Source organism: Cheilinus undulatus, linkage group 22 (assembly GCF_018320785.1).
Source record: "Cheilinus undulatus linkage group 22, ASM1832078v1, whole genome shotgun sequence".
Taxonomy (NCBI): domain Eukaryota; kingdom Metazoa; phylum Chordata; class Actinopteri; order Labriformes; family Labridae; genus Cheilinus; species Cheilinus undulatus.
In genome coordinates, this window is record NC_054886.1 from 8427161 (window position 1) to 8552318 (window position 125158).

Genomic DNA, 125158 nt, shown 5'->3' on the forward strand with positions numbered 1-125158 from the left:
TGCTACAGTAGGTAGGAGGGGGAGTTAATTATCCTAGTCCTGCAGGAGTGAGTGCTGTCCCCAGTCAGGGCAACTTACCCTAGCTGTGCCTTCCCCACCCTCTAGCTAAGCCAGGGCAGAGCTAGCATGGAGGGGTCTGGGACTCTGGAGATCATTGTTCAGTCCTCTGGAGGTGCCGTGTCACTAAGTGAATGAAACACCAGCTAAGGGTTGGCATATTGCTGCCCATTGGCCTGCACGGCTGGCTTGTGGAGGTGATTAGAGAGGATTTTACTGCAGGGATTGCTAAGTGCTTATCCTTTCTGTAGAGCACAAGTTTCTTGTGTTTGCTTTAAAAAAGTTACAGAGGTGAGCTTGGGCACTGGACCTGCTGGAAGGACATAATCATGATCCATCACAAGGAAGAGGCAAGAACATGAATGAGATACATCAACAGAAGGGCAGTTCCACATTCTATGACAAACATTAAAAACAAACTGGCTATGAAAACTAAAATTCTACATATTGCAGCTTAAAATAGGTGATCCTGGAATCAAATAGCTATCTTTAACTCTTGCCTACAATTAAAATCACAATGTAATGTACAAGGTATAGCTATCATATAAGACTGTGCTTATGAGGATAAAACCCTATGGTTTATAGTCACACTGAGTTCTATATTAAGGTTTGGGTATTCATGCACTACTGTTATACATTTACAATGAGTGACATCTTCCCTTCACTGCTAGCCACTGATTGAAGTGCGTGTGTTTTTGCTGTATCGGAAAATGATTCACTTAGAAGTTGAGCAATGCATAAACTTGAAATTTTTGGTGAAATTGAACAAAACAGCAGCCAAATATTTTGGTACATTAGCTGAGGTGTATGAGGAACACTGCATGTCAAGTGCACCTGTGTTTGAATGGCTACAGAGATTTAGTGAAGGCAGAGAGGATGTCCATGACCATGAATGTTCTAGGCACCCATGCCTATCAAAAACTTCTGAAAACATTTAACAAATTGGACATTATCATTCAAAATGATCAGCAACTCAGTTTAAAATTATAGCAGGAATAATCTCCATTGGTAAAGAGATTCTTCGGCAAATTTAGTATGAAAACTGTAACATGACTGAAGTGTGTTACAAAGTCGTCCCAAAACATTTGACTCCTGATCAATGAAATGAAAATGTTTGTGGAGACATTTTGGAACAAATTGAAGGAAACCCAAATGTTTGAATGAAACTTGGATATTCCTATACAATTCTGAGACAAATCAGCTGTCAATGAATTGGAAAACACCATCATCACCAAGAATGGAGAAAGCACCAAAAAGCAAGTCCAGATTTAACCAGGACTGTTCTCTTTCACATTAAGGGTATCATTTTGGAGGAGTGGGTTCCAGAAGGGCCAAAGGTGGAACAATATTTTTACAATCAAGTTCTAGAAAAACTGAGAGAAAAGGTCCGAAGAACGAGACCACAGTTGTGGAAAACTGGTTTCATCCTTCATCAAGACAATGTTCCAGCTCACTCTGTGTTCTCGGTAAAGCAGTTTCTGGACAAAAACCAAATCACAGTGCTTGATCAGCCTCCCTATTCACCTGATCTAGCACCGTGTCTTTTTCCTAAGATCAAATCTGTGCTCAAAGGAACCCATTTAGAGTCCGTGTCAGAAGTTAAGATGGAACTACAGAGTTTCTGGGACAACTGTCTGAAGAAGACTGCACTGCTTTGACCAGTGAAAGACCTGAATGCAGTGATGTGTTGAGTTGAAGAAAGTAAATTTGAAAAATGTTTATTTTTTGGAAATATATTGAAATGATTCAAGATTGTATCAAATAAAGATTGCAGTTCTGGTGCCTGTCTGATTCTCTGAAGGTCACTACACCTGGAAAACTTTCTGTTAGCTGCACATAAAACTTTTGTTATTCTTATTTATGAAGGGCTTTTTTGTTTTACAGTGTTGCCAGTGTTGCTTTAGAAAATTGGGCTGGTATTTTGAGAGTGCCAGGGCCTCTTTTCCCTCCTTACATTACAGATCACAGTGATATTGGGACATCTCATCTTCAGAGGCTGGTGTTTCACTGTTTTCCATCTTAGAGCATTTTCTCTCTTTGTGGAAGACTTTCCCATCAGGCTGCGTTCTCCACTTCAAGGTGACTTCACTTAATCCATCCTCCTTTAGCTTGTCCTGGAGCTGTGAAACATGAATGGAAACCATTGACTAGCCTGAGAAACTAATCTGTTGGGATTTTTTTGTTTTGTTTTGTTTTTTTAATGAACACTTTTGGATGCTCACCTTTTTCAAGATGTCTGCATTCACAGCTGGGTCATTGAGATCCACAGAGGAGTCCTTTTGTTTTATCTTCAGCTTCAACACATGCTTAGTCACTGATGTTTGGGGCGCAGGCACATCTGTTTAGAACAGTAAAACATTAGTTATTCTCATTAAATTCTATCTCTCATCTCCACTGAAGGGACGGTGACTACTTACGTTTGCCTTGGCACACAAATGGGAGTCTTTTTTCACAGGGAAGTACTTTCCATTCTCCCCATTTTTGGAAATTAGCAGCACCACATACCACAGTCATGTTGCCTAAAGGATTATCAACATTGGACATGTATGCGTATATCATACCACTCCCATCAGACCAGCGAAAGCTGCTTTCTCTGTACAGCCCAATCCATCCGACGGTAGAAATACTAGCTATCATGACTGAGACCTTCTGGTTGTCAGCCTCGTGCTTCACAGTGGCCAGGTCTATAAAATTGTCCCTGCAGAACTTCTGAGCACTCTCCCAATCCTTCTCCTCGGGAATAAGAATGTAATCAGGGTCTGATTCCAGGGGTTTTCCTTTAATGTTTACTGTTGAGAAGATTGGGAAATGTTTAGTCAATAAATCACATTTTATGACTGAAATATTTATTGCCTGAGGATGTCCAAATGTGAGTCCAGGGTGGTACCTTGTAAAATCTGATATGCCACACTTCATTCAAGAACACTCTTGTCATACATTTAACTATTTTACTGCAAAATCGATACACAGATTTACTTGGCCGCGAAGGCTCTTTTGACAAGATGCGCCATAGGTTAGTCAAGCAGCATGCTTTTAATTTCCATGGAGTGCATGGCTAGAAACCCCCATATGGATGGATACATTTATGACAATGTGTAATATATACAACAAAACTATTTCAAAAGCAATAAATCTATTGTGGATTGCTCCCTCTATGTGGGAAGTGATTATTTTCCCTGACTGAAGGAGTTCAAGTATCTCAGGATCTTGTTTTCATGAGTGGGGGTAGAATGGGCCATGAGATCGACAGGCAGATTAATGCTGCATCAGCAGTGTACAGTACATCGTTGCAAGGATGGAGCTGAACCGAATGGAAATCTTTCAGTTTACCACTCAATCTATATCCCAACCCTCACCTAAGGTCATGAATTCTGGGTAACCAGAAGAATGAGATTGAAGGTTCAAGCACTCGAGATGAGATTTCTTAGGAGGGTGTCTGGGCTCAGCCTTAGGCTACATTCACACTGCAGGTCTTAACCCTTAATTCTGATCTTTTCTCAGATCTGTTTTATTTGTTTGCCTGTTCACACTGCAGTCAACTTCCAAAAGACCAGTTACGTACCTGATTCAGAACCACATATGAAAGGGGCCTAAATCTGATTCGAAAAGGTCAGATACAATGTGAGTTGTGCTGTTCACACTGTCAGAAAAAAAATCAGATACGAGTTAAATGTGGGCAAAAAAATCTGATTCAGGTCACTGTTAACGGCAGTGTCAACATACCCTTAGGGATAGGGTACGGAGCTCAGATATCTGAAAGTATCTGGAAGTAGAGCTGCTGCTCTTTTACATTCAAAGGAGCCAGTTGAGGTCATTCAGATATCTGATCAGGATGCCTACTGGGCACCTTCCTGTGGAGGTCTTCTGGGCATGTCCAACTGGGAGGAGACTCCGTGGTAGACCCAAAACTTTCTGAAGGGATTATACAGCCCCCTCCAAAAGTACTGGAATGGTGGGCCCAATTCCTTTATTTTTGCTGTAGACTGAAAACATTTGGGTTTTATATAAAAAGAAGAATGTGAGACAGATGAATGTCATTTTCAACTGCAATGGCAGCATTACGCTGATGTGGCAGTTCTATATCAGTAACATAGCACTGGGAGTCGCTGCCAAAACTGCTAAAGAGGAAAAAGAGAACTGCAATTTTTTTGTCTATTGTCTTATCTCCCATGCCATTACTTTATTTGCTCCATTTTAAGTTACATTATCATTGGGTCAACGCTTTACACTCGAAAGGTTTCAGGCTGTGCACAGTGAGACAGGTGTGCAGGGTGGAGCAGTGTGCATGATCAGAATGGTACCACCTCTGCCTCAGTTTAAGCCAGGAAAAACCCTGCTCTGTTTCCTGATCGTCTCTTACCTGTGTTACAAATGAAATTATATTTCATGGAGCATTTTTCATCAGACCAGTGCCCAGTGTCTTCAGCTTTAACACAGTACTGAGCACTTGAATAAAAGTTGGGTTCTTCAGGTGCCCAGTGTCTATAATCAGCCCCACTGTAGCCATCTGACCATTTCCATTCAATATTGCTGTACAGGCCGATCCAGACATCAGACTTGTAATGAGATGGAACTGTGGCTAGAAGTTGGTCTTTTTCTTCAGTACTTTGAACAGTGGCCAGGTCTGTGTGTTTCTGTCTGCAGTAGGTCTGAGCTTCAGTCCAGGCCATGAGATCAGGAACATAGTGGTACTGACGGGACTGACATGAGAGGATGGTTAGGCCTGTTGAAAAAAACAACAACGTTTCTGACAAACAGCTTTGAAATCTTTCATTTCACCATGCTGCAAAAGTGTTTTCAGTTCTCCAGGTTATTTCCCTTCAATGATGATTGTTTATTCAAATGGATTGATGATCTCTTTGCATCTTTCTAACGGGTCTCTCTCTTCTAAATCTGAACTTGGACCAAGTACTCTTACCTGACGCCACACCGAGACCCTGAAACAGCCTCCCATCACAAATACAAAACAGTCTCTTGACTGTTAAAGAACATGCTAAAGGACCGACTTTCATTCCATTGCCTTCCATGGCTTGATTCCTCGCCTAATTTACATTTGAAAGGATTAATCAAAGCCTTCATTTGTATGCAGGGTTCTTATCTGTTTGCATAGTTATTTGTGTATTTAAAACATGTTAGACCTTGACTCCGTCATTGTTCATGGCAGATACAATGTTTACATTCTGATCCAAACCTGCTTTGGCTTGAGTTTGTGGTTGTCACTGGCAGGGTTTACTTTTACTGTAAACTGGTGTATAGAGTTATTGGAGATGATTTGGAAAGGTACACACCTCTCCATATAAGGTCTTACAGCTGTCAGTGCATATCAGAGCAAAAACCAAGCCATGAGGTCAAAGGTGCCTGCAGAGCTCAGAGACAAGATTGTTGACAGGCACAGCTACAGAAAAATTCTGCTGCACTGAAGGCTCCCAAGAGAAAAACGGCCTCCATTATTTTCAAGTGAAAGAAGTCTAGCACAACCAGGACTCTTCCAAGGGCTGGTTATCTGAGCAACTGGGAGAGAAGGACCTTAGTAAAGCGGGGCGTACACTGTGCAAATTTAATTCAATTCAGCTACAAATTTTGAGTCATATGACTCGCTTGAAAGTCACACTGACTTTCTGTCAACAACAGCACCTACGATAAAGAAAATAAATGAGAAGGAAATTTTCCTAACCGGAGACCTCCAGCTGACACGGATGGCGATGCTGTTTGAGTGTGGGACAAAGAGAAAGATAGCTGACTGGATGACTGGATTTGACTTCGACCTCAGTGTGTGAGACTGTTGCAAAGGAAACTCCACTGATTTTGTCACAGTCCTTCCAGACCTCACTCCTGCAGTGTTAGCGTTCAGGTTGTGCACAACCATCGAACCAAATATTGTCAGCACATAATTCAATGGTCCAAGGTCATGAGCAATTCAGTCACACAGTGTGAGCTTACTTTCAGCCACAACTGTCTTAGAGTCGGTTTGCCTGAAACTCCAAGCAGGTTTTCGTGTGATTTGTACTAAGGGGAGGCTTCCGTCTAGCCAGTTGTCCCAGACACCACCGGGGCTTATGGAAGGGCATATGAACTCCTCCACATAAACACACCCAGCCGAACTCTCAGATCTTCATCCTCTATCAGCCTCATAATCCCTCTGGCATGCATGACCAACATGAGGTCCAGAGCCTACAGCCATTCTGCCCCCCCGCCTCTGGAACTTCCTCCCACCGGACATCAGAATTATCAACACACTGACTATTTTTAAATCTCACCTCAAAACCCACCTGTTCAAACAAGTGTACTCACCCTGACTGTCACTCAGCAGATCTCCCTTTTTTTTTTAACTGTTACATCGTTTTAACTTGTTTTTTTACTGTTTGTTTTTATCTGTTTTGTATGGTGTCCTTGGGTGTTTTGAAAGGCGGCTATAAATAAAATGTATAATTATTATTATTGTATGTAAAAAAAAAAAAAAAAAAAAAAAAAAGGAGTGGAAAACACAAGACCAGTGTGGTCTTTGCACCCTACAAAACCCTGGATCCCAGCTTTCTGCACTGTTGTGTCTGTCTATCAATTTCTAAATAACTAGATAACCTCTTTGCCATAATAGAAGAGAAAATCTTCCTTTCTATAATGAGGAGTGAGATGTCACAAATATGGCTTAGGAATCAGGATTCTCACGGAGCTACAAAAATATTGCTGTCCAAAATATAGGCAAGCAAGGAAAAAAAAAATAATTAAGAGGCAGCTGTCACATTCACTGCATTGAAACAGCAGATTATTTCTATTTGCACTTGAGTTTTAAACCATAAAGAAGGTAAATGATCATAGAAGCAGATTATCCAACAATTTAAGCCTTCAGTATTGAATATAAAACTAATGTGGCCTTCTTGGTAACCAGAGTTGCCCATCCCTGGTATAAATGATTTGTGTCCAGGCTTTAAAGATAGTTTGAAATAGTAAAACTGCCCTGTAATTCAAAGGTCTATCAACTTTAATGACATACAAATGTGTATCGGTTGTGGCCATCTTCAGGGTATAGTAATGCTGTGAGACAAAGAGGTATGGTTTCAGGGTTGCGATATGTCAGATAGAATAAAGAGAGTGACCACCTTTGGTGTGAAGCTCCGTAAACCAGTATACTAATGAAAAACAGAGGGCTATAGCATAGCAAGAGCTCATAAAAAGAGAATTCACTTACCTGAGAGACAAAAAAGACCCAGCAGGATTGGATCCATCATTGTAGAGCTCTGTGGACTGTAAATGCCAATGTGTCACATTAAATAGACAGTCTGCCAGCACCAGTGTCACCAGTAGGCAAATCTAGGGAAATCTAACACATCTTGGTGTTGTCTTTGTCATTGATTTCTAATTTGTTTATTTCAGGGTCACAAGTGAACTGTGACTGACTCTTTGATATTGCTGGTCAGTTATTTTAGTTTCTGTATGTAAAGTGAAATGATAAAACATTTGATTTGTCAAAAATGTCATTGTATAGCATGTGGTGCAGTTATTTGATTAAAAACATTAATCATGATTAATCACAGCATTTTTTTGATAGTTTAAGTCTGTTTTTATGTTTTCAGATTTTTAAAGGTTATTGTCAAGTGTTTTATTTTTATTCTTTTAATTCTATGAACAGCATATTGAAAATGCTGATCTGAGTCCTCATCAATACCACTATCAGTACTTTCTATACGAAGGTGAAAAGACAAAATAAGGGCAAATATTTAAACTACAAGTGGTCTTAGCTGAGCAGTGAGTTAAAAAGCTATGGATCAGTCTGTCACATAGACTGTATATCCCTCAAATATAAACACATATTCACATTGTATTTATTGAAGTTTCCCATCAAAAAATACATTTTTCCATTTTTATATGACATTTGAACACATCATAACTTAAAGAAAACAGTCAGCTAACTTACTGAAGTTACCTGAACACATCATATTTTCTGTCTTCAGCTTGTTAAGTTTCAATTTTGCTAATTCAACCTGGGATTTCTACACTGGATTAATTTTGTTAACAAACAGGACTTGCTACAAAGTTTTGGAGCACTCTCAGCATTTATCTGAGCAGCTGAGGAAGAGCACTAGTTCTCTAGTATGTTGTGGAACTGACAGTCTAATAAAACCAGCTACGTCTTTTTGGTTGATGTGAATGCTATTCTTGTGTCATCCTCCCTCTACACTCTCACACTGTATGAACAGTCTTAAACAAATATATACACAATTTCTTAAAAAGAAACAAAGAAATAAAAGTGAGACTGGTGCGAAACGTTGAGGCCGATTATGTGCCGCTCTTCTGCTCCCACTCCTGCAAAACAAACAGAGAGAGCCTCTTAGTTTACATGTCGCCACAAAGTTTGCATGAACTTGGCTATGGTATAACAACAGTCACGCTTTGATCACCTTCAGAACCAATAAGCAAAGTTAATTTGAAAGCCACTTTTCAACCTCCTGGTTCTTTATGAAATATATAAGACTGACATTTTATGGCCCTGACTTTTGACATTTTGGGAAAAGAGAAGCTTGTGCAAAATTACTTGCAGAACTTGTTACACAGATGTGGTCATGTTTAATTATTTAGATGCCAAAATCAAAATTATTGTGACTCTGATCTTTGCCATAATCGAGCAACCCTACCTTATATTCCTAAATCTACACAACCTTCAAGCTGTACATATAACCTCATAAACATATACGTAAGACCTTCAGACATCCTGACATGTAAATCATGGCTTACTGCTGCAGCCAGGAGTCTCCCAACATTCAAAACATGTCTGATGTAAGGTTAAGATTGCATCAACAAAAGTAAAACTTGAACCAGCGGAAAACCTTCTCTTCTTTTGCAAACAAAAGTCGAATCTGTCCACTGGCAGCTCATCTGATAAAAACACTTAAAATAATAGGAGTAAACCCACACCTGCATCTCATAAAATTACAATACCATGAAAAATGTTTTTTTTTTCCCATGATTTAATACAGGACAAACTTCAATATTTCCTGTATTGATCTCATACAACAGGAAATGTTTCAGACATTTTTTGTTTCAATCTTGATGATTACGGTGTACAGCTAACACAAATCCAAAATCCACCACCTCTAAATATCAGAATATCACAAACAAACAGAAATACTGATCTTCTGGAAAACTGGATCAGGCCGTGGCACTGCTGGGGTGTTATGAAGCCCAGGTTGCTCTGATAGCAGCCTTCACTTCATCTGGATTGTTGAGTCTGGTGTCTCTCATCTTCCCCCTGACATTTCCCCAGAGATTCTCTATGGGGTTCAGGTCAGACCAGTTAGCTGGTCAATCAAACACAGTACTACCATGATCAGAAAACCAGTTTCTGGTAGTTTCAGCTTCATTTGGGCAGTTCCCAAATGATGGAAAAGAAAATCATTATCTCTATAAATCTGCTCAGCAGATAGAAGCATGAAGGTCTCTAGAATCTCCTGGTAGACGGCTGACAGGGTTGACTCTGGACTTGATAAAGACCAGTGGACCACAGCAGCAGATGACATCGCGCCCCAAACCATCACTAACTTAAAACACTGAAGGCTCTGAAGGCCCCTCTGACCTTCCTCCAGACTCCGGGAACCTGGTTTCCAAATAAAATGCTAAATTAACTTTAATCTGAAACAGGACTTTGGTGATGTTTAAGAACTCTCTGGTTCAGGATTGGCTTGACACCATGAACACAACACTTGTAGTCCATGTTCTGACTCCAGCCTCAGTCTACTCTTTGTGAACCACACTTCTCCTTGCCAGTCAACTTCACATGAATCTGCTTTGATACAGCCTCTGAGAACAGCCATTCAGCAGGGACCTTCTGTGGCTTACCCTCCTTGTTAAAGGGTGTCAATGATTGTCGTCTGGACGGCTGTCAAGTCAGCAGTCTTCCCCGAGTTTATGGTTGTGTGTACTGAACCAGAGTGACAGAATAAAGGATCAGGAAGCCTTTGCAAATTGGACTTTTCCACATTATTTTAACATTTTGAGATAGTACAGTTTAGATTTTCATGAGCTGTAATCCGTAATCATCAAGATTAAAACAAAAATGTCTTCGAATTATTCACTTTGTATGAGAGGAATCTTAAATATAAGGAATATATTCCATCTTTTTGAGATGCTCCAGTAGATGTGTTTCAGTCAACTCTTAACCTTGGCCTTCCTGAGCACATGTCCCCTGATCGTTGAGGGTAACATAAAATGTAAATGATGTCAATGGATCCAGCCGATTGGAACCAGTTCTCAACGGGAACCAGTTCTCGGTTCCCATCTCTATCCAGATCAGACCTGTGACTTGTCTACCCTCTTTTTTAAAATTTTTATTCCTCTATTCTATTTAATGGTGTTTTGATTTTCGTATTATCTCAGGTTTAGTCTGTATTTGCTGGCTGTATTTCCATTTGTAATTTTATTGTCAATCTTTGGTTCTAGATATTTACTTTACAATAAAAGAAAGAAAAACATGGTGCCAAATTAATCTTGGGAAATGTTCCACTGAGGATGCATCGCATGTATTCTTCATTGGAAGAGGCAAGAAAGATGCATTTACCATGCCTGGTAAGAACGGCTGGTAAGGACACATCACAGCAGTCAAGTGACGCTTCTGAGGAAATCTGCAGACGACAGTCAGCACATGTCAAGGTAAACAAAACATCTCCTATAACATCTCTCCATTTCTTTCTCTTTTGGTGGTAACATGACGAACTGCTCCGTAAGCTGGCAGAGGTTGTAGAGAGACGGCAAAATGTCTTTAGTGAAAAGAAACTAGGAAGCTAGCTCTAGATCCACTTCTTCGGCATTGGTCATTGCCAACAGGATAAAAACTGCAGCTCTATAGATAATATCTTTCAGACTTTACATGAAAGTAGTTGTGGATGACAGTTCTGTCACTGAAGATATAATATACATTAGACCAGACAAAAGAATTTCAATAACACAAAAACAAACATGTTTGATATTTTCATAACACCAAGACTGGTAAAAGACTGGCGTAAAACTGCTCAGATTAAGTTTTGAAGTGACTTTGAAATTTAAGTCCAGCATTACAAAAATGTCCCCAGTTATTATTTCATTGAAAGGCCTTTATTAATGAACACCATACCAGCTTCAGCAGTAACAACGTAACACAATGGATGAGAGGAATGAAACTTAGTGTCATCTTTACATACAGTGACTATAACTACACCTTTATCTGGCCTCATGCTGTTGTGGCATAAAAGGCAACACACAGACATTATACAAAAACAAGAGTTGGAGACAGTCAGATAAGTGCAACCTGAGGTGATATTTTTAATAGGTACGAATATGCAGAGTTACACAGGTACAAATGTCAAGAGACCAAAAAACACACAACTTGAGTAATTATAGCATTAAAGGTTTGGTTAAAGGGAGTCACAGGGCTGTGTTGTGTGTGAACATGCTTATGTTTGATCACAGAATGAAACTCACACTTTCCAGCAACATTTATGGCTTTGACTCTACATAAAGGTTCATAATTTTAAAACAATACAGAAAAATGATACGATTGATATGATGGATTGATTTAGTATTTGTATCTGATGGACTCAACATTTGACATTTTCAGTCTGGACGTTTTCCTTCCTTATGGGGGACGTTCCCATCCGACTGCTCTCTCCATTTCAGAGTGACTCCACTCAATCCACTCTCCTTCAGCCTGTCCTGGAGCTATGAAACACACAGTAATGTTAGTTTGAACTACCTAGAAACAGTCATAAACCAACCAAAATGTAAGAAAGACGATGCTGGTCAATTTACAGTATTTAGTTTCTACTCTTTAAATACTTCCTATTTAGAAAAAGACAACAGAGTGTCATGAAAGTGTGTTAAAAATATCTTTTCCCAAACTTCCTTCTGGAAACTTCTGCCTGTTTATGCCCTCAGAACTGCTTCTTTGTACAGTAACATGGCATGGAGCCAATCAGTCCATGGCACTGCTAGGGTGTTACGAGGCCCAGGTTGCTGTGATAGCAGCCTTCAGCTCAGCCGTATTGTTGTTAGTCAAAGACTGCCAGGTATTTTTTTTTAATCTATATGTGGCACAGTTGTGCATGACAAGGATGTGAGTGTTGTGGGTGTGTCATAGTTTTCTTTTATTCAGATAGAAAACTTTGCCAAGGTGGTGCTTAAGTGAACACATTAATATTACCTTTCCTCTAATCATTCTGAATATTTAACATAGATTATCATAATCTGTGTGGGATGTGGGAAGGATTTAGCACACCTGTTGCAGGTGCAGATGGGAGTGGACGCAGGGCTGTAGTAGTGACAATTAGCATACCAGGAGGGTTTTATTTCTGAATGGGCAAGCTGGTAAGAGCTAGGCACTCAGTCTCCCAATAATACTTGTTCAGGAAGTCATAATAAATGAGATGAAAATAAAATGAGAAACAAATGAGAAGTGTTTTTGTGACAACATCATCTAACCTCCTGTCAGTTGACATTTAGACTGTCTCCACTAGTGTTGCCAGCAGTTCTTCCCACTTGGAGCACTTTTATTTCTGACTTATCTGTTTGTTGCAGAGAAATTTTAAAAAGTAAATCACAGCTTTTCAGAAAGCGTGGTGAACTACACCCCCATCCTGCCACAGCAGAAAGTTTTTAAAGAAAAAAAGGTGAACTTGAAGCCACACTGTAAATGTTTTATTTTTGAAAAGTTTTAAAAGTAATCAACACACAGATACAAAGATAGGAAGAGAATAATCTGGTCATCTTTCTTTGCACACTTGAGTATTTTTCCATCCACAGGCCAAATTTGGCTCTTAGTGTTTTTTTCTATATCCTCCAGGAGGTTGCCTAAACATCAGACTGGCGTGTCCGCAAAACGTACTAATCTATCTTAAAAGATGGGGTAATCTTCTGCCTATAAATCTTTCCTTCATTTTGTACAGAGGAAGATTAGGGACACAGATGATGGAAAAGGTAATGCTGGGCACTTCAAGATTAAAGGTGAAATGACGAGATTAAAGTTAAAATTTTGAGAATGAAGTTCAAATACAAATTCAAGATTAAATTTCAAAAAAGAAAAGTAAATGTTTAATATAAGGTTGAAATAGAATTTTGAGATTAAAGTTGAAATGACATGAAAAAGTCCACATTTTGGAATAAAGTCAAAATTTTGGAAAAATATTTGAAATTTCAAGAATAAAGTTAGAATACAATTTTGAGATTAAACTAAAAATGTCAACAATAAAGTCTGTATTTCGAGAATAAAGTCAAAATTCTTAAGAATAAATTCCAAATTTTGAGAATTAAGATGAAATACAATTTTGAGATTAAAGTTGAAGTAACAGGAAAAAAGTCCCAATTTCAAGATTATAGTCCAAATTTTGAGAACAAAGTCGAAATTTCAAGACTTAAGTTAAATTTTTCGAGCATGAAGTTGGAATACAATTTTGAGAATAAGGCCACAATGGCAAGAAAAGAAGTTGAAATGTACTATGAAAAACAGGTTCCCAGATACTGTTTATGAGCTCAAAGAGAAAGAATCTCTGTTGTTAAATCAAGCATGAAAACTGATGATTTTTCATCTCTATACTCCATACAAAAATGTAATTTAGTGCCAATCAGGTTTTGCTTTTCCTTTTTGTCTTTTTTTTGTTTTTTAAACATTTTATCATTTGCAGCAAGCTGTCTGGGATCAACAAACGAGTGATGAATCTTGCTTTGCCCTCCCATTACATATCAACTGTCACCTGTGTGTCTCTGCAGCTGGTCAGACTGAGAGGGAGAGGAATAGAGAGTGCTGTTGTGTCCCCCTCATTACTTCCACTTTAAGTGCCAAGCTTTATTTTTTTTTTTACCGGTGTCCCTCATCCTCTTCTGTACACTTTGCCCCTCTTACGTCTGACCACAGATATAGATGCACATGCTGTACTTACACAGTGCAACATTTTACACATTCATAATCACTACTGTGTGAAGCTCTTTATTTTGCATGCACTTGATAAGAAAAGTGATGAGAACTGGACTCTCTATACTGGATGAATGCTCATCCAACGCACAAAGCAGTGTCACAACACATTAGAGGTTACTCCTCTAGGAGAACTTTGGTAGCCCTTAGACCAGGTAAGGAAGATCGCCCTTTGAGACGATTGTCGCTTCAGAAAAGAGGGCTGCTATTTTGAGAGTGCCAGGGCCTCTTTTCCCTCCTCACATTACAGATCACAGAAGTACGGTGGCTGTTCATCTTCAGAGGCTGGTCTTTCACTGTTTTCCATCTTAGAACATTTTCCCTCCTTGTGGAAGACTTTCCCATCAGGCTGCGTTCTCCACTTCAAGGTGACTCCACTTAATCCATCCTCCTTCAGCCTGTCCTGGAGCTGTGAAACATGAATGGAAACCATTGACTAGCCTGAGAAACTAATCTGTTGTTGTTTGTTATGAACACTTTTGGGCGCTCACCTTTTTCAAGATGTCTGCTTTCACAGCTGGGTCATTCAGATCCACAGAGGAGTCCTGTTTTATCTTCAGCTTCAACACATGCTTAGTCCCTGATGTTTGAGGCGTAGGCATATCTGTTGAGAGCAGTTAAGCAAACATACAGTTATTCTCATCTGATGCTGTACTCTCTTTGCTCCACTGAAGGGGAGGTGACCACTGACCTGGACTGTAGCACACAAAAGGGAATCTTTCTTCACAGGAATGTACCTTCCATCTTCCTAATTCCTTCAAATCTGCAACACCACATACCACAGTCATGCCGGCTAAAGGGTTCAAAGCGCTGGCCCAGTATGTGAACATAGAACCACTGCCATCAGACCAGTAAATGTTGGGCTTTCTGTGCAACCCAATCCATCCCCATTTGCTAGAAGACATCAAGCCTCGCAACTCCTGGTTCTCAGCGTCATTCCTCACAGTGGCCAGGTCTATGTAGTTCTCCCTGCAGAATTTCTGTGCATCAGACCATTTCCTTTTCTCAGTTACATGAATAAACATGGGTTTTGGTTCCAGCTCATTGTCTTTGAAAGTTTCTGTTAAAGAACAAAGGGAAATGTTCAGTCAACTACCAACTTTTAAGGCTGAAGCATTTATTGCTTGAGGATGTCCAGGGTGGTACCTTGTTAACTCCAGAATTAAATTTTGGGCAGTGATCCTTTGCTGAATATCTGAGTTTAGATGGTTTTATGTTGCTCGACAAGTGCTGCCTTTTAGTCATACAAATTTTAAAACAGGACTGTAACGTCTCTTAAATACATGAATGGCAGGCACATATGGAAGTGTTAAAGTCCCTGTAAAGTAAAATCCAAAATTAGTGTCTTAACTTAAAGGCCCGCCCACTAAGCACGACTTCCTGTCAGCTAGCTAGCAAGTATTCTGTTTGACAGAAACGTAGCCTCTGCCTGTCGAGCTATCTGTCAATCAACTGAGACGCGCCAATCAGCGCGAAGTGAGGTCTATCCTAAATATAATCCAAACAATGGTGGTACAAAAACATTCACCCCCCCATACAGCACAATAAGACACTCGCTAATGAGACACGTTTGGTGTTTTGAACCAGGCTGTAAAACAGTTTATTTCTAGTATAAAAACCAGCTGTGTAACGTGTGTCCAGACGGGACTTCTGGTGTTCCTGCAGCCAGCCTCAAGTTGAAACTCACGTTATTGCAATTTTTTGCACTTCCACATTGGCTTCATTTTTCAGGACCGGAGGTTGCCGCTTGGTCTTAACATACTAAATATGTTGGGATAAGGTTGCTGTTAATGTGAAAACTCTGAGATCTATGTGTGACTGAATTTTGGATTTAGCCTGTTAGAAAGTTGTTTACCTCTCCCCTGGGCAGGATTAAGTTGGGCACGTCAGCGATCCCTCCCCAATTCCTGGGGGATTACCCTGCCCCCCTAATGCTACAACAATATAAGAGCTCCAAACTCAGAACAGTCTGTTGTTAGTGGATGTTACTGCCTTCATTATAAGTTGTGCTTTTGTTCATTGTGAGGTAAATTTGCCAAATCTACCTGCCATTGCAGCTTACTGGTCATTAAAGGTGTCATAATGGAGAGATTTGTGCCAGAAAACAGTAACTTTAATCCCCCTTGCTCTGGCACAGAGCAAGCAGCTGCGCTCTGACCAGAGTTCACTATAAGGTCAGGGGGCAGGCTAATTGCTGGAGTGCTTGTCCATTTTTCGCTTAAACAGATGCAGCAGGAACAAGCATCTCCCCCACTGAAGGCGTGTTTTAGTTCATATTTCACTTGTTTTTAGTCCTGGATGATTAAAAGAAGCAGACTGTGTCTGTCTCTCTCCACGTGGGAACAGATCAATCCCTCCTGGCTGTTAGCATTAGCGTTAGCCATGCTAAAGTTTAGTAAATTGACTGATGATAGACTAGGTCTACTCCTGTCAAGTCTGTAACAATAAAAGCCTCCAATGATGAAGACTTTAATTTTGAAGAGCAACATCAGGAATGGAGTGTTTTCAGCAGCAACTTAACAAAGGCGTCTCATAAACGTTAGAGGAGTAACTTCTCATAACTCAGAAAATGAGATTAGAGGAACATCTGAAGAGTTCAGTACAGAATTAGAAAATAAAACAGACTTTTTCAGCTCCACACTGTCTGCCAGTGATGACATAAATCTGATTGTTTCTCTGGTAGCTAAATTCAGATTGTAGCATTTTGTTTAATTTGAGAGGATCGTGTTTCTCGTGAGTGGGCTTGGCTTCAGCTCATTTAACTGACATGCCTACACCAACTTAAACCATACACCTCTGCCTCATTTATCATCATTTTGAAGCTTCATTTAAAAGTTTAGAGATGTTTTTGACTGACTGACATTTGGCCTGGTGGTTCATCATATATACACATATATATATATATATATATATATATATATATATATATATATTTAACTCCCTTTCCAGGCACTTTAAATGTGTGCACATACTCAAGCTTCCTGCCAACCCTGCATAAATCACTGCCTAAGTCTGACCACCCCAGTCAAAAAAGTCAGCATGTCTCTGTTTCTCTCTGTTTCCTGTCTTCTCTTACCTGTGTAACAAATGAACTCATAATTAAGTTCGCAGCGATCATCCCACCACTGGCCATTGCCTCCAGCTTCAACACAGTACTGACAACCTGCAGAAAAGTTGGGTTCTGGAGGTGAGGGTGCCCAGCTGCTATAATCAGCTCCACTCCCGGTGTAGCCATCTGACCATTTCCATTCGATTTTACTGTACAGGCCGATCCAGACATCAGAATTGTAATGAGATGGAACTGCAGCAAGAAGTTGGTCATTTTCTTCTTTGTTTCCAACAGTGGCCAGGTCTGTGTGTTTCTGTCTGCAGTAGGTCTGAGCTTCAGTCCAGGTCATGGGACTGTCAACATAGTGGTACTGACGGGACTGACATGAGAGGATGGTTAAGCCTGTTGGAAAAAGAAAAATGTTTCTGACAAACAGCTTTGATGGTCTCTTATTTAACCATGCTGCAAAACTGTGTTCAGTTTTGCAAGTTCTCTCCCTTCAGTGTCATCTATGGGAGAAAAAAAACTTTTTCTAGTACATTATTTGAGTGTAAATTGCCTCCTCCTGCTCGGGTTAGACTTGGACTAAGTAACCTTTCCTGAAGCCACACCATGACCCTGGAAAAGCTGGCCATCATAAATACAAAACAAACTCTCTTGACTGGTTTAAAGAACATGCCCTAAATGGAAATTAGGCCAGGATTAATCAAAGCCTTCATTTGTATTTGGGTCTTCTTATGTATGCATTGTTTGCATAGTTATTTGTGTATTTCAACATGTTTGACCTTGACTCTATACTTGTTTTTGTTCAAAATCTTGCCAGATCATGCTGACCCCACTGTTTTCTCTGTGGTATAACTGAGATCATGAGGCAAAGGTGCTTCACTGCACTGAGTTATAAGAGTAGTCATTTTAAGAATTCTGGACATCATCAGACAATGGGTGAGGCTCTGTACTTGGTCATCTCAAAAATTTAAACCCAAATGTTATTTTCTGTGATTTAATTCAAGACACTTCGATATATTCTAGATCCATCTCATACAGAGTGAACTACTTCAATATTTTTTTTTGTTTTAATTTTGATGATTACAGCTTACAGCTTGTGATTTTGTTAAATATTCAAATGTTGTCTAAAAGTCCAATTTGCAAAGGTTTCCTGAGCCTTCATTCTATGGTTCAGTAAGCACAACCACAATCAGACGGCTGACTTCAGTCATCCAGAGGATAATCATTGACACCCTTCACAAGGAGGGCAGGCTGTCCTCAGAGGCTGTATCAAAAGATATTCATGGAAAGTTGACTGGAAGAGAAAGGTGTGGTAAGAAAAGGAACACAAGCAACAAGGATGAGCTCAGCCAACTTGAGCCAACTCAAGCTCAACTTGATAGTGCATGTATGGCATTAGTTAATAGCAGTCTTCATCATCGGTGTGCACATATTTTGACAGTGGCATCCCGTGAGTTAAAAAGGTGGTCGGGGCTGACTTAGAGATCTGACTGGCAACACAGGTGGCCATAAACTGTGGGACTTTGGCTTCCAGTTGCTTTTTGTGTATTCAGTTTCACTGGTAAATGAAACTGTGATTTGGAAAATATATAATCTTTTTTAATCCTTATTAAGTTAAACTAACCCTAACCCTATTCTGCCACTCTGGGGTGTCACTGAAACCCAGAATGGTAACAATGAAGATGAAGAGAGACAACCACATGGTCTCATGGGAGAAAATCTGTCCAAAAAAGTGTGGAAAGCTTTAGACCATAAAACAGATGATCGTTCCACTTGAGGTGTCTTCCCCATGAAGGGAAATATTTCCTTGCCACTAAAACTTTGCTAAATGTTGGTTTGTGCCGAGCTCATGGTGGATTAGGTAGGTCTTGTTATGTAACACAGCAGATAAATATATGTAAATATATACAAATAATAATAGCTGAATCAATGGATTGATGGAATGATTAGAAAACTGCACCAAAATAACTCTGAAATAAATCGCAGGTCAATTGTTGAATAGTTAATAATCCGTGTATTATTCATTCATTTAATATTTGATTGATAATTAAATAAGAAATAATGAAAAATCATTTTCTTGTTTTCATTTCTGAAATGAAATCAAAACAAGAAATGATGTGTCTTTTTGATCTTTGCTTTTAATGTTGGGATCAGAGAATGCAATATGAAAAAACGGGCGTAAGCAGTTAGTATGATTTCAATATGAATCTGCAGAACCTGGTGCAGGTGTTGTGCTCAGAAAAGCATCCTGAGAATCACATGCCCATCACTGAAGAGTTCATGCTTTCTGGAATATACGATATATGGAACACAAATACCACACAAATACATTCCCGTGTGTTCACACAAATACTTGTGTTCCTTCATTTGCATTCATGCCATGCGTTAGTCCACCTCTTTCTGTGCCGGAGCCAGGGAAGCATGCCGCATCCAAGCACGGAAGAGTGTACTCATGCTGGTCAAATGTACTGGACTTTTAGGCTCAAACGTACCCAGGCAAAGTACAGATTGCCGAGTGTGAGTGCACCCTAACTCGGTGCTGGCGTTTGTGTTCCCGTACATCATTACAGGAAGTGTGAACTCCTCAGCGATGGGCATGTGATTCTCAGGATGCTTTTCTGAGCACAACACCTGCACCAGGTTATGCAAATCAATATTGTAATCAAATTGAGTGCTTACAGCTGTTTTTTCATATCAAACATAAACAGCAAAAGTCAAAAAGACGCCTCATTTCCTGTTTATTTGATTTTGTTTCAGAAATGAAAACTAGAAAATGAATAGTATTTTCATAATTTGATTTGGTTTTTAAAACAGAAAAGTGAACAATGAGACATTTTTCATTTATTTGTTATTCAATTATCAATCAAATATTAAATGAATGAATGACATATGGATTGTTAATGTTTATTACAAGGGCAGTTGTTGCAAATTTTACATTTTTGCCATTTGAAAACGTTTTGTACCAACCTCCTTAAACCAGTATATTGATGCAAAATAGAGGGTTATTGAATAGCTAGAGATCAAAAGTAGAGAATACACCAACCTGAGAGACAGAAAAGACCCAGCAGGATTCTTTCCATCGTAGTAGTGATCTGTGGGAAGCAAATTCCAAAGTGTCACATTGAATAGACATTCTACCAGCACAAGTGTCACCAGCAGGCAAATTTAGGGAAATCAAACACATCCCGTGTCGTCAATGTCATTGATTTCTAATTTGATTCATTCAGGGTCACGAGTAAACTGTTACTGACTCTTTGATATTGCTGGTCAATTACTTTAGCTTCTGTATGTAAAGTGAAATATGATAAAACATTTGATATGTCAAAAATTTCATTGTATAGCATGTGGTGCAGTTATTGGATTAAAAACATTAGTCATCATTAATCACAGCATTTTTTTTAATAGTTTAAGTCTGTTTTTATGTTTTTTAGATTTTTAAATGTTGTTATTGTCAAGTGTTTTATTTTTATTCTTTTAATTCCATGTACAACACATTGAAAGTGCTGATCCGAGGTCTCATCGATACCACTATCAGTACTACTTAGGTGGAAAGACAAAATAAGGGCAAATATTTAAACTACAAGTGGTCTTAGCTGAGTAGTGCTTGAGTTAAAAAGCTGTGATTCAGTCTGTCAAATCAACTATATCCCTCAAATATAAGCACATATTCACACTGTATTTATTGAAGTTTCCCATCAAAAACTACATTTTCCCATTTTTATGTGACATTTGAACAAATCATAACATATTGAAAACAGTCGCCTAATTTACTGAGGTTACCTGAACGCATCATATTTTCCATCTTCAGCCCGTAAAGTTCAATTTTGCCAATTCAACCGTGGATTTCTACACTGGATTAATATTATCAAACAGGACTTGCTCAAAGTTTTGGAGCACTTGTCAGCATTCATCTGAGCAGCTGAAGAAGAAAACTGTCCTGAAGCAGCTGCAGAGAGTGGTATGACCATGGCTTGATCCTGTGTGGTTGTTAGCGTCTTTGCTAACATTAGCAAAAATGTGCTTTGCTCGAAGGTGGTACTTAAGACTCGTTGTGCTTTGGTGTAAAGACACTTCATCACTGCAGCATGTACTCACAGTTTTGGTTTTGTTTTAACTAACATTTTAACTAACAGCTTTTAAAAATAAATTGCCGTTAAAGCAGACCGGGATCTGTCTCCTCACTCATCACTGATGGCTGACTTTGACCTGCCACTCACCTCTTCACCCCTAGGCACGTAAACATCTGCAGTGGAGGACTATGGGAGGCAGTTGTGGTCAAACTTAGACATATGATTAAATAGCATTTTTCTTTTGTTGTTTTTTTTTTTTTTAAACGCATTAAGGTTTCAAGATTAATCACAAGCGTTAATGTGTTAATGATAACAGCCATAATAGCATGTCATACTACAGATGGCAGTGTTGGGGGTAACACGTTACGAAGTAATCCGTGAGAGTACTCAGATTACTTTTAAGTATCCGTTACTGAAAGAAAAATCCCAAATTTCCTCTCTCTTCCGTGGCTTCAAAAAGAGAGAAAGAAAAAGCCCCTTGAAGCGTCTGCTGTTTGTCCTCTCTTCCTGTGCCAGCGGGAGGTAAACATTCTGTGTCATGGTTAGCTTGTTGAGCCAGTGAGATTACAGAGAGGACAGCAGGCCACTGTGGAATTATCCCCATTATGATGGATTTTTGGATAAAAGGGACAAGAACAGCATCCTGGTGAAACGTAAGTTTAAAAGCTCCGTTTGCTTTCACTGAATCAGCTGTGCAGCCGTTCCAATTACGCACCGTTATTACGGACAGCATTTGAGTGACTCTGTGTGCCTCTGCTCAGCTTGTTGTCAGATTGTGAGCATGTTAAAGAGACGTAAAGGTTTTCCTGTCTGTCAGCGGTGTTCTCAGGCTGCAGAGATACAGATTACCGCAAATGTCAAGTTATCATGACAAAAAAATGTCAACTTTGCAGTAAAGGTGTCATAATTTAGCAAATTACACTTAATGGCACTTAATGGCAACATTCATGAAGCCATATTCATGTTAATGACATATGCCAATTTATGATTATGACAGCATAATGTCAGTCTTATGAATAAAACTTCAAGTAAAGTGTCACCCAAATGACTTTTCTCAGTATCTAACGCAGTAATCTAGAGAGTTAGTTTCAAAAGTACCGCTACCCAACACTGACAGTTGGTTATATAAAAATGTCATATTATAGCATGTTACTATTTTGATTTATTTCCTTAATTTTATTGTATACTACATAATTCTTTATGAAATTGTGTGGAAAAGGTCATATGGAGGTTAAAACATTGTGAGTTATGAGGTGTGTGACACATAAAAGTGCTGTATGAAGAATTTTTTGTGATTTTGTTGAACACATCTTACTGCTGGAAAATCTGCATTTATATACTTGAAAATAATATAAGCTCCCTTAACTTCACAAACATATTCATAATTTTCATACATCACCATTCTGCACATTTCAAGACAAAAAATCAGTTGTTCTCAACTCCTTGTAAGGCACAGCCAGTCACACACAGCTTTTATCAGGAGGTTTATTTATTTTATGTACAAGCATGTTTGTCACCAAGTTGGTAACTGTCTGGGAATACAATAGAGTAGAAAATGTATAAGGTGCAAAAAAAAACACTGATGTACAAGGCTGTACCCCACCCACTCCCAGAAACCAAAGCTATGAACAGCAGGTTCATATTTACAGGCAAAAGACATCTTGCTCAGTTTAAAGCCAACAGGGAATCCACATGAACTAAATACTTGTAGATAGAACCCCCCCATGTGCCACTGTCTTCATGCTAACATGCTGACTACACTCTAGCTCACAGATCTGTTGGTTATCAGTTTGAAAGCGGGTTGGAAATAGAAAAATATTTACAAGATTGATGGTCAGTTGGTGCACTACTTCTCTCAACAATCCCTAAAAAGCACCTTAAACAAACAAACCATATCTAAGAAGTGAAAGTAAACCACTGACTCAGTACTGAAGCTAAAGCAGAAATAGCCTCACTGCAATTACATTCTTTGTAATTGCCACAAGGCCATTATCTAGTAGTAAGAAACTGACTGCATTAAACCTTCAGGCTGTTCGATTGGGTGCATAGCATCTGTGTTACTTTTGTGTCGCAGCTTGATTTTCATTTCAGTGTGCATGGTAAATTGGGGCTTTCAGAGTGCCAGCATGAGCACCATGTCTCATGCTGCCGAGAATCTAGAAAAATCTAGAAAAATCTTGCCTGTTTTTACTGCAGATGTCACTGAGCCAAAATAGACAGGAAAATGATAAATACAAGACACATTTACCATGTTTTAACAGATATGTATGCCAGATATGTTAGAGGGATTACACTTGTAGTTTTTGCTTTTCAAAGTAAAAGCCTGGCTTTTCTGCAGTGCGTCACCTCGTTTGTCCCCCTGCTCATTAAACAACATAAGTCCTTTGTAGGAAAATTTATTTAAGTAAAACCTGTAAAAGGCCCAAATTCAACTAGCACACATGCATGGTCTGAAAGCTCTTACAATGCAAGCTGAAGCAGATGCGCCACAGCCATCACACAGCCAACATGCACCCAGTCTAAACCGCTTTAGGTCTTCTGCTCAGTTGATTCATCCTGACGCGCTTCTCATTCTCTACTGTCAGTAACCTTCCAAACAGGATAAAGGTGAAGCGCTGACTATCTGTTTAGGCATTCAAATATACCCATGAAAAAAACCCTGTTAATATGCTGTCCTCAATGTGACAAACCAATGGTTGCTACTTCCACTTCTTTTATAAGGTCCAGTATCAACACTCCAGCAAAGCAAAAACAGTGTAACATAGAGCCATAAAAAGAACCATAGAAATGTGACATTGATGGAATGTTTGTATGACGCAGTCTTTAAAATGTGTCTTTAGCAGAACATTTAGCACTTTAAGCTTACAACAAGTGATTTAGTTTGAGTCAGTGTATTGATGCTGGGTTTTGAATGTGCCTCAGGGATGTTTAGCACAACCAAAAACACAAAAGCAGACCACAGGGCTACAGTAATGCAGTGGTGTGATTGGAGGAGGTGGCCTGATGCTCCTGACCGCCTACTATCAGCCATGTTGGCTGAGATTTGAGAGTTTTCTGTATGATGGGCTCTAGTGCTGAAGTCAGACTTCACTTAGGGAGCATGACTAAAGCCTAAACCAGTAGACTTAGCTTCATGGGTCCTGTTGAGCCTGAAAAATCAGCGCTTTATCCCGTTTAATGTGTCATGGTGGATGATACCTCTTTAGGTACTCTAGATTTGTTCCATACAACACAGACAGGCTCACACTCTAAATTGACAGTAAGTATGACCGCATGCTTGTCTTAGTCATTCCTTTGAATGACTAAGAGCCTTCCTCTTGCCAAATAAAGGCTGGGATTTGCTTCAGCCCTCCACCACCCCAATTGGGGTAATTGGTATAGATAATGTAAAGATTGAGGGATGAATGACTTAACCCCAAAGATCTTTAAAAGCCAAATTCAATTTGCAAGGCAATGGTGAACAATTTTGCAATGCTAGTCTTTTAAAGGGCCTGTTGCATGAAAATTTCTGATGCAATTAAGGCATAATTATTGTAAACAGGCTTTCGTGGCACAGTCTTGCTAACGTCTCACTTTGCATTGACTTCTTGATTACTGTGCTGCTCTGAAAGTGTTGCATGGAAAAAAACACAATCTCAATTTGTGATTTATGCTACTTAACTTCTGTGTACCCACATATTTTTGTGTGTTTTATGCATTTTTAATGTCTCGATGAGCACCACTGGTCCTAGCTGGTATGTCTTATGACTATTATGACCTATAATTATGCACTTTATTTGCTGTATGAGAACCATTTAATGTAGGGAATGGGAGTCTATGAGTGTGACAAATTGTGAGACAAAAATGTTAAATATATCCACATAAATAAACAAAGGGAAGCTAGTATTTCCTTTAAACATTTACAAATAAATACTTGGTTGCAACCTTTTTGAACCCAAACCTGCCAAACGGATTTGAATAGAAAAAAGGTGGTTGCTTGAAAAGAGTACAGCAGACAACACAAGTGTACAATGAGCATGCTCAATAGAAAGAAATTTAAGACATTGTCATTTCTGGTATGTTGTGGAACTGACAGTCTACTAAAACCAGCTACTTCTTTTTGGTTGATGTGAATGCTATTCTTGTGTCATCCTCCCTCTACACTCTCACACTGTATGAACAGTCTTAAATAAATATATACACAATTTCTTAAAAAGAAACAAAGAAATAAAAGTGAGACTGGTGCGAAACGTTGAGGCCGATTATGTGCCGCTCTTCTGCTCCCACTCCTGCAAAACAAACAGAGAGAGCCTCTTAGTTTACATGTCGCCACAAAGTTTGCATGAACTTGGCTATGGTATAACAACAGTCACACTTTGATCACCTTCAGAACCAATAAGCAAAGTTAATTTGAAAGCCATTTTTCAACCTCCTGGTTCTTTATGAAATATATAAGACTGACATTTTATGGCCCTGACTTTTGACATTTTGGGAAAAGAGAAGCTTGTGCAAAATTACTTGCAGAACTTGTTACACAGCTGTGGTCATGTTTAATTATTTAGATGCCAAAATCAAAATTATTGTGACTCTAATCTTTGCCATGATCAAGAAGCCTTACCTTATATTCCTAAATCTATACCACCTTCAAGCTGTACATATAACCTCATATACATATATGTAAGACCTTCAGACATCCTGACATGTAAATCATGGCTTACTGCTGCAGCCAGGAGTCTCCCAACATTCAAAACATGTCTGATGTAAGGTTAAGATTGCATCAACAAAAGTAAAACTTGAACCAGCGGAAAACCTTCTCTTCTTTTGCAAACGAAAGTCGAATCTGTCCACTGGCAGCTCATCTGATAAAAACACTTAAAATAATAGGAGTAAACCCACACCTGCATCTCATAAAATTACAATACCACGAAGAATGTGTTTTTCCCTGTGATTTAATACAGGACCAACTTTAAGATTTTCTATATTAATCTCATACAAAGGGAAATGTTTCAGACATGTTTTGTTTCAATCTTGATGATTACGGCGTACAGCTAACACAAATACAAAATCCACCATCTCAAAATATCAGAATATCACAAACAGAAATGGGGTGTTATGAAGCCCAGGTTGCTCAATCAAACACAGTACTACCATGGTCAGAAAAACAGTTTCTGGTAGTTTTGGCTTAATTTGGGCAGTTTCCATGTTCTGATGGACAAGGAAATCATTATTTCCATAAATCTGCTCAGCAGATAGAAGCATAAAGGTCTCTAGAATCTCCTGGTAGACGGCTGACAGGGTTGACTCTGGACTTGATAAAGACCAGTGGACCACAGCAGCAGATGACATCGCACCCCAAACCATCACTAACTGTAGAAACTTTTAACACTGGACTTCAAGTAGGGCTGAAAGATTAGGGAAAATAATCTAATTGCGATTTCTTTTCCCAATATTGCGATTTTTATTTAATAAGCGATTCTTTAAGTTCCTCAGCTCATGCATTTTACATCAAAAACAAGTAATAATTCATTCTATGCTACAACCGACACAATATTAGATTACACTAGGGCAGAACCATTTTTTTTTTAAATATCAAATTGTGATGATTTTTTACTCATTTTGCACATTTGATATGAACAGTTCTATCAAAGGGAGTGATCATTTTTATATAATTCTCATATTTAATAAGAAAAAACATACAAAAACGAAGAAAATAGAATTTTTTTATCACTATTCTAAAAATATGGCATTAGACTGAGTGCATGATATGTAATGCATAACATCTCTGTTGCAAAAAAGTTCTAAACTGGTATTTTGACACAAATATCAGGTTAAAGAAATATTGCACCTTTTGCGTTTTGAAAATTCCAGCAGGCCATATTGCGATTTAATCTAATTTGCGATTAATTTCCCAACCCTAACTTTGGACCACTGAGACTACATTGGTCCAGTTTCTTTTTCCTCTTAGCCCGGGTGAGATGTTAAAGATGTCTCTGGTTCAGGATTGTCTTGACACCAGGAACACAATACTTGTAGTCCATGTCCTGACTCCAGCCTCAGTCTACTCCTTGTGAACTACATTTCTTTCCAGTTGACTTTCCATGAATATGCTTTGATACAGCCTCTTAGAACAGCCTTTCAAGCAGGGACCTTCTGTGGCTTACCCTCCTTGTGAAGGGTGTCAGTTATTTTCATCTTCCCTGTGATTACAGTCGTGTGTACTGAACCAGAGTGATAGAATAAAGGCTCGGGAAACCTTTGAAAATGGGACTTTTCCACAATATTCATTTTGAGATAGTAGAGGTTTGATTTCCATGAGCTGTAAGCCGTAATCACCAAAAAACTCTTGAAATGTTACACTTTGTATGAGAGGAATCTTGAATATAAGGAATGTGTTTCATCTTTTTTAAATGCCCCAGTAGATGTGTTTCAGTAACCATAGTGAGCTCTGACCTTGGCCTTCCTGAGGACATGTCCCCGGACTGTTGAAGGCTTCTGGGTGCCCTGCTGCCGGCGGAGTAGGGATGCGCTATTGACCGGCAGGGAGCAGGACTCTGTGTCACTGGTGTCACAGCTGGAGAAAGGAGAGGACCCCTGGGTTCGTCGCATCATGGCTGGTGACTAAACACATAAAAAAAAATAAACTGGTCTGAGAATGGTGATATTTACTTTACTAGATGATTGTTGGTCAAGGATCCAACTTGAAATTTTAAATCTGATGAACTCCTGAAGTCAGTGCTACACAAACGTGGACTAAAACAGACTCAAAATAGTTTAGCTGAGTGGTTCCCCAATGGTGTGATGTACTTGATGTATTGTGGGAATTTGTACAACTATACATTACGGCAACTAAAGGTAAGTAACATGTTTTAGTTGCCATTTGGCATGGTTATGTATATGGTATGCCTTAAAATTAGATCCGATCGTAATTGTGCCTTGGAAAAAGTGTGTAGCAAGTCTTAGTTAACATACTTTCTATTTATTCATACCTTTTAATTTTATTAAAAAAAATTTAAAAACATTAGTCCTTAAATGTCCCTGTAGAACTGTAAATAAACCACCACTGTGTTCTAACCTGGAGTCCAGAGGAGCCTGTTTTTGGTTCAATGGTGAGGCCCAGGGTGACACCACCGCTCAGGGCTTTCTTCAGACTCTCCTTCACCTCCGTCAGCTCCAGTTCCAGGTTAACCCTCTCCTCCTCCTTCTTCCTGCAGTCCTCCTCCACCTTCTTCAGTCGCTCTGACAGCGAGGCATGAGAACGCTTGCCTGAAAAGAGGAAAAACTCTTTGATAAACTACAAGATTTTTTAAAGACCCTGTTTTTTTAAGCTAACTCCTTATTCTATCTCTGACTCTTCATGTTGTCTCACCGACAGCAGCTTCCACAGCAGTGCGAAGGTCTCTCCTCTCCTTCTTCAGCTGGGTCAGATGGTTCCTGATCTCCTGCTTCTTCTTCATTAGCTCTTCTTCCTTGGTCTGCAGCCTCTTTGCATCGGCCTCCACACGGTTCTTCCCATACTTAACCTGCTCTGCATCTGCAAGATAAAGAATGCATTTAGAGAGGCTGGAAACAGAGTCCAAGTAGAATCAAACAGCTAGTTTTTGATGTCCAGCACAGATGAGAAGGACTCAGTCCAGCATTTCTAAAGATGCAGTTGTTTCAAGACAAAAATCCTGAAGTTGTTAATGGAGATGCATGTCAAACTCTGCACTTGTGAAAGAAGAAGTTGGGCACATGCATTCCTTTTTAGGTTTTAAGATCTGTCTATAAATAGATGAAAACTTGAATAGCTTCTTCATAAATTCAATATTGGGATCGAAATTAGTAAAATACTTTCAGTGTAAGAAAAAAAATGACCTTTATTCAAAACTTGGTATGTGCTGGACTATCACTGCTTTATTCTGAAAACACATTCCTTTCACGGGCCAAAGTTCCGAAACCAAGATGTTTGGAAAGCAGTTTATAGCTGATACTATGAGGGCACTGGTGCACATGAATTACCCAGAAACCCCCTGACCTCAGAGCCTTCAGCACTTATTAATCACGCAAAGCCTTTCCCTTACTGGAAAATACACTAAGGGTGGTATGTGTGTGTTCTTTTTTTGTATTGTGAGAAATCTCCTAAAACCGCTGCTGACACTTTCATATTCAGCACACTTTTTTCTAACTGGAAATATGAGAATTGTGTCACATTCTCTGAATCCAGCATGGCACATTTTTCCATTCCGACATCTGGAGGAGAGACAACCCTCCTCGTTCACACATTAGGCAAAAAATTCTACTCTGGACCACAAGGATTAGGGCGACCACAGTACGCCCTCTCCCCAAAAATCTGGCCTCCTTTCCTGCGATCTGCTGCATCTGTTTGAGTGAAACCCCAACGTTGGCAGAAGGTTTAAGTCTAACCCACTTGCGTCACAAGTTTGGTCCCAAGGGTGGGGAAGGTTTAAGGATTTCAAATATTTACCAGCCCTTCTTAACCTCAAACCTTAAGGCTAACATTTTCAGAAAGCTTAAAAGCAGAGTTTTCCAGTTTATAAATAGATGTTTTGGTTGATACTTACTGGAGGTGTTGCGTTTAAGTGAAGCCATCCCGTTCGCCCCGTTGACACCGTTCTTTTTGGGCTGGTTCTTTTGATCGGTCTTCTGCTTTGAAGCAATCCCATTGGTCGCTGCTCCCTTCTTTCCTTTCAGCTGATCGGAGAAGAAAGAGGAGGATGGACACTTTTTAAACATCACAAATAAAAGTCTTGTGTTAATTTGGATTAATTCATCAGCTTTGACTTCATCATATAACTGCTCTCAGTAGCATTATACATTTGATGAAAATGCATGACAAAATTTCCCCTTTTTGATTACTTTTGAATATTCTATCCACCCTGGAGATCAGCAATATATTAAGCATAGCATAAGTCTTGGCAGGCCACCGAATCATGCTTTGCTTTCATTGGTAGCAGCTGCAAGCTCTCATCAGCTAATGGCCAAGCATCCAATAAGGCAAACCTATACAGCCTTTTCCAAGATGCGCCCTCTGCAGGCCACTTTTTGCAACCCTCCAATGCCCAAGCGATGCCTAGCGTAATTAATGTTCTGCTGGGCTTTTGCTGCATCTCTCCCTGCCTCAGGCTTGTCATGGATGCACATGAAAGGTCAGGGAGTTCCCAGAACAGAGACATACAGCCAAATAGAAATAATTGCAATTGAGAATCCCTAATGGGATAAGTAGTGTAAATAATGGAAAAGGTTCAGTTCCTGTATATACAATGTTGGAACTCCCTTACTTGGATGGCCATAACATCTGAAATATTCTTCTAAATAACTGATTCAAACATCAGATCAAACATGAAGCCTGATATAATATTCTCCATTGACTTTTCATGCTTCAGCAGTACTTTGTGGTCTTGGAGGCAATGTTAACGCCACACCCTGCTCACACATCAAAAGGTTGTTAGGGAGGAGGCGGAGCTCCAAACAATACTGTGGTGACTTATGTGACCATGAAGGCAGGGTGGCAGTTACAGCAGGGTGGTTATGTTATAAATCACACACGAGGAGAGGAAGGAAGTACACGACAAAGGACGACCACACATCAGAAACACATATACACTAGACCTCCCACATCACCTAAAGTCATAATGTGCATACTTCTGTGGAAGCATTTAAAGGGGGATTCTGCTATTTTTATGTCTTGATGTTTTTTTCATATTTTTAGGTTTCAATGACTTGAAGGATGAAAACATTTCTGACATGTTAAGGTACAAGCTGTTTGCATAAAAATGGGTTTCATGATAAGTCTGCCCTCAAAGCTGATCATTTTATCCTGAGTCATAGTGAATGACAGTCAAGGCCTGTTTCGAACTCTAACCCCTACCCCTGGGTTTTGAGTGTCCCCTTACCTTTTGAAATAGAGTTACATGGGGTGGTGGTGAAATCCCTAAAAATGAGACAACTCAACTGAAAGTAGTATTTTTAGTTTTTGTTATGTTTTCTCTCACCTTTCATGACATTAGTTCTAGTCTTTATAATCATATACCTTATATAAAAAAGGACAATCTACAGGGGATTTTTTTTCTTATTAGTCAAACAAAGGATCACAAAAAGTCATGTACTGGAATAAAGCTTTAAAACATTTTGGTGTTTTTCTGATGTTTTAAGTACAACCCTGTTTACAAAAAAAAAAAGTTGCTGGAGTTTTAGGAGAGGAATGTTGTCCCATTCTTGTCTGATGTAGGATTCTAGCTGGGTCTCCTTTTCTGGGTTTTTGTTTCATGATGCTCCAAATATTTTCTATTGGGGAAAGGTCCGGACTGCAGGCAGGCCAGTTCAGGACCCGCACTCTGACACTATGAAGCCATGCTGTTGGATGTGGTTTAGCATTGTCTTACTGAAATAGTCAAAGTCTTCCCTGACAGAGAAGTTCTCTGGATGAAGGCACAGATTCCACAATGAATTTCAAATTTAGATTGATCTGACCATAGAACAGTTTTCCATTTTGCCTCAGTGCATTTTAAATGAGCATTGTCCCAGTAAAGATGACAGTGTTTCTGGCTTCTTCTTTGCATGATCCAGCTTTAACTTTCATTAGTCAAACAATGATTTCTGGAAATGTTCCTGAGCCCATAAAGTGATTTCCAGAACAGAATCATGCCTGATTTAAAGGTCACCAGCATTCAATATTGACCTTCAGCCTTGTCCCCTTTGCACAGAAATTTCTCCAGATTCTCTTAATCTTTCAATATTATGAACTGTAGATGGTGGCATATTCACAGTCTTCACAACTTTACACAGAGGAACATTTATCTGAAATTGTTCCAGAATATTTTGACAGTTTTTCACAGGCTGGTGAATCTGCCCATTTTTACTTCTCAGAGACTCTGCCTCTCTAAAATGCTCCTTTTATACCCAGTCATGTTACTGACTTGTTGTTAACTAATCTACCAATTTGCAAAATGCTCCCCCAGCTGTTTTTCAATGGTACCTCTTGCTTTTCCAGCCTTTTGTTGCCCCATTTGTACTTTTTTTGGATGTGCTGCCATCAAATTCAAAATGACCTGATATTTTCATGAAATGGTAAAATGTCTCAGTTTCAACATCTGATATGTTTTTATGTTCTTTGGTCATATAAATTTGGGTTTATGAGAGTTAAACAATCATTGTTCTGTTACTTTTTTCACAGCATCCTGACTTTTTGCCACTGGGGTTGAACTAAGGGCTACGACTCTTGTAGTTTGGAGGTGAATCTCATGTCGAGTCTTTCCAAAGACCTAACACGTAAAGGATTCAGGCCCAGTCATGGTGATAATCAAATTACCTAGATCTACAACAGAGGGATTCACAGGCTGATGGGAAAGAGAGCGAGGTAAGCATGTGGGTGGCCAACACCAACACCTTATTTGGTGAGTGAAAATATGCTCCTCCTGGAAAAATAAATTCAAAAATCCCCTTTCCTTTGGCGCAGTATCTCTCACTTTTCTAGTTCACACCTCTGGGGAAATAGGTTTAACTACTTCAATGGGATTTATTCACTGGGATAGTGTATGTAAAAGCTGCAGTATTCATTGTTTAGGCCTGCTTATTTGCCAAGCCCAAGTGGCAAGTGCTTGGTTGGAGCTGTTTCCAGTAAAATGTCTATTTCTTCCACGTGGCAGTAATAGAATATACTGTGGGAAAATCTGGGAAAGGTTTCTAGTATTAAAAATTGGTTACTGCCCAATCCTAACAACCTCCTTAAGGTTTTATCACAAGTACCTTATTAAACTTCATACTCACCCTTAAATTTATTTTCAGGTACTAAAGTGCATCCTGTAGAAAAGATTTTACTTTACAGTGTTTATCTAGGCATGTATAAAATGTAATGAGATATTTTTGACAACAAAAAGGACAAACACCTGCCAGTATTTGAATTTTTGCAGAACTTTTGCACAAAGTACAGACTCAAGCGTTAAGATTTCATGACTTAAAACATGCAGCTTTAAAAAACCTGTTCAGAAAGACAAAAGTTGAACTAATGGACATTCAGGAGTGAGGAAAAAAAGGGTTAAAGATAGAGTATGAAAAGCGTGTTAGTCACCTGAGTGTTTTCTTTAGCTTTAGCATCAGCAGTGAGGAACTTGGAAGAGACTTTATTAACGGGGGTTTTATAGTGAGCGGCAGAAGAAGAAGAAGAAGAAGAAAGCTTTGGAGGGAGACGGGCTGCCAGCTTGGGAGAGGGCATGTTCTCATAAAGGTCTGTGTTCTCATAGTGCAGCTCCTCTTTCAGCTGGCGCCCCTGTGTGGCAGGACTGGAGTACTGCACCTCAGGGTCCTTTGTGTTTGAGCAAGTAGGCATGCAAGCAAGTAGGAGAGGAAAGGAGATATTTAATGTTAAAGGGAGGAAAGATTTAGGAGAAGAGGAAGGGAATGTTAGAGCATTTCAGAGACAGTAACATCACAATTTAATGTCAGGTGTTATTAAATAAACCAGTAAATTATTCAAAGGTGCTGTGTATGAAGTTTAACATGTAAGAAGTCACATTAGAGGAGTACGGAAGCCCATTTATGCCACTTAAGAAAGAAAAATGTGAAAGTTAGGCAATTCTAAAAAAAAAACAAGACAAAACAAAATCCAACCCCCCCCCCACCGCCCCCCCAAAAAAAAGGAAAGAAAAAAAAAAAGAAAAAAGGAAAGTCATAATTATGAGATAAAAAGTCAACATTATGAGATGACTTTTTATCTCATAATAAAGACTTTGGATTATGAATTTAAGTGGTATAAATGGACTTCCATAGAAATCAGTTAGTTTCAGCCTTCCCAAAGTCATTTCCTCGATTTTTTTTTAACCTTGGCCTCTTTTTTTTTTTTTTTAACCAATCTGTTGGGCTGTGAATGCTTTATGGCAAGGATGTCCAAACTATGGCCTGTGGTCCATTTTTCTTTTACAAAGTCCAAATGTTTCACTTAAACTTTAAGCTTATGCCTGTATTTCTTAGTTTTAACACTGGGTGGTGCTGCTGTGCAAGTTCTGTAAGCATACATTTTTACAAGGTTCATTCACTTTTGTTTTCTTTGGTACTCCTTCAAATGTCTAAATTGAAACAGAAACATAAATCGAAAAAGTTTTGACAACGATTTTTTGATCCATAAATCCTGATGACAATAGCAGCAAGTCACAAAATCACAGTCATTTGCTCCAATTTAATTGGCATACTGCTCTAATAATTTTCAAGCACCAACAAGCATTAATAATTTTCGCTTTTATGTGCAGTTTGTTCTGGTTTTGTGTCTGAATGTGGAGATAAGTTATCAGTGTCTCCCCTCTCTTCTGCAAGAATCGGCATTCTCTTCCTGACCTGAGGTGGATTCAGTGGTAGTCAGGGCAAATTAGGGCCCCCCTGAAATCCGCTTTCTGTGGCAGATGGCCTTCAGTTGAAGGCTGTAATAACTGCAACAAATTCCCTGCAAGCAAACGCTTCTTCTAAAAGTATGGTGCTTTACTGAGGATTGCTAATCCTGATGTCTGGAAAAATCCCAAATGGATTGGTCTTTTTTCTAAGATGAATTCTTTAAATTTAGACCAGAAACTGCTGCATTTCTCTCCAGGATGAAAAAGACCAATGACTGGATTTCACATTGTAAAACAGGAGATGCTGGTCTGCTGCTGCAAAGATCAACTACTTTGATTTTTTTTTATATATTACACAATTATTGTTTTGGCCGTTATTAACCTTTCAAAATACCACACAAACAAACCAACCAAATTAGGCAAGCAAATCTCTTGTTTACAAGGCAATTTTTTTCCAGTCAACTGTGTCTGGTGGCTTTGAAGAAAGCAATATAACGACTGGTTTGGGATATTGTCAAACACGACACAAAAATACTCCATTGAGCAAAGCTATTAAAGGCTGTCTCACCGCAGCTGGTCCAAGACATTTAGAAATCAGTGACTGGTTACATCCACATCACACAGGGCAGGGCATTTAAAGACAGTCATATAAGCCCAGACGGTAGCACAGTGCACAAAAACTGTTAATTCATAATGGTTTGGCCAAAGGTCTTCTAGAGTTGATCATTTTTGGGAAAAAACATTGTTTGAGCTTCCAAAATACACATAAACAAAGCCATGGTTAGAGAGTGGAAATTCCTCAGCTTGCTTTCCAAGTGTGTGTTTTGTATCACCTGTGAACAGGTGTGTCCTTACCGTTCCATTGATGGGCACATCATCGTAGTGTAGAGCCATACCAGTGGGACAGGCGTAGCCATTGACTGGGTTGTCCAGGTATGGGTTAGGGGAGACGGCTCGCTTACTGGTGAAGCTGATGAGAAAACATCAACTTCAATATAATGGATACAATTTTATACAGTCATGGAGCTGAAACGGATCACTTTAAAGCATCAGGTAAAGGTGATCTGCTTTCGAAATTTGCATTTTAATCAGTGGAGGAAATGCATCTGTCCCTCACCAAAAAGACTGCTTGGCGAGCTGGATGACATTAGCCGTGGTCTCAACATCGATGTAGTCGTAGTGCAGGGTGGCTGGGTCGGTGGTGGAGCCAGTTTCTGCCAATAAGACCCCCAACCAGCGACCCATCATCTCAGAGGAGGATGCCTGGAGGAAGAGGGATAATATTAAAGACATGCACAATAAACTTTCATGCATCTGGGTCCTCTTTTTTTTTTTTTTATCATATTTTAGTGTTTAAATGGCTTTCAGGTTCAAAAGTTATAACCACATGGTGTCTCCTGCTAAGCAGCTTGACACAAGGCAGTGGTGAGGTGGTCCTATGAGACAAACTTGTCTTGGCTTCTTTAGTCTCAGTCCCATTTCTAACTTTTACTGCTATCCTTTGATTTTGAGTGCCCCATTTCCTCTTGAAACATAGTGACAAGAGAAAGTAGTGGCATCTTCTGTAAAATATAATGACCCTACAAGTTCCTAAGCATTGAGGGTTGTTGACAGCATTTTTGTAAAGAGACGCCTCCATTTACATCAAAATTCTTCTTTGAAAATGAAAAGGACCATGAAAGGAGGAAAGCATGAAAAGGTTTCATATATTCTGAGACAATTCTCCAACACAAAACATGCTTACCTCCAGAACAGCGACCTCCTGGCCATTACGAAGCAGGCGGAAGGCGAAGGGGTGTTTGTGGTCAAGGCCGGGGCTGACCTCACATCCTCGGAGGGGCAACGAGGCGATGTGGCTCTTCAGGTCGTCCCGGTCTTTGTGAAGGAGCAGCTGGTTGTCTTTCAGGCGGCACCAACGCTCTCGCCAGCGGTTATTGGACAGGACATTCAGGTAGCCTGTCATTTAAATTGACATGAATGTTTTTAATAGCAGTAAATGCTTGGTTTAGGCACAGCGTAGTTAAGCTTCTATAGGAGGGTAGCAGATTGATACTGCTCACTGTAGTGCCTTCCTGCTTTAACAGTGATGTAGAATAAGGACTGATGCTCCTTTATGTCTCATTTCACAAAAAAAAAAATCTCAGTGGACAAGTCAAATTAACCTTTTTTACCGTTCAGGTTACATATTTTCATTGTCGGTAATAAGTTCTTTATTTTCCTAAGTTCCTTATTTTCTTCCAAAACAAAAGCAGGCTTTATCAATCCTTGGATTAAGTTAGAAAAAAATTACAAAAGTCAATCTTTGGCTCAAATACCCACTCCTGACCAAAGTCAGCAAAGACCTGATTATCGCATGACACTAAGATTATGAAGCCTGTTTTTCCTGGGGTGTGTCAACAATTTTCTTTCCCTTTGGGATCTGCTCAGAAGACACTCTGATTCAAAATTGTTAATATTAAACTTGTTCAGTATCAACAATCAGGAATCCTGTTGTGTAAGGGAACACTGAGCACAGCTGAGCCACCATGAGCAGGATTGTTAGGTGGAGCAGAATAATAGCTAGCTGACTAAAGGAAGAAGCACAACAAACACAGCCATGGCAACAGTAGTCGAAGTATAAAGTCAGATGGATGTCAGAAATGGAGGACCAAGTTGTTGACTTGTCTAGCATATGCTGAAAACATACCACAATACAACTAAGGAGAGCAATTGGACCAAAATTGCTACCACAGTAAATGCAGCAGTTAGCTAAAATTTCAAAATTTGTTAGATTTTAAAAATATGTTTTAGTGAAAATATTAACTATATCTCTGGGTTAACACAGGATGTCTGAGTCATTTTGTACATGCACTCCTGCACATTTCTTTACGTATAGCAGTGTTAGAATGTAGTTGAGAGAATAAGGAGTCTCCTGGCTCTAAGTCATGGTTTCAGACTGCACTAGTGTAGCAGTGCAGGACTCATTTAGGTCATAAACCCAAGTCCATATCATCCAGATCAAGGTAATGGTAAGAGCTGCTTTACACTGTCAATGTTCAGGTCAAGAATTAAACTTCAGCAATAATCTTGTCAAATTTGATATTCTTTAATATCTTTACTAAGGAGAGATAAAGTCAGAAACTCAGGCAAGAGAGAGTAGGAACAACTTGTGAGAAAGGAGCCACCAGAACCTGGGCCGTCGACCTTGAGGACCTGATCATCTGCACACCGGGCAGGTAGACACACTCACCAAACTACTGGTGCCTGAATGATCAGGATCTTATTATGCAATCATGACACAACCATTACTGTAATGTTGCATTTTTGCAGTGAAAGTTATTCAAACATTTGTCGACAGTTGTATTGTTTTCAAAACTTAAAAACATGTAGGCATAAATGAGTGTCAACCAAGGTCAAGCTTGACAGCATCCCTTTTGTCTGTGTCTCTTCGCTCCTGGTAATATATCCAAAGACCATCACGAAAGACCATTATGTCATCCACAGCATGACCAGGGGCTTATGGCAACCCTACTGACAGTACCCTACTTGCCACATCCAACCCTTGCTGTGCTGTAAACATGTGGACTTTTTTATGTTTTTTTAACAGATTGTTGTCCCATGCCCCTGGTAATATGCAAAAACTTTCCTTAAAGTTCTGCACATTCATCTTGTGTTAAGGTGTGTTGTCTTTCATAACTTTTATCTTATGCTGCACAGGCTCTCCAGATCTGAGCATTTCAAGACAATCATAAAATGCATTTTTAAAACCAAAAATACTGATGTGGACCATTTAAACTTGGTTAGTGTTTTTTTTTCTTACCACATGTGGGCACATCTTCCTCTGCTGACGAGGTCTGCTCATCCGTAGACGGCTTCTTCTTCCCCAGCCCGATGATTTTTGTGATCTTCTTCCCTGCTCCCTTCCCCACCGTCCCGCTCTTCTGCTCGGACTTTGAGTTCTTTTTTCCTTTTCCTAAGAAAGACAGACACACATGGGTTTAAAATCTAATTTACAGGCTTTAATTAAAGGCCTCCTGCAGACTTAATGCTCTTGTGTCATTATCCAAACAGAAAATCACGCAGAGATGGTACATGTTCTTTAACGCTGATTCAATTACATTTTGCAATAAAGAAAGATGGGGAATGGAAGACAAAAAGCAACTTTAGACACTGCTATAAACAACCATGAGTTCAGAATCAGTTGCATTGGGTTTAAAGAGACCCTTGTGGGTTCAAAAACGCTCGGTTTGTGAATTAGGGTTGGTTTGCAATCCCAGCATGCCACACTGGTCTGAGTGGGATGATTTCAGCTGGCCTAGTTTTCAGAGAGAGAGGAATGACTTTGCACATTCTGCTGGAAGGAGGATAAAGTGGAGTAAGCCGGGTCTTAAGAGTCTGAGTCTGTCTGTCTGTCTAAATGAGGAAAGTAACTTCTGCTTGGCTCCCTTTTTAAGTCACTGCGGTCTGTGGTGTGTTTAAATGTGTCTGTTTAAAAGGGAATAAGAAAAAGAAGAAGAGAAAGGGTCTTTAGATGTGACTTTGAGGCTAAAAAAGCAGCAGAAATGAGAAGGGGAAGAGGAAAATGAAGAATTCTCCTTCTCTGATGTCATCATGTCGAGACGTTAACGGCTAACGTCTGCAGTAAAATACAGCGCGTAGTCACCAGAGCTTCCTCAGCCTCTGCATCAAGCTGCTGAAAACGTACAAATAGTCTAAACCGATACGCTAATGACAGAGAGTCTTTGTGCTCAGTCCTTTTCGGCTTCTGTTCCAACATTTTTTCCACATTGCATTTTCCTCTTTATGCTGTGATGTGACAGCTCCAATGGTGACTCCCTGAGTTAAATAGGAAGCCATCAGCGTATACAAACACAAGTACGTCACGCACAACGCAGAAAGCAGACACACAAATGTGAAAGCCATCTGATTTCTTTAACAAGGACCATTATTATTATTTTTCCCCTCAGGAGATGAAGGAAAAGTCCTGATCAGGTAAATTTGATTCCAGTAAATCAGCTCTTTGTCTTACCAGCCATGGAAAGAATGTGGCTGATTGAGCTGAAAAGAGAGCTACAGGACTGACTGAGGGAAGGACTGAAGCATGAAGAGGTAAAGGAAGACCAGACAATGAATGGAAATCTGATGCAAAATCTGCATCAAATATGTAAAAAAAAAAAAAAAAAAAAAAAAAAAAAAAAAAAAAAAATCTATAAATTCACTGTTTGGATAAAAGTATTTGGTCACCAACAATAACTTGGCCTGTATTTGCAGTGCTAACAGCCTCTACTCTACCTTCTTCTTGGAAGGCTTTCCACAAGAATTTGGAGTATTTCTCTGGGAATGTGTGTCCATTCATTCATAAAGCAATCATGAGGGCAGGCTCTGATGTTGAACCAAAAAGCCTGGCTCGTATTCTCCATTCCAGTTCATCCCAAAGGCGCTCGATGGGGTTGAGGTTGGAGCTCTGTGTGGGCCAGTCAAGTTCCACACTGAGCTCATCAAACCGTGTCGCTATAGTCCTTGTGCACTGGGGGCAGTCATGTAATAAGGGCCTTCCCCAAACTGTTGCCACAAAGTTGGAAGCACAGCATTGTCCAAAATGTCTTGGTATGCTGAAGCATTAAGATTGCCTTTCACTGGCGATAAGAGGTCTACCTTAAACCTGAAAAACAGCCCCATACCATTATCCCTCCTCCACCAAACTTCACAGTTGGAACAGTGCAGTCAGGCAGGTAACGTTCACCCGGCATCCACCAAACTCAGACCAACAGCCAACTGACCATTGGAATATTAGATGTGAGGTTTGCAAGCACCTGCACAGCTATAGAAACCCATCCATGCAATTTTTGTGCTTATATTAATGTCAGTGGAAGTTCAGAACTCTTCAGCAGAGCACTGCCAACCATGCATGCACCTTAGCAGTTGTTCACCCCCCTCTGTAATTTTAAGTGGTGTTCTGCTTAAAATCTTTTTTGCTGTTGTTCCTAAACACTTCCTCGTTCTTATATTATCACTTCCAGGTGACTGTGGAACATCCAGCAGGAATGAAATTTCACAAACCCTCTTATTGTAAAGGTGGCATTCATCACAGTGCCGTGCATGAAGTCACTGAGCTGCTCAGAACGACCCATTTAGCATGGCTAGGTGCTTGATTTTGTACACCTGTGGCAACAGGTCTGATTGAAGCACCTGAATTCAATAACTAACAGGTGTGGCCAAATACTTTTATTCATGCAGTGTATCAACTCTTCCAAAGGCAGCCTTGCACATTAGTTTCCACTGACCATCTGCAATGTGTTTATGTCTCAGATAGCACACTAGGCTGCCAAAAGGTTGTCAGTTGGTCAGTTGGTTGCTAATGCTACCTGAAAATATACCATTAGGAAGGCAAGGATCACCAGTGTAGCTTTAGAGTTATGCATCCTTATTGCATTGCTGAAACTGACAACATATTCATAGAATTATTTAGGACTCATGGGGAGATTGTTGCAGATCTCATTCCTAATTTCTCAGCTGTTTTTACGACACAGAAACATGAATTACACAACCGAACCCATGAATCACTGCTCACCCCTGACTCCATCACGAAATGACTTGAAATTAACTGCTGGTCGGTAATCTGTTTCAGCCATAACACTGGAAAAATGAACTAAACTTGAAGAGGTTTAAACAAAAATATGAGTGTTAAATTTTAGATGACAAGCCAAATAACGGAGCTGACAGGTTTAATAAAATGTCTGTCCTCTGAGAGTTGTGCCTGCTGAGCAAATAAACGGTAAATATTCACAGGCGGTTTCACCAATAACTCTTTGTTTTGGCCGCTGGTTCTGCCTGAGGAAGTTAATCTCTGTGTAAAATTTATGTTACATAAATCCAAATGCTCATTCTTCACGCTTCATGCATTGTTATTAGAGGATGACCCTTTCAGAGCTTGCAGAGATCCCTCTCTGATTCATGAGACAGATTAATGGAGAGCTTTAGTAACAAGATTTAGAGACCGGCAAAAGTTAGGAATAAATCATTGTTGGTCACAAGAAACAAAATCATAAATAAAGTCTTATTGGTTATTTGGCTTGTATACAGTTGTAACACTGAGCTTAAGGTCTAAAATCAAAGTTCACTGACATGCTTCTGTCAGTGTTTTCCACTTTGTCAATCCATCCATTTTCTTCTACTAGATCTAGCTCTGGGTTCTTGTGGCAGCAGGCTAAGAAAGTTGATTCAGTCATCCCTTCCCCCTGCGATGCTTCATGACTCCTCATGAAGCATTTCCAGGGAAATAGAAACCATCTAGAAAATTCCGGGTCTACACTGGGGTCTTGGTTAAATGTACCCAAAAGACATCTAAAGGTAGGTGTGTCAGCAAAGCAAAGGAGCAGCAGCTTTACTCTGAGCTCCCTCTGAATACCTGGGCTGCTCACCGAGTCTCTAAGGCTAAGGCTGGCTGCTACAAAAAAACCAAACAAACCACTGTTTGAGGTCTTAGCACAAAATTAGAAGATTTTCCAGAAGCCTTTTTATCACAAATTGTGAATTGAACTAAACTAGTTTGCCAATATCCAACTCAATTATAGCATTAGCAGTGCCTTCTGGGGATTTTCTTGGTGTTTTAGAGTATATTGATGCCGTTTCCAAATATTTTTTGATCTATGGTTGCTATTGCTGCCCTTTTCCACAATAAAGTTTTTCTCCTCTTGGCTCCAGATAACCAAGAATCAAGATTTCCTTTGCATCACAGAGCAAGTGCCTCAGACTTTAACAACCCTAATTCCCAAAAAGTTGGGGCACTGTGTAAAATGTAAATAATAGCAGAAGTCAGTAATTGTCAAATCTAATAAACCCATATTTTATTCATAACAGAATGCAAACAACATAGGACATGTTGAAACTGAGACATTTTACTATTTCATGAACAATATTAGCTCATTCTGGATTTGATGGCAGCAACGCATCTCAAAAAAGTAGGGACATGGCAGCAAAAGGCTGGAAAAGTAAGTGGTACTAATAAAAAACAGATTGAGGAGCATTGTGCAACTAGTAAAGTTAATTAGAAACAGATCAGTAAAATGACAGGATATAAAAGGAAAAAAATTAGAGAGGCAGAGTCTCTCAGAAGTAAAAGACAGAGAATGGTTCACAAATCTCTGAAAAACTGTGTCCAAAAATTGTGAAACAATTTAAGAAAAATGTTCCTCAATGTAAAGTTGCAAAGTCTCTGAATATCCCACCATATACGGAAAATAATATCATGCATGGGCTCAGGAACACTTCCAGAAATCATCGTCTGCCAACACAGTTTACCGTTCCATCCACAACATCAAGTTAAAGCTGCATCATGTAAAGAAGAAGCCATAAGTGAACAAGATTCAGAAACACTGTCGTCTTCTCTGTGCCAAAGCTCATTTACAATGAGCTGAGGCAAAATGGAAAACTGTTCTGTGGTCAGATTGATCAAAATTTGAAATTCTTTATTGAAATGACAGACTTTATGTCTTGCAGACTAAAGAGGAGAGGGACCATCCAGCTTCTTATCCTGGCACAGTTCTAAAGCCTGCATCTCTGATGGTATGGGGTTGCATTAGTGCCTATGGCATGGGCAGCTTACACATCTGGAAAGACACCATCAATGCTGAATAGCAGAGAGAGGTTTTAGAGCAGCATATGCTCCCATCCAGACAATGTCTCTGTCAGGGAAGGCCTTGACTATTTCAGTAGGACAGTGCTTAACCACATACGGGATCCATCACAACAGCATGGAGTCCACGTCCTGAACTTGCCCTCCTGCAGCCTCGACCTCTCACCAGTAGAAAACATTTGGAGCATCTTAACTCAAAACGTCCAGCAAAAAAGACCAAGGACTTTTGAGCAGCTAGAATCCTACATCAGACAAGAATGGGAAAACATTTCTCTCCCAAAACTCTAGCAGCTGGTCGCCTCACTTCCCAGACGTTTAAAAGCTGTTCTTAAAAGAAGAGGAGATACGACACAATGGTAAACATGGCCGTGTCCCTACTTTTTTGAGATGTGTTGCTGCCATCAAATTCAACATGAGCTTCATGAAATAGTAAAATGTTTCAAAATCATATATGCTGTTTATGTTCTATTGTGAATAAATTATGGGTTTATGAGATTTGTAAAACTTACATTTTGTTTTTATTAACATTACACCCAGTGCCTTAACTTTTTAAAACTGAGGTCGTATTTTTTACCAAAACAAAATGAAACACTTTAATTTATTGGACATTAAAGGGGACATATTATGCAAAAAGATTTTCCCCTCATGATGTCATGTGGGAAGCCACCACCGCCCCTAGGTTCGATTGGCCCTCCCTACTTGAAAGAAAGTTCTGCCCTCCTCTCCTGATAGGGGTGGAGTCAGACAGCTCAGTAATATTTAAAGCCACAGACACAGAAAAAAACTCATTCTGAGCAGGGCTGAAACAGAGAGGCTTTAGACATACAAAAATCCAATACTGGAGGGCTTTTCAGCAACAAACTTCACAGGCATGTTTTGGGGACCTCTGAGACAAGATAAACCTGTTTTAAAAGGGTAAAATATGTCCCCTTTAATGATTTAGTCAGATATCTCTTCCCTGGTAAATTTAGCAGATTATTGGAATAAAGCTGCTGTTTGACTCTCACCTTGATCTTTGCAGTCGCTGTGTCCGTTCTCATGAGCCACCTCACCGTCTGAGCTCGGTCTGTCACATGAAGCCTTCTGACACGAGGAGAAAAAGAAGCACAAGGAGGTATAAAATGAATAAAACTGTACTTTACCAAAGGAACCTGGCATTAATAAACATCTGTCTATTATTCATTATAAAAACACAAGCATCTGCTACATGTTACAGATGAATAACTGGGTTGGGCTTGTGTTTGCTGTGCCACGTTGGGAGCTGTTTGTTGTTAAAGCCTCTGATGTGGTTAATTTTCCACCACGTATGTTCATGCACACATATGCATCGGGTACAGTATGTTTCCAGCTTTACTGCAATTTTATCAGCTTTTCCCAATGAAGCTAAATAATGTGGTGTTTCCCTCCTGAGCCAAATGGAACAGAGTGTTTTTTGGCAAACAGGTTTTACTACACAGTGTGAGTGTGTTTAAATACACCAAGAAAGGAGGCCTTCATGGAGTAGATGTAAATTTCATCTATTTTAGCTTTTCTTGTAACATTTTCAAGTTAGAAATCATCCTCAAATTTGCTTTATTGTATATTTAATACAAATAGGACTATCACCCAGTAGGGCTGGGCAAATAATCGAAAATTAGATTAAATCACAATATGGCCTGCTGCAATTTTCAAAATCACAATAGGTGCAATATTTCTTGGACCTGACATTTGTTTCAAAATACCAGTTTTGAACTTTTTTGCAGCAGCAGATGTTATGCATGACATATGCAATCATTCAGGTACCATCTGTTTAGAATAGTCCTACCTTCTTCATATTTGTGTTTTTTTCTTATCAAATGTAAGTATGACAAAAACCCTTAAATGCAACAATTTATATCCAAGTTGAAATACAAGTCAAAATCATCAGAATTAGACACTTTTAAAGAATTGTTCAGTCTTGTTTAGGAATCCAATAAAGTTAGGGAATAATAGCATATCAAATCGCAATTGCAATATTGGGGGAAAAAAATCGCCATTAGATTATTTTCCAAAATCATTCAGCCCTAGTACCCAAAACCAACAACTTAATGAGGCAGCACTTGACCTTGCAGTTCAAATGTTCTGCAAGGAAAAGTTGCTGTAAAATTTGGTGTTTAACCTGCAATTTTTCACCTGAAACAATCTTGTATACTGCTGGGCCCAATATACCGGTAGAAAGTGCTGAAACCCGCAGCGTAATAACCATAAGTTAGACATTGTGCAACTGAATATTCATCCCATTCACTGTGTATTGGAAACTGCCACTTCACTGCTTAGGATATATAGGATATGGTGCCACATTTAACCACTTTTCCCACTTTTTAGATTATAACCCTGCATATAAAGAAAACAGGAATTATACCTTTAGGTAAATAAACCTTTTGGAGTCCTGGTTTGACTGGAAACTCCTCAGTTAAAGACACCAAGTGACAGACAGAAGAGGGAAGTGAGCTATGACTTTGTTGCATAACAAACACTGCAGGCTGAGAGCTCAACTACCGTATTCTTGGTGGTATATGGTATAACCTTCCTATGGAGAAAACAGAGGTTAAAAGAGTGACACAGCTGCACAGTAAAGGAGTCCAGTGTGTAAAGTAGGTTTAGATGTCGCTATTAAGCTTCCCCATGATGAATCCTTAGCGCACTATATGCCTAAAACTTGCACATGACTGTATGTTGAAGATAATCTGGGGCACCTCCAGCTGACCAGGAGTTTGGCTGTGCATCATAAATGATTCAGTCGTACAGATGTGAGATGTCATTTCACCTCCAAAGCATACCACCGTGCAGTGCAGTGCATGGTTGGCCTCAGATCTATCAATACCAATCAAAAAGTGTCCAAAGTATATAAACATTATCCAAATGAATGCTTATCAAAATCCCATATGGAGGCACTTTTTGATCCAGTCCTCTGGTGGTTAATTCAAGCTGGAAGCATCTATCTGCATCCAACCCTCCTGTAAGTGCATGGCTGTTTACCTTTTCCAGCTCGGGTTTATGCACCGGTGATCCTGATCCAGCTCCATCCAGGTCAACACTCCCATTAACACACACCTCTCTCATCACCTGGAACACATAAAGGAAACACAGCATTAACCTAATGAGGCTTCTGCTTACATTCACAGATCAACGTTGAGGGAGTTCAGTCTCCGCCATATCTGAGCATGATCCTAACACACGGGTGGATCCCTTCTATAAAAATATTTCCTCACATTATTCCCACATAATTAGGCATCTCATTCTCTCAGCCTAGAGGCATGCAGGGGATAATGTGGGCCACATGTAAAGTTAACGCTCATGCTACTGGATGCAGCCAGGAGAGCATAAGGCCGTGCAGTGGAGAGCGTGCATGCATGTGTGGAGGTATCTGCTACACACATTAGACACCACAGAGTTTTACTACTGCCTTATGCAATAAGGTCAGTGAGTAGGGGCGAATGAGATCTGCAGGGCTCTGCACAGGGCGCCAGTGTGCATTACTTTGACCTCGTTGGACTTCAGACCTGGCAACCCTACCGTCAGATCTGGCAGCCGTAGGCGTGCAGTGGTAAGAAGGGTGTGTGTGGATGAGTGGTGGGCAGTGGGAAATGAGATTTCACTCAAAGTGCTTTGTGTGCAAAACAGCTAATACACACACAGACGCGTCCACAAGCATTCTGAACCGTCTCTGGATGTAGAGAGCTCCTCAGCGCTCTGGTTTTGGCTTAAAGGGAGCATAATTGGGGAAATGACAGACTGTGGCTCCACGGGTTTGGCTCAGAAAGAGGCTAAGGGGCCGGAGAGTGAGACAGACAGAAACATCATGTCTATGGTCTCACTGCGGAGCTATGGAGCCGGAGCTGGGATGCTACGTCAGTCTGATTATGTGTGAGAAATCTAACCTGAGAGGGTGGTGGACCTTTGTGCACTATTTTAGATGATTAAACTTTACTTTCAATAACACAGTGTGGTTCCAAAGGTAAACATCCCATTCATTTTCTCCGTAGCACATTCAATTATAAGCAATAATGTCAAGGTAGAGTTATCATGAGTTATCTAAGTGTGAAACAATGCAATATGATATCTAACTTGTTTTAAGAAAGATGCAGTTTGTTCACAATCCTGTGGAAAAGAACTAATGTTTGCAAAGCTAATGGGAGGCCGGATTTCATGTCTGTTTTCAGGCTGATCCATCTTGCAAAGCTTCAAGCTGCTACACTTACTGGATGGATCAGCATCATTTAAGGAGAAAAGAGGTGGTAGCTAAGTGTGGCTTAGCTGTAGTGATTGCAAATCTGTAAACAATGGCGACCAGTGAAAGATTAATGTGGATGCAGTTATAGCAGCAGTTTGATCAGAACTAGACAACATCTCTTGTTGAAAGAAGAGCAAAGAACTTAATTTCAATTAAAAGCATGTTTGTGATAAAATGAGAAACTTTTTTTTATGTAAAAGGGGCTCAGCTAGCCTCTTAGCTCAGTACAGGACTTCTCTTGACCAGTGGTTCTCAACCTTTTTAGCCTGTGCCCCCAAAATAAAGGTGCCAGAGACAGGGGACCCCCACTATACCTGAAGATGGTTAAACACAGCCATGCACAATCGAGAATAGTTATGTGCAGACAAGGCTGTCCATATGAGAGGGAGAACATTCTGGGACCAAGCCAGACTTGGGGCCATGGAGTCTGGACAATCATGGTTATTGTAAAGTTAAGCTTTGCCAACTAAATTTTACATTTAATCTGAATAATAACTACTCTTATCATAGTAACAAATGTATTTTTGCAGTTACTTGTGGTGTAGTATATCGCAATCTTAAAAATGTAAATCCCTTTTCCGAAAAACAGAATTAAAGTGGGGGAAAAATGTCCCAAAAAGACGATGGAAAAGTGGGAAAAGGGCTTTTAGAAGTAGCAGAAATGAGTGAGAAGTGGGAAAAAAATGATGAAGTGGGAAAAAATAGGGAGAGAGATAGCAAAAATGGGTTAAAGTGGCAAAAACAGGCACAAAAAATAGGGATTAAAATTGGGCAGAAATAGGTTTAAAGTGGCAGAAATGAGGGGAAAATTTGGTGAAATGGGATTTAAAAGTGAGAAAAAGTGGTTTAAAATGGGAAAAAATGGGTTAACTGTAAGGCTGCATGGTTTGCAAAAATAATCTTATTGTGATGTATTGCAATTGCGATTTAATATGGAATTATTTTTACATTCCTCATATTATATATTTTGGAATAAATACAAGCAAGAAATTATTCTAAATTAAAATGTACACAATATTAGATATAATATTCTAGAGAAAGTAAATTAAAACAATTATCCAACTGTGATTATTTTGGCACGATTGCAAATTTGATATCAATTGCTATATTAAAGGGATAATCATTTTTGTGTCAGTTGCATTTAAAATAAAACATATACATTTAGTAAAGCAGGTTTTTTTATTTAAAAAGTGTGAATGTCTGCATTGTGTGCATAAATTCTCTGCACCTAAAAAGTATTAAAGAAATATTCCAACTTTTACAATTTGTAAATTTCAGCAGGCCGTACTGCGATTTAGTTTAATTTGCAATTAATTGCCCAGCCCTAGCTAACTGAGGCAGAAATAGATTGTGCTGGCAAAAATTGGCACAAAAAAGTGAAATGTGGTTAAAATGGGCAGAAATGGGCATAAAAAGGGGTTAATAGTGGAAATAAAGGGTCAACAAAGGCAACAATAGGTGGAAAGAGGCAAGAATTGGTTTAGAAGTGGCAAAAACAGGCAGAAAAATTGGTGGAAAGGATTTAAAGGTTACAAAAATGAGTTTACAGTGGGAAAAATGTGTTCAAATTGGCAAACAGTGATGGAAATTGGTTAAAATTTGGCAAAGCTGCTGTAAAGAGGAAAAAGTGGGTAAAAAGAGGCAAAATGGGTCCAAATTTTGCAAACCTGGGTGGGAAAAAAATTATTTCAAAAATATCCCTTGTTTTTTTAAAGGCACCTGGCATCCCCTCTGAGTGTGTCTTGTGACCCCCAAGGGAGTCCTGACCTCCATGCTGAGAACCATTGCTCTAGACTTTTGAGGCCTGCTGGACTGAGTAAATTGGTACATTGTTCATTTCTATGCAAGGTAATTCGGTTAAACTGCAGAACTTGGTTAAACTTTTAGAGATCATACTCAATGTACGTATTAATTTTCTAAAGACAACAGCAGCATACACATCTATTTAGAGCTATAAAAGACCCGCTTTTCTTCATTCCCATTCCTAACGTCTGTCCCCCACTTTCTAACCCCCATGAAGCATTCGGGATCATGTGATTGCAAACACAGCAGCTGGAAATGCCAATATTACATCATTTGTTTGTTTTTAAATGTCACAAGAGACAACACAGCAAAGGGGAGGTCTAAAACTTTTATTGGCTGTACCATTTTTAAAAATCAACATCATGTCTGTCACAACTCATGAAGTAAAAGATTTACAAGAAAATCAGCTTAAAATGTTGTGAAACCCATCTGACAGGGTCATTCGTTTCGCTTCATCTCAGTGATCATGACCTCATTTCCAAAGAGCGAGTAGCTGCAAAGGCTATAAAAGCTGTTATGTAGCGTTATAAAGATCAGCTAAAATATGACAAAGGCCATGCATTGTTAAATATTCTTGGGTGGCCAGCGAAGATGCATGTTTGCTAAGACTATTACAGTGATGTTAAAGGCACACTTAAGCCGATAAGCCATAATCAACAAATATGAAACTTACTTTCCCAAAACTTAAAGCCAAAAAGAGCGAGAATAAGAGAAGATATAATTACATTAATAATAAAAACGAAGAAAAGCAGGTCATCCTTCAGCAGGAAGCCAAAGAGAGATGATGTAAAATGAGGGAAAAGGAGGGAGAAATTCTTATAAATTCAAAAAAAGAACTAGGAAGGAATATGAGAATGCAGTAATGACACAATATGGACATGTGTTTTCCATAAACAGGTCGTTAGCATACAACATCTGGGGGAATCATTACTGTAACTCACAGGCTTTGGAAATCCTCAGGTACTCTCCCAGCTTCTCTTTATGTCTACTTCTTTCTCTTCTTCCTTCCTCGACAAATATTACCTTCATTTCCCTCCCTGTTGTCTTTATTTTCCCCTTCTTTCCTCCTTTTCTCTGCATTTTACTCCACATGACTTCACTTTGTCAAAAAGAAAGATACACTGTTGGTCCCGGCTGATTCAGCTAGGGTGGGAAATGCTGCTCCAAATCTTTATTTCCATTATCACTGCAAGGGAGACTGTAATTGAAGTCTTATGCTTTCTGTTAGAGCTGCAGAGAGGCAGACAAAGAGGTCATGATTTGAAAGAAGAATTAATATCTCTTAAATACCCAGTGGTCCTAGCAACACAATGTGCAACACAGACACAAAGCTGATCTATCCAGCCAAACTCCGCATTTTAACATCCTAAGGGAGCAGGGAGTGAGCCAGGGAACCAAACCTTCCATAACTCTGCTGCTAATCACTCACAGTACCATGACTTTTAGTACCAATCACCTTTCACCTCTGTTTTATGAGTTTGTTTAGAAATAGAAAAAGGGTAGAGGTCCTCTGGCCTAAAATCCCCCTATAAAACAAGCCGTTTTGGACACAGGCTCCCTGTGCAACAATGGTTTCAACTATATTTGTAAATGGAAATAATTGAAACACAGTTAGTGGTGCAGGTAGAACCTCATATCTTTGCAAATGCTCATGCAAAAGTTCTCAAGTAAGACTATGTAAACTGGAACTGAGCTGTTATAAGTGTCCATATTCATTCGAGGGAAACTAGAGGAGCACCAAGAGGGAATTTGAATTATATCCTTCACTAGATCCAGGCCTGATTTGCAAAATAGGGTGTGAGCACAAAGTTTCATCCAACTGGATGGGGCAGATTGTTTGCAACATTATTAGTTCAATGTGTTCTTGATATCCTGGCTCCTAACTAAGTATGCAGAAAGAATCTCCAACAGCAATTAGAGCTTTGGTTTCCAGAGTTTGGGTGGTGCAGAGATTTGTATATTTTCATGGATCTGGTTGCAAGAGCCTGAAGGTGCTGTAACCCCTCAGAGCAGGGATGCCCAGACGTTTTTCACTGAAGGCCACATGCTGAAAAATATCAGGCTGACAGGACCACTTTGATGGCCATTACCTTTGGAGTATTAAAGTTAGCAAAACTGATCCAAAAGAGGTTAACAGTGCAATCAGAAAGTATTCAGACCCTCTTCACTATTTCTTAATCTACACTCAGTACCCCATCATGACAAAGTGAAAACAGAATTTCAGAAATGTTTGAAAATGTAATAAAAACTAAAAACTGAAATGTTATATTGACTTTGCTAAATACTTTGACGCACTTCTTGTAAGTAATATGAATATGACTCAACAAGCTCTGAACACCTGGATTTGGGGATTTTCTGCCATTCTTCTTTGCAAATCCTTTCAAGCTCAGTCCAGTTGGATTAAGATCACTGGTGGACAGCCATATTCAGGTCTCTCCAGAGATGTTCGATAGGGTTCAAGTCAGGACTTTGGCTGGGCCACTCTAGGACATTTCCAAAGTCAACCCTAATCCACTACTGTGCTGTCCTGGCTGTGTGCTTAGGATCATTGTCATGTTGGAAGGCGAACCTTCGGCCCAGTCTGAGGTCCAGGAGCAGGTTTTCTTTGAGGATATCTCTGTCCTCTGCTACTATCAGCTTTCCTTCAACTCTGACCAGTCTCTTAGTCCTCGCTGCTGAAAAGCACCCCCACAGCATGATGCTGCCACCAACAAGCTTCACTGTTGGGATGGTATTGGACAGGTGATGGGTGGTGCTTGGTTTCCTCCAGATTTAGAATTCAGGTCAAACAGTTTAATCTTGGTTTCATCAAAACTTTTTGCTAAACTTCAGACAAGCTTTCATGTGTTTTGCACTGTAGAGAGTCTTCCAAGTCGCCACTTTGCCATAAGTCCAGATGGAGGGCTGCAGTAATGGCTGCCCTTCTTGATTTTTGTCCCACCTCCACACAGGATCTCTGGAGCTCAGTGACCATCAGGTTCTTGGTCACCTCTCTTACAAATACTCTTCTCCCCTGATTGCTAAATTTGGTCAATCAACCATCTCTTGTAAGAGTCCTAGTTGTGCCAAACTTCTTCCATGTGAGAATTCTGAAGGCCACTGTGCTCTTGGGAACCCTCAGTACAGCAGAAATGTTTCTGCAGCCTTCCCCAGATCTGTTCCTGTCAACAATCCTGTCTCTGAGCTCTGCAGGCAGTTCCTTTGACCTGATGGCTTGGTTTTTGCTCTGATATGCATTGTCAGCTATAGGCCTTCTATATAGAGATTTGTCTAATCAGTTTATCACCGGTGGACTCCAATGGACTCTGTATTCATGTGTCATAATGGGGTACTGAGTGTACGTTAATGAGGATGAAAATTACTGCGACATGGCAAAACTGAAATCATTCCATAGCCTGTGACATAACACTGCTTGTCACATTTTTGTAGCGTGGTGGTAAAACAGCAGCAGAGGGGAACTGAGTTGGCGGAAATAAGCTGACAAACTGATCTAAAAATAGCCCACAATACTGTATGAAGCCATGAACAAACAAGAAATTCAGCTGAATCCTCAGGAGAGCAGAGGTGAGGAGGAAGAAAAGGCATTGGGGTTTTCTTGTAAATCCAAACACCAGACGGGACCCGTCTTTTCTCCTGTGACTGAAACAGAAAACACCCAGAGTTTGCTGGCAGCACTTTAACGCCGGGGGCTGACGCTGGGGTCGAGAAACAGAAAGTACCAGAGTCTTTTTGATGTCCGGGGGTGCTGGTTTGTTTCTCAGACAGAGAGATCAGAGAGTGAAAGAGAAGACGGGGAAAAGAGGAGGGCGCAGGGGAAGAATGTGTGACACAGTGCGAGTAGGATCAGAGGAATAAAATCCAAACATCTTCACATCAGAGTGAAACCAACAGAACCACCTGTTCACAACAAATTAGGAACACAATCCCAGGATAAAGCCCATCCTGGAGAACAAGTCGAGTTGTTGTACCACCCAGAGCTACACCCTTTATTCTTTTGTGCTAAATTTATATCACAATGCAGCTCGGTTTAACCGTCCTGATGACTCCATCGAAAATAAAACTGAAAACAAGACCGTCACCCCAATTTGAACTTTCACTTCAGATTTATGATCCAACAAAACCTCCTGTTTGAAGGGGAATTTTAGTGTTTTCAGAACTTAGCCCAAATTTTGCAGATCTAGGATACTATATTGGAGAAAAGGTTTTTGAGTTGATTAGATAAAGTCAAGAAAACACTCAGTAAGCAGTCAAAACTGCCCACTAGACCACAGAGGTATGTAAACAATGTGAACTGTTTTGCGGAATGTGGCTAATGTTATCAGTGTGACTACCACCAGCTTCCAATTCAATTTGCATGATAACCATATTCATGTGTTGAATATTGTCAGTTAAATGCAAGATTAACCTAACACAGCATGCAAAACTTTTTGTTTAATTGACCAAAATAGTGCTAAACCAAGCTATTCCTATGAGATACTATCAGTTTACCATTGTTTATATCAGGCTAAGAGCATAATAATAGCAAGGCAGTCAGCATTAACTAGAGCTACAGTGGCTACTAGTGATGGCCAGCTGTGTTACAGTTTAGACAGAGCGTTTGAGTAAGATTGTGGGCCTGAATCGACAAAAATTGTTAATAATTAGTTAAACCAAGAAGTACACTTCTACCAACTACCCTGGTTCTGACTTTGACTAAGCACTAAGCCACCTAACCACATGCATACCTTACTTAAGGTGCTCAGTTTGGCCAGGCAACCAGCTCTTGGAAGAGTCCTGGTTGTGCCAAACTTCTTCCATGTGAGAATTCTGGAGCCAACTGCACTCTTGGCAACCTTCAGTTCAGCGGAAATGTTTGTATAGCCTTCCCCAGATCTGTACCTGTCAACAATCCTGTCTCTGAGCTCTGCAGGCAGTTCCTTAGAACCCATGGCTTGGTTTTTGCTCTGATATGCATTGTCAGCTGTGAGGCCTTCTATAGAGAGAGACAAAGTATGATGTGATGACGGAACAGCCTGCCACTGATTGTCACAAAGCACTGTGGAAGGTCACCCAAGGGGTACAAAGGCTTGGGCAGCATCACTGGAACAGAAAAACAGCTGGCTTCAAGAGGGGGGGGGAGTAAGAGGCTACAATTTATGGTTCAAAAGTTATTTAAGACGATGCTGGTCTCAGAGGGTTAGACAACAGGTCAGGTCTGGAAGCATATGCCAGAGTGGTACTTCACCATGTCAGCCTTGGCCCTATAATGCTCAGGCCTCCTGCTGGCCATTGTCCAGGCCTGCTCCAGGCCAATACCCCATTTCTCCAAGTATCTTCCCACCATGACACAAGTCCAGCCCACCGGGTCCTGGGCACCCGGTTCAGTGAGCTGGATCAGGCGTGGGGACAGCATGTCAGGTGTCCACAGAAGTGCAGCATGTCAATATGAGACAAATGGTCTTGTCAACAAAACTGCTCTGATTTTAAACTGCAAATATTATACATGTTCAGTGTTTAAGATCAGAAATCCTATTGTGTGGGGGAGGCTATGCACGCTGTGATCAGGTCCATTTAAACCATTTTAAGCCGGTTCTGCAGCTGTTGGTGAATGTGATGGGTTGCAAAAACGTTAAGTCACAAATACTCATTTAGATTCCAAAGCAGTTTACACAGGGACGGGTTTTTCAATATACCTGGACCTAGAACAGGGTTGTGGGCTTCCTCACAGCTCAGTAGGCACTCTTTTTGGACAATAAGCTCAAGAAAAGATGCTTACAACAAAAACCATCCATGCTTGTGAATTGATTTGGAAAAAGATTATATATTTTCGACTAAAGACCGTGAACCACAGTGATTAGAGCATCGCTCTATAAAGACTGATCTCTACTACAGCTGTTTTTCTGTACTTTGCAGATATAGGGTTATCCTACCTTCAGCCACTCCTCTGCCTGTTCTTTACTCTGTACAGCCAGAACCAGAGCGTCTGCACCCTGGTGGACGATCTTCAGTTCATGCTTCTTCTTTTTGCCGTCTTTGGGGATGTGCGTGATGCTGCATCCAGACAGGGTCAGCTCCATCTGTGGGGTGTGGTCTTTGGAGGACTTGTAACACTGAAGGGAAAGAAAGGAGTAGAGGTTTATCTGGTAAAGAGTACACCGGATGCCAGTGTGCTGACATGTACTTAAGCTTCCCTCACCAGCAGTTTGTTATCTTTGATGACACAGAGCAGTTTGGTCCACTGGCCGAAGCGCTTCTTCCTTAAAAGGAAGGCACAAATCCGAGCGTCCTTCACCAGATCCATGGATGCTTCTTCAGATGGCCACTGATGACGCATCTTCTGTCCCTTCCCGTCCTCCTCTTCCTCATCGTACGACTCATAGGAGCTGCTCATGGCGTCAGAGTCGTAGTCTGAGAGAGAAAGGGAAGAGTGCAGGAGCGAAAACACTTCAATGTATCATAGGTAACCTATGTAAGCAAGAAATCATTTTTAAACATATTTTATGCCTGTTCCTTGTCCCACTGCTACACTTCCAGCTTGTTTGTGTACAGGAAAGAAAAGCAACTGAAGCTGTGCATACTACATTGGTGTTGGAGCTGATAAAAATAGATTATGGGTTGAATTTACTGCAGTTATTGCTAAGAAGACAAAAGACGGGATATGAAAGGTGAATGAGAGTATGACTACTGAGTCAGCGGAGTCAGAGAATGGGGGATTTTTGGCACTTTTTGACCAACAGACAGACATGGAACAGAAAATGCTCGTCTGATACTTTCACATACCAGCGAGTAGATTTGACTACATGTATTAACGTCTGCAGTCACTCTAGAGTACAAACAATATACATGTGGGTAATACTTAGAGACTGGCAGTCACGTGGTGCTACTAAGCAGAGGGCATGTGATCCACATCCTTTCATTTAGTTTCATTTTTGAAGAGATGCATGTCAGGTACATGTAAAGGGTTCAGTGCTATACAGATCTAAAGCATTTGCTAAGCCATGATTTCAGTGGAGAAATATAAATCTGACTTTTTCACAGGATGCCACTTACTGGAGGTGATGTACTCAGGGGCCTTTCCAGGACTCAGAGGAACAGCTTCTTCATAGTATCCTTCTGGTAGAGACGAGCTGGGCAACGGAGGAGGGCCGCTGTTTGGAGGCTGCAGAGAGAACACAAGTTTCCATCGATTAGTGATGAAATCATGTGCAAAACAAATCAGCAAACTTTAATTTCTTTATTGTTAAACTGATGGCCAGAAACAAACTTCTTTCCATTTGTCGAAAAGGATCATAAAGTTGTATGCAAACATATCAAAGCAACACAAACCTCAAACCAGACCCTCTAGGATTTCAGAATCTCTTTATTGTCCCACAAGGGGAAATTAGTTCTGCAGCAGGAGCACATAGAAGACGGCATACACAAGGACAGCAATAGTAATATAGGGCTATTTAAAAAGCTAGAAGTGAGATGCAAAAAAATCGCACAATTCTAAAAATAATATACAAAAAAATCAACAATAAAATCAGCCCTGAGATCATATGGAAATAAAAAGTACTACCAAGTAATGCAAATTGCAATGATCAGTGAGCAAATGAGTAACAATGGTGCACGAAGAACAGTCTAAGGAGTAATCAAAGTGAATAAACGGCTAAGTGAAACCTGAAGTCTTTTTGTCTTCCACCAGGACTTAGAAGGTTTTTCTTGTGATTTTTGTGCTCTTAAATATTTGATTTTGCACAAGCTTTGTGAAAGTTGGGGCTTTATCTTTTAAGATATTACAAGAGCAAGTGAAGCGGCAAACAAGCAATGCTATTAAATATTCCTAATACAACATGCATGAAGGTTTTAAGATTCAAGGTGCACAGAACAGTGACAAATGGTGATTGGTGATTGGTCCATTTAGCAGCAATGAACTGACTTAACTGATTTAAAAAGCTACAGAACATCAGTTTCATCATAGTGCCAAAGTAAACCATGACAGTATGACAATTAATCAGTCAGAGCAGCATGGAAACCGATGCATCAACTTTAATGGGCAAGCTTAATAGCCCTCCATTGTGTCCTTTAGACTGTTATTTCTGATTAAACCCCTTAAATAGACAATATAAAGTGAACGAAATACCCCTAAACTCTCTCACAGGGACCATGACAAAGCTGAAATGTCTGCAGACTCTCTCCTTCTTCTGGAAAACCCCCACGATTCCGTTTTATTTCACTTATTGGTGACTGTGTTGATTTTCTGCTGCTTATTAGCGAGGAAAAACTCCATAACTGTTAGGAAAGTCCATGTGCTATGGTCCATCGGTTTCAGCTGACCCAATCAGGCGTCATGGCGGCAGTGATGTCAGCGGCCGTGGCTGTGGAGATGTGGAACATTAATAATAATTTTAAAAAAAGTTTGGCTGTTGGGCTTCAACGGACGACTTCTTCAAAGTACGGAAAGTGAATCTCAGTGTGCTGCTGGACTTCTATGACTTTACAGTAATGAAAGAGACCTACTTTTTTTTTTTTTTTTACCAAATCACAACATTTAAGAACAAGCCAAGGATCAAGGACCAATCAGAGTACAAAGCATGATGTAGCAGGCACGCCCAGCTCTGGAGAGAACTCGCCATGAAAGGTGCTACAGTTGCTAACTATTACTAAAGCCAGTTGGAAAACACACACAACAAAGCTGGTCTGAATCAGCTAAGAAAATGTTACAGTGCAGTTCTTTGCACTACTTTAAATACTGAAATGTGGTCCAGTTATGATTAAAACCGTCACTATAATATACTTTAGCTACATCCATGCTAATTGCTACCCTGGTAGCTATTATACACTGGCTTCCAGTACAACTAAACCCACCTGTAGTTACCACTTCTTGCTAATTGGTCTGTCAGTTTTCAGACCTGGCACGTTCACTTTACACTGGAGCTTTGCGAGAGGGATTTTCCTGATGACAGACACGGAATCTGGACAGTCCAGCTTTGCAAGGTTAGCATTCAGCTAATAGCCAATGTGCTCTTCAACCCCAAATTACAACTATACATGTTACAACTAGCATATCGTTAGGAGAGTGCTGCTCAAATGATACTTTCCTGAAGTAGTAAAAGGGGCTAAAGTTGTACGAATACTGTGTAAGGTTTTAGTCACATATATCCGAGGCACTGAGCGACAACATTCAGTGCAGGAATGTGGATGTTAGCCGACAAAGATGATCAAAGGTGGGAGTTACTAACACTGCCTACTAGGGTTGGGCAAACCACAGTTTAATGCAATTTTGTTTTGCAGCATCAGCAGAGGTTTTATGCTCTACACATTATGCAAACATTTAAGTGTCTTTATAGAAGTCTTACTTTTCTTGTTTATATATTTTTTTTCTTAATCAAGATGAGAACAACAACAAAAAAAATGATCATCCCCTTCAATGTGGCAATTGATAGCAAATGTGCAATAAGAGCAAAGGTCCAATTAGGTTTTTTTCCTCAAAAATTGTCTATCCCCAGTTTTTTTTAATCTATTATAGTGCATTTTATAATACACAGCATGTTTTATCACTTGTGTTTGTTGAACAACCCATTGATGAGGAACCTAACTAATTATAACTGCATATTAAATTGGAATCACAATATTGTGGGGGGAATAGATTGTATTTGCAAATGTTCAGCCCTACTGCTGACCCAGTCATGCTGTGATCCAATCTTAAAGCTCTACTATGACTGTTGTCTGGAGGTTTTCTTGACTAAGACTAGTCAACTCAATGCAATTATAATTTGCATTTAATCAGATGCAGAATTATTTATCTGGGAACATCACCAGTGGTCAGTGTTTGGCCTTACATTAGGAGGTTTCCTGCTTTCTCACAGATCTCTCCTGTGGTCTGTATTATTGGGATTTATACCTGTTTTGGATACCAAGTGGTAATTCTTTATACTTTGTGTGCATGCACCGTATTGTGGACCTAAAACTGCTCTGACTTCATTGGGAGACGCCTTCATCAGGATTGGACTGGTTGTGAAGACCAAGGCATAACTGGCAGGCATTAAAGACCACCCCAGACAGGACCTGCCTCATTCAGAATGATGAGATTTGTGGATCTTTTTAGAGATCTGGATGATTTTAGCTCAGTTAAAAAAAAAAGAGCCACTCTTTCAGCTCTTTATTTGGAACAATTTTGCTAATTTATTTCCTAAAAAAAAGAAAAAAAAAAAAAAAAAAGGTGGAAAAAGGAAACTATCTCTCGTTCAGAAGCCAGCACCCATCACTCACCGAAGGAGCCAGCTCATATAAGTGGCTTGTTCATGAATGACATATCTCATGTCAGTTTTTATTTTTAACCTCACAAGATGCATTTACTAAATAGTACATCAGTACACTATTTAAAAGCATATGCATGACAAAATGAGGGAGAAAAGCTGTTAAAGAGGCACCACTAGCCTCTTAGCTTGTCGGATTTGTCCCTCTTTGCCAGCAGCTTCCCTGCACACAGCAGGCAGGGATACCATGGTGGACGGACAGAACGTTCTGATATCAGGTCGTCACTGAAGACATATAGTAAACGCATGATAAAAAAGGATTATTAATCCAGGATCATACATTGTCCAATCAATCCCTCTGTTAGACCTTAACAAAGCAAAGCTAGGACTTTTGTACTCTCTCTTGTCTGTATTCCATCTCTCCCTAATCCCCTCTCTTCATCCTGCCTGCTCATTTTTTCATCTTTAAGTCCAGTAAGGGGGGAGAGGTCTCTAAGAGAAACCTTATCACATCTCCTTTGAGGGAAACAGCAGTTCAGTGAACTCATTTTTTGGCAGAGAAACACTGCCCTGCTAAACTCCAGCTCCACCAGACTTCTCCTCCCTACCCCAGCCCTGAAACCAGAAAGAAATAAAATCCCCCCGAGAGGAAGGCTGTAGGAAAGAAAGGCAAGGAAGCAAAAAGAAGGAGAGCACTCAGCCTAGAAACAATAAGTCACAATATCAGATCTGAGGAGTGGATGTGAAAGTTTGTGTTGTTGAAGCTGAATTGTTGACTTGAGGTCTGCTGCTTCATATCTCACATCCCGATGACTTCCTCTCCAAGAGTTTTAAGCAACAAAGCCATTAATAATCATGCAGAGGACGACTGTTTGGGTAAGCATTTTTCCCTGAGTGCAGCAGAATACATTACGGTGAATGTGATCACACCGCTCTGCTATTTAGTGACTCAGATTTAGGAGGCACTGGGGTGGCTGCTTTCAGCCCCTGAAACAACAGCTTGTCTTTATCACACAAGATATCTGCAGATCAATTAGACTGCAGCCTGCTGAACCTAACCAGAGTTCACTGCAGTCACAGCACTGATAAACACTTCATATTCCTCTTTAGTCTCGCTCTGATCAGCTTCAAATGTTAACAGATATCCCAAACATGTGTTCACAATCTCCTGTGACAGCATCCTGTCCAGGACAGATCCTCTTTAAATGAGATGAGATTTCTATTTATCCTTGCAGAGGGCTTAAGCCAAAATGTTTGACGGTACAGTTGAAAGCAGAGCTAGAGAAGTTCTTAATGAAGGATTAAGAACAGTGGTACAAAATGACGGGACAAAATGAATGTTTCAAAGAGTTCATCACTACAGAAGCCCTGGAAGGACATTTATGTATGCTTTTTATTTTACTACATTTAAGTCTGGACCACTCTCGCCACATGTTTCACCATTTTATTGCAATAAATGAATGAATCTGAATATGAGGGTGCAACAAGCTTTATGCTATAAAGGAGGCTGGGGTGGAGGAGGTTAGCAGCAGCATGGTGCATCAGCATTAATGCCAGCAGGGATTAGTGAGATGTACATCATATGTAAATTTACTGCTGTATTGACAGAAAGAGATGTGATTGGCTGTTGGTGCTAGGAGGGAATAACAAAGATCAGCTGGCAGTCAGCTGATCATGGTGGGGTATATGTTCCACATATCCCTGCTTGTGCCTGCTCAACAGTCCTTGGGGTTTCAAAGATAGATAGGCTATTTCAGATCCAGAAGATGAAGAAGGCTGCTCCTTATCTGAGAGCAAAATGCTACAGAGACACTTTTGAATCTGCAGTTATAACAATGTTTAACAGAGCTAGGACCGGAGAGGGTGTCTATCAAAGCACGATATGATGACTCACTTCAATCAGTGATATGTGTTTTAACATTATAATGTTGCTTTTTTTTACAGTATTATGCCCAGGTGTATCTTGAACTGTGAATGAGTATTGCTGATATTTGTATTTGGCCCAGATGGACCAGTGCTTAGGTTGCACCCCATGAAAATGGACAACCCAGGTTCAAGTCCAGCCTGTGGCTCTTTCCCGGATGTCCCATCCCTGTTTCTGACTATCCACTAAAGTGCGCATTTCTGGAATAAAGGAATAAAAGCCACATAAAATAAACCTTTAGAAAAAGACATAATTAATCTAAAACCCTTAAATTCACACACCTTATAGTTTATGTAGCCCTCAAAATTGCTCATGTTTCTTTGCAAAATGTGAGGAGAAAGTAAGTAAAGAGAGAAGTTCTAGGAAAGTTACAAATACCAGCTGATGAGTTTCAAAGTCTAGAAATCTCCTACCCACATGAAGAGTTTTATTCAGAGTTTCAAGGCTGTTCTCATGTCCTATCATGGTGTAAGTGCTGTTTCTCCATGATAAAAATACGTTTCTCTGCAGAAAAGCTCTGCTGCAACCATGTGGAGAGTGGTACATACAGGTCATGTGCATGGATGCATAGAAGAAATGTCAGAATTCCACAGTCATAATGTGTAATTTGGTTGCGGTAAAGGAGTCCTGACCTTGGTTTGGATACTCTGAGTGGGAGGATTGTCTGCTGCCTGAGCCCTGGCCTGAAACTTACATCCAAACATTTATGCCAAGTATCAATTTTGCCCTGCGTAGGAGGACTGGACCTGAATAATGTTTCTGCAGCCGTTCCAGCGGGAGGCTGGAAAGGATAAACCCAGTGGACACAGGAAAGCCACTCCCTTAAAAGAGGCTTTGGAAGAGGGAAGACGGCATTTTCAATGACTGTTGGCAAACAACCAAATGAAGGAGCACGTTTACAGCTGGAGCCGGTCGTCTAAACTTCATTTCTAACAAGTTTAAATCAAATCAAATTTACTCTTTACTGATGGCTGCAGTTTGTCATGCTCGTGGGCAGTGAATGGCATAGTATGATGTCCTTGGAAAACTTCATTAGCTGACCCTTTTAGTGATGTTATTTTTGGCACTGATTTGTCACAGCCAAATTTAAGGATGATTGGGAACAGCTCAGATTGAATCATCAGAAAGGAGGGCAAATAATCGAGGTTTACAAAGTGCTTTGAAATAAGCACAATTACAATTACAAAATATCAAACACAAACAGCAAAACATCACAAGAAAGACAAAATCCCCAACAATAGAAGAAACCATGAAAAACTCAGCCAGCAATGTAACTCCAACATCATAAAAAAACTAGCAGAATATTCTAAACACAAAAATGATGTCAATTTAGAAAGACATCCTAAAAACCCAGGTATGTAAGATCTGTCATAAAAGTGAAGACCAAGAATAAAAACCCAGAATAATCTAGACCAATCCAGGCAACACAGGAACACAACTACATAAAAGAGACCTAAGGACTGGAAATGTAAAAGCATTTAAAATATTAGGAAGAGATGGAAAGGAATATAAATCAAAATGGTAGGGAGGAGAATAAAACTTTTACAATGTGTAGCGATTAATAAGTCAGCATACAAAAACTTAAATTGTAGACAGTAAAGGATGTTAATAATGGTAATGACAATAATCTGGTAAAACCAATGAAGCTGTAAAAAGAGGGGGACACAATAAAAGCAATAAAAGCAGGGGGGCTCTTAAAAAGAAGTAAGAGAAGTGGGGATATCACATAACATTCAATAAGCATAAAATACAACACTGAGAAGAGAAGAGAAGATATAGGGGCTTTAAGGTCAGATTTAACAGAGAAAAGGTAGTAGATTTGACTACAAAGTAGTGATTCTGACAGGTGTTTCTATTTTATTGCTTCCAAATTGAAAAGCAATTTCAAAGGCAGTGGACACTGAAGATCTAGAGACCACAAGGCATGCTAACAGAATACTTAATAACTCTTTAGGTACCAACAGATGAAGGTAACTACCTTTGAACTTTGAACTGAATTGTAAAAGTCACTGGAACCATGTCACTGCTACCTCGTGCTCCTGGACCATTTTCTTTCATTTAATATGGACCTGAGCTGCACAGTTGTGAGTACAATGTGAGTGTGAGATGGCCTTGTTGTCAGCCCTGACTCACCCAGCTGGGATAGACTCCAGTCCTATGCAACCCTGAATGGGATGAGTGGTGAAAATGGATGGATGGACATGTGTCTCTTCTCTTGTGTGCCAAGTAGAAAGTGGCTTAATGCTAACGTTAGCTTGGATCTGTTAGTAGTTAATGTGTTATTCCATATTAACAAAAAGAAGTGGCCTGATCTCTCTTTGGAGTTTCAGTACTTATTGTGTTTGAGCTCATTTGTTAATAGGGAAGCAGTACAATTAAATCATCTTTTAGCATGATTACCTTTAGCTTTCTGCCCTGATCATGATCTCAAAGAAACATGGCGACCATGAGAATATGGGTTATGCTCTTTACTTTTCAAAGCAGCAAATAGAAATATACCTTCTACAAAAAAGTACCCCTTTATAGGTGCCAAAAAGGTTGTTTATCATCAGAACCAATCTACTTAAAGAAATGAGATTTCCATCGATTAAAGGTAAATTGCTTTTCTCAGGTTGCAATTTCTGTAAACTTTCCACAAGCTGACCCTGAGTGCTTGCACTTAAAGGTCATTCTTTCAATAAAACCATGTATGAAATGCACTCCAAAAGGTAAGGAAAACTGTCCAAAGCTTTATTTATTCTAATGAGGGTTCTGCTGCTGCCCACGCTCTTTTCCAGCACTGCCCTGCTTCACGGTTAAACACGCTCACATCTGGAAGCTGCACAGTGCAACCACAGTCCTCCACTGTTGGCATCTGCTTCGCCTGGCTACTTCTTCAACTGGAGGTTAAGTGTCACGCTCAAGGTCAACCTGGATGGTGATTTATTTAAAGAGAGGGGGGACTATGCACCTTTCTGAAATTTTTGCGGCTGCTCCTCTTCAGTCCGAGCTGCTGACTCCCATGTGTTTTTAGTCGTTTTTCACAATACTCAGATGAACGTATCAATGACCACAGGTTTTAGATCGGCATCAGCATACCTCAGAACTCTTTGAAATGTTTTCAAGCACCATCAAGGACCATGATCCTTGCCAGGACTTTAAAAACCTGCAGTAACAGAGGAAGAAGGACAGATGGGACAAAATGTGGTCTGATAGCCATCTGCACACCCCCTTCTCTCCCCCATGTGTTCTTCACAGATCAAGCACGAGGTCAAGCTGACGCAATGAGTAAAAAATTGATTCCAGACAGCAGGAGAAGATGAAAGCTGAAGGAGCAAAGGGTTATGATGTTTGCTACCCATCAGTGTCAGAACTGACCCCGTTTGTCCTGCTGCTGTCCCAGGATAACCTTCAAATAACTAGCTTGTAGACAACAGAGTTAGGGGGATATTCTGCAGCTTCAGCTGGAACTCGAGTGGAGGAATGGAGACTTAGTGCGTGTTATATGTGGATATTAGTCTGTTAGGTATTCAGCTAGGGATGCCCAGACTGATCATCAACCAGACTGGCTGATTTTCACCTTAAACAAATCTGATCTGTAGACTAGATCTAATGCTTCAAGTCACAGATCTGATCACCTGTGGAGAATACTCTGGTGTCAGCAGCTGGAGGACATACCATGTGTGCAGTGCATAGTAAAATACAGGTGATCAGAACTGCAAGCTGATTATAATGACCCCAGTTTCAAAAGAAGTGGGGTGCTGTGCAAAATGTAAATGAAAACAATATGCAATGATTTTCAAACCTCTTAAACCCGTATTGTATTCACAAGAGAACTTAAACAACGTATCAGATGTTCAAAATGAGACATTTCACTAGTTCAAGATCCCAAAGAAGCTGGGATAGAGCAAGAAATGGCTGGACAATAAGTAGTACTTATAAAAAACATCTGGAGCGGGATTTGGCATCTTACTAGGTTAACTGAAAACAGGTAAGTGACATGACTGGGTGTAAAAGTAGCATTTTGGTGAGACAGAGTCCCTCAGAAGGCTCATGGATCTGTGAAAAACTGTGTCTAAAAATTGTGGAAAATTTGTGGAAAAACGTTCCGTGACATAAGACTGTGAGAAATCTGTGTGTGTAAGAGAAAAGGCCTAAATTCAATACTGGATACTCATGATCCCGAGGCCCTCAGGTGGCCCTGCATTATAAACAGGCATGATTCTGGAGTGGAAATCATTGCATGGGCTCAGGAACACTTCAAGAAATCATTGTCTGTTAACACAGTTGGCTGTGCCATCCACAAACGACAGTAAGAGCTATCTTCTCTGGGCCAAAGCTCACTTAAAAATGAACTGAGGCAAAATGGAAAACTGTTCTGTGGTCACATGAATCAGAATTTAAAATTCTTTTGCAGGACACCGTGTCCTGCAGACAAAAAAAAAGAGGGATCATCCAGCTTGTTATCCTGGCACAGTTCTAAAGCCTGCATCTCTGATGGTATGTGGATGCATTAGTGCCTATGGCGTGGGCAGCTTACACATCTGGAAAGGAACTATCAATCCTGAAAAGTAGATAGAGGTTTTAGAGCAACATATGTTCCCATCAGGAACATCTGCTGCCCAGCAACTCATTTTTTAGTCATTCTATGAGACAAGATCAAATTATTAAAAAAAAAGAAAAAAAAAGAAAAAAAGAAAATAGTGCTCTACAAAAGATCAGGGGTAAACGATTACAAAATATTTATAATTTTGTGTACCGATATTTCTGCATGTCAGGACAGTCCGTGCATATAAATCTGAGCTATCAGTTCTGATAACAAACCACAGTTTACATTAAAGTTGTTTTAACAGTGGCAGCCGTCCAGGAAAACCACTGAAAGTCTCATTGTGCTGGAGAGGAACTCGATCCGGATGTCAGCTGATCAGCCAACACACACTCTTTACATAAGAGCCCCATATATTCACAAACATTTCAACACATACAGACCAAGAAAATATGAAGAACACAAAGACAAACCAGACTAAGATACACACACTAAATCTCTGATAAAACCCCCTCTCTGCAGGATCCGAGGCCTCCTCCAATCTGAAGACCAGCCAAACTCAACGGTACACATCCAAGTGTTCCAGCTCTGTGTTTATACATGAACCACCCAAGCTAGTGTTACCACTGACAAAACAAAACCTTTCTTCCATTCTGCCCTCCAATCTAGCCTACTCTTTCATACTTCCTGCCTCACACTGGTATGCAGAGTGTGTATTTTGCAGGACAGGTGCATTCACAAGAGTGCAGTTATGGGCGGATATGCCAGTTTGCCTGAATGTACTGTAAAAACAAATGGAGAGTGAGATTGGGTTGGGTCTTTCCTGCATTTCTCTCACCTCACAATGAGGTGTAAATGTGGCGCAGCAGCAGCTGGTGGGAGCTGGTGGTCCAGCACTTTAGAGAGGGTGTGGTGCTCCTGTTTTAACTGGAAGAGAACCCTGTGTAATAAAGTAAGAACATATCTGGAAGGGCACCCATCTATTGTAACGGAGCTGAATGAAAAGTCCCATTGAGCCATTTGCGCAAAAACAAAGAAATAAACTGTCTGCCAGGCTTGAAACAGGAAATTCCAGTATAATCGAACTGAAGTGCAACTTGTGATTTCTCATAAATCTCATAAGAACAGAAAAGGCAATACCAGTACAGCCCTATTGGCCAGCTTCGGCATGGATGTCATTGACGTCAGGTCAGGGAGATGCAAGGATAATTAAGATGTCCCAGTCTTTTTGAATCATTGTCATGGGACGTCCTGGACACATCGTTGATTTGGCCACTCAATAGCATTCGTCTCTCCTGGTGTACATATTGATGTGCTGCTACAACACAATGAGGCCAAAATCTGGCTGAATTTGTGTAGTCTGATCTGGCCTCAAGAGAAATAGCAGCGAACGAAGTAATGACTGAATGATTTTCATATTTTGGAAATAAACGTGTCAGTGCTCTCTACAGATGAGCAACAAAATTACAATCCTCTACTGAATGCTTTCAGAATTTCTTGGATCAAATTACTTGATCATTTCTGCCAAGAGAAGAAAAAGGGGGCCAGACCTATGGAGGGGCTAAGGAAGGTCAGTACAAGCATGGTCTATCCCAGTGGTTCTCAAGTGGTCTAGCCTCAGGACCCACCCCACCGACTGAATGAGCAATCACAACCCAGATTTATAAAAACTTTCAACAAGTTAAATCTATTTGACAAAGAATCTTGAGGGGTTTTTGCCTTATTTGCAACAAAATTTGATGGAACAAAAAGCAAAAACAAGTGTGTTATTAGAAACCCTCAACTGGTCCTCGGGTAGGGACCTCCTGGCCATTTCAAAGTCGAGGCTTAAGACTGGAGGCGACAGGGCCTTCTCTGTCAGGGCGCCTAAACATTTAAACGACCTGCACAAGGAGATAAGGCATGCAGAATCATTGACATCAGAACAGACCTGCTGCACATCTCCAACGAAATGTGGCGGGACACGCCGCAGCCGGACCAGAGAGCGGATGTTCCAACTGCTCTGATTGGCTAGAGTAGAAGTGACTTGCCCTGCAGTTCGTTTCACCAGTGGATCGCATTGCAGCTATTGTATATTAAGATTGGAGGTTCAACAAATTGAGTTTGCAGCTTATATTTTATGATGAATTTAACGTGAGACATAGGACCACAATCACTATTTCCAAGAAGGCAATCAAGAGATTTTACCTGTGTATTTAGGCGCAGGTAAATAAAGGTGAGAAGCCCATCCTGGTGTTGTCCATGTCTGAAATACTTTCACACAGCTGAGAGAGGAGAGGTTTTCTTTTCCATCCTCTTAATCGTGGCTTATGGGTGTCAGCAGTTGCTGGTTTACAGCCAGCTTGTTTAAAAGTTCAGGATATTGATCCACATCGATGGGCCAAACACAGTATTTGCTCAGCAATGTTAAGGAGAATGTGTGGTTGTGCGTTGATTTACTGGGGTTATTTGGTTCTCCAGCTTTGCATCAAGAAATTTAGGGTTATGGTGTGATTAATGCATGAATGAGTGGTTAATTCCAATTTAAGGTCCGAGCGATCTATCACAGCAAAATGACACCCTTTTATCTATCAGTCAGACCTAGATTTTCAGATTTGAACCACAAACTGCACTAGCACTCCCCCAGACTGCAGAAATAGCTTCAGTTTTCCCTGGGTGCTTTATTAAGTCACTTCCATCACATCATGTGTCAAGAAAAGAAAAATCCTGGCATTGTAAAGAGCCTTCAGAAGTCCTTTAGTGGGGGGAAAAAAAGTTGTGAAATAGGTTTTCCATTCGTGGCCCAGTTTCTCAGCGTGGACTTTTTCCAGAGCGTTATGAGTCGGCTGAAACAGCTCTGGCTGTGACCGTTCACCGTGCTGTGGGCATGTGTCATTTAAAAAAGCCTCACTGCTCACTACAGTTAAGACTTAATCAATCACCAATTTGCAACTTGTTTGGTTCCCCCAGTGACAATGTGTTACGGCTTTCCTAGCAATCTGTTAAACCGTCTCATTTCCTGTCTGGAGTCTGTGACACAATAGCGCTGATGTCACTGAAGGCTTTGCTGTGGCTCACCAAGCCGCAATGTAGGGGAACCCCACGAAGGAATTAAGTCAAATACGAAAACAGAGCCATTGGTACCAAATGGAGACCAAAACAAGTGGTAATGTCTAAAGAGGTAGGAAAGCAGAGCGGATTCGACTGAAACCGTGTGATGGGATGCCAGCTCTTCCTTGACAAAACACAGGGACACATTTTCTTGCTTTAATATGTTTCCCCTTCAAGCTAGAAAACATTTGGTTTGGCGAAATACAGCAGACACGTTTTTTTTAATTTAATTTCTGAATATGAAGCTGCAGGTCTACAGCCAATGACATGGCAGTTGTCTCAAAGAAGAACCCCACATCTGAAGAGATGGTAAGCCATGCATACATACAGGAGGCTATGTGTGAGGTATGGTCTACATTTGAATACAAAGCTTTGGCCGGAAGACATCCTTATCCTCGAAAGTGCTCCGAAAGGAGGGGGTTGTCTGATTGGAAAAGAGCAAGGGCGAGGAAATTACCTCCAAATAGGACCCAGACTGCTCAGGATAACGCAATCGGGCTAGTGTGTATACAGTACATCCATCAAATGAACACAGTCCTGAACGCTGGTAAACTTGTACTGGGTCTGTTTGGGGGAAGCCGAGGGAGGAGAGGAGGAAGGGATGGAGGGGCGGGGGGTATGGCACAGATCTCCAACATCAACACAGATGGAAATCATTTGTGTCTCAACAAGAGGACTGGGCCACATTTTCTTTCTGCAGAGCTGCTGAGTCCATGTACAGCCCATAGGATACAACTAATGATTTGACTGAACCATTATGGATAAAAATGGTGGAAATTTTCAAAAGTATTTCCTCGTCTGAGCACCTTAAGTACATAAAATTGCTACTTGTCTCTCAATAAATTATTTAAAGGGAATAGTTGGGGCTGGCAAGCACAAGATGATTTTCAAAAACATAGGAGGCCACAAACATCAGGACAAACTGTGAAATTTGGATAGAAAATTAGCCGATGCAATTATCTAGCATTTTGTTATAAGCCTTCCACCATTAGCAGCTACTGTAGCTAGTCAATGGCTGCTGCCTTCCTGTCAGAGTTTTTCAACAGCTCTGCCCCCAAAATAAACATGAGAAGCTTAGCGGTTAGCATCTTGCAGGAACAGCGTAGCATGACAGTGTTTTGACATAGAAAATGTAAATAAAGTTGCATGTAGGCTGTTGATGATTATACTAGGTGATGAGTAACCACATTTAGCATGATGTCAATTCTCAAAGAGGAATTAAGGCGGCTGGAGCTGGTGGCCAACTTTAGCCAGACTCTACTCACATACCAGCCACACAAAATAAACCAACTGACACATCAAACGGTCTGTGCTTTTGTTAAATTTCATCTTGGTGGCAGCATGAGGGGAAGGATTCTACCTTACTGTACATATACGGGCATGTAAACACCACTGAAGTGGAGTTCTGGCTTGGACGTTCCAGATTTTAGTGATCTAAATAGTGTCTCTGTGCTTTAAAAGGTCTAAAGCAGTGTTGATTTCGTTGAATAAAACTATGACTTCTTATGTTCGACAACAGCATTTTTCCCATGAGAAAGACTCAACTCAGATTAGCAAAAAATAAATCTACGACGACTAAAACTGACTAAAAGTACGTTTATTTTTTGTCAAGACGACTAAAACTAAAATGTGATTTAGTTTTCAGTGGACATTAGAAATCCATGATATTTCTCTTCTGTGGGTAAATCTGTCAAAATACAGTGCATCTGTAGCTATTCAGCTGTAGAAAGCAGGGACCCCAGGATTGCAGAGTGCTAGAGCACACTACTTTGACTTGGTACCACATTTAAGCAAAGGAATAAATGCTTGGACTAAAAGTTAGGAATATAAAATGTGAGGACTTTTTATGGACTAAAACTAGACTAAGACCATGAGGGGAAAAATGACTAAAATGTGACTAAAACTAGAAGGCATTCAATCTCAAGACTAAGACTGAGACTTAGATGTAGAAAAGTTCTCAAAATTAACACTGGTCTAGTGGCAAAAATCCTACAGTCTAATTATTAACTAAATTTTTCTGCAGTTGTCAGGTGATGAATCATGAATTGTTTTTAAAGAGGTGTTGAATTGCTGCAGCTGCTGCAGTGCTGCAGCTTCACATAGTGGTCAAAAGAAGCTGGTGTCCAAAGGTCTCTGTGATCTCCGGGCCTCCATACCAGATATGTGTTTGAAAGCTCTGAGCTGCATGAATGTCCTTGGAGGAAACATTTTTAATATTTTACAGGGAACAGCAAAACAATCAAATTGGCACCACACTGTTGAAGATTATTTGGACAAATGTGCAGTTACTCCAAGCCTTGAATTGGACAACAACCCTCTAATTATTGTAGAGAAAAATGAGGCTCAAAACCAGGCTTAAAACAATCCAGTTTGTTGCCAATTCTAATCAAAATTAGCTACAAACTAGTGGCCATTTTTTGCTATTTTATGTAAAGTATATGGACAAAAGCCTCCACTCTTCTTTGAAGGATTCCCACAAGAATTTTGAGTGTTTCTGTGGGAATATGTGAGCATTCATTATGTAGAGCATTCATAATGTCGGGCAGTGATGTCGGACGAGGCCTGGCTCACAATTTCCATGGGTTGAGGTCAAGTTCCACACTGAACTCATCAAACTTTGCCTTTATAGTCCTTCTTTGTGCGCTGAGGCACAGTCATGTTGGAATAGAAGAGGGCCCTCTGTAAACTGTTGCTACAAAGTTGGAAGCATAGCGTTTTCCAAAAGGTCCTGGTATGCTGAAGCATTAAGACTGGCCTTCACTGGAGATAAGGGGCCTTAATGCCAGTGGGAGATCAGAACTCTTCAGCTATGGCATCAGCTGAACATTGGTGGTTTTTATGCCCTGCTCTGTGATTTTATGTGGTCTGAGTTGCTGCTGTTCCTTAGTGCTTCACTTTCTAATAATACCACTAACAAGGGTTGTAATTTCACAAACTGTCTTAGAGCAAAGGTGGCGTCCATCACAGCAAAGTCGCTGAGCTTTTTAGAACGACCCATTAAGTATCACAAATGTTTTCAAATGGAGACTGCATGGCTTGATGCTTGATTTTATACACCTGTGGCACCTGACTACCGATCTGATGCAGATTTAGACAAAATTACACTAGCTGTTTTAGGATGTGTAAGAAATTAATGTGCATGGGCCACATGGAAAAACTCACTTGTTTGAATCTTGTGACAGCGTGAGGTGTGAAAACCTCCAAAATATTCCTGACACAGCTGGTTAATTTCTGAAAGACTTGCTTTAACTGTGTTGGTTTTCACTGATGTGGCTGTATTCTATCTTCATTTCATTTTTCAGTACTTTTATTCTAACTTCTCGTCAGCTGAATGGAAACCGTTCCCGTGGCTGAGGCAGGGAGCTAGTCGATGACAGGACAGTATTTCATGCCAAAGACAAAAGAAAAACATTAGTGCGGTAAATCTCACATGTGAAAAGAGACAGAAAGAGATTCTCTGAGATTACAGTGAGATCTTGTCACACTCTGTGGTTATCACAGTCTAATTAGAGACACATCTTGTTTTGGCATGCCTGAGCGCTATGATGTCTGGTGTTGCTTGTAACACATTGTAAAATAGAGCCGTGATTGTCTTCCTCGGAGTGATTTATGAGGTGAGGGTCGTGGAGAGGATCAAACTCGACTTAAAAAGATCCTGGTTCTCTTTGTTTTAGTAAGTGTCAATGAGCAAAGACACAAGTGTTGATCATTTAAAGACAGACAGAGAGCTCTGCAGCTATTGCTAAATCAAACAGGCCTTTCAGTCACATATTAATTATGGAGTGGGAAGTTTCCTCTAGCTATAGTCTCATCTTTACTGGTATACAAAGACTGATCAAAGGAGTTTACAGTCTAATTAGCCATTTGCATTTTACTCAAGTCTGTGAATACCTAAATGTGCAATATGTTGAATGTTTGTTTCTTCAGTTAAACTCTGTGGTTTCTGTTAGCTTGTTAAAAGCAGAGCAGTCTGATCCTGATAAACCTAAAATAGGAAACTATGACTGTCTATTAGATTAGTGAACATCCTGCTGAGTCTCCTGATCCCTAATGACATTAGAGAGAGAGAGAGAGAACCTCGCTGCATTCATCACTTCACCTCCTGTTTTTCTACCTGTCTTTGTGTGCTCCTTACACAACAGCAAAAGAGGATTAACATATTTGTTTTAGCACTAAATGTTTAACTACAATCCATGCATCACAGTTTACCTCCATATAAGATGATTCTGACACTACTTTTGTGAAGCAGACAAAGTTATTTGCAATCAAAAGTGCTTTGCAAGAGAAAAGAGGATAAAGTGGCTGACACAAAGATAGATGTTGGATAGACTGATGGTGCCATTTCTTCCCACTTTTGGGTCCTGATCCACCAGGTGGGAACCACTGATTTTCACTGGTAAATTTTGATATCATCAAAGATTCGGAGAATCTAGAGGCAAAGCCGACATCTAACACTAAAATCCATTGACCTCCAATTTCTTCAGACAGAACTGGCGTCATGCTCATGTCCCAACTTTTTGGGGCATTTAGGTTTGTGCATATTTTAAAGTTCAGACAGTGTGTGAGGTCCATGTTTGGATTCATTCTCCTTTGTCTTAAGCGCACAGGCAGCGTTCACCATCTTAAATCAATTAAATTCTTAATTTATGATCAGTGCGATGACTCTGCATCATCACTTAACATCTAAAGCTGCCCCGTAAATCCACCAGACAACTCTGAAGTAATTATATCTTATATAACACTGAGTAATCAAAATGGCCTCCACACACAGGGGCATTGATGGAGCTCCTAAAGCCACAGGCTCTCGGTCTTGCAGAGTGTCGGTTTGGCTCACCACTCAGGCTTGACGGGTCACAGACAGACCGTGGCCAAGGCCGTCTCCTCCTCCTCCTCCATAGTCGTCCGTTCTTCTATCAGATCTCTCATCTCTATTTATTACACTCTCTCACCACCAATAACTCATGACTGATGCTGAATAAAAGATTCAACTGTAAATTAACTGTATTCAGAGCCCTAAAACCTGCTTCCTCTGCTCTAAATCTTCTCCTTTGTTTCTTTAACTCCCTACCCTCTTTATCTGGAGATCTCCTCTCTCTCTCTCTTCCTTAACACGCCTATGTTTGAGTCCGGTCCTGCAGGCTGGAATTTGTACAAAGAATGGAGAGGGTTTTTTTTTCCTGCCTGGACAGCGTGTGCAGAGGTCAGTGTGGAAATGTGATGAATGGTAATTTCAGAGCAGACAGACAGCTACACGGAGACGGAGAGCTGGAAGGAAATAAAAGACAGTAGCTGAGTTTCCATCCAAGTATATTTATGAGAATTGTACTTTTACTGCCCTCATTCTGCACATCCTGCACATGTGTCACTTTTTTAAACATATCTACGCCATTTTTCCACTTCATATGACTCAATCTTGTAACAATCTGCTTTAATATAGAACTACCCTGATCTGAAACAGCATATTTAGTGATATTAACCCTCCAGGGTCCCCACAGAAAAACATCCAACAAATATCCAACAAAATCACACAAAAAGGATCCCTGCAGACACAGACCTATTCTCTTTAAAAGCTTTTTAAACTAGAATCAGCTGTTACATCGTCCCGTTCACAGTCACCAGACTCCACTTACAAAAACCTCACTTAATCTAGAAGTTGCTGACCTACTGCTGCTTTGATCAGTTGGTTTGTTCATGTTATTAAATGACTGGCTAGTTTAAAAATCAAACCCAATATTTGTATAACACACAATAACACAGACAAACTCAGTGATTGGGGCAGCAGGAGAGCAGCCACTACTGTATTCTCTGAGGTTCAATCATTGTTTTATCCGCGGGGTCTAGTTGATTTGAAAAGAGTGATGTATGGATGGTTTTTCTTCCAAAAACAAAGCATTTTGCTCCTTAAAAAATGTAATGTCAGAAACCTATGATCATAATTTAAGGTTGGACTAGAATAAATCAATTTTTCCAATACAAATTTTAGTAAGTTTTAGTCTCTTTTGGAGTCTATAAACTAAAGATGCTGATTGATAATTATAGACTGATTTTCTTTTTTTAAAAAAATTGCACGTTAACTTGAGACTTGAGTTGAGAGGTGTTTTTTTTCACCTTGTGTTCATGTAAGCATCCAGCTGCATCATGGGTATTCTTGTTAGATTTAGATTTTAATTTGATTTATTGGCATGAACAGATCAGTTACTCCCAAAGCAGTGTAAAAAAATGCATTAAATATTTAGACATAATACAAATTTGCATACTAAATAATTCCACACATAATCAATGTATAATGAAATAAATCTCATCCACCTCCACTGGCTACCGATCAAGTCCCTCATCAACTACAAAATCCTCCTCCTGACATACAAATCTTTCCATGCCCTGGCTCCTCAGTACCTTCCTGATCTCCTCCATCAATACACACCATCCCGCAACCTACGGTCTTCAGACACTGGCCTACTTTCCATGCCCAAAACCAAACTCCGAACCTATGGAGACAGAGCCTTCAGTGCTGCAGCTCCCACCCTCTGGATCACTCTTCCTGCAGACATCCGTAGCGCTCCGTCTCTGGACATTTTTAAAAAACGTCTCAAGCACCACCTGTTTACCACAGCCTACAGTCTTCACTAAACCAGCCCTTACACTAAAGCGTCCTTGGGTTTCTTGAAAGGCCCTATATAAATTCAAGATATTATTATTATCATTATTATTATTAATGAGACAAAAAAATAAGACTAAAAATAATAGAAATTAAAAAATAATAAGAAGAAATAAATAATTAAAAATAATAAAAATAAAAAAATAAAATTCAGTTTGTTTGTTGGGAAGAGACTGAATGGTTGTCCCTCTATTCCTCTACTCCCTCTTCTATTCCTCTATTCTTGTTAATATATTTGCCTATGCATTAAGGTGTTACTGGAGAAAAACTCCAGAGGGAACACCAGAGAAGTCAGGCTGTTTGCAACTACCTCATGTGTGTAATGTAAACTACAAACATGGAAATACTTGAGGAGGTTACTATAACGTTAATTCTGAGATCAGAACTGACAGAATATTGACATAATAGTAACATAAGAAGAACTCAGACTGATTCCTAGAGGAATTTCTCCATTTACCTCCACATCCTGAGCATGAACAAAACCAGGATATAGCTCCTAACCCGGATACTCAAGTCCATGCAAACAGGCCAAAACTGTCCACTCAAGCAATCCCAAAACTTGCTGTATCTTTAGTCATTTAGAGCCTACGAATACACAAAAAAACTGGAAATCTTTCATTTTGATATTTTGGTGCATATAGCCAGGCATGTATTACATCTAAAAGCAACATTTGCATGTTAATGAACGCAAAAAAATGATTTGCTTTCCCCAAACAACTTGTATCTTGTGGCGAAGCAGCAGTGTTCTCAAATAACAATAGCTGCTATAAACAAAGAAGAGGATAGAGAGAGGAGAAGCATCACGCCTCCTCCTCTCTGCTTCAGTTTTCCGGGAAACGTCTGCAGTGATTTCCAGACTCATACTGGGGTCACCGGAGGAGGCCGAGGCTGCGGACTGGTTCTAATTACAAACTGCACTGTAAGGACTTGTGTTTTTATGTGAGAGAGAGAGAGGATGTAGAACAAGGTGTTGTGGCTTATTGTTATGGTGGGACGGCTGCTTTCTATCAGAGGTGTCTGCTCAGACTGTTTGTCCTCATGTTGGCACGATGCACACTCCTCATATCAATCCGAGCACTCACAGACACTCATGTCAGAGCGGAGATGCTGCAGTGAATGTCAGGGTGATGCAAGGCGCCGTGTGAGACAGGAAAAACACATTGAAGCCATGACTCGGCCCCTACTGCTTAACAAGAGGCTGTAAAAGAGGCTGAACATGGCGCACATGGTTTCCACGTCCTGTTGTATTACTGCAGCTGACACTCATGTGACTCAAACAGCTCAGAGGGATGTTTAAATTTCAACTGAATGGGTTTTAAAGAAACTTGTTCCTTTTGGAGCTGGGGATTGAACCGCAATGTGTCAAGAGATGAAGCTGACATGATATTCTTGTGGTGGGTATATTGCACTGATTTCTAATAAAAAAAGGTTGAACTTTTCATATATAATTTCTTGAACTTGAACTCCTTATACAGCTGCTTTTATAGAAAGTGGGATTAATCTGCCTTATTGGCTGAAAACTATAAAATACAGCATGCAAGATATGCCTCTGATACCTATTTTTCAATTAAAAGTTGTCAGTGCCATCTATTCACCAGTAAAAATGCTTGAAGTCAAGGTCAAAAGTACAGCTGCCACCATTACCGACTGTATGTAACCTGATGGGACTTCGTCTCAAGCAATCATTTGCTCCACAAAACTGTTTTTATGAGATGCTGTAAGATTAAAAGATGAATGTCTTACCAGCCATGGGTGAGGGATCTCAGGGAGCGGCATCTGAGGCGGAGCCGGCAGACCGCTATGGATCTCTGACTTGAACGAAGGCTCTGAGATGTAAAGAAAAAAATGACAGAGAATAAGACAAAAAGATCTTTAACATAAAATTGGTGGGCATTAAGATGCCAAAATTTATTTCAACAGGAGTTTCAAGAACTTAAATATAAAAAAAATTAATTGTTAGTGTCACTTGACACCTTAAATCAGAAGTTCTGAATGGGGGGGTCAGAACCCCTTGGGCAGTGGTGCCCAAACTATGGCCTGGGGCAGTTTATTGCAGTTTTTTCAGGACTACATTGAGACAACACTATAAATAGTAATAATATTAGCAACCAAAATAACAAAAAAAACCCTTGATTTATAATGCCCTAATGGATTACAGCAGCGAATAGCACCAATGATGTTCTAGGGCGGAGCCAGCAGTAGCCAGAGCTGACCAGGGCCTCCCCAAAATCCTTAAAATGATTGGCTATTTGGCTCATCCGCCAACAACTAGCCATTTAAGCAAGCCCAACCACTGAGCATATCTTAACCAACATTAGATCGATTTTACTAACTTTAACATCAAGGTGGGAAATATTAAAGTGGCCCCACCATCCTTATATATTTCTGTATGTGGCCCCCAATGGAAAAAGCTTGGACACCCCTGCCCTTGAGGGTCACGAGACAATGAGAGGAGGTCGCCAGAACCCTTAAAAATACTAAGAATATTTTTAAAAATGATTTCATTAAAATATATGCATAAATTCAGTAAAATAAAACATGGTAATTTGGTGAGATTTATGCTGAAATCAAAGTAAGCAAAGAGCTGTTAAAATCAAGTCTGCAGACAGATTTGGCTGTGCTTCTGACAAACCGAGAGAATGGGCCCTCAACAGCTGTGATTTTATTGATGATATCAATGCATGTGTGTGTCAAACTTATTGGGTGGTAATGTTAAGTATTTGTAGCACTTTTTAAATGCTTTTCCCACACAATTTTCCAACTATTGTTTCTGATCAATTTTTGAACAATTTGGATGCATTCTTGCCTCTTTTTTTGTTCACTGATTTTGCCTCATTTTAACCAGTTTTCATCACTTTTTCCTACCAGTTTTTACCACTTTAAACCCATTTTTTCCTAATTCTCCTTTTTGTTGCCTCTGTTAACCCCTTTTAACATCCATTTTCCCCATTTTAACCACATTACACAACGTTTTATGCCCATTTTTGCCTATTTCTCTGCCTCGGTTAACCCATTTTTGCCAGTTTAACCTTTTAACACCTAAGCCTCTGGACTCCTTTTCTTATGTTAACCATAAAAGGCCCAGAAAATGTCCTGAGAAAAGAGTGAGTGGTTTTGCCCATTTTTTCCCAGAGTACATACAACTTTTAGTATCTGGCAGTTATTTACAATTTACTGCATGTTAAGAGTATTTTAACGGTTTGAAATTAAGAAAAGAAAAAGGAGGGAATTTGATGTTAGAGTTTTAGCAAGAAAAAGTGGAATTACAATAGTAACCACATGTTTGCTGTGAAGCACAACTTCTTGGCTTTCAAAAACTGTTTTAATTCTTCCAAGAGAACAAACTGTCACATTTATATGGTAATGCAAAAAGTGCTTTCCCAGTACGTCGCCGGCGAAGTACTGGGTTTTAGAGCGTTTAACCAATTACCCCAAACTTTAAATCAAACATGCCACTTTTCCCCCTATTTTCATAACTTTGATCTTAATTTGGCCTCTTTTAACCCATTGTAATTCTGTTTTCAAGAAAAGGGATTTACATTAGTAAGAAGCCCCCCCCCAGCAGCCTTGTCTGCACATGACTATTCTTGAATGTGCATGGCTGTGTTCAACCAACTTCAGGTACAGTGGGGGTCCCCTGTCTCTGGCACCTTTATTTTGGGGGTCATGGGCTGAAAAGTTTGAGAGCCCCTGCCTTAAATAAACGTCCTAGCAGCACAAGAGTTCGTCTATTAGGGCTCTAATCACAAAAAAACGATCTTGGGGAAACTGCATGCCAATAAGAAGCATTTTTTCTGCAGGTAGTTGATCATATAAGCATTCGGATGCTTGTGCATTGTCACAGAAAAGTCTTAGAGTGCTCGAAGGTTTTAAGATCTCACCTTTATCTGAGAGGACTCTGTGTAGGATGTTGGACAGGTGCAGCTTCCTCTCTCTGACCCCGGCGCTCAGATACTCTCTGTCCAGCAGGTCCAGGAACAGACGGAGCTCACACACCAGCTCCTCCATCGCTGCAACACAAAAACAACATTTATTTAGGAATAGTCTTTAACACACCTCTGACTTCTACCATAGATTGTTATAAATGCAAACACAGCAACTTAAATTATAGTTTAAGCAGTGATTAAGGTAGTATTGTAGGCAGGCCATTAGATGAAACAGGTGAAAGTGAAAACAAAGTCAGAACTTCATGGAGGCATGCCTGCTTAAGAGTGAGCTGCTACTGCATGAAGAATACAAAGAAGCAAATCACAGCTCATTAATCAATCCTTTGTGCATTTAAAGTGATGTGAAAGCTATTTAGTGTTTAATCTAACATTAACCAGACACTGACCAAAAAAATTACAGCACTGTTATCCAACAGGCCAGTATGCAGCCAGAAGGAGACAGAAAACAGAGCTTCAGTCGGTCAATCAATCAGCCCAGGACAGATCTGGCAACCCTGACGCACATATCAAGGTAGAGTTACAGCTTCTAGTGGAAAATACAATCCAGCCTCCACTGAGAGAACAAAACAACAGAAGAACCACGTGTATGGAGAGGCTGAGATACGCATGCACACCTTCACATGATCATATCAGACAGATGGTTGTGATGCGGATGGCATCACATCCAGGCTCCACACTCTGCAGAAAAACAAAGATAACACAGGGCCTCTCTCACTCCTGAGGGTCGGGGCCCTTTTCCGAGGAACTGGAGCTGACAGTCGACATGTGATGGTATCAAAGGTGACGACATCGCAAAGCAAGCAGATCGAAGGGGGGAGTAGAGATGAAGATGATACGTTTATTTTATGTCATTCAACCCTTGTGAACTGTGTAAACGCTGACTAAGCTGATGAGTTCTTTGTAGTCATAGGAAACGTCATGCAGATATTACAAGATAAACATCAGATTTAAGGGTCAGTGCATGGGCCATTCCTAAGGCAAGCTACACACCAGATGATTTTCATGTCAGCATTATCAGCGCTTAAGAATCCTAACACCATACTGCCATCTAAAGAAATTCAAGAATAGATGAGAAACACAGTCATAAACACCAATTTGGAAAGGGGTACAAAGTCATTTCTACGGATTTGGAAGTGCAGTAAACCATGCTGAGAGCCATTAACCACAAACGGGGAAAACCTGAAACAGTGGAGAGCCTTCACAGGAGTTGCCAGCCTACCAAAATGACTCCAAGACCCCAGCCAACTACAGTGAGTGACATTATCCACAAATAGAGAAAACCTGGAACAGTGGTGAACCTTCCCAGGCATGGCAGTCCTACCAAATTTACTCCCAAGATGCCAGCCAACCACAGTGAAAGCTATTATCCACAAATGGAGAAAAGCTGGAACAATGAAACCTTCCAGGAGTGGTCAGTTGACAAAACTGTCTCAAAGACTCCAGCCAACAGCAGTGAGAGCCATTATCCACAAATGGGGAAAACCCTGAACAGTGGTGAACATTCCCAGGAGTAAGCTACCAAAATGACTCCAAAGCTCCAGCCAACCAAGGTGAGAGCCATTATCCAAAAATACAGAAAACTTGGAAGATCGGTGAACCTTCCCAGGCTTGGCCAGCTCACCAAAATTACACCAAGACTCCAGCCAACCAGAGTGAGAGCTATTATCCACAAAAGGGGAAAACTTGGAACAGTAGAGAACCTTCCCAGGACTGACCAGCCAACCCAAAAATTACTCCAACTCAAACCATCAAAGGTGAGAACCATTATCCACAAATGAGGAAAATTTGGAACAGTGGCGAACCTTCATATGAGGTGCCAGTCAACCAAATGGCTCCAAGACTCCAGCCAACCACAGTGAGAGCCATTATCCACATATGGGAAAAACCTGGAAAAGTGGTTAACTTTCCCAGGAGTGGCTGTCCTACCAAAAGGTCTCCAAGACTAAAGCCAACCGCAGTGAGAACCATTATCCACAAATGGAGAAGATTTGGAACAATGGCGAGTCTACACTGTAGATGTTTACCAACATATTAAGAGTCCAGTTTTAGACTGTGACAATAACTTGACTTTTCTTGACAGCACATAAACACGCTGATTGCTTGCATGAAAAAGGGCTGTTAGTGCAAAACCCAGTACCTACAGAATTCCTTTAAGAGTGATGACCACACTGGCAACTAGAAGAAAGTGTTATGTCATCACCCTAGTTCAGGCTGAAACTGTGGAGAATTTTCCATTTCTTTTTTTTATTTGTTTGTTTTCTTATGAAAATAATGTATTCATTTCACAAAGCAGCCTTAAGGCTCTACAGCCAGTAAATCCTCATAAATCGAAGCCCCCTCACCCCCTACCCTAGCTGGGACATGTTCACATTTCTAACATAATCATATTAAACTGACTCTCTCCACATCACGGCCAGAAGCACAGGAGGTGTACTAATGTGACCCAAGTGTTAGATATCTCAGCGGTCTAAAACAAACCTCTCTCCAGCTGATCCACGTGTTGGACCCATAACTCTGTAAAAAGACAGGGACTGGATGTTCCTGCTGCTTTCTTCCAGGTGATGCAATAAACCTCCCCTTCCTTCTGAATACCATATCTGAACAGAGCTCACATGTTCCTGTTAATAACCAAGTACAGGTGAGGCTGAAGGAGAAGATGCATCCAAAACTTTCATCGTAGAATCAGAGAGTTTTCATGAGGAATTCTCTGGTTGATATTTATAAGCTACACATTTTCAATGCAACAGTAAGTCATTTTTTTATAGCAGCAGGAGGAGTTAGCCTATCAGAAAGCAGCTCTTAGGCTAGATCCACCGCTATTTTCACACATTCCTCACATAATCGAATTATCCTGCAGGAGAGAGGAAGGGGAATGTAAAGCAGACAGCAGGGTGAAGGTGGGTTTGGGTGGGGGGGGGGGCTCAAGTGGAGAGAAAGTGAGATAAATAAGGAACACTGAGAGATGAGAAGTAATTAAAGCATAAAGACAGAAGCAAAACTAGTTTACATGATTTTTCCTTTTGAATATGCTGCAACTGGCATCTAACTAATGATCTTATAAGATGCTAAAGGGACTTAATAAAGCACATTTTCTGAGTGGTGGATAATATATCTGTGTGTTTGTGAGAAAGGGTGCAGCTGAGCCACAAAGTTCTTCTCCTAATAAATTGCCACATGCAATGAAGTAAAAAAACGAAATGCTGGATCCTCCATCGTCACCCTTTTTTAGTGTGTTATGCTTCAGACAGTGAATTTATTGGCAAGCTGCACTACATCATGCTGTCAGGCTGTTATACAGCCTTGCTATCTGACTTACATTGCAACCCACCAAGTAATGTACAGGTGTCTGACAACAGCCATAACCTCCAATTTCCACATACTACGCCTGTGAAGCAAATCTCTCCCTCTTAAGCCATTCAGAGCAGTTCCACTGCCAAAATGCATCAATCCACGTAGAGCAGATCAATGCTCTACAAAGCATCAATGCATGGACGCCTGATCAAAAATCAGCACTATAACAACATTACGTCTTATCATGCTCCACTGGAAAAAGGTCATCTGGAGGTCAGTGGGTCAGAGCTACAACAGTGCCATTGATGAGAAAAACTTAACTTTTGAGAAAAAAAGCCATAGAATTTCACATGAAACCACACATCCTTCACAGTAAACACCATGCACACACCATGACGTCTTAAGTAGTTTGCCTTTTGATCCAGCATAGGGTGCTCACAGCGCAACTTGACCATTGTGTGCCCTCTTGACCTCAGTAAATAAAGACAGTTGTTGCAGCAAAGTTTACAAAGATGGAGTGTGATGTTGAGGGTGCTGAATGAGTGGACAGTAACACATAAAACAAAGACACCTGAGCTCCAGGCTCGCTAGAAAAGCCTTTGTAAGGGTTATGAAGGCATGGACCGCGTTATTAGAAAGGCAAAATAGGTGGCAAATTCCTTTGCTTGTGCAACTTCATTTGCGTTCCTGCCATGCTTTGGCCCATTTCATCCTTCTGTGCCAGGGCCAGGGAAGCATACCCACACTGGTCAAATGTACTGGACTTTAGACTCAAACTCGCCCATGCACGGTACAGATTGCCTAGTGTGAGTGCGCCCTTAGACAACATTGGTCTCAAAGGGTTCAAGAATTGAACCTGGAACAAATCAAAATAACATGCACAATGTGTTTAATTGTTGTTGCTGCTCCTTAAAGGGGACATATTATGCAAAAATCACTTTTTCAGGCTTTTCCAACAGAAATAAGCTGTGTTCCTGGCCTGTTCACAATCCCCTCAGGTACCAGAAAAATCCATTCCCTCTCCCCCTTTCTTTCTCCACCTTTCAGAAAATGTGTGCTGAAACAAGCCGCTCTCAGATTTTATACCTAGTGACCTCACATGGGGCATAAGCACCCGCCCCAAGGTTTGGTTGGCCCTCCCCCACGTGGGGGAAAATTCCGCCCTTCTCTACTGATCCTCTCAGCTACCAGCTGAGATGCTGGATAGCTCAGTGGGTTACCCTGCTGACTATGGTCCAGGAGATTGATGGTACAAATCCCAGTCAGATCCTAAATTTTGGATAAAAGTGTCTGTAACATCAGGAGTGCCACATCCATTTCCTGAGTTCCATTTAAAGCCACAGACATAGAAATGGATCGTTCTGAGAAGGGCTGAAACAGAGGGGGTTTTAGACATGCAAAAATCCAATACTGGAGGTTTTTTCAGCAACAAACTTCATAGGCATGTTTTGGGGACCTCTAAGGACAATTTGAACTTGTCTTAAAAGGGTAAAATATGTCCCCTTTAATGTGTCAAATTTATTGACTAAGTTGAAATGCATGCACGGAGGCAGATTAAATAAATGTGAAATCATGCTTAATAATTGCAATGATCATCACTTCAGCTTTAATTGAGAAGAGGTTGGAAATATGACTTAAAGATCAAATACTTTACCCTTTTAAAACAAGTTTATATCGTTCTCAGAGGTCCCTAAATCATGCCTGTGAAGTTTGCTGCTGAAAAAACACTCCAGTATTGTATTTTTGCATGTCTAACAGTCCCTCTGTTTCAGCCCTGCTCAGAACAAGCTGTTTCTGTGGCTTTATATGTTAATTAGCTGTCTGACTCCACCCCTGACACTACCCCTCTCAAGAAATGGATTTGGCTTAATGGATGTTGCTCTCCTGATCCTCCTTTCAGCTTGCAGTTCAGATCGGGAAAGGAGGATGGGACTTCCTTCCAAGCAGGGAGGACTAACTTAACCTGGGGGCGGTGCTAACTCCCCAGATGATATCATGAGGGGAAAGACTGGCTTGTTTTAACACACATTTTTCTTTTCTGATTCTTGAGGCGATTGAGAACAGGCCAGGGGCACATATTTTTGTTAGAAAAGTCTGAAAAGGTGTATTTTGCATATGTGACCTCTAAGATCATTTTTTCAAATGTCACATAAAAAGTATCAAAAACCGTTAGCCACCGTTAGCATAGTTATTTTTGGCCACATTGTGATATCTGCCTAACTCTACTCTCTTAATGCTGCTGATTTATTGTCCCTTATTGCCTATATCCTCAGCCAATAAGAGTGCTTGTTACATTCAGTAATCTCCATATGCCTGTTTGTCAAAATATGTGTTTTTGAAACACTTAAAATATGACTTAGGCAAAGTTAAATACTTTGAAACCAATAGATGAGTGTCTACAAACAGCAAAGCAATCTCTCAAAGCAACAGAGCTCTTATTACAAGTGTAGAGCCACATATTTAACAGATCTGCCTCACTTTCTCCATGCACGGTTTTATATGTCAATGCTAAAAGCCAAGCTCTCTTTACTGCTCCATTTACCGTTTCATAGTTTTGTGCAACCTGCAATACTTCACTCCACTGGGGTGGTCAAAAAAAACCCCTACCACTGTGTGTGAGCGTGTCATTAAACCTTAAAGCCAGCGCTCCAGATCACCAAACATCGACCAGGGAAAATGAAGTGGCACAGAGCGAGGAGGACCACCCTCAAACACGGCCCGAGGGGGAGTAAAAAGTACCTCATCGTGCAAACAAACCTCCCACGCCCTTTTTCAAAAACTCACTCCTGTCTCTCTCCTTTTCTCCGTCTGTCATTCCCTCATTGAGGTGTCTTTACATTATCTGTGCATGCATTCATTTATTGCATACTTCTGATTGTGCAAACTCCTCTTTTCACACACACACAGAACACATTCTGGTCTAATATTTGCACATCCCACATACTCTTCCAATTATATTTACATGAGGGAATATATAATTTCCTCTAACCACATTTGCTGTGTCAACACTACGCATGCATGACAAATGATGGCAGCTCCTTCCAACAAAAACAATTAAACCCTACACCCACACAGAAAACACCTCGACATGTCTGAGAGATGTTTTCACTGTGAGGTATTCACACTTCCCGGAGCTGGGAACAAAGCGGGTTTTTCCTGGGTGAGGTGCAAAGGGGTCATGTTTAGGTCTCAGGAGAACTTGAGACCCTCAGGCTCCGTCGCTGTTGTTGTTTTCAAGGGAAAAAATGCTTAGGTAGGTAAGGAGGAGGAGGGTTTTCTGTGCCGTTTCCCAGAATACAGCTGTTCTGATGGACGGCGCACTGACAGAGCCTGTCCCTCTTCATGCGTGTATGTTTCAGGTGTCTGGTTCTTGTTAACACCCGTGTCTTTAACACTTTAGGACGTGTTTAGTCTGAGCGTTTGACAAGCTTTCACTCACAAATGCACTCAGGGATGAAGAGCTGTGCATCCTAGTTAATTCACTGAATCAGTCACCTTCACAGGCCAAGTTTACCTGGTTCTGGATGAAAACTTTAGCTGTGTTTTCATTCTTGTTTACCCGACAACAACGTTTTGATGCCTGAAAACAAGATCCAAAATGACAACTAGTGAAAATGGCACTGTTTCTATCACTGTGTAAACTGGCAACACAGTTCCCTCAGAAATCGAAGCTTTATGCCCATATATTCCTGTAACACCTAGTCTAGGGGATAGGAAACACTGGGGGCTCATCCGGGATAGAGGTGGGCTACAACAACAGAGGCATACTTCACATTGACTTGCTACATTTCCCATTAAGGATGCATTTTGGGCATTCAAGGTGACAGCACACATCCCTGTGTGCATTGTGCAGTAGGCTGCTTGCAATAAGAATGAATGGAGGCCAATTAGTAACAAGCTATGAGGCTAGCGGTGCCTCTTTAACAGCTTTTCTACTTCATGTAGTCATGTTCTAACCTTGCAAAGCAGATGGATACACCCGTTTCCTTGTTTCTCACTGGCAAATCCATCTTGCAAAGCTCCTGTCTGAACTGTTTGGGTCCAGTTAGAATGTTACAGGACCAATCAGCGTTGAGGCTCAAGAGCATTTTTACTCGGTCACGTCTCAGTCTCTGACTGGCCAGACTCTGGATTTTTCATCAAGACCAGTCAAGATCACGATGACGGCCAAACATAAACTTTACATGAGTAATTTAACCTTCAATTTTTCTGTTTTTTGGGGGCAAATTGTGCCCGCCATGATCAGTGTTAGGGGCTTCATACAGGACTCTGCTTAGTGTCTTACTTTGGCCAGAGGAAGCCCTGACTTTTCCTGATTAATTATGAACTAATGTTGTAATTTGACTTAAAACAGCTGCTGTAGGGTCACTGATTTCCATGCGTCCTTGGAAAGGAGGAGTCAGAAATACCTAAACACTCATTTCAGGCCTCATTCAAGATATTTTTAAAAAATTCCAGCTTGTCATTGGCTTTGTTATACATAGAAGGATTTATCTTTGACAAATATGTGAAAATCCAAAATAATTTCATGTTCACATGAGCAAGAGTCCTCAAAGCATAACAAAAAGTATGATGCCTTACTCCATTATCATCTAAACCTGTGTCACTATGGAACTCAAGATAATACAGCCTGTTTTGTGGGTCCAAGCCCACACAAACTATCGAGACAACTCAGCCATTTAGACTAAAAGTTTAATGGAAACATGTCCTTGTTTAAAGATGCAACAGCAAAATACAAATAAACCCAAGCCAATCTAGTTTTGGGTATAAATCTGAGAAATCTAATTGAATTGGGAGATGTTCCCCTTTTCTGGCTGTATCAGCAGCTCAGAGGTTTTCAGGACTAAAATTAGACAATAATTTGTCACAGTAAAGTTACATAATATCTCCAAACCCACATCTAAAGAAAGATCAGCAGACAGCATGCCAGAGGGCATCAAAACTCAGCTCATGAAGCTTCTTCTGTTTCATTTTTCTTACTATCTATATGAATGTCCAGGTGATACCTCTACTTCAGGTAATAGACCCCTCCCCCAGACAGCCAACAGATTTATGAGAATCTCCAACATGTTTAATGTCCAGACCGCCCGATCATCTACGGCGAGACTCTCTGAGCCTCTGGGAAACTTCAGTGCATTGTGGGCTGAGTGTTACTGTAAGACAGTGGGTTTTTTGTTAATTGAGGCTGGTTTATGGTCAGGCATCGTCATGGTTACTGCTTCCAGTGTGCCACCAAAACACAGCAGGCATGATTACATAAGAGCCTACGCACACAAACACACATCAAAGTATAAGCAGTATAAAGGTATACATCCAAAGTTTACAACACAAATCTGTGCAGGAGTGAAATAACAATAAACCTGATGTAAATGAGTTAAAACTATTTACTACTTTTAATAAGGAGAATATTCCTGGAAATAAAACATAAAGCTACAACAACATGACTTTAAACCTGTGATAAAAGGCCGTCCAGACCTGCAGATTACTGTGTGCAATTATCTTAAGTTGACCTCTAAAAATACAAGAACCTGAGCCTCCACTGCAGCTGAGAGCTAAGAGGCAATGCTGGTTTCTTGTGCACAACCCCAGTTCCAAAAAAGCTGGGGTGCTGTGTTAACTGTAAATAAAAACAAAATGCAATGATTTGCAAATCTCACAAACCCAAATTCACAACAGAACGTAGACAACATGTCAGAAGTTGAAACTGAGACATTTTACCTTATATTAGCTCATTTGGAATTTAATGGCAGCAACATATCTCAAAAAAGTAGAGACAGGGCAGCAAAAGGCTGCAGAAGTAAATGTTTATAATGAAACACAGCTGAAGAAGCATTTTGCAACTAATTAGGTTAATTATCAACAGGCCAGTAACAGGACTGGGTATAAAGGGAGCATTTTAGAGAGGCAGAGTCCCTCAGAAACAAAGATGGGCAGAGGTTCACCTATCTGCACAAAAACTGCAACCAAAATCTGACCTGCCCACAGAGGTTTCTGGGCCCCTGAAAGCTTTCCCTTTTAACCCCTCATGTGCGACCTTGCTAAAAATTGTGGAACAATTTCAGAAAAATGTTCCTTAATGCAAAATTGCAAGACTTTGAATATCCCATCACTATATCACCAAAACATTCAGATATCTTGGAGAAATCTCTGTGCACAAGGAAACAGACCAAAGGTCAGTATTGGACACTCAAGATTTTTGGGCCCTTGGGCGGCACAGCAGGCATGATTCTGTACTGGAAATCACTGCATGGGCTCAGGAACACTTGGAGAAATCATTGTTGGTCAACACAGTTGGCTGTGCCAACCACAAATAACAGTTAAAGCTGTACAATGCAAAGAAGAAGGCATATGTCAACAGGATCCAGAAATGCTGCTGTCTTCTCTGGGCCAAAGCTCATTTAAAAATTAACAGTGTTTCCAAAATGGAAAACTGTTCTGTGGACGAATAATTTAGCCTCGAATCGGGCCATGCCTTCCTGATTACTGAGAGGAGAAATCTGGCCCAGATTCACTTGGATAATTGAATGATCTCATTATGTCTTAAGTGTTCTTGCAACTCTCAAAACCTCTGCATAATCTGATACTAACTTCTCACACCCAGGCAGCTTCTTCCAATCAAGGAAACCACATTCCCCCCATTCCCAGCAGAAGATCGATCCCACAGCTGGGGCTTCTTTACTGCTTGCTTCCTCCCTTTCCCCCCGTCCTCTTTCTTTGGCCTGAGGTTTTATCTAAGCACCCTTTAATTATCTTTTAAAAGAGATACCAAAGGGAGAATCATCTCTTTCCACAAATACTGTCTTTAGCTTGCTATTGGCCTAACCCCCTTTCATTCTCCTCTCTCATATCTTCTGTAAACCTCCGTCAGCAGGGCTCTATCCCTCCATCTCCAACCCTTTCTTCTCCTTCTTGTCGTGTCTTTAAATCAGGGTTTTGCAGATGTGTATTTGCGGTCAGAGAAACATCTGCTGGTACGGTAAACCACCTGTACAGTTCGATAGGAATCAGCCGCACTCTGTGATGATCGCTTGGCATGCCCGATGGAACGAAGAAAACACACAAACCTCATAATTACAGAGCTGAGACGTGGGGAGAGAGCAAGACAGCGAGTCTTTCATCATAAACTAATGCAGCATCGCCTGCTCTCTGATCTGAGCACAACTCTCCCTCTCTGTTGGTGTTCGTCCAAGTCCAGGCTCTACAAATCCTATATGAAACATTTATGACTGGAATTATTGCATGACATTCACAGCTTTTACTCGCAGTATACACAAAACATTCCAGTATATAGGACTGTATGTAAGGCTTTTTCCAGTTATAAGGCAAGAATTTGTAGACCATGAGGAAAATAACAGATTATTGTATTATTTAACCATTACAGCTCTTCAATGGAAACAGTCTAGAAGTTCCTAATCTTAAAAACCTGGATCTTAGTCTTGAATATGAACCCCCACATTGTTTACAAAAACATTTAAAATACTGGATTAGTATTTCTGTATCACTCTATGCACCTTTCACTGACATTCTTTATCGGCCAGTCTGAAACAACTGTGTCTTGCTTTATCAGAAAGCATCCTCAGCCAAAATCTGGGGTCAACTTGCAAATATTCACCTGCATTAGCCAGAGTCTCTTCACCTCTGTCTTTTGTACTCTCCTTCTCTTTACAGCCCTTCAGGAAAACCTTGATTTTCTCTGCTGTCCTCCCTTCCAAAATTCTTATCTTGCTCTATGTCCCTGCTTTCTTCTCCTTCTTCATCATCCTCATCTTGCTCTCTGTCCCGGCTTTCTTCTCCTTCTTCATCATCCTCATCTTGCTCTCTGTCCCGGCTTTCTTCTCCTCCTTCATCATCCTCATCTTGCTCTCTGTCCCTGCTTTCTTCTCCTCCTTCATCATCCTCATCTTGCTCTATGTCCCGGCTTTCTTCTCCTCCTTCATCATCCTCATCTTGCTCTATGTCCCTGCTTTCTTCTCCTCCTTCATCATCCTCATCTTGCTCTCTGTCCCTGCTTTCTTCTCCTCCTTCATCATCCTCATCTTGCTCTCTGTCCCTGCTTTCTTCTCCTTCATCATCCTCACCTTGCTCTCTGTCCCTGCTTTCTTCTCCTCCTTCATCATCCTCATCTTGCTCTCTGTCCCTGCCTTCTTCTCCTTCATCATCCTCACCTTGCTCTCTGTCCCTGCTTTCCATTCCTTCTCCATCATCCTCATCTTGCTCTCTGTCCCTGCTTTCTTCTTCATCATTCTCGCCTTACTGTCTCCCTGCTTTCTTTACTTCTATTATCAATATTTTCTTCTTTCTTCACGTCTTCATTTAGACTACCAACCCGGGTGAAAAGAGTGCACTGTCACTGTCTAGGTTGATCTGGGGCATTGACAGATGGCAAATATTAACACGTCATGATAAAACACTTCTACAAGTCTTTTGCTAATTTTCTCAGGAATTTTATCAATAGCATGTTTAAGATAGATTTCAGCTTTTGACGGAAATGTGCCTCTTTTTTTGTGGGTCTTGGGGGCCTTATTAATTGCAATGCCTGTAATAAATTCAAGTTTTCTATTGATTAGCAGCATTGATTCTAACATAGACGCATCAGCTGTGATTTTCACAATTGGGGCATATCTTTTGTTCATTTGAACAGAGAAAACCTAGATGTGGGAATAAAAATTTCACTGCATTTACACTCCACTATGTCTCTATCTTAATTTCACATATGCACTACTGTTGCATCCCAGCCTATGGAAACATACGTACATCCTCCCATGGGAATGCCTGAGATGAGCCATTCTTGGCACAGATAAAGTACAAGTGGCTCTACATTTTCTTCTGGTCTTAAGCCAGCAGCATCTTCTCTTTAGATGCTAAAAGAAGCCTGACTGTGACTGACAGTCTGAACCTTCTCATCTGTCAACGCCTGTTATATACCATCTCCATCAGCAGACACACCCAGAGAGAATCAATCTGAGTGTGAACATGTTTAGCTTAATGACAGCTCCAAATTGAAGCCAGAACTTCATGCAAGCTCGGCCTGATTTGTTCCAAATGATTCCTAGACTCTTCTTTTGTTATTGCCATCATCTCTACCAAAGAATATCCGTTAATCTGATAGACCCCTCACTGTGCGAACCCCTGAACCCAACTTGGCAAGCCACCAAAACAGCTTGTAATCCTGAAAGCTTTGTCCAACACAGACAAGCTAACAAGCTCATCCTGTTATATCAATAAGCCTATTAAAGACGCCCCGCTGAGGCTGATCAGAAATGATTCCATCCTGACACTCACAAATTATCTTAGAATGATCAGCACCAAAGATAAACAGGACTATTTCAACCGTTAGCTTTACATTTTTAGGCACGAGTCCAAAAGTAAGTGTTTGGTTGATGATGTGAAAGCAGTGGGCTCATTGCCAGCTGTGTTAATGCCAAAGACACTGTCCTATTTGGCATCAGCCGTGCACAAACTCTGGATCCTTCTGCTGTGTTTTTTCAGATTGGTATTGACAGAGAGCGACTGCAGCGAGGGCTATGATTAGTCGGCCTCCAAATTAAAGTCTCTGCTCCCGCGTGCCAGCCCACTGACAGGCCGGCTTTGGAGGGAAGGAGGGGAGATTACAAACTCATTTCTCCTCTTTGCTTCTGGGATTCGTCTAACCCCCCCCGCCACCACCACGTAAAAGGGGGGAAACATGATGGCTGACACATGAAAGCTTTTAAATTTCAATCATCTTTGGGCCAAACTGGCTTTGTGAGCAAGCAGAGAGGGGGAAAGACCCCAACTCTAAAGCAGGACCAAATGGGCCAAGTGGGCCAGAACGGAGACACCATGTACCGATTCAACCCACATCACAAACACCCCGATTAACTGCTCGTAGACTAAGGGTTTCCCTGTGGAAAGCTGCAATAATTTAAGGTTATAAACACTTAAACACTTGTGCAATTTTTCCCCCAAAATATAGCACCCCATAAGTGGGGGAGTTGAGCAGGGACCTGCTGAAAGGGATCCTAGACTTGCAAAGCTGCTGGACGTGTTTGTAACAGCAGCTAGAGCTAATATGGAGAGGGGAAAGGCAAGTCAGGGTCCCAGAGACAGGTATTGTTTTGCAAAAACTGTCATCAGCATAAAAATGAAAAGAAGCATTTAGTATATTCTCTCCAAGGCTATCGATATAAATAGTAATTAAGTAGTCCCAAAACGGAACCTTGAGGAACCCCTTTGCAGATTTTCCTCGATTGACAAGCGCACCGTCAGCAGTACTGCCAAACCGTTGTGGTAAGGAGGAGCTGAGCTGAATGGCAAAGCTCTCCATTTACTAGTGGATCTACCCCCCAACTCACACCTAAGATCATGTAATGATCCAAAGAATGAGATCATGGTGCTGAAATTAGTTTTCTCCAGGGAGTGGCAGGGCTCCGCCTTAGAGATAGGGTGAGGAGTTCAGACATCCAGAGGGAACTAAGACTAGAACTCCTTCACATTGTAAGAAGCCAGTTGAGGTGGTTCAGGCATCTGATCAGTATGCCTCTTGGACGCCTACCTTTCTGAGGTTTTCCAGGCACATCTAGTGAGACCTTAGAGAAGACCAAGAATTAATTGGAGGGATTATATATCCTGTCCAACTAAGACTTTTTGGCACAAACGTGTTCTCCCATCTCTTGGAGACCAAAAAGGGGAAAAAATCATTCTGTGGCAGAAAGTCTTTAAAATATTCCCTTTTTTGTATTTGCAATTTTTGTGCCATTACTCAAAGCAGTTCCTGTCTGCAGAGACACAGAGGGCCACATCCCAGCTGCTTTGCCCCTCCACTATGAGCTACTCAAGCCATCTGCATGACCTAAGTGTGAAGACATTCCCAACTGGACAAAGTATGACAACAAGACTTAACAGCCTGCTGTTGGTTGTCACAGCCTGTCACAAAGCATTCTGAGGAAACAATATGGGGGTTAGCATTAAAAACAATAAAAATTAAAATAAATAAATAAAAGATGTTTAATATCAGAGTTACTGGTGTGGATTTAATCGTTGAAGACCCTGGAAGTCACCCAAGTTCCAGGTTTGCTAGAAAAGCTTCAATGAGAGCTACAAAGGCGTGGATAGCGTCATTAGAACGGCACAACAGCAGGCTGTGCATCTCTAGTGCAATTTCAGTAGTGACATCTTGGACAATCTGTGTTTGGGGTCTAACATGGGAGAGAGTGTCAGTAATCTGGTCATCTTTCATGAAACTATGCAATGAAAAACATCTGCACTGGTAATGGCCATCAGTTTGGAATCAACCTTGATTTTCAAAACTGTTGCATGCTAGGAAGAGCTCACCATGTCAGTGTTAGTCAGGATGATTTAATGGTCTCTACATACAGAAACGTCCTGCTCATTAAGAGATGAAGTTGCACATAAGGGACCTGAAACAGAAGAAGCGAGTGCACCATTTGACACTACATGCCCAAAACTCTGATCTCTATCTACATATTATTGATGTAAACAATTTCTAAAATCTTCACCATGGAAGTTTTCTAAAAGGTGCAAAATCAAGGACCCAAAACACTGTTTGCATCACAGCAGGTCAAAATGCAAAGGAAAACCTCAGTTTTCAAAAATAGTCACCTATGTGTGGAAAATATACAAATAATTTGATTTAGCAATGGTTATTTGCAAATACTGGAATTACATATGCCAAATTAACTACATCATGATGAAGATTTATTAAGAAAAAAAAAGCTTTATCTGCAAAATAAAGCATGCACAGTTTTAAAACTGCTGCTTTATTATGAAAGGACCTCTGATCAAGCAGAGATAATGCAACCCTAAATTTGGCTGGAGAATATCAGTGCTTAAAGGCAGCAAGATCTGAAAGAAAAAAAAAAATCTTAAAAAGTGTGTAATGCATGATTGATGTCACCCTCTTTCACTTCAAGTCCATTCATATCTTTACATCAAATATATGACTCATTATACATGTTTGGGGCCCACATAAACAACAATAACATCTCTGTTATAGTCTGAAATATGCATGATAACATCAGCCAGGCTCTCCTTTTGCACTTAAATGTATTCTCTCTTTCCTGTTAGTGCACCTCTAACAAATGTGTGAGCCAAAGTATCAGACAACTAAGTAAACACGGGGGTTTACCTTCGATTAAATACCTGCATATTGGTTGTCTTAAACTCACACTGGCTTAACCCTCACCCAAATCCAAAACCAAAACACAATCTGCTGAGTTTTCTTGTGCCGCTGAGATGTGATTACAACCCCTCTACACAATGACCGTCTGTCAGAACCTCACCAAATGTCGGGTAGAGGAGCGCCGCCGGGCCACATGATACCCTGCAGCTGCTAGCAGCGGTCCTGTTATTGTAGGACTCCATTCACTGCTACAAGGAGGAGACACTGGAGACGTGGAGCATTTGTGTTGTCATTCCAGGATCATGTTGGGAAAACCTCTGGCTGCTACCCGAGCGTTGACCTGGATTGTGTTAATATCTGACCAATCACCGGCAGATGATTCTTAGCCTCTGAGCATTATTGGCAGTCATTTAAAAATCACTTCTGATCCTTTTTTCACGTCTCAGTGAAGCATGTGAGATAATATGCTGTTTATGTATCCAGGCCTGTAGTCTAGCAACGCTGAGGTAATGAAACGCAGACTTGTTTTTAAGGTAACAAAGCCAGAAAACAATGAATCACGTTGCATAACAGCTGGCTGTGTCAAAGAGCTGACAATGAAAACATCATGAAGAACGAGAAGGTTTAAGCACTAGCTCCATGCTTTTAAGGTGAGCTGTTACACTGGAAGTCATAGGGGAGCTAAACTATGTCAGGATAAAAGATTACAGCTACTTGAAGACTAAAAAAGAGAAAAATATTCACAGAAGAGGTCTGTGGAGGTGAAGGGAAATCTTAAGCATGAATCATCTCTATAAATGTTGCAGAAAGTCTGCCGTTTTATTGCAGCGGTCCAAGCTCGAACCCTTCCTGTTTTCAAACAAAGGAACTACTTCACAGTGTGGCCTGCATGCTTATGCATGACACAATAACACGCAAAAAACAATCAATGGAGTGCTGTAGCTTTGATCAAAGCGATGCAATGATTTGTTTCTGGATTAAACAGCATCCATCTTTTAAGAAAGGTTCTTTCTCTGCGGGAAACTTCTCTGTAATTGTCAGACATGAAGAAAATGAAAATAAGTTGCTCACTTTTAAAAGAGTAGACTATTTTGATTGATATTGAGTTCACCATCAAAGACAGGACTTAAAAAATAAATATCTGAAACAACTATTTTGGCTCGTTTTTGAATATTTTTACAAAATTTTTGACTGCATATTTCCGGAAAACATCCATCTTGGGCTGCACAACGGCACAGGTGTTAGCGCTGCAGCCTCACCGCAAGAGGGTTCCTGGTTCACTTCCCGGTCAGGGTCTTTCTGTGTGGAGTGCATGTTCTCTTTGTGGATGCATGGGTTCTCCCCGGGTACTCCGGGTTCCTCCCACCACCAAAGACATGCTTGTTAGGTTAACTGGTGACTCTAAACTGCCCATATACGTGAGAGTGAGCATGCATGGTTGTCCATCTATATATGTCAGCCCTGCAATTGACTGGTGACCAGTCCAGGGTGTACCCCGCCTCTCGCCCAATGACAGCTGGGATAGGCTCCAGCCCCCTGCTACCCCAAATAGGGAAAAGCGGTATAAAAGATGGATGGATCCATCTTTCCAAGTCGATTAGTACCTTGGTTTTGGCTTTAAACATACTGCCAGTGTTGCCTCACTGAGCTACCAAAATCTGATTTAATAGGAACAGTGAGTGTGCATCTCTGCAGCTGATGTGGAGTTGCACTGTAGAAAAGAAAGGCTGCAGTTCTTCCTTCATCTGCAGACTTGACTAGTATTTGCATCGTTGTCAATGCTGAAAATCTGCATTTACACCAGTTGCTTTAACAGAGCGAAGTTGCTTTTTAATGACGCCAATTCCTTTAGTTTCCAGTCGACAAATTCCCACCAAACTTGGGTTTTCAGTCCCAATATGACCCTGTTGTTTACACGGTCTCATGCTGACAATAGTGAGCACGTCTCTGCAAATCACAGTCTGGCTTATGTGCATCATCAAAGCCAAAATAGGACAACAAATGTGGACTTCTGTATCTTTTAAGTATTTGTTTTTGAGCTTGTAGTTCATTTATTGATGAGGAGGACAGTGAATAGAATAAGAAAGAGGGATGAGAGAGTGGGAGACAGACATGAGGGAAAGGCGCTGCAGGAGCTGACTTTAACTCATGAGGAGAAACCAAACCACTGCGCCATCCGCACCAAATCCGTCATTGTTCACTAAAATTAGGAGACGCACTGGATTAACATCAGAATCAGCCAACCCTGTTGACAAATGCCCACCATCAGCAAAAAGTGCGTCACAAACAGATATCGGAAGCAGAGTTTTTGGTGTTTATTAGTCTCCTGTTAGAAAAAAACGATCCATTTTCAAGGTCAAACTCGTTGGCATAGCAGGAATCAGCTCCACTCACTTGAGAAGCCACAACATTTTTTTGCAGCTTGCAGCAAAGTAATATTTAAACCTCAGTTATTTAGTTTTCATGATCGATGAAAGCCAAAATGTCAATTGAAATTGAAGCTTGATTAATTACTTAACGAAAGCCAATACTAACATTATTTTCCAACATTTTTTTTAGTGCAACACTCTGACTGTGTAAGCATTTTTCATATGACTTCTTCTACCCAGTAGATATTGTCTTACTTGACTGCAGTAAAATAGACCATTGGTTCCCAACCTTGGGTCTGGGACCCCGGGGGGGCGCCAAAGATCTTTGGTGGGGCATGAGGCTTTGTCTGCTCTGAAGCTGCCAAAATTAGATTTGCAAATATTGGTAAAAGTAATGATAAAGCAGTTATTAAGTAGTTTATACAAAGGTATTTTGATTAGAAAAGCATGCAAAGACCTTTTTAGGGCCTTATCAGTGAAAAAAATTAAAATCTATGTTGATTTCTCGTGGCAGTGTTGGTTGGTTGGTGTGGTGTTGGCATGTTGGGGGCACCAAGGAAAAATGGTTGAGAAACACTGAAATAGACCATGGGTTTCCCAAACATTGACAACACCTTGGCTGGCCACCCATGTTTACTGCCACCCAAGGAAATTTACAAGGAACTTTTTTTTCTTTTTTTAAATTTATGAATATTGGAGTATTTTAAAGACATCCACGTTCCTTTTGTAAAAGTACCAATTACAATGCATTTAACATCAGAAATTTAGCTTATTATGCTATCATATCAGCATTTTCTTGGCGCTTTTTGTTGCTCATACAGTCCTGTGCTCCTTTACTTAAGGATGATAGTTGTGATACAGCAGGCCTGTAAAGACAGTAATGTTATCTAAACACGATAATAAAACAAACTGCTGATGAATAAGTGAAACATGCAGAAAGAGTCAGAGTGGAATGGCCATCCCTGTTGACCAAGTAACATGTTATTCTGTGGGAAACACTGTAGCAGACACCAGCTTTAAAATGATAACATAAACAATGGCTACTGATATCTGTCTGATAGCTTTTCATGTCCATATCGGCTGACACTGATGTTAATCTAATGCATCCCTATCAAAAACAAGCTTACAGTGGATGAAGTCAATGTTCTAAGTCATTTTTTATTCTTAATTCTTAATTACAGACAACTTTGTGGCTGTCTTCCTATGCATTTTACTAAAAGGGGGTCATACTGAAAAATACCAGGGTAGCCCTCTAAGTGATACATGAGGATGCATGGCTCATAAATAACACCAACATCTCATCACTCTGAAGAAAGTATGCTGTATGTTTATGAGGTATGAACTGGAGCATTATGTTCAGCCACATTAAATCACCAGACAAACTGAATTGAGTTTGGCGTTAAGCTCATCCTGACAACCAACCACAACCCCTAATGACATCGTCAAGAGCCAACTGTCTCTCCACAGCGTCTCCTCCTTTACTCTGTGACCCCCTCCCATCCTTAGAGAGAAGAAGCTATAAACATTTCTGAAACCTTCTGCAACTCAGTACTCAAAACATAAACTGACAACTTCATCCTGTGATCTCACTGCTGACAGCAAAGTCACATGGCTTCACTCTAACATGGTGGTACTCCACACCACAATACACTTTTGTTTTTATAAAAACAATGAACTATGACGAAAGGTTGCACAGAGCTTAAACATTGCTGTATAGTGTGATTAGGGATGGCTTAGTCCTTATCTACAGCTATTAGCTATTTAGCTGAGGGTTGTCATGACATCAGAATTTAAACTTTGATTTTATCCCAGTAAAACTACTAAACAATATTAATACCTGTTCTGATACAACGACACCATAAAAGTGCAATCAATACACCTTTTATCCGGCAATTTCTTGACAGATCACAGTTTAGACAGTGTGCAGGAGTTTACCAATACAATACAGCCATTATTCATTGATTCATCCTCCTATGCATGGGTATTATGAGTACTGCCATGCTGCTACATGCTCCTAAACCTGATGTAAACAGCCCTGAACTGATAGCACTGATAGCACCCCATAAAAACAGCACCATTTAGCAACCCACCCAGAAAATGAGGATAAAGTCAACAAGAGCCTGTTTCAGATTTTACTAACATGTAAGTAAAGAAATGAGTGGTGACATTCAGCACAGGAAAGAGGACATTAACCACAAAAGAAGATTGAAGGCTAGCTCTCTTAATGCTAGCCACATTCTTTAAACCATGGGACGTTGGTTTGAAGCAGTGCTTCTCAACTGCTCTTGCCATAGGACCCACGACCAACCCCTTACTGTGAAATCCTGACCCAAATGTAAGAGACTTTTCAACCACAAAAATTCCATGAATGAAAAATGTTGCCATTGGGACCCCAATCTATGAACATATTATTTTATTCTGTGAGGCCCCGATAACAGATCATGGTTGTGTTTTTCCGATCACAAGAAATGAAGGCATTGTAAAAGGAAAAGCAGCTTTCATCAAAAAATTTCAACTCAAAATGACAAGACAAATAAGGCCGAAATCACTCATTGCAAAACCTCCATACATCCTAGACACTTTACCACAATTTCCTTCCAAACATCGAACTAAAAGCAGGTCCACAACCCACTTCTGAGACCCAGCCCCACAAGTTGAGAACCCCTAGTTTAAAGAATGACTTGACTTTAGTCTAGTTCACTGAATGCAATTGTAACTGGCATTTCAGGATATCTTCAGTTTCGATGTTTTTGATATTATTGTTCATTAAAGCCTTGGTTCGAAACTGGAGGGTCAAGACCCAAAAATAGGTTGCAAAGCCATTTTCAGTGAGTGGTAAATGTGTGCCTGGAAAAGACGTGGCAAAAGGTCTATGATGTGCTTTTATGTTGAAGGGCATGTCACCATTTCTTTGCTCTTTCAAGTCCAAAGCGGCCTATTTTTCATTCAAAATATTTAATTTTGATTGAAAATTTTCCAGCAAACAGTTCAAAGAAAACTCCTGCACAAAGTCCAACTCGCAAAAAAGAATAACTGGTGTTTATTTGCAACGTTTTGGTACTAGACCTTCATGAGGCAAACCCTCTGACGCACTTATCCTAAGTCGCTGTTTTTAACTGGCCAGACTTGCTGCAAAAGTTGTGAGCATTTACCGTGTCTGATTTGAGTGGACAAACAAAAGTACAACAGCTCTTCACACATCAGCCTTGTGCATCAAACTAAACCAAAATATACCCCCTCTTTGACTGTCTTGAGTGTCAATAGCAGACTCAATAGCAGCTCAAATGTCGTTGATTTGGGAGTTTTGAGGCACACTCTGGGGCAAATTGTCTTACTGGTTGATCAAACTGAGGATGGTGCTGCAACTGCTGAAAGTGACTTGCAATGAAAAACAGGGGTCAAGTAGAACTTCAGCAACAAGCAGGCAGTTAAAGAGTAACTGCAGCAAAAGGTCAAATTCAGTGATTTATTTAACAAAAAGTTGTGTTTTGAGCCAACATGCTCTTATTTAGGCCTGAAAATGTACCTCTGAGTTTGGATCCAGCACTCACTGGGGGATGTGCATGTCTTATCTTGATTTTATACAATGTCCAAGTGTAAAAAAAGTGACTCTCTGAGCGTGCGTGGACGTGTGCACGTGCTGTGCATTGCTTGCATTGTCAAATAAACAACCTCGCCTGCAGTGAGGCTGTGTTTTTGAATCCACTGTCTTCTACTGAATCAGAGGAGTCTCGTGAATCTGCTCCAAATAAGTTGAACCCTCCAGGCGTACTTCTCAGCGCGTGGGGGTGTGTGTGCGCGTGCAAAGGTGCATGCCTGTTTTGGGTCATGCAGGGCTAGAAAAAACACCCGTGCATGTAGCTAACCTCAGCAAAATAACAGTTAGATTGTATTTTTAAAATGAAAGGGAGCATTCAAAATTAACATTTCTAACGATTTGCTACATTTTGATTTCAGCATTAATCAGGAGGTGACTTCAAAAGTCATTTTCAAGAAGAATCTCAAAATTTTACTGGCATTTTTGTGACAGAGTCATCAAGAAACTGGGCCAAACCTGACCAGGGCTCAGAGCAAAGTGAACGAGGCTGTAATATGAGGACCAAGCGGTAACTGGCTGCAGACTTTGTAGATCATTAAAGTTTTTACGTTTTCTATGGATTTGAGGAGAAAATGCGCACTAAAGTGACTCAAACAGCCCTGAGTGTTTTTCTCTGCGTATAAAAACGGTTCATCGTCTCCGCTGGTCAGAAAAAAAAAGCCCCAGTTTGAATCACTCACCCCTGCTGGAAGTGAACAGAAGAGGGTCGCTCCTCATCGTGAAGTCAGACTCATCTAATCCGCCCACAGACACACGGGAGCGGGAGCGTGCCCAGCGGCTCCTCGGCAGTAAAATCCACGCACAGAGACAGACTTTAGCAACGTTTGTGATCCTTCAGTTTCAACCTCCTCTTATTCCTTCTTTAGGAGACACCCGGCCACTGAATTAGCTCCTTTCAAACTTTTTCTCCTGGTGGTTTTACTCCTCCTCTTCCCTCTCCTCCGCTCCTCCCCTCTCTCTCCCCGCAAACTGCCTGCATGGATACTTAAGATGCGTTCAAAGACAATCGGAAATGGAGCAACTCGGTGGCATGTATGTTCATTAACAACTTCAGTAAGCTCTTTTCAAATAGGTCTTAAAGCATTTTTATGTATCCTGTTTTAACACTGTAAGGCACTTTGAATTGCTCTGTGTAGGAGTGGTGAGCTGTAAAACTAAATGACGTCCAGTTGGTGCCACTTCCTGGTCTGCTGACTCTCATTGGCTACTGCAGGTAGTCAATTAGAGGCAACTAAATTTTTTTCAATTGGGGAGGTTCAAACCCTGTTTACACAACACATTAACCAATATTTACACTCGTTTTGGGTATTCAGATACAAAGTTGTAATCCTTAATGCTTTGTGTGGATGCAGCTTAAATCATGCTGAAAATGGTTTGGTATCTGATAGCTCAGAATGCATACTGAGGTGGTCTGGGACACCTTCATCCAGTCTAAATTGGTTGTACACCGAGTTTTCATTTTAATCTAACAGTAATCCAACAGATTTATTTGCTATTTAGTGTATCACCATGTGTGTTCTTTAAGGCAACATAAGGGGGAAAAGCTGCTAAAAAGGCAGCGCTAGTCTCTGAGTCCATAGCTAATTTGCTTCCATTCATTCTTACTGCCAGCAGCTTCACTATACAAAGCATGTAGGGAGTCATGGTAATATTTTATGTACAGGTTTAGCGCACACTATCCAGGATGAGCCCCCAGCTTATGGTGAAACGATGTACAGGCTTTTGTTTGTATAAAGTCAGTCATACACTGTGATTTTATGCCAGCTCTTTCACAGTCTTGGCAGAATGTCAGCTTTTACTGTGCAACTACATCGCTTATGGGGCACGGCCATCACGTATGATTTATACACTCACACTACACAGTTCGATGTTGGCGCTGTACAAGTAAAGCCGGGATGCAATGTGACAAAAATCTGCAGAGTTTCTGCACCATCCGTGTCAGCAGGAGGCAAGCAGGTCAGCATATTTCCTACTTTATTTCCTTTATTATAGCGAGGGAATTAAAAAGTAATTCCTGCTGTTGTCATGATGATTTAAGATGCTGTCTGACGGTTTACAAAGACAAAAAGACCCTAAGTTGAGGATTCTGTTTGTGGTTCTGCTCTCACTGTGGGAGTGTCTGGAGTTGTGCGACCAAAATGTAACATTTCAGAAATCTACCTGACCAGAGCAGCTGGTCCGGCTGTAGTCTGGTCGTGTTCGGCTGTATACGCAATGCATAGTATGGATGCAGGTACTAAAGTGCAGTTGTTTGGTATCTTTTCCATCTTTAATCCCTAGAAATGCACTGTCTGAACAATGTGACTGGACTAAGCATTTAATTAACTGTACTGACTCTAAACACTTGAGGCTGGATAAGACAAACAGTTGGCGTCAACAAGCCTTGATTAACAGAACATCCCAGAAATGCCGGAAATGTTTGAGGGGAGAGCAGACTAATCTGGCCCACAGGTATAAAATCATGCTGTTTGTTGCTAGCCTTAGTGTAAAAACCTATTTTTAATACTCAGATTTAAAAAATAAAAAAATAAAAAAAAATGTTTTTGCTATTTTTTGTTATTTTGACATTATAATTATATATATTTTTTGTTTGTTTTTTTGGCCCTTATTTTGATAGGACAGGACAGTGCATTGTGTCAGAAATCAGGGAGAGAGTGAGGAAAGACCAGCAGGAAAGCAGCCACAGGTGTAATTCTAACCTGCATGCATGCTTTCATAATGGGGCGCAATCAAACAGCTAAGCCAACATGAATGTAATCAAAGCCATAACATGCATATTTGTTTTGTGATAGGTTATTACTGATTACATTTATTCCATCGTGGATAGCCGTTAAAATGATGGCAGGAAAACTAATAAGACCAATACTGTTTAGTTTAGCACAATTTATGCTTTTTTTTTTAATATAACAAAAAAGACCCTACATGGTGTAGTCTACCTGGGGCATAAAAGCACAAATTACAGAGTGTCCTTGAAGGCAGCATTCCTCTCCACATGTGAAGACCATTTACAGTTTGAGAGTTGCATGAGATTTAAAACCTCTGGATTTTCCCACTTAATTCTCTTTATTTGCTTCATTCAGTAAGTTATTGGTTGAATTGGATATCTTCCAATAATTTTCACCGTCTCAAGTCCAAGTGGCACATAAAGTTGTTTATTTTACATCAACACCCCTTTAAGTGGCTTTATGCTTTTGCAGATACGTGATTGTTTGTGGGGACACAAAAGTGACTGGTTCTGCTCCTCTAAAACTACTCCAACAGTCTTACAGAAGATAAACTCAAACCCAGTGACCTCAAACCTCGTCAAAATGACTCTGAACCAGGTTTAGTTTCACTTAAACCACAAACTAGGGACTAAAAGAGAATAGCTTTCCTAATTACACTCCATTATCATAAGCTGCTGACTCCCCTTGTCCCCAGGGGCAAGAGCCGGGCTGAGTTCAATATCCCATCTGCCACCAGGAGAGAGGAGGAGGATGGCGAGGAGGAGGGGAGGGGGCGGGGAGTCGGTCTGAGGCTGCCCAGTGCTGTGTTTTTCTTTTTTCTTCACTTTTACAGAAAGGAACATGAGACCGTAGGAGGGAGCAGAGCGGAGAGGAAGACTAATGTCCAGACTCACCTTTAAGAACCACAGAGAGGCAGAGGTGGTTAAAATAGGATTTCCCTGAAGGATAATCACCATAATGTTCCTCTAACTGACCTCGTCCCATAAAGGAGGAGTGTGTGGTGCTGTGCTGAGAATAAATTGAACTGTCACACTTTTGTTAGCCCTGCATGGCTCGTGTTACATTTTTGGCAGTATGCTGCAAATTGAGGGAAGTGTGTTGTCTAATCTGTAGTAAAATATCTCATAATACTTAATATAAGCCATATTTACCCATTAAATCTAAATAAACATCTTATTTTGAAGATGTAAAACACAAAAATGAGACCTGAAGGAGCTAAGTTCACAATATCTGGTGCATATTGGCCTCTGCCAGGGGTGCCCCTTATCTCTGATTCTTTTTGTGGTTTTGATGGACAGGATTTCGAGGTGCAGTCAAAGGGAGGAACGTTTCTGGTTTGATGACCTCAAAATTTCATTTCTGCTTTTTGCAGAAGATGTGGTTCCACTGGCATCCTCAGCTTAGGACCCCCAGCATGCACAGTTCGTAGCTGAGTGCGAAGCAGTCTGGATGAGGGTCAGCACCTTTAAGTCTGAGGCCATGGTTCTCCCTGCTGAAAAATGGTGGATTGCTCCCTCCAAGTGGGAAGTCTCTGCCCCAAGTGAAGGAGTTCAAGTAACTCGGTGTAGCATTGGCAGTATTGCAGAAGTTGTACCAGACCATTGTGGTGAAGAGGGGGTTTAGCCAGAAGGCAAAGTTTTTATTTTACTAGTCAATCATTGTTCCAACTTAATATGTTCCATATGGTCATGAACTCTGGGCATTGACCAAAAGAATTATATCGCAGGTTCAAGCAGTTGAAATGAGATTCCTCAGGAGGGTGTTTGGGCTCAGCCTTAGAGATAGAATGGAGCTTGAAGTAGAGGCACTGCTCTTTTGTCTTGAAAAAGCCAGTTTAGGTGGTTCAAGCTGATTGGATGCACCCTGGTCGCCTCCCTGTGGAGGATTTCCGGGCCCTGCCAACTGCCAGAGGAGACCCCAGGGCAGACCCAGCACTCACCAGAGGGATTATACGTCTTATATCACCTGGGAACACCTCAGAATCCTCTAGGAGCTGGAAAATGTTGTCTGGGCTGACTTGCTCACCTCCAATTTCCACATACAGTGGCCGCGCCGCGAATCCTGCTGCGGAGCAAATCGCTCCCTCTCTTGTCTATCAGAGCATTTCTACATCCAGTGCTCCAGAATGCCAGCACCGCGTGTCTGGAGCACCATTTAACTTTGCCTCGTTCAAGATATGCTGCAGGTCTATTTTTAGTGTCAGCCACTGCCAAACCGCGTCAATACCCGTCGATCAGAAATCTCCAAAAAAGGAAGTCACATGCGTAGAATTCCAGTTCTTTCAAAATACAACACAATGCATGGACTTCTGGTCGCAAATCATCACATATTAACAATACGTCTCATCCTGCAGCAAGAGCAAAGGGTCACAAAGAGGTCACTTTTACAGAGGAAACTAAACTTATTTCAGGGTTTCATTGCTAATCATGTTACCACAGGGGTAGTGTGTTGCAGACTGGTTATGAAACGAGGGTTGCATTGCTGAATTCTGCAGGGGTTCCGGCAGAGACAGCAGTGTTTTAAAGCATGTGGGGCGAGTAAAACTATGTTTGCTATATGGTAGACAGAGCAAAATCTTTCGCCACATTGAAACAGTGTATTATCAAGGCTTTAGTATACCCAGTTTGGACATATGGATACCGAGGCAAAGTCCTTAATGCTTTGCATGAACCAACCAAAGTGCATAATGAAAATAGTTTGATGTTTAAAGGTTCAGACTGCAAGCTGAGGTGGTCTGAAATGCCTTCAGACTGGACTGGGAGCGTAGACACAACACATATTGACATGATCTGCTATGAGAAAAAGCTTGCCTTTATATCCAGCCTGACTCAGGGTAAAAGGAATTTTGGCTCTAATTAGACAGCCAGATTATTTGTCTCAGCTCAGTATAATAGCCTGGCTTTTGGCTCTCAAACAGCTCTTTATTTGACATCATTTTGACATTTTATATCTTTAAAATTCCAACAATAATAGAGAAAAAGGGATACTGTCTCTCAAATGGGAGCTGGCTCTGTCCTTCATAAAAGAAGCCAGCTCATCCATGAATGGCACTTCACTACTCCCTCATCTTGAATTGAGATGTCATTCTAATCTAGCCAGCACCCAATAAATTTTGATTGCAAAATCAGTGTGTTTTAAAAGCATGTTATGACAACATGAGGGAGAAAAGCTGTTAAAGAGGTACCACTTGCCCCTCTAACTGCACCCAATTCATTTTTATCACCAGCAGCTTCACTGCACAAGTACAAAACTATGATATGTCTATCCCGGACGAGCCCCCAGTTTGTGGTGAAAATGATAGAGACTATTGTTTGCGTAAGGGGGACAAAAATTTTTAATCAGGTTGTCACTGAAGGCATATTAATGTATAGTATGGATGCACATACTACAGTGCAATGCCCAAAAGGAATTCTTAATACAAAACAACTGGGGCCTGAGACAAAGACAGTGGTCCAGATCAAGTTATAACAATGCTCTGACTTAACTATGCATGTAAACTTACTGAATATGTCCTTTTTCTTGGCCACAGAGAGCCTCAAGTTCAGCACAGCAAACTGGAAAGGGCCACACAAGCATCCACACACAGATTGTGGTCAGACACAATTGCTTCAGACAGGCCTGTCAAAACAAACCAAGGCCTAATCTGCACCCAAAAACCCTCCAGATTTTATGTCCATTAAAACTCTGAGCTGATGTGAGAATAACGAGGTCAGACAAACACCACAGAGCTCAAAACACGGGAGGCCAGTCAGGATTTGGGTGTTTTTATGGGCAGGAGATGGTGGCATTCTTCTCAGCTCTCCTCATTGTGCTGCAGAGAGACGCAGCATGCAGACCAGATGACCCAGGAGTCAGTAAATTGCAGAGGAGAAGTCCGTAGGGAGGATTTGTGCTGGAGCTAGGAAGCTGTTATCAGGGTGAGATATGACGAAGCAGAGGGAGTGTGTGGTGACTCTGTGTGTGTTGAAATGATGAGCGATGACAGGATGGATGAAAAAGTATGTGTGTTGTAGCTATCATTCTTCATTCGAGTCTGTAGGAATCACTTCTCTCTGCTCTGTGGGTGTGTGGGGGGAGATGTTGGCTGGGCTCTGCTGTTTAAAAGTCAACAGTGACATCAGTGTTTGGCCCCATGACTCAGATTAAATCTAATAGAGATTGAGATACTGTAATAACTTGGACCGATCTGTGCCCCGGTCAGCCATCAACCTGTCGTGTTATTGAGACACCCCACTGAGCAGGCACAGACATCGAGGTTCAACGAAGGCAAGTCAGCCATTATTTTAATTTGAAATAAAAACACCCTTCCCCTGTGATATGTCCTGTTTTAATGTTTTCATCTCTGAAGTCAATCCATTAACACATGATGTCTAAAACTTCAAAACATCTGATGTTCTCTAAAACAGTTTACTACATCCATAGAAACCTCTGCATAGGGAATGAATGATGAGGACATCAAAGCTATGTCAGTATTTTCATTTCTATGACTACTCACCAAAACAAAGATCTATAGATACATGAGTGGATGGATGGAAGGATGGATGGATAGATGGATGGAAGGATAGATGGATAGATGGATGGATGTAGATGGTTGTGTGGATGGATGGATGGATGATGGATGGATGGATGGATGGATGGATGGATGGATGGATGATGGATGGATGGATGGATGGATGGATGGATGATGGATGGATGATGGATGGATGGATGGATGTAGATGGTTGTGTGGATGATGAATGGATGGATGGATGATGGATGGATGGATGGATGGATGGATGGATGGATGATGGATGGATGGATGAATGGATGGATGGATGGATGAATGATGGATGATGGATGGATGGATTGATGATGGATGGATAATGGATGGATGGATGGATGATGGATGGATGAATGGATGGATGGATGGATGGATGTAGATGGTTGTCTGGATGGATGGATGGATGGATGGATGTACGTATACACAGACATTTTTTTTTTTAGGTTTTCTCACTTCTTAGCCTTAACTTTATTTCAGGGATGCACTGAAAATTCAACCACCGAAAATTTTCGGCCGAAAATGGCCCAAAAGTGCATGTTCGGTTTTTGGCCGAAAGACTTTCATCACCGAAACACTTGTTGTGATGACATAAGCAAAAAACGTGGCCAGCACGCGCTTGGATCAGTGGTTCTCAAACAGGGGTACACGTACGTGAAGGCACTCCAGGGGGTACGCAAGAATTCAAAATACATACCGGCTGTTTAGGAAAAACAGCGACTTTCTTTGCACGTCAGGAGTGACATGATTCTGTGAGTATATTACGTACAGTCTAAATCACATTCGTGCTGCGAATGTCTGCGGTGCGTTGTCTCTGTCCTCTGATAAACAGTGATATTTATTAGAGCAGAAGATAAAAGGAGATTTGTCCCTCTCTGTCCTTCACTCCATGCGTAGCGCAGCACTTTTACGCACATCCAGGAGGTCAGTGCCGTTTTGTTTCACTGTTTCATTCACTGTGCCAGCCAAGTTTGTAAGAGGAGGGACTGACTTTTCATTCTTCTATGTCTAATATGATCAATAATAGTAGGGTGCAGGAGCCTTTAAAAGTCATATGTCTTAGGTCAGAGGAGACTGTGTTGGTAAATATTTCACTAAAGTCCCAGTAGTTTAGAAACAGCTCCAGCTGTGTGAGTAGCGCATTTACGTTCACATAGACATGTCAGGCTGCCTGCTGCCTGTCTCCCTCTCTACCAGGCTAAAACAGAGGCAAAAACACAAGAACTGACTACAGACAGATATGAGAAGAGGACAAATATCAGGTGGTGTTGGAGAGAAGGACCTTTTTGTTCCTCTGTCTGCCTTAAAAATCAGCACCACCACCACCATGTCCGCTCGTCGGAGCGAAACATAAATATCCGCAGCAATGTCGCGCTGTGAAGTGATGTTGCTGGTTTGGAAGCTTGCATTGATTCCCCACAGGTGTGCCATGAATTTAGTCATGAATTTTTAACATTTAAAATGTTTAAAAAAAAAAATCTAATATTTGTAATTTGAAAGTGTTTATCGGTTACAAAGTTTGATAAATCAGACGGCTGTCACAACACTGTTTAATGTCTTTCTTTTTGGCCAAAAAGCTTTGCGCTGTTTAGGGGATACTTGGCTGAAAAAATACTTCACAGAGGGTTCACGACTGAAAGTTGAAGGTTGAGAACCACTGACTTAATGTATACATGAGTGGGGTCAAGTTAAACATGTTGTTTTGTATTCTATTTTATTTTATATTGTGCATTGTTGAAATGTCAGTGCTTAATAAATATTTACATAATTTTGTAATTGATTTATTCTTTGAAGTATTGATATTAATTTATGCAATTGCAACTGATTTTAGTGAGGTTAGTACACTGTCATAACCATAAATGCAATGGTACTAATAATTGGCATAATAATTTATTTTGGTGTTTTGGTTGTCAGCCTTGGTTTCCTCATTTTTGGTTTTCCGTTTCGGCCAAGAATTTTCATTTCAGTGCATCCTTACTTTATTCTCAGCATTTTCACCTTTTCTTGATAGTTTTACTCAGTATTTTGTCTTCTTTCTGACAATCGTTTGCTTTTTTCAATATTTCAACTTTTGTTGGAGAACTCAACTTTTTTTCTGCTGAATTTTGATTGTTGTTTTTTCATTACACTTTGACTATTTCTCCAGTAGAGGATTTTTTTTTCTCTTTACATTTTGAGCTGTTTTTTATAAAGTGCATAGTAAAAAATAAGTCTTCTATCTTATTTTTCCTTTTTTACTTAACCGTAATACTCTTCTGCATGTATGCATTATCTACTACAGAACCACTCCAAAAAGCTTCAAACCTTTATTGCACAGATTGCCTACAGTGACTCAGATTGTGCAGACATCTTTGCATGAATGTACACCATCTAAATCCAGAACAGCTCTCTCCTCTGGGTCTCTCCACCCTGTTTTGCTTTGACAGAGAAGTATGTGTGTGTGAGAGAGGACTAAGTCTTCATGCGTGCTGAGAGGTGTGTGCAGGTTGGCTGCTGTTTTGACAGGCGTGCCTTGAATACCAGCCTTTTTCTGGGAAGAGGGAAACATGCTGAATTGAAACAGGCTGGCTCGTGCATGCACACAGTCGTTCCATTTTTTTTGGAGCTGCACAGGAAAAACAAACTGAAGGCCTCGGAGAGGGAGAGTGAGTCTACTTTGCTGACCTGTAGAGCACACTGACACTTCTGCGGCTGTGGAGGAAAAACTTTAAGATACTGTACATGTTACGCATCTTCTAGTGGATTGTACTGGTTTTGTGGTCTGAAACTTCATTGTTTTGGTCTACTCTCACTGCTCCTAAGGTTAATGACAGACAGCTGGTTTTAGTTTAGTAAGACAATGAGACAATTAGATACTAAATATATATATTTTTTTTTTTTTGGCAAAAAGCCAAATGATTTTGGCAAAGATTGATTTATAAAATCAATTTAAGGGTAAAACCTCTAAGGGGGTAACTACCTTTTATAGGCATTGCAGTGTGCAAAACTCAAGAAATAAAAAAAAGTCGAGATATGGAAAAAAAGTCAAGTCAACTCTTGTATTTTATCGTTATTCTCAACCTTTCAGCAAAACCTTAACTCTAATTTCATCATTAGACTCTTTCACAATTAAAAAAAAAATCTCCCCGACTCTAATGCTCTTTCCAAACAAAGGTAATAAACGGTGCTACAGGTTAAAACCAGACTAATGCTCTCCAGAGTTATAACCCAGATGAATTCCTTCAGTGCGTACTTGCAGACGGCTCCATGCCCCGAAAGATGTGAGGGAGGTTAACCCAACCTGGCAGCCATAATTTTTATTCACCTCTTTAAAAGTGAGAAGGAGAGAACGGCTCGCTGTCTCAGACGTTGATCCCAAAAGGTGCAAAGGTTGTCATTTTCACCCAAACATGAAACAGTCTGGTTCAGATTCAGGAGCTGTCATTCTTCAGATTTTTGAATCCCTGCTGTGCAAAGGTCATCGGAGTGAAAGCTAAGAGAAAAAAGCTTCAAAGGATGTGATCTCTCTCACTGACTGATGTTATCCAGCACTGACAGCTCCGTTTGATACAAAAAGAAACTCAGATACAGAAGAAAAGATCTGATATTGAACAAATAAAAAGAAGACAATAAACTGAAACACCATCCAGAGGAATCCATGTCAAACTGTCACAATACAAACTGGATTAAACAGCAAGAATTTGTTCATCTGGATGCAGATTTGTTCCAGATGTCTGCTGCTTTCTGAGCCACTTTGATAATGGCTGTTTGACAGAAAAGATTTATGGGCAGAGAAGATTCACTAACACCAAAAACTGGGATAGCAAATAGATTTCACTCCAGGGGGCAGCTGGGGCGATGGATGGCTCAAACACTGAAGACTTTAAACACAAATAAATGTTCTGGACCTTTGACTAAGCTGTTGCTAAACAGAAACAATAAAAGACAACTGTGCTAATGGATACTGTAAAGCCTCATCTGTGTGCAGGTATTATTGAAAACAAAAATGAGGTCAAGGGTCCAAAACAGTCCTGTCCAAACATTACAATTTAAAAAACATCCCAGTCCACATGAAGACATAAAAACACATTGTTAGGTGGTGCAAGGAGCCCAGTGTGCCAGCTGTAGCCCATCCTCCGCTGCATAACCTCCAATTTCCACATACTCTTCCTGCACCATGATCCACTTCCAAAATGCACTCCAGAGCAAATCCCTGCTTTTTGAGTCGATCTTTGCAATTCCACTGCACACGCTCTGGTCTGTTTCTGGCACGTCCCAGAAGCACCACTCTGCTCTACTCAAGATATGTGCCATGTTTGTGCCATCCACTGCCAAACTCTGTCAGTGCATGTAGAGCAGATCAATTCAAACTGTCAGGAATAGGGGCAAGGGAACCTGTCAACTTCAAATAAAAAACAATCGACTCATGACAGTAAATCATCACTTTATCAACTTTATATCACCGGCCAGTGAGTCACAGAGCAACTATGACGCCACTCATGAAAAAAAGTCAACTTTTTTAGTTTATTTTTTGGGTTTTCTGGCTTTAATTAAAAGGATAGCTGAAGAAAGAGAGGAAACATGGGGACAGATGGTGGGGAAAGACATGCACCAAACATGCATTGATTCCCCAACCAGTGCATTGAGGATTACCCTATGGGTGCCTGCTCTACTAAGCTAAACCGATGCCAAAAAAAAGTTAACTTTTGAGACTGAAAACCTCAGAATTTTAGTCACAAACATAAACCTTTTCTCTTCCTAACATATTCACCTATAGCAGAAGCAAAATAGTCATGGAATAACATCAAAATAAATAACAAACTGGGGCGGCAATGGTCTGGTACGTGCCACGTTTGGCCTGGGTTAAGGTTAGGACCTAGTCTGGCCTGTGGCTCTTTCACTGCATGTCATTCCCCATTCTCTCCCCTATCTCTGATTCTATCCACTGTCCTATCTCTGTAATAAAGGCAAAAAGTGAATAACAAATTAACCCCAGAAGGGCTAAATACTCTAACATACTCGTTATACTCGGCTGTGCTTCGCTGTACACCTGGAAAACTCTGGGTGGCCAAAGTTGCCCAACGTCGGACAGAACAAAGCGCGACACACCTGAAATGCAATGCCAACAGTGTATGCAAATTTAGGAGCCCCAGTGCACCACACTGTGTTGCACTTGATGCAGCTAGGTTATGATGTGCCAGTCATGGGCTGTCAGGATAATACATTAACCAATGTAATCAAGCTGATTTTGTTGTTGCTGTCACATCCCATGCAGTTAGGACACAGTGTTGTATTCAATTGTTTATGTCTCCTGGATATAAGTATTTTTCTTCTATTATTTAACTCTGTTTTTGGTCACCTCCAACTCTTAATAATATCTTTAAACTGCTGCACTTTGTTGACCAAATATGTTGTTGCCAACATTGCAGACTAGATGGCCTGGCCAGATTCCATGTCTGTCATCAGGCAAGTCCATCTTGCAAAGGTACAATGTGCAATGATTGTACCCGGTACTAATCAGTGACATTTGAAAAGCAAGCCTGTAGCAATGACTCCTATCAGTGTAGCGATTAGCTCAGATGTAGCTACAATAGAGCAGCAGTTTAATCCAAACTGAACTTTATTAAAAGAAGGGTTAGTGTAAAGGTTAGGTAAGGTTAAATATTTTTTTCACTGTTTTCCCAACCTGTTTTTGTGATTGTTACAGGCTGGATTTAGTTGTATTGCAAGCCAGTAGAAATGGTTGTTGCTGACTTGGTGGTTAGCTTGGATATAGCAGGGTTTTTTTAAACCAGATCTGGACATTTCTTTAATGAATGAGAAACAAAGAAACACACGGAAAGCTTTTCTTGCAGGAGAAGATATTTTGCTTTTCTCCTTACTAAACTTGGTTCGGGTTCAATCCAACAAACTCCACCGTTCGTAGAGTACAACCCCATCATCACCTGCCTTGCAGCTGAGTTACCCACTGTGCAAGCCTACTACCTCATTTTGTCCCGTCACTTCCATTGCCCCATAATAAATGTGAAAAGGATCAACCTTGGGGAACTTTTTGTTGGGTCCTTCCCTTTCTAAGCATTTTGTATAGGAGGGTTCCCTGATGAATGTGAAATATATCCCATGCAATAGATATGAAACAGTCTACTTGGTGTGCCAAGTTAGTTTGTTGCTTTTTAACCATAAAAATTGTGGATTGAAATACCAACAAAAAAGTAAAGTATATCAGTTGAATATGCATGTTGATTGGTGCAACTTTTAATTTTCTAACTTGAATGCATCCTGTAGGATTCAACAGGTACAAACAGCTTTGGTTAAATCCAACCGAGATAGTAGCAACAAAATCCCACAATCCTAGAGCTGTCTAATATTTGAGATGCAGATGCAGATTCCTCTGGATATTTGACTGCGACCATTTCAACAAACACAGCACCGAGCCGATCACTGTGAGACTCCTACTGGACCTGTCTTTGTAGTTTGACATCTAAACAAACCAAAGCTTTATGAGTCATCTCGGGTTTGTTTGAGGCCGCAGCTTTGTGTAATTCAATCTCGCACATTTTGTGCAAAGTCATACCGAACAACAAACAGAGAGACCACAGGAGCAACATGTGGAATTCAGAGCATTCACACAGGAGGCCATTTGACTCAAACCTCAGTCTGAGAGACAGGGCTAACGAGCTGTGTCCCAGTTTGAGGTGGAAACAAAGAGAATTTGACTAATTATGAAGGCTTCACCACAAACTGATTAACAAGAAAAATGATGGTAATGACAACATGGTTGCAAAGGGAAAGTACAGTGGTGGGTCAAGCAAGGGATGGACACAGGGGCTGAGATCTTGAACTTTGACCTACAGCATCTAAAATTTCATAACTTCATCCTTGAGTCAGAGTGGATATTTGTGCTAAGTTTGAAAAAAAAAAATACTCTTAACCCCTTACCAAGATGGCTGCCATCTGGTTGCATAACAAACCTCTACATACTTATGGTAGTTTTTACCTTTCCTATATTATTAACTTAACATATTAAGTTAGCACAAAAAGTAAGGAAATGTGTGTTTGGTAGATTATTTCATCATTGTAACAATGCTTTATGGCGATTAATCTTATGCTGTTGAAGGCCTGTTTATTTTCTTTTTTAAGGTGCCACATTTGTGAGGTACATGAATTGGTGGGATCAGTAGCAGAGCTGAGTATGAGGGTTGAATCCATGAAAATTTCCCAGATCTGCTCTGCCAGTGCCAAACAGCTTATTCTGCTGTTTCTACTGATTCTTGTTTGAGCTTCTGGTATCCCCAGGAGATAGCAATTAGGCACCTAATTGTCAGCAACTGCAAGCATGGGCCCTGCTACAGTGGTCAGTAGGTGTCTGCTCCAAGAACAGGCCTGCCACATTTGACTGACCTGGATAGGGCTCATCCGATAAGGCTGGTGTTCTGCAACACAAAGTTGTTCAGTTGTTTGGAGTGAGCCCTAGTACCATCTCCAAACTGAAGGCCAAGTTCCATATAACAGGGGATGTCAGAGATAGGTTGCGAAGTGGGCGTCCCAAAAAGACATTTCATCACCCTGTCAGGACTTAGGAACCATAGGCTGTCTTCTACAGATTTGCAGTCAAAGTTTGCAGGATAGGATGGCTGTGCCACTCTGCCTAGACAATCCAGAACTGACGGCACACAGCCAGTCTCTGGTCTTATATAGGCCTGGCATGACTGCCTTTCATCGTCAGGCCAGTTCGCACTGGTGTAAGCAGCATTCGCACTGGAGGAACGTTACGTTCAGGGATGAGTCCAGGTTCTCAGATCTTTTGGTGGAGGCAGCGTGATAGTGTGGGACAGTATTCACTAAGATTACGACGTTCGCCTCCACAAAGTGGGGTTTTCAGAGACTGCGTTCAGAGTGGGAGTGGAGAGGATGGAATGGCCTGCCAGCAGTCCTGACCTCAACCCCACTGAACACTTGTGGGATCAGCTTGAATGTGCAATTCGGGCCAGAGTGACCAACACAACCACATTGGCTGACTCGCTGATGCTTGCAAATGCTGGTTGAAGAATGGGATGACATCCCACAGCAATGTGTGACCAGGCTGGTGACCAGCATGAGAAGGAGGTGCCAGGCTGTTGTGGCTGTGTATGGTTCTTACATGAAACTCCAGTTTGTTGACTGAATGAATTGTTTAATTGCCAATATGTCTTGTTTCTTCAGACTTCAATCGTCCAATTCACCAAATGACACCAAACTCAGCTCCACTGCTCATCCCATAAACCAATGTTCCTTAGAAATGTGGCCCCATTTAAAAGTGATCGCTCTAAATTTTCACACAGTATTCTGTCTTATAAAGAATGAGTGGTAAAATGCTTAATTGTAGCCTTCTTCTTCAGTGTAAATGGACATTTATATACAACAGTATAGTTGCATTTTAGATGTATAAAATAACTAAAATGAATTCTTGAAATTTTGGGGGGGTCTTGGATATGGCTTCTGATTTAAAAACAGGATTCATATGTCTTTGGTCTTGTTTGAACACACTCAATGCTGCTTTTTAAAAAACATCAGGCTGTGGGCGAGCTCTGGAGGAATTCCTCTGGATCCCAGACTTCCTGCTGGCTGTGTTACAACAAGCTGCAGTGCATCAACACCTCCATCAAACACGCCGCGACGCTTCCCTGACGCATCCAGTAGCAAGAACAATCACTTATCGTGTGTGTTTTTAAATCTGGCCTGTGTCTGCTCTCCATATGGTCCAGGATCAGCAGACACAAGCCAGTAGTATCTGTTGGCAGGATATAGAAAAAAAAAAAACTTTAAAGTGCTGTTTTATAGTAATATACTCTCTAGTGGTATAAATGTGGAGGTTTTTCTGTCTGGCCCTCCTTCCTTTGGGGGGATTTGACTTTGAAATGTAGATTTCTGCAGCTGGTTTTGTTTGGAAAGCATGGATTTGCATGTGGCCATACATATGTATTATTTTTTAAGAACGTACTGTATATGCAAAGGAGTGCTAAAACAATGCCCAGATGTTTCACATTAAGTTAGCACCAGTCGACCCACAGGCTACAGCTGGAAACAAAAAAACAGGTCAATGAGATGCAGGGAAATCTCCCTCAACTGTGCTTTAAATCACTTCACTGTAAATGATATTATTTCTCTCACACACACAGGGACACTGAGACCCATCTTTCTTAACTGGGAGTGTGTGAGGGAGGCTGACGTCAAGCTATTATAAATCTCCAGGCACGGTGCGTCACAGCTGAGCAGCTAGCCAGCTCTAATGTCCACGTCTGGAAGTCCCATCATCATTATCATCATTGTCCTGTGTGAGTGCAGCTAGTGTGTCCATATGGCCATGCATGACTGTGTGCATGGCTGTATATTATATATTACCTCTGTCAACTGTGGTAAAGTCTGACTTTTACTTATATGCGAGCAAAGACAATTGATTTTATGATCTTACTCTCTAAAAACCCCTGATGTTGTTGACCTATTTGACAAAAGCTATTGTCTGCAGCTTGTTCAAATTAAAAGAACAATAAAATAAAGGTTAGCTGTCCTCTGCCTGTTTGTGTAAATCATTTAAATAACAAGAGCTGATTCTAATTGTTCCCTTTTGTCCGTGAAAAAAGGGGCAAAGCAGTGGATTGATGTCTGACATTACTGGTAACGGCCTTTGTCCACCAACGCAGTTTTTTTGCACATATTTTCTAAACACAACCATTGCAGTTCAGGGGCAAAATGTGTCGTAAAAGCTGCTTCAGACTGGCAGCCACATCTTGGACATTACTTCCTGATCCTCATTTCAGCATGCATGCTAACAAGTCAGAGCTTTCAGACTAAGGGTGCATTCACACAGAGCTGTTTGGTCCACTTTGGTGGTGCGTTTTCCCAGATAGTCCGATTCGTTTGGAGTGGTGTGAAAGCTCACACGAACTCTGGTGCAGACCAAACAAGCGGATTCTGGTCTGCTTCCCAACAAACCCTGGTGCGGTTAGTTTGAGGTGTGAAAGCAAAGCAGACCAACTTATGAACCAAAGGCAGGAAGTGGCATAAAATGTAATGAATGTACAGATTTATATGTAATTTAAGATACTCAAATACATGTCGGTACCTTGCTTGGCGTCTGTGTAGCCATAGCAACACATCATAGTCAGTGCTGATTTATTCGTATCACGTAAGGAATGACATGCTGGGCAGCTTACCACCCCGCTGCCTGCTTGTAATACCCCAAAGCAGTGTTCAGTGTTTTTTCATTGTTTATGTGGTAAAAAAGACCGGCAGAAGGAGATTGATTTCCAGTTTCGTCTTCCTCTATCCCTTCATTTGTTCTTGGTCGCCGTTTGATTGTGACGACAGCACCCCTAACTGTCAGAGGTTGTAGGTGTTCAGATGGTTTTGTCCGTTTGGCCAAGAGAGCAGTGTGAATGCGAACCAAACCAAAGGAAAGAGCAACAATGTTGCAATTTCTGTACCAAAACAGACCGAGTCCCCCAGACCTTTAGGTGTGAAAACGACCTAAGAATATTGAGAATATAGAAAATTCATCATTTTTTCCCATGAGCCTTGTGCATCTCTCAGCCAAAACAGACAGGAAATAATTAAAAAGGTAGACATATTTTCCTTGTTTTAGCAGATATGTCCTCATTGGTTGAATATGTTTACCATGGGTTTCTTGATGCCTCTGATGAAGGCCACAAGCCAAAGTGTATTGGTATAATAAAGCTGTTCTCTGAACTTCCAACTGTTGATAGAGCTTTCTGTTTCCATATATGCAAAATATGTTACAAGAGAGATCAACACAGAGCAGTAACACTCCTGGAATGTACTTTTCAAAATAAAAGCCCCTTTACCATTTCTATGGAGAAACTCATCTTTTTTGTACAGAATGTTTATATTTGGAATTTTTCAGAGCTCAATTATTAAATGAATCGTCACTTTAAGAAAGAATTTTAGAGGGAAAACTGATGGGGAAAGTCCCTGCTGTGACAGCAGAGAGTTGCAGCAAACACACAGGCCGCAGCTGTCCTGCAGCAAACATGCATCCACTCTAAAACTGGCATAAGTGCAAAAATCATCACAAATGACAGATTATTTTCTGTGCTTTCAGCACGCTGAAAATAATTGAAAATTTGGTACAATGCTCATCCATCAATATCACTCATGTTTAACACCCTGCATTCTGAAGTTTAACCTCCTAAAACCCTGCATGTACATAAGAGGACATTACATTAGGTTTTCCTACAACACAGTCATAATTTCTGCTATTAGAATTTTTGAGGACATGTTAGGATAACTTTTTTGGACATTTTCAAAGATTTCTTTGATATTTTGGGGGAATTTCTTTGAATTTTTTTCAATTATTTTCATGGAAATGTTGGGGACATATTTGTATATGATGGAGACATTCTCTGGGAGTTTTGGGAGTGTTTTGCTTTGATTTTTTGGTGCATTGTCAAGGAAATTTTGGGGACATTTGGGGAATTTTTTTGGCGATTGGTAGGAATTTTGAAATTTTTAGGGGGATTTGATAGAAGTTTTTTGGATGGGGTGTGGAATTTGACTTAAAATTTTGGGGTATTTCAATGGAAATTTTGAGACATTATTTTTGGATTTTTGAGAATTTGATTGGGAATTTTTAGAGGGGGTATCTTTAGTGATATTTCAGATATTTTTATGAAAATTTAAGGGTCTTGTTTGAATGTCTGGGGGAGCTTTCCTAACCTTCCAAGGCAGATAGGTTTGCCAGACTCCATCTTTGTCATCAGGCAAATCCATCTTGAAAAGCTACAATCCACACTATTTGTGCCAAACCACACGCTGCTGGGCCCAATCATTATGTGAGGAGAACTAGGCGGTAGCTATGGGCTAGGTTTAGTTGGATTTAAAACTGTTGGTAATGGTTGCCTCCTGTGTGGTGATTAGCTCGAATGTAGCTTTAGAAAAGCATCACTTTTCAAAAAAATAAGGAATAAAAACACTAAAAGCTTTTCATGATGGAAAAGATGTTTTCACTCTCCTGCTGACCTACTTTGGCATGAGTTTGTGAGAGTTAAAGGGGAAAGCGTTAGTTGCACAGTGAGTGGTTGTATAATCGGGTGCTATTGGAGTGATTAGCTCGGACTTAGCTACAGTGGCAGTTTTGTCAGAACTGGACATTTCTTTATTGAAACAAGGGCAGAGAGCCACACCGAAAGCTTTTCATGACAAACAAGATATTTTCGCTCTTCTCCCGGTCTGCTTGAGCACAGGTTTGCAATTTTTGCACACTTCCAGCCTTGGCATCAGTTTAATTCACTGAGAAGCTCCGCATTTAACAATCTACGGCAGCAGTAGCCTGTCAGCTCTAGAGAAGTCCATGCGTACGTCATTTTGTGTTGTTGCTCTCATTGGTTGTCATAGCTGCGACAGACAGAACGTTCCTCCAGTCACCTTCCAAGATGTTTTTTTAAAAGTCCTGCCCTTTCAAAATGCTTTCTATCAAAACTTTCCCAGATGAATGTGAAATAAATCCATGCGGTAGATACATGAAATAGTCCATCTGGCGTGTCAGGTTACAGCTTTCCATCATTCTCAATAACCTTGCAAAGCAGATGGATACACCCATTTCCGTGTTTCTCACTGGCAAATCCATCCTGCAAAGCTCCCATCTGAAACGTGTAGGCCTGGTTAGAAAGTGAAAGGACCAATCAGCTATCTTTCGGGCACAAGCAGCAACAAGAGGCCGGTGCGATTATGGCGGAAGACATTAGCATGGATGCTGCTAAAGCGCCAGTTTTATCAGAACTTGACATTTCTTCCTTAAAAGAAGAACAAAGAAGAGCACTGAGTGATTTTTTTTTAAAAAACGACAAAAGTCGTGTACTGACATGTCTACAGTCGCCATGGTTCGCGTTATGCAGTCCTGTATGGAGTTTACCCCTTCAGGAGGGGCACAGGCGTAGCTCGTTAGTGGCTACATCACGTGTTTTGTTGCTCTGATTGGCCCGTAAAGATGTGACAGACAGAAATTTCATCCAATCACCCTCCAAGTTTTTTCAAAGGCTCTGTCCTTTCCCAAACGCTGTCTATGGGTGGTTTACCAGATGGATGTGTGAAACAAATCCATCTGACGTGCCAGGTTACATTCTCAAGTAATTTGGGGATAGATTTGTAAATTATTGGGAATCATTAAAGAAATTTAAGTGGGATTTGCTTTGTTATTCTGGGGAATTTAATTGGAAATTTTTCAGTGATTCTTTTGGAGTTATGGGAGAAAATCTTATTTGAATGTTTAGGTTTTCTGATAAAGTTTGAATGAAACATTTGGGAAATATTCGAAGGAAATTTTGAGGTTACTTTTTATGGCATACTGTAGATATGTTTTAAAAGAATTTTTTACAGATTTTCTTACTTTTAGTGGACATTTTTTTATGCTTTCCCTTAACAAATCCTTGTGATCCATCATCAAAATAACTTCCCCATATCTCTTTTAATGAATGATACCATTTCTGACTGACTAAAGACCCCCAACAAGTGATCAACAATCAAAAAACCGACACAAATTTACACAAATTTCTACTTTTAATAAGCATAATTAGATATTCCTGCGGTAAAGAATAGACAAATTAACTTGCTAAAATCACATTTTTAGACACTTAATCCATGTAGGAACGACTTGAGTGCATGGTAAGAGTTTTGATGACCCCTTATCAGACACCCTTAAAGCTTGGAATCAGACAGAACTCCCATCTTTATTTGTGTGTTTTGGGGTCAGGCTGTTCTTCTGTGAGTGGGAGGGTGTTGCATAATTTGATACCTCTGTTTCTGTTTCTGTCAGAGCGCTGCAGCATATGGAGCCTCGGCCTCGGTCCAAAGTGAACAAGACGCTGGCACAGCGGGGAGAGAAATTAGGTCAAGAAGGGAATCGACTCCTTTTACAGTATGGAAGTCCCTCGAAAAATATCCAGCACATTTAGCCAAAAGTTAGCACACATTAGGTCATAGTGTAACTCTGAGTATCTCTCACATGTATGTGTCTTTCTACGCACAATCAATCAGGAAGGAAATGTGTGTATCAGGATGAAATTATAAAAAACTAACTTTTGAGTCATTTCAGTCTGTTTCTATTCATGTATTTCTCAATAATCTTTCCAGCTTTTTGACGTAAAAATCATTAAAATAAGGGAAGTTTATAAACCAAACATGTTAGAGGAAATTACTCTTAAGTGTAGTTGAGGTTTTGCAACAATCCCCACAGCCATGCTGTCTCTGAACCATGGACTCGGTGTAAGACTGATCAGAGAACAGATGGAAGTAATGTCCACGGAGTGATTTTGTTTTGTCCGTCAGGTCCAGTTCCAGCTGGAAATGTTGACTCGTACCAGTAAATTGAGAAATCTGAAGTGCAGCCATCGCTTCAGTCAGCCAAAACAAAGAGGTTTACACCCGATTTGTTTGGTTTCCTCCTCAGTCAGTTCCTGGACTTTGTACTTGTCATCTTCTCCGTCAGTTCACGTAGTTTAACTGATGATTTTGTTTTGGAAAAGAGACTAAAGATGGGGGGGGTTAAGAGTCAGAGCCATCTCTCTGTCACCTAATTATTTTTCTGGATGTAAATAACTATTGATCTCTGATTATGTTGAGTCACATGGTCAAAAATAAACCTCAGCTTGGACGTAAACAGATCAGTCTTTATGAGAAATGAGCACACTTCAATCTGCTGATGATGACTGTGCTAAAGCTCTTTAAACATACTCTCACTACATCACATCTCAAAAAAGTAGGGACAGGGCCATGTTTACCACTGTGTAGCACCCTTTCTTCTTTTAACAACACTCTGACAACATCTGGGAAGTGAGAAGACCAGCTGCTGGAGTTTCCGGTGAAGAATGTTGTCCCATTCTTGTCTGATGTAGGATTCTAGATGCTCAACAGTCCTGGGTCTTCTTTGCTGGATTTTTTCCTTTTGTGATGCTCCAGATGTTGTCTATTGGTGAAAGATCTGGACTGCAGGCAGGCCAGTTCAGGACCCGGGCTCTTTGACTGTGAAGCCATGCTGTTGGGATGGATGTTATGGCTGCTTACAGGAAAAAACTTTACATAGCGAACATAGCTAAAGCTAAGCTCACAAAGCAGGTACATAAGCTACATATCTACATAAGTTAGCTTTAGCTATGTTCGCTACTGCTCACGCTGCTATAGCTAGCATAGCTACAATGGCCTATGTGCTAACAGTAATTACATTGCTAGTGTAGCTATATTAGCTTTAGCTAAAGCTAATGAGGCTTGTGTAACAGCTTCTAAAATGGGTTGATATATAATTTATTCCCAGACTAGGCCTCTGACCTGTCTCCCTGTTTAATTCATTAAATGTCGCATAGTCTGTAATTTTTGCAGTGTGGTTATTTCATAGCACAGCCAGCTGTGTTAAGAGACAGTGATTTCTGGGAGTGTTGCTGAGACCATGCAGTAATTTCCAGTTCAGAAACCTTCCTGTTTTTCACACGCTGAACCTCACAGGATCACCCGCGAGCCCAAGCAGCAGTGCATACGTTGTTTACAATATTTCAGGAACCGTTAGACAAATCTCTATGAAATAAATTGTGATCAGAAGCGTACCTTTTTGCCAATCTATAGATGAATTTTGGCGTTTATATCCCTGCTTAAAGATTTTTAATCCAGGCGCAATGCCCGGCGTTTAATCATAGCTTTGATTTAACAAATCCACACAGCGAAATCCATGACAATATGACTATTTATTATGTGTTTTACTATATAAAACTTAGCAGTCTGTTTGACACTGGAAGTAGAGGACAACGACTTTCTATTAGCTTGTCGGCCAATCACGATGCTCCAGTTCCTTCTTTATGGTCATAGCAACCAATCAGAGCTAGCCAAAGATCAAAAAGCAAGATAGTTATCTGCCAGGTGAATATTAAGAAAATGTAGCCCTCTATGGCATAAAAAATGAAAAAAAGAGGTGTCCTAAATTGGAATTCATGAGCATTTTACACACTATAATACCAGATAAGCACCAAATGTGAATTGGTTTAATGGAGATAAATGATAGCAATGGTTTCTTTCGTAGCTTTATTAGAAAGTTGACAATTTTTCTCCTGATAGCCAAGGCCTGTAGGAACTAAAAAAAAAGATGTGAAAAGGCTTGTTCATTGTTGATCTGGGTGTGATTTGTATAAAATTCGATAAGATTCAATTTCCACTTTGTCTTTCTGGTCATACTTGTAATACATTCATCTTACAACTTTACTAACCTGACACGCCAGATGGAGTTGTTTCACACATCCACCTGGGAAAGCTTCAATAGGAAACGTTTGGGAAAAGCTGAGCTGAGCGTGCGCAGCTACTGAAGAATAATACGAAACATGGGGACTATAGACATGTAAGTACTCGACTTTTGTCATTTTTGAAAAGAAAGCAGCACACCGCTGTTCTTTGTTCTTCTTATAACAAAAAATGTGGTCAAGTTCTGATAAAACTGGTGCTTTAGCAGCATCCACACTAAGCTACTGTCATAATTGCACCGGCCTCTTCTCACTGCTTGTTTACGTCACGACTCTGCCGCGCCTGAAAGTACTGCCCCTCATCGCTGATTGGTCCTGTCACTTTCTAACCTGGCCCAAACAGTTCAGATGGGAGCTTTGCGAGATGGATTCGCCAGTGAGAAACAAGGAAACAGGCATATCCATCTGCTTTGCAAGGTTACATCTTTGCAGCACATACACTCACAAGATCACAAGAATCATGAGAATTTGCATTTCGCACTGTAGGATCTTCAGAAGGCTCTAAGTAGAGCTTCAAAATGCCAAAAGAAGAAATGGGAGTGAGACAAAAAAGAAATGGGTAAGCAATTTATTGAAAACAACAATTAAACTGAAATAGGCTGTTCATCAGCTGATCAAAAGTTTAAGACCACAGCCTTTAAAAGACAAAATCTGCGCAAAAATGTGGATTCAATGTCTTTTTCTGTCAGGTATTCACACTGTCATGACCTCCTGATGGCAAAGGCTAAAAAGCCTTCTGTCTTTGAAGGTGGTCGGATTGTTGTGCTGCATAAGCAAGGCCTTTAGCAACATGTCATCGCTGCTGAGGTTGGCTGAAGTAAAACACTCA

The 125158-nt window shown here is 40.6% G+C and overlaps 1 protein-coding gene across 2 annotated transcripts; it reads right to left on the bottom strand.

Annotated features, from left to right (window-relative positions):
- Positions 1-22588: 22588 nt before the first annotated feature.
- afap1 (actin filament associated protein 1) lies at positions 22589-101736 on the bottom strand. 2 transcript variants are annotated; one of them, XM_041779198.1, is made up of 17 exons: positions 101497-101736; positions 79372-79500; positions 77234-77316; positions 56109-56217; positions 55255-55466; positions 54989-55168; positions 46022-46108; positions 44032-44104; positions 38210-38362; positions 36155-36366; positions 35528-35673; positions 35266-35380; positions 29653-29782; positions 28458-28622; positions 28164-28354; positions 27542-27709; positions 22589-25380 (listed from the first exon to the last, which is right to left on the bottom strand). In XM_041779198.1, the coding sequence occupies exons 1-17, from the start codon at positions 101531-101533 to the stop codon at positions 25354-25356; spliced, it is 2217 nt and encodes a 738-aa protein (XP_041635132.1). In that variant the 5' UTR covers positions 101534-101736; the 3' UTR covers positions 22589-25353. The 2 variants fall into 2 exon arrangements, with proteins under 2 accessions (XP_041635132.1, XP_041635131.1); XM_041779197.1 differs by having other exon boundaries at positions 44032-44107; positions 101497-101735.
- Between the last annotated feature and the right edge of the window lie 23422 nt (positions 101737-125158).

What these genes read in the sequence shown, in the direction of transcription:
- afap1 (XM_041779197.1), bottom strand. Translation starts at nt 101,533, where the DNA reads ATGAGGAGCGACCCTCTTCTGTTCACTTCCAGCAGGG. An exon ending in GGAAGATGTGCCCACATGTG is followed by an intron (nt 36,367 to 38,209) that starts GTAAGAAAAAAA and finishes TTTAAATGACAG; the next exon opens with GCTACCTGAATGTCCTGTCC. An exon ending in CTCGCCAAGCAGTCTTTTTG is followed by an intron (nt 35,381 to 35,527) that starts GTGAGGGACAGA and finishes TTTTCTCATCAG; the next exon opens with CTTCACCAGTAAGCGAGCCG.